Genomic DNA, 123,678 nt, shown 5'->3' on the forward strand with positions numbered 1-123,678 from the left:
GTGACATTGGGGACACTGGGGGTGACATTGGGGCCCCCTTGGGGACATTGGGGTGCATTTGGGTCCCTATTTCCCCCTTGGGGACATTGGGGGGGGACATTGAGGTCCACATTCCCCCCTTGGGGACATTGGGGGGACATTGGGGTCCCTGTCCCCTCCTTTGGGACATTGTGATGACATTGGGGTCCCCATTTTCCCCTTGGGGACATTGGGGTGACATTGGGGACACTGGGGTGACATTGGGGTCCCCTTGGGGACGTTGTGGTGACATTGGGGTCCCCCTGGGGACACTGGGGTGACATTGGGGTCCCTGTTATCCCTTGGGCACACTGGGGGGACATTGGGGTCCCTGTCCTCTCCTTTGGGACATTGTGATGACATTGGGGTCCCCATTTTCCCCTTGGGGACATTGTGGTGACATTGGGGACACTGGGGTGACATTGGGGTCCCCCTGAGGACGTTGTGGTGACATTGGGGTCCCCGTTACCCCTTGGGGACATTGGGGTCCCCCTTGTCCTGTCATTCCCTTTGTCACCACCAGGTGGCGCCGGCGCTCCAGGCCCGGGGTGGGGGGGGGGGGGGGGCGGGACCCCCTCAAATTTTGGGGCTTTTTTGGGTGAATTTAAAAATATTTTTGGTATTTCTGGCTCAGCTTTTGGTGTTTTTTAGCACGGAGGGGTTGGATAAGGGGGTTACCAGAGGCTAAGAGGAATTAAAATGGGGAAAAGACTTTTGGGGGGGCCTGAAATGTGATTTTTTTTTTTTTTGAGGTGGAAAATGTGTTTGTATAAAGAAGGAAAAGATATTTTAGAAAGAAAAGTTTTGTGGGGAGGGGAAGGTGGTTTTTTTTCGGGTGGAAAAAATGGCTTTTGAAAAACAAAAACTTGTTTGGAAAAAACACAAAAAGTTTTTTTAATGGGAAAACTATTTTTTGGGGTGGCAAGGTGGATTTTTGGGGAGTTAAAGTGTAATTTTGGGGAGGAAAACGTAACTTCTTGTAGGTCAAGATGTTCTTTTTGAGGGGGGAAAAAATGTATTTTTGGGGAGGGAAAAATACGTTTTGGGTGGAATGTGCATTTTTGAGGGAGGAAACTTTGATTTATTGTGGAAAGTTTGGAGGGGCAAGGTGTATTTTTAAATAATATTTTAGGGTTTTAGGTGATAAGGTGGATTTTGGGGGAGGAAAAAGCAATATGTTTTTTTTCAGGGATGACTTTTTGGGTTGAGAAAATGCGGATTTTTTTGGGGTGGCGGGGGGACAAACAGCTTTTTTAAAGAGGGGGGATATTTTGAATGGGGGTAAATATTTTGGGGAGAGGGTGAGGAGTTTTGGGGAAGTTCAGTGTGGGTTTTTTCGCAGGAAGGGGCGGTTTTGTCTCACCCTGGGGTTTGTTTGTGCCTCAGGGCTGCTCACACCACCGTCACATGCTCCAGTTCCTGTTTGTGGCCACCAACATTCCAGCCATTCTCAACTTCCAAACCATTTTTATTCTCCTTTTTTTTTTTTTTTTTCCTTTTTTCCAAGGACAAATCTTGAATTTTGGGGGGTGTGGGATTTGTCCCCCTAAGCCTGGAGAAGGATTTGGGGGTTGAGGAAATTGCCCCAAATCCTTTGAGTTTTGTCACCCCCCCCATCTCCGTGCCTCAGTTTCCCCGTTTCTGAGGGTCCCTGCTCCCAGTTTAACCCAGTTTGGAAATTCCCAAAAACCCCAAAAAAGCCCCAGAATTTCAGGCTGAACCCCCAGAGCTGCCCTGGCACCCCCAGGAATAATGAGGGAGGTTTATGGCCTTAATTGGTTTAATTAGGGCTGTAAAATGGGGAGGGGGGGGGGCAGAGTTCAGCCCCTGGGGTGGAGCATTTTAGGGGGGGGGAAAAAATCAACAATTTTAAGGGGAAAATCAACAATTTTAGGGGGAAAAAAGCAACAATTTTAGGGGCAAAAATCAACAATTTTAGGGGGAAAAATCAACAATTTTATGGGGGGGAAATGGACAGATTTGGGGGGGGGAAATCGACAATTTTAGGTGGGGAAAAATCAACAGTTTTAGGGGGGCAAATGAACAATTTTATGAGGGGGGAAATCCACAGATTTGAGGGGGAAAAACCAACGATTTTAAGGGGAAAAATCAACAATTTTAGGGGGGAAATGAACAATTTTATGGGGGGGAAATCGAAAAATTTGGGGGGGGGGGGGGAATCAACAATTTCAGGGGGAAAAATCAACAATTTCAAGGGGAAAAATCAACAATTTTAAGGGGGAAAACCAACAATTTTAGAGGGGAAAATCATCAATTCCAGGGGGAAAAATCAAGAGTTTTAGGTAGGGGAAAATCAACAATTTTAAGGGAAAAACGGACAGTTTTAGGGGAGGAGAATGAACAATTCTGAGGGGAAAATCAACAATTCCTGGAGGGAAAAAAATCCAATCTTTTAGGGGGGGGAAAATCAACAAATTCAGGGGGTGGGGTGGCCAGTATGGGACTGGGGTGTCTCCCTAATTTTTTTGGGGGGGCTGTGGGAGGTTCTCCCTAATTTTTTTGGGGTTTTTTTTGGGTGCGTTTTCTCTATTTTTGGTGCTGTCTGTGCCTCCCCTTTCCCTCAGCCCAGCCCATCTGGCCCAGGGCAGGGTGACCTTTTCCCTCCTTGGCCGTTGTCCAAAATGGCTCAAATTCCATTAAAAAAAAAATAAAAAAAAAATTTAAAACCGGGGGGAGGAGGAGACAGCCCAGCGATTTTTGGGGGGGCTCCAAGTGGGAGAGAGGGTGGGGAGCCGAGCCAAGGTCGTGGCCTTGTTTTTTGGGACAGCGGGACCTTTCACCCACATCCCAAAAACTGAGCCCGGGGTGCTGCTCCAGCAGCAGGGCCAAAAAAAGGCTGGAAAATCGGGAATGCTGCCCTGCCTGCCTCAGTTTCCCCCGCTCCGTTTCCCGACCCCCTCCGTGCCTCAGTTTCCCTTCTTTGGGCTGTGTTTTTCTGCTCAGATTTTTTGGGGTTTTTTTGTTTTTCTTTTTTTTTTTTTTTTTTTTTTCCCTGGAAAAACCAGGAAAACCCCAGAAGAAAAGGCAGGAAAAGCAAATTGTGCCTCAGTTTCCCTGCTCCGTTTCCCAACCTCTCCGTGCCTCAGTTTCCCTTCTTTGCACTGTTTTTCTGCTCTGATTTTTTGCCTTTTTTTTTTTTTTTTTTTTTCCCTGGAAAAACCAGGAAAACTCCAAAACCTCCCCCAGAAAAAAAAAGCAGGAAAAGCAGTTTGTGCCTCAGTTTCCCCACTCTGTTTTCTTCTCTCTGTGCCTCAGTTTCCCTCCTTTTATTATTATTTTTTTTTCTCAGCTTTTTTGCTTTATTTCCCCTGGAAAAAATCAGTAAAACCCCAGAACCCCCTGCAGAAAAAAAAGGCAGTAAATGCAGTTCCTGCCTCAGTTTCCCCACTCTGTATTAATCTCTCTGTGCCTCAGTTTCCCTTCTTTGTACTGTTTTTTTTTTTTTTTTTTTTTTTTTTTTTTTTTAACTTTTTTCCCCTGAAATAAACAGGAAATCCTCCCAGGGCTGCTGCCAGGAAAACCTCAGAAATGCCCCCAGAAGAAAAGGCAGTAAATGCAGTTCCTGCCTCAGTTTCCCCACTCTGTTTCCATCTCTCCGTGCCTCGGTTTCCCTCCTTTTATTATTCTTTTTTTCTCTTTTTTTTTTTTTTTTGCTTTTTTCCCCCTGGAAAAAATCAGTAAAACCCCAGAACCCCCTGCAGAAAAAAAAGCAGGAAAAGCAGCTCCTGCCTCAGTTTCCCCACTCGCCCCAATTTTAATCTCTCTTTGCCTCAGTTTCCCTTCTTTGCGTTATTTTTTTTGTTCAGCTTTTTTGCTTTTTTGTTTTCCTCCTGAAAAGAACAGGAAACCACCCGAGCTGCTCTCAGAAAAAAATAAAAAAAAAAAGGAAAAGCAGTTCCTGCCTCAGTTTCCCCACTCTGCACCCCCAGCTTGTTTCAATCTCTCTGTGCCTCAGTTTCCCTCCTTTTGTTACTTTTTTCTCCTCAGCTTTTTTGCTTTTTTTTCCCTCTGGAAAAACCAGGAAAACCCCAGAAAAAAAAAAGCAGGAATACTCCCCTGCCTTAGTTTCCCCACTCTGCCTGTTTCCATCTCTCCGTGCCTCAGTTTCCCTTCTTTACCCCATTTTTCTCCTCAGCTTTTTTGCTTTTTTTTCTCTCCTGGAAAAACCAGGGAACTCCCCCAGGGCTGCTCCCAGAAAACCCCCCCCAAAAAAAAACCCCCAAAAATTGGGAAAATAGTTTATTTCTATCCCGATTCCAAGGGGGTTCCTGCCATCCTCCCACCCCCGAGACACACAGCAGACAGCAGAATAACTTCATTTATTTATTACAACTTTATTACAAACTTTGCCCCCCAGGGGCTGCGAAAAAAAAAAGTACAAAATTTGCATTTTTGTGCTTCCCACCCCTCCCCGATAGACTATGTACAAAAACCAGAGTACAAAAGATCGTGACACCGACTCTGTGTCGCGACAGGACGGATGCACGATGTCACAGCGCCCCCTCCTCCTCTCGGCGGGAGCGCCCAGAGTCACGAAATGAGGCTGGAATTAATTAAAAACCACAACTCCCTGCCTGTCCCTGTCACGACAGGACCAGCACCGCGCCAGCCGAGATCTCCCAGCTGGATCTGCTTGGTCTCCCCACAGTTCCTTGAGGGGTTTTCTGTCCCTCCAGATTCGAGGTGGGGAACGCAGGAATTCCTCGGGAACGATTCCTGGGAGCGCGCGGCAGCTCCCGGGGCTGCAGGAACCCCTCGGGAAACGTAGGAATTTGCAGCAGCTCCTCAGGAATGTGACATTTTTTCCCTTTTCCAGACGCGCTGTGCAGTCAGAGCCCGGGTGTGGGTGCGGAGCTCACTGGACGATGTTGTTGTTGGTGTTGTTGTTGTTGTTGGACACGCAGGGATCCACCTGCGAGCAGCGGGAGGGTGAGGAGCCTGCACAGGTGAGGAGCCCATCGGCCCCACCCGGCCCCGGCGCCGCTGCCGCGCTCACCTCCGTGTAGGTGGGGGGAGGCATGAACTTGAACTCGGGCGCGTACATGAAGATGGGGCTGTCGAAGCCGTCGGGATCGTCCAGCAGGGGCGTGGTGGGGCTCTCCAGGCGGTGATCCTCGGGCACGATGTCCAGGTAGCACGGGGGAGCTGCGGGGAGGCAGGGAAACGCTGATGAGCTCGGCTGGGACATCACAGAGGGGTTCTGGACACCCCAGCCTGGGCACATCCCACCCCGCTCACCCTCGGGAGCGTCGGGCAGGTTCAGGTCCACCCAGCTCATCTCGGAACTGGTCTGACTGGCCATGCTGGAGCTGCGGCTACCGATGCCGGAGCGGCTCCCGATCACCAGGGGCAGCTCCAGGATGATCTTCTTGGAGCCCGGGACGCTGACGTAAATCTGAAACAAAAAAACACCCCAAACTCAGACATCTGCAGCACAAAACCCCAGAGCGACAAAAAAAACCCAGAATAAAGAAAATGAGAACTCACCTGCAGGAAATACTCCACCCTGAGGATGTTGCAGCCCAGGATGGAAGGCTTCAGCTTCCTCACGCGGATGGTTTTGCCCCGCCACGACTCGGAGGTGCCCGAGATGATGTGGTTGCCACGGACGCAGGAGAGCTTCTGGGAGAACACCTTGGTCTGCCCGTTGGCCAGGTAGGTGTGCTTGGCCACGATGGCGGCCTTGGGCACCACGATGCGCGAGCAGGTGTTCTCAAAGTCGGCGTTGATGCAGATCTCATCGCCTGCCAGGGGAATGACCGATTGTTAGAGGTGTTTGGGGTTTCCCCGAGGTGCCTGCCCCAACTGCAGCTCCCTGTTCCCAGCAATCCTCACCTTCACAGAAGCCCTTCCTGTCGATCTGGGCGCTGACAGACACGCGGCCATCGGGGATGAACATGCACGACACTTTCTTCTCCTTTTTGGCTGCAACTGGAGACTGTGGGGAGAAGGAACAATTAAACACTGGTCCCATCTTGTCCTTCCAACCCTTCCTTCCCCCTTTTCTTCCTTCCCCTTTTTGCAGCCGAGCCTCGAATTCCCCTGGAGTGCCCAACACGCCCCACCCAGTGTCAGTTTCTGGAATTATCCACACCTCCTTAATCCCACCCTTAATCCCGCTCAGATCTGATTAAAGCCACCACGGGCTTGGGCTGACCCTCCCCCAGGGCTTTTCTCGCCAGCCCTGAGAGAGACAAGGGGCTCACCAGCAGTTCTGGGGTGTTCACATCCACAGGATCCATCACCTCGAAGCGTTTCTTGATCAGCTGAGCGGGGCAGGACGGGCGCTCCAGAGACGCCTGCACCCAATAATCCACAGAGCCGTACTTGCCCTTGAACGTGGTGCCCAGCGGCCTGGAGACAAACAGGGGGTCACTCCAGAGCCAAAACACGGCTTTTCCAGTTTGATTCCAGTTTAATTCCAGTCTGATTCAACCCCAGTGGCAGCTGCTGCCTCGTACTCACCCCTGGGGCAGCTCGAAGCCGAATTTGTACTCGTACTTGTTGCCGGGTCTCAGGATGACTGAGCCGTCGTCATCTGGAGGAGGAAAAGGGCAGGGAAATCATCAGGGTGATCCCGAGCTCCGAGGGTGTTGGGTAACCCCTGTCCACACCCCGGGAACCCCGTGTTCTCTGCCCGCACCTCACCAACACCCCGGGGCAGAGCTGAGCGTCCCGCTGGCTCCACCCCAGCTCCGGTTTCCCCTTTATCTCCCAGCTCCAGCCCCAGGGTGTGATCCTGTGCCCGGCCCTGGCCGTGCCACCGCTGTTCCCAACCCCTGTGGAGTCAGAACACACCACAGCAGCTCCCCAGGCTCTGATTTTGTCCTTCAGCTCCCAAACTTCGACTTGGCTTGGCCAAGTTACTACGTTTTTTCTAGATTTAGTTATTTTTCCCAAACTCCAGGCACACCATTAAGGCTGTGCTGGTGATCAAGGGTTCTGAGGGTGCCCTTCCCAAACCCCCTACCCCATCCAGCCTCACCACACCCCTTTTGTGCCCAACCCCTGAATTGGGTTGGGTTTATAAACCAATATTCAAAGCCACCCTCACCACTTTTCCAGCCCCATGGCCTCACCTGTGGGCTGCTCCTCAAGGGCCAGCACGTCCTCGAAGCGCAGGTACTCCATCTCCTGCCGGCACTGGGCCGGGCCCTTGGCCCAGGTCACCCTGGCCACGCCACACGCCAGCACCTTGACGGCGGTGACACGGGTCACCTCGGCCACCTCCACCAGCACTCGCCCGGCCACCTTGTCCCCGCTGAAGTAAACCTTGTCGGGCTCGCTGAAGGCCACAGCGAAGTTCTTCACTTTCTTGAACATCACCATGGCTGGGGTAGGACGAGGAGGAACGGTTTGATCAATTAAAGGCTGCAGGGTTTTATCCCTGTAGGGCAACAAAATCCGCCCGAGGTTTAAAAAAAAAAAAAAAAAAAAAAAGGAAAAGGGAGCGAAGGCTTTGTTGAGAGAGACGCTGCGAAGTTCCCACAGGAGCTCCTTGCCCCGGGACCTCAGCGCTCTGAGGGAGCCGCTGCTGTCTCCACCTTTTATAGGCTCGGGGTCCCCGCCCACCCCCGCCCGCGCCTGTTGCTCCCGGGGCCGCCACGCTGAGGGCGCGTGGCCGGGCGTGCTGCTCGCGTGATCAGCGCGCTGATTGGCTGCCGCTGCCTTGTTTACGGCAGCACTGACCAATCAGAGCAGCGCCCGGGGAGCGTGGACAGCGTGTGAAGGAAAGCAGCGCGTGTTCAGCGGGGGCGGGACGGACGGGGGTGGAGTGACAGCTCGGGGGACCAATGGGGAGCGAGGATGGGCGGCGGCTCTGGCCAATGGCGAGCGCGGAACACGATGTCATGTTCCCAGGGTGGGGGGGGCACGGGGGTGTTGTTCCCAGTTTGGGACAGGCCGCGTTGTACTGGGAGTACTGGGAGCGGCCCTGACGGGCCCTGAGGGGTGGGGAGCCTTCACCTCCTTCCTCAGAATCCTACCCCCAACTCAGGGTGTGAGAAATGAAATCTGGGGGCGCCTCCATTGCCCTCCCTCAGCCCCCCCCCCAGTGAACTCTCCCCTATTAATTTGGGTTAATTAGGGCGGATTTGGGGTACGGATGAAACTGGGGGTGACTGAGCAGGATTTTCCCTTTGCTGCTGCTTCCATCCCCTGGAATCCTTCAGCTGCTTCTGAGGGGTTCCCTCACTGCCTTGGGTGGTGTTTTCACACCCCCCCCTGCACACATTCCCCCCTCATTATTTGGGGTAAATAAGGGTGAATTTGGGGGTTCAGCATAAAAACCTGAATTTGGGGGTTCCCTCCCTCCTTCTGGTGTATTTTTTCCTCCTTCTGGTGTATTTTGGGGACTGTTCCCACCACCTCAGTGGTATTTTCACCACCCCCCCCTGCACACACTCCCCTCTGTTATTTGGGGTAAATAAGGCTGAGTTTAGGGGTTCAGCATCAAATCTGGGGTTCCCAAATTTGGGGAATTTGAATCTGGGCTTCCCTCCCTGTTCCTGGTGTATTTCTGGGAGTGTTTTTTGCTTCCCACTCAGCTTGGGGACACTTTTCCCCCAAAATATCCTTCACAAACATCGACCCAAGCTGCAGCAAACACTCAAATCAATTCCATAACCCCTGGCCCTGTTTTCCAGCAGGGATTTGAGCACTAAAACAGAATTTCTCCTTCTTTCTAACCCCTCCAAAAGAGACTAATTTCTGAGAAACTATCAGATTTCCCTCCCCACATCAGCATTGCTCACTCCAGGACAAGAATTTGCTTTTTTCGCTTTTATTTTCCCCCAGTTTTTGGTGCTTTCCCACCTCAGGAAAATTCAAAGGAAGGAGGAGAACAATGTCCATGGAGCCCTGGCCCTGTTTTGAGCAGTAAAACAGAATTTCTCCTCCTTTCCAACCCCTCCAAATGAGACTCATTTCCCAGAAAATATCAGATTTCTCTCCCCACATCAGCATTGCTCACTCCAGGACAAGATTTTTCTCTTTTTCCTCCTTTTTTCCCCCCAGTTTTTGGTGCTTTCCCACCTCAGGAAAATCCAGAGGAAAGAGGAGAGCAATGTCCATGGAGCCCTGGCCCTGTTTTGAGCAGTGAAACAGCATTTCTCCTCCTTCCCAACCCCTCCAAAGGAGACTTTGGTTTCTGAGAAACCATCACAATTCTCTCCCACGAACATTGCTCACTCTAGGACAGGAATTTTGATCTTTTTCCCTTTTATTTTCCCCCAGTTTTGGTGCTTTCCCACCTCAGGAAAATGCAGAGGAAGAATAACAATGTCCATGGAGCCCTGTCCCTGTTTTCCAGCAGGGATTTGAGCAGTAAAACAGAATTTCTTGTCCTTCCCAACCCCTCCAAAGGAAACTTTGGTTTCTGAGAAACTATCAGATTTCCCTCCCTACACCAGCATTACTCCACGACAAGAATTTGCTATTTTTCCTCTTTTTTCCCCCCAGTTTTGGTGCCTTCCCACCTCAGGAAAATGCAGAGGAATAACAACAATGTCCATGGAGCCCTGGCCCTGTTTTCCAGCAGGGATTTGAGCAGTAAATCAGAATTTCACATTGAGCATTGCTCCACTCCAACAATTTCCTCTTTTCCTCTTTATTTTTCTGCCCAGTTTTGGTCCTTTCGCAGCTCAGGAAAGAGAACAATGTCCACGGGGCGAGCCAGCAGTGGAAATAGGAGTGGCAGCCATTTCCAGGGAGGTTTTGTTGGGTTTCTGTTGTTTTTGTTGGGAGTTGTCCTTCAGGGTTGTTTGTCCCGCTGTTCCTGGCGCTTTTCCTGCCCTTCTTCCCCCCGGAGTTAATTCACACCTGATCGTATAAACCGATAAACTCCGGATAAAGCCCGGGGCATAAACTGCCCTCCTGCCAAGCCACAGGACACAATTCCACCTTGAGAAGGGAATTAATTATTCCTTGCTTGGTGCACAGTGGAGGGAATTCAGCTTTTTCACTCTGGTCCCTGTTGTCTCCCACTAGGAAAAAAAATGATGAGTTCATGGAGAATTAGGGATTTATAATTATAATTAAATTATAATTAAATTATAATTAAATTATAATTAAATTATAATTATAATTATAATTATAATTATAATTTATATAAATATATAAATATAAAGAATGTATTTCTATTATATGTGTATATATTTCTTTCTATACTACACGTTTATATATCACATATTTACATTTATCTGTATTCATTTATATTTGAAATGTAAATATATAATATATTTATACTATCTGTTTATCTATTTATCTATTTATATAATACCATTAATATATTTTAAATATATTAATATATTGATACAATGTATTAATATATCGATATATTAATATATTAATATATCAATATTGATAGAATACATTTAGTATATTAATATGTATTAATTATATACTATATTATTATATTATATTATATTATATTATATTATATTATATTATATTATATTATATTATATTATATTATATTATATTATATTATATTATATTATATTATATTATTCATATATTTTAAATATATTAATATAGTGATACAATGTATTAATATATTGATATATTAATATAATATATTAATACATTGATAGAATACATTTAGTATATTAATATGTATTAATTATACACAATATGACTATATTATATTATATTATATTATATTATATTATATTATATTATATTATATTATATTATATTATATTATATTATATTATATTATATTAGTCTATATTTATACTTTATATATTTCTATAATATATATTTCTATATTATGTAACAATAATTTCTTTTTATAATATAAATATATAAAGTTTTATAATTGAAATATAAATATTTTGAGATTTATAATTATAATAATAATTATAATAATAATTTGGTGAAAGGTGGGGAGCTTTTTCCAGCCTTCCCTGCCAGGGGATATTTGAGCCCTCAGATCTCTGCCCCTGTTTATGCTCTCCCTCTCCAGTTCCCATCCCCTCAGACACATTCCAGCAGAGCCAAAGGGCCAGGGAACTCGTCAGTGAAATGATCCCGAGCACGTTCCACATCCCAAAAATCCTCCCCGAGCTCCTCCAGCCCCGTCAGTCAGTGCTGCCCTTTCCCCCCCTGCCCTCCATGCCGGGCAATTCCCTCGAGGGCCAGGATTGCTCCAGGAATTCTGCAGGGATTTGGACGAGGGTTGGGATTTTCACTTGGGAAAAGCCAATTTTCCCAATATCAAAACTAAGAAAACCAGGGGAGGAATCACCAGGGCAGGGACAACATCCTGCTCCCGCTAAAATTTTATTTAAAGCATTCACTTCCCTCCAAGCTGTTACTTGTAAAAAGACAATTTTCCCAATATCAAATCTCCTTCAAAACCAAGAAAATCAGGAGAGGAATCCCCAGCAGTTCTGGGCATGGACTACCTCCTGCCAGCACTAAATTTAAGGCACTAAAATGTTATTTAAGGCATTTATCCCCATCCCATGGGCTCAGAGGTTCCCCAGGTGGATGGATGGGCAGAATAGCAGAATCCGTAATTTTTCCTGGAGCTCCTAAATAGGGAAAAAAGAATTCCAGGAAATCTGAATGGATCTGGGGTGGGGGATCAGGATTTTCACTTGGTAAAAAAACAATTTTCTCAATATCAGACCCAAGAAAATCAGGAGAGGCAAATCGAGAAAATCAGGGCAGGGACAACCAAGAAAACCAGGAGAGGAATCACCAGGGCAGGGACAACCTCCTGCTCCCACTAAAATTTTATTTAACACTCCAACACCCCTCCCATGGGCTCAGAGGTTCCCCAGGTGGATTGGATGGGCAGAACGACAGAATCCATAATTTTTCCTGGAGCTTTTAAATACAGAAAAGAGAATTCCAGGCCACTGTGAGTCACTCAGCCTGGGAATAACCCACTTCCAAAGCCACAGGGGCAGAAAATGAACCCTGGGGTGACTCAGCCAGGGGAAGGAATTGGGCACGGCTCAGACTTGTTTTTGCCAGCACAGCCCTCTGGTGCTGATAAGATCCGTGGGGCTTTTTTTTTTTTTTTTTTTCTGCTGCTGATAAGATCCTGTGCTTTTTTCTGCGCCAGGTTATCAGGGTTGGTTGCCAGGAGCTCCTGGGGCAGCCTGGCCTTTGTCCTTGCTATAAAAAAAAGCAGAATTCCGTCTGGATCGGTTGGAGAGAGGAGGATTCTTGCGGCCCTGCAGCTTCTCTGGGATGTTTATTCCATTTTTCTCACCTTATATGGTCCCTTCCAGCATATTCCAGACTGGGAAAGGGGGGGAGAGAGGAGCAGGGAGGGATCCAGAGTGGTTGGAGCAGGGGACAGAGTGTGCAGCTGGGAGCTGGGGTGGAAAAAGCATTTCCTCTGCTTGTTTGTGCACGGGGAACACTGGGAATGGAGCCCAGCTGGGGAAAAAAAAAAGGACTCTGGAACTGGGTTGGCTCCTGGAAAGCAGCTGCTTGTCCCACAATAATAAATATATATTTTATAATATATTATATATTTATACATTATATAAAAATATAAATATAATATAAATATAATATATAAATATAGACAAATATAATATAAATATATTATTTATATATTTATATATTTATATATAAATATATATATAATTTATAATATATTTATATATTATATATTATATTTATTTAATTTATTATTTTCATTATATATATTATATATTATATATTATATATTATATATTATATATTATATATTACATATTATAATATCTATTATATTATCTATTATATAATGTATATTTATATATTATAATATATTTTATTTCTTATAATATATTTATTATATATAAAGTATATATAAAAGTATATATATAAAAAGTATGTATATGTATATATATATATATATACACACTTTATATATATACTTTGTATATATATATACACTTTTTATATTTTTTATTTCTATATTATTTATATATTTATATATTTGTATATTTGTGTGTATAGTGGGAAATAAATTTATAGCCCAAGAAGAAACCCAAAGCCTTGCAGAAAACTGACATGCAGAAACCTGAAAATGAGAAATACTGACTTAGAAATACCATAAAATAAAATGAACGTTGTTGAGGAAAGAATTGAACTGAAAAGAAGTTTAGATACTTTTAAAAAATAGAGCTATAAAAATACACTATAATACTTTAAAAAAATAGAACTTTAAAAATACATTATAATAAACCCCACTAAGAGTAATTTTAAATTATTAGCTTTAAAGCATTTACAACATAGTGTAACAACAACTAATAAAACAAAACCCATTTATAACATATTATAATTAAAAATAGTTAACTTCTAATTGTAATAACATAAATTATAACATCTATTTTGGTAACATTTATTTCTATTATTTTATAACATTCATTTCTATTTTTATAACATTTATTTCTATTCCATTTATTATTTTTAACATTTCTCTATTTCTATAACATTTCTTTTTAAGATCTAATTATAACATCTCTATTGTCTCACCCTTCTCATCCCACTAAGAATAAAATCAACATTTTTAAAACACCTCTCAATTGCCCAAATTCTAAGTAAAAAAAAAAAAAAAAAAAAATTAAAAAAAATCCTTTTTTTTTGCTGTTTTGTCCCCAGCAGAGGATTTTGACCCCCATATTTGAGATTTTGCAGGGTCAGGGATCAGGATCCCTTTTCCCCTTCCCTCAGGGCTTGCACAGGAGGATTTTTTCCTGTCAAATCCCATTTTTCCAGCTCCCACTGCAGACTGGGGTGTGGAAATTCTCCATCCAGGTGGGATTTCCTACCCTGTTCTCTGCCCTGAGGGTGTTTTTTTGGAGCAGGGAGGGGGAGAGAAGGTTCCAGAAGAGCTCAGCCGTCCATAAACAGGGAGGAATTCAGATTTTGGGAGTGCAAAGTCCCGTGTTTGTCACCTTCTCTGGCAGGGACAGTGACAGCAGAGAGGGGCAGAGTCCCTGGAGCCCCTCAGACAGCAATAAAATGGGAAATTTTCCTCCTTTTCAGCAGCAGAAACTGCTCCGAGCTGGGAGTGTCAAGGTCAGGGAAGAGAAAGGTGGCTTGGAGCCATCTGGTGTCTGGAAGGTGTCCCTGCCTTGAGGAAAGTGATCTTGAAGGTCTGTTCCAGCCAGAACCAACCTGGAAGGAATTCTGGAATTCTGTGATTCCTTGTTGGTTGGGGTGAGGATGGAAATCCTGTAACTCTGGAGCTCCAACTGTGCCGCAGTGCTGGGTTCTGTGGACATCTAGAGGCTTTCCTGGGAATGGCAGAGGATTCTCCATCCATCATCCATCCATCCGTCCATCCATCTGTACATCCATCCATCCATCCATCATCCATCCATCCATCCATCCATCATCCATCCATCCATCCATCATCCATCCATCATCCATCCATCCATGGATTCCATCCACCCACCCATCCATCCATCCATCCATCCATCCATCCATCCATCCATCCATCCATCCATCCATCATCCATCCGTCATCCATCCATCCATCCATCCATCCATCCATCCATCCATCCATCATCCATCCATCATCCATCCATCCATCATCCATCCATCCTCCATCATCCATCCATCCATGGATTCCATCCACCCATCCATCCATCCATCCATCCATCCATCCATCCATCATCCATCCATCCTCCATCCATCCATCATCCATCCATCCATGGATTCCATCCATCCATCCATCCATCCATCATCCATCCATCCATCCATCCATCCATCCATCCATCCATCCATCATCCATCCATCCATCATCCATCCATCCATCCATCATCCATCCATCATCCATCCTCCATCCATCATCCATCCATCCATCATCCATCCATCCTCCATCCATCCATCATCCATCCATCCATGGATTCCATCCACCTATCCATCCATCCATCATCCATCCATCCATCCATCCATCCATCCATCCATCCATCCATCATCCATCCATCATCCATCCTCCATCCATCCATCCATCCATCCATCCATCCATCCATCCATCCATCCATCCATCCATCCATCCATCCATCCTCTGTATCAGGGCCACCATCTCCATCTGTCCCAGGCCACCATCTCCCTGTGTCCCAGGGCCACCACCTCCTCTGGACACCCTTCAGGATCTCAAACCCAATGCAGGAGTTCATCTAAATGGGGAAAAAGTGCCAACCATGGGGTGGTCCTGTCCCATTCCCAAATTACCCCACCCTGCTCCTCCTCAGGGCCACCCCGGGGCAGGCACAGCCTCTTCCCCCACCCCACACCCAGGAGCAGAACGTTGGCCCCAGTCTGAGTTGTTGATGTCAACAAAGTTGTTTCCACTGACGTCAAAGGACTTTGGATCGACCCTTCCCCTCCCTGGTTGATGTCACCTGCTCAAAAACACCTCAGCCTCTCCATCCAACTCCAGCAGAGCCCACTCGGGGGAATTCACCTCCCAGCTGGAGCTGAGGGGCTTCAGGGTGGTCTCCCATGAGGAGGAGGCCTCAGGAGAAGGTTTGGGTTGGATATTTTGGGAATTGTGTTGGTGGGAAGGGACGTCAGACGTTGGGACCGTCCTGGACGTGTTCAAAAACAAGTGGATGTGGTGCCTGGGGTCACGGGTCAGGAGTGGCCTTGGCAGTGCCGCGGGAGAGTTAATGATTAATGATCTCAGAAGTTTCTCCAACCTTAATGAGTCCATAATTCATCAGAAACAGCTTCTCCACGTTGTAACCCAGCTGTCAGAATTGTCCACGTTGGGCCACTCCTGGTGTAACTCTGGGTTGGGTGGAGCTCCTGAGCCTCAAATCTGAAACCAGAGCTCTCCAAATCAGAATTCCTGGACATTTTCAGTTTGGGAGCTGCTCTCTAAACTTCAGAGGTGGCTCCTGAGAAAGGGTTGGCAAGGGAAGCTCCAGGCCCAGTCCGGGTGGTGCAGGTTCCTGGCTGTTCAGGAGGAGGGAAGGTCTGGTTCCACTGGGAACCCTCCTTTCCCCATGGAATTCTTGTTGAGTGGCTCCACAGGCCAACAACTAAAGGACAATTAAGTTCTGCACCATCAAACCCATCCCATTTCCACCAGGAGCTCCAGCACCACCAACGCTTCTCCTGAGGGTTTCATCCCTACAGAGGTTTCATCCCCATGGAAAACATTCTCCCCACGGAGGATTTTATCCCCTCCAGAGGGTTTTATCCCTGCCCAGATGATTTTCTTCCCAAAAGGAGACATCAGGAAGCAGCTGGCTTTCCTCTCCATCCACCCAAAGCTCTGGAGCCACAGGAGCAGGGCAGGAAGGAGATATTTTTATCCTCATCTGCCACTGCTGCCCGAAGACATGAGGAGACAGATGACAGGAAATGGGGACTCAAAAATAAACCCTTTAATGTCAAACCCATCAGGGATTACCAGGAACAGAATAAAAAATAAAGAACATGGAGCAGATCTCCTGCTCCTCACTGTGTGCTCTGAGCACCCATCCGAGGGGGAACTCACCGTGGTATCCATGAAATTATTTCCTGTGCGTTCTTTGTGCTCTGGGCACAAAAGAGTAAAGAGAAAATCCTGTGGATGTATTGAAACTTGAGTTGTAGAACCTCCCTTGATTGAGCCTCAGTGCCTGGAGGGGCGGAAATTCCCTTTGCCCCCACGTCCACAAGCCCTTCCTGCAATTCTGTGCGACAGGGATGGCCAAGTTTTTAACACTTTATTAAAAATAAAGGAAAGTCTTCGCTAAGGAAACAATTTCTCCCGTAGAGCTCCATCTGCTTTACTGAAATCCTCTGAAATATGGGAAATTTGCCCTCCCCTCTGCAGTCCTGCACCTTCCACGGGGCAATAGCCTGCCCCTCTGTGTGCCCAGCTGGCTCTGCCGTCAGGAATTCTGGTTTCCCAAGCAAAAGCTCCAGTTTGGGTTGGACTTGAGCAGCAACAGAGAACCTGGGCCCAAGGGAGAGAATTCCCAAGGGAATTTTGTCCTCCCTAAAACCTGACACCGATCCCCAAGCCCAGATCCCGGCTAAATTGAGTCCGCAACAGGTGCCAAGAAAACAAGTTAAAATAGCAACCGCGGCCTGGGATATGGGAGATCTCAAGCTCCACAGCTCCCACTGCTGGAGATTCGCTTGTTATCTATCCTGGAAGAGAAGACATGGACGAAACCGGCTGATTTCTACTCAAAAGTCTCCTTCTTGGTCACAACGCTCCCCAAAATTATTTGTGGCCTTGCTCTGCTTTGGGAGCAGCTGAGTGAAAGGTCCCAAATCCATTAAAATTTTTTTTTACTGCTAAAAATTGGGCTTTGGGCTTTGAGTTCGTTATTTCTGGATCTGTGAGGTTCTTGAGTGGAATTCTGCTGGATTAACACAGGGAGAAAGGTGGGAAGTGATTTATGGAAAGGCTCAGAGAGGTTTCTAACCCTGGGGATTTATTTTTCTTTGATGCACCACAACGCCACATCCTCAGGGGAAAAGGAACGTGTCAGAATGGAACGGAAAAAACTGGAACTGCCTTCAGGGCAGGGGAAGGAACGTGTCAGAATGGAGCAGAAAAATTTGGAACTGCTTCAGGAGAGGAGCTGGGAGCAGCTGCACCATCCATGTGAGACCAGGGGTGCAAACCAGGGGTTCACCCCTTCCCTCTCTTGGGTCTCTGAGGTGAGGAACCTTCAAGGTGAAGCCAGCAGCTCTCACAAGTTCCCTACAGAGCAAGCAGGCCTTAAAAGTGCAACAAACCAGCCCAAAATCCACACGGGAGGAGGAGGAGGATGAGGAGCAGAAACGATGGAGAGCTGAGCTGGCAGCCTCCCCCGGCCTGGAAGATGTGGAGCTTCTCAGCATCGGGCAGGAAGAGCCGGGCATCCTCCAGCGCCCCGTGCGCCGCCATGGTGAAGTTGGCATCCCCAGAGGTGACCACGTCGAAGACGCACGACTGGAAGTAGACGTCCTCCACGGGCAGCATCTCCCGGCACAGCGCCCGCGCCGTCTCGGCGGGGACGCGGCCGCGCCCGCGGGGGCTGCGGGACATGCGCTGGCTGTGGGGGCAGCCGCCCACGCAGAGCTGCAGGTCCTGCTCCTCCGTGAAGGCCCCGGCCACCTCCTCGGCGGCGCGGATGGAGAAGGAGAGCTGGCGGCCGGCCTGGCGCACGGCGATGGTGGTGCCGATGTAGCCGGCGCGGATCTCCACGTGCCGGCCGGGGCTGAGCTCGCGGATGGACAGGCTGCTCCCGCCGGGACGCGCGCCGCCGTCGACGGAGCCGTCCTGGAAGGCTGCGGGGACGTTGTCCAGCTCGGCCTGGTAGACCTTCTGGTCGATGCATTCCTTCATGTTCTTGAAGATGATGGTGAGCTGTGGGAAGTGGGGTTGGAGGGGGGTGAGTGTGGTGGGTGTGGTTCCATCACAGGGGTTGGGGGTATCTCAGGATGGAGGTCTCACCTCACTTATCCATCCTCAAACCATCCCTGCTACATCCTTTGGGGATATCTACAATATTTCCTTCTTTTTTAAACACCTTTTGAGCAATAGAAAACTCAGGTGGGGCCAAACCCAGCAAGATTCTTCCAGGCACCTCATGGAGCACAAGATTCCTCCAGGCACCCCAAGATTCCTCCAGGTATCGCATGGACCACAAGATTCCTTCAGATTCCTCATGGACCACAAGATTCCTCCAGGCACTCCAAGATTCCTCCAGGCACCCCATGGATCACAGAATTCCTTTAGGTACACCATGGACCACAAGGTTTCTCCAGGTACCCAATGGACCACAAAATTCCTCCAGGTACCCCAAGATTCCTCCAGGCACCCCTTGGACCAGGAGATTCCTCCAGGTACCCCAGGATTCCTCCAGGTACCCCACGCACCACACAATCAGCTGACAGCAGCAGGAGTATTTGAGGGTCCCCTCAACAACCTTCACCACTGTTTTCCCTCCTTCCTCATCCCCCCCTGGGTCTGAAGGGGTTCCAAGGATTTTGGGAAGCACAGGAGATACCCTGACCCTGGATTTGCCCCCCATCCTACGCGCTAACCTCACCTTGCTGGTGACCGTCGCGTTGGACCCCTTGGCCACCGGCGAGCTGGTGGCTTGCACAAACAGATAATCATTGTCCAAGAGCGGCCAGGAGCCCTCCACGCGGCACGTGTGGAAATCATCATGAAAGGTTCGGATGTGGGGGTCCCCAAAAGCAGCGCAGTGCTGGAAACCGGGGGGCCGGCCGTGCTTGTAGAGGAAACTCCTCTCATAGTCGCAGATATCGAGCGACTCGAAGCCGCGCGCGGCGTTGGGCGCCGCGGGCCGGGGCCGCAGTGGGGCCGTGGGGCCTTCCTTGGAGCAGTTGTTCTGGATCATGAGGTCCTCGATGCCGTGCACGGCCGAGTGGAAGGCCAGGTCGCCGCGGCAGGTGCGCGCGGTGCGGCGGGTGCACAGCGAGTAGGAGCGCAGCGCGGTGCAGAAGGCAGCGTCGCGCTCAGGGCCGCGCAGGTGGAGCGTGGCCGCCACGTACTCCGAGTTGCAGCGGAGGATCTTGCACTGGGAAGAGACTGAGAGAGAAAAGATGGGGTGGGGAAAGGGCAGCTTGTCCTCCTCTGTTCCAGATTTCGAGGTGAGATGTGTTCTGTTGCCATCTGAGTGGCCGTTGGCTTTTGTCAAGTGGGCGGTTTTCGTTATCTCTTCCACAATTTTGGTAATGCTCCTCACTCGGGGTTCACCAAATGTGGAATTTGCCGGCAATCCCAACATGGGAAGAGATGAGAATCTTGACTCCATGTTTCAGAAGGTTGATTTATTATTTTATGATATTATTTTATATCTATCGTCACCATGATATTTTCTGAAAAATCCTTTTGTTAAGATCTTTTTCTCTTTAGAAGCTGAGAAGCCTCAGAAATGAAATGTAAACAATAATTATCTGCTGCTGTAAAATGCAACAGGTGCATCTTTGATTGGTCTCATGGGGTTGTTTTTAATTAATGGCCAATCACAGTCCAGCTGTCTCGGACTCTCTGGTAGTTACAAGATTTCGTTATCATTCCATTCCTTTCTATTCCTTTCAAGCCTTCTGATGAAATCCTTCCTTCTATTATTTTAGTAAAATTTTATTACAATATATATATCATAAAATAAATCAGCCTTCTGAAACATGGAGTCAAGATTCTCATCTCTTCCCATGTTGGGATTGCCGGCAAATTCAACAATCTGGAGGTTCTGGAACACCAGCACGGCTCTGCCCAGAGGGAGGAGCCAAGCATTCCTACCCGGATGTAATCTGGAGATTCTGGAACACCAGCACGGCTTCTCCACTGGATTTCCCAGAGGAACAGCAGCTGCCTCTCCTCCCACTGGATCTTCAGAGGAAGACTGCACCTTCCTTTCTTTTTTTATTATTAATTTATTATACTGTTATTAATACTATTATACTATTTTAATTATTAATTTTATTATTAATTTATTATACTAGTATTCTATATTATATTACACTATATGACATTTCATCTGAACTGAATCTGCAAATAAACAGACAACGAGACAGAACTCTCATTTGCTTTAGCTAGTTTTAACTAGCTAAAATTAAAAAAATCCCTGAACTGTAGGGGTTTTTGCCTTTTTCTTTAAACTTATTTAAACCTACTCTAAACTAAGCACTCAAAAAACCACCAACAACTCACACCTACAACCCACCAAACTAAACCACAACATTCCCCCCACCATCCAGCTGAAGATTCTCATGGAGATTCCTCCTGGAAGCATTTTTTCTCCTGATTTTTACAGAGAGCAACCCTGCCCATGCTGATCCTTACCATGCCTGAGGAGGAAGAGGAGCAGGAAAGCTCGGAGGAAGAGGCCGGGGTTTTCCAGCTGCCCTGGGCTCCTACTGTGGGCAGCTCTCCCCATTCCCATCCATGCAGAACTTGGGGGGGTCTCTCACCCACCAGCAGCTCCCGGCTTCATTCAGCAGCTCCCCTGAAACCAAAGGTGGGATTGGAGAGATGGGACCTTTCAAACACCATTTGAGCAATGGAAAACTCAGGTGGAGCCAAAGCCAGCAAGATTCCTCCAGGTACACCGTGGACCACAAGATTCCTCCAGATTCCCCAGATATCCCGAGGTTCCTCCAGGTACCCCAAGATTCCTCCAAGCACCCCATGGACCACAAGATTCCTCCAGGTACCCCAAGATCCCTCCAGGCATCCCTTGGACCACGAGATTCTTTCATATTCCTCAGGTACCCCAAGATTCCTCCAAGCACCCCATGGACCACAGGAGCAAGTCCAACCCAGCACTTCCAAGGCCACCACTTGTCCCCAGGTGGCACATCCACACCTCCAGGGATGTGACTCCACTTTGCCACACCTTGTCCACCCTTTCCATGAGGAAATTTCATCCCCCTGAAGTTTTATCACCCCGATATCCAACCTAAACCCCCCCCACCCCGGTTTTTCTTGAGCCGTTTCCTCACAGGGGTGGGCGTTGAGCATTTCACTCCACCCTCACTTTGGGGACACCACAGGTGGGACCAGAGCCACCCCTGGGTGCCAACCACACCCTGGGACCCTCATTCCTGCTCTCCCGCTGCCGCCTCACCTGGATCAGCCTCCTCAGGAGCTCCTTCCCCGCGTCCTTGTCACCAGCTCTGCCCCGGGTGACAGCCACAGAGACCCGTGGAATAACCCAGGAGAATTCCAGCCCCCCTGGGCTCCTCCATGCTCCTGGATGAATTTGGGGTCCCAGGAGCCCAAATTCAGGGCACAGAGAAGGGATCCCCCCGTGGCTCCTTGTCCCCGGCCACCTTTGCTCTGTCCTTTCCCCCCGCGGGGCAGAGGCGGGGGCTGAAATCGATCCCTCTAAATTTAGCTGGGCTCTGCCCCAGCCTGGAACAACAGCCAGAGCCTGGAGAAGGTGGGGCACAGCAGCTCCAGGTTTGGGGAGCCCCCAGACCCAAGGAATGTGGGAGCTTCACTGGGATTTCCTCCTTGGAAGCTCCCGTGGGCACCACCGGGGGGTGAATCCCTGAGGAAAAGCTTTTCCCTGTGGGACGTGTCCAGCAGGGAATGGGGATGGCCCCTGCCAGGGAACGCTTTTCCAGCGTTTTGTCTCCTGGGGCACAGCCAGGTCCTGAAGGCAAACATGGCACGGGCCAAAGTTGGCCAATGTCCCCAGGGATCGATGGCCAGTGTCCCCAGGGCTGGTGGCCAATGTCCCCAGGGATTGATGGCCAATGTCCCCAGGGGTCAGTGACTGCCAGGCCATGCTGGCTGCACTCCTGAAATCCCACCTACACCAGCTGCAAGGAGAAGGAATGGTCAGGAATGTCCAAACTGGGATTTTCCAGGTCCATTCCCACCTGAAGTCCCACCTACGCCTTCAGGAAGCAGCTGCTGCTCCCTGCAAGGAGAAGGAATGGTCAGGAATGGTCAGGAATGTCCAAACTGGGATTTTCCAGGTCAAATTCCACCTATACCTGCAGGAAGCAGCTACACCAACCCCTTAAAGGAGAAGGAATGGCCAGGAATGTCCAAATTGGGATTTTTCAGCTCCATTCCCACCTGAAATCCCACCAGCTGCACCAGCCCCTGCAAGGAGAAGGAATGGTCAGGAATGGTCAGGAATGTCCAATCCTGGGATTTTCCAGGTCCATTTCAGAGGACAGGGGTGGGAAGTTGGGTCCCTCAGCATTCCACTGCCCACAAATCCCTTTGGGAACACAATCCAGGAAATCCTTCTGGCTCCCGAGCCAAGCTCCTGCTGTTTTCCACCTGCAGGGAGCAAATCCTGGTGCCCAGCTGAGGCCAGGAGGGCTCTGGGGTTGGGGTGGGAAGAGAAGAATTTGGGGAAATCAGCGTTTGCCAGAGAGCTGGAAGAGTGGATGCCTCCTCTTTCCAGGATGCACAATCAGTCCCAAAGGATGCACTCCTCCTTCCATGCCATGCTTGGGAGGAAATAAATCCCATTTCTCCAGAAATAATGGGAATAAATCCCATTCCTCCAGAAATCAAGGAAATAAATCCCATCCTTCCATAAATAAGGGAAATAATCTCATTCTTCCAGAAATGAAGGAAACAAACCCCATTCCTCCATAATAAATAAATGAAATAATCCCATTCCTCCAGAAATAAAGGAAACAAATCCCATCCCAAGCACAAATTCCATCCCTCCATCCCCACACCTCATCCAAGGATCCCAGCACTCCCCTTACCCCAGAAAATGCCACCAAATCCCCCCAAATCCAGAGGAAAATCCTGGTCCTTGGTCAGGGTGGGAATGAGGAGGGAATCCCGGCTGTTGCCACCCAGAGGGAGGAAAAAACAGCTGAAAATTCTGACAGGGGAGAGCAGGGGCTGAGTGGGCTCCGGGAGCACTTTAAAAATAGCCAGGGGGGATTTTGGATCCCAAAAGGCAAATTCCAGTGGGGAGGGGAAGGGAGAGCCAAGATTTCCCAAGCACACACGGAGAAATGGGTGCGGTGGGTATGGAATCCCTCAGAGCTGCCCGTCCTGAGGGTTCTCCAGGTGTGGGAGAGGTTTTAAAGCGATTTCTGTGAGCCACAGAGAAGTCTGAGATCCATGTTCACCCCTGAAAGGATTTCCTACCAAGGTGATTGACATAGAAACCAAGAAAAAAGGAAGAAGAAATAAGAGAAGATCCCCATTCTTTTAGTTTTTAGGGAATCTCATAAGGGCAAACTTGGAAAAAGAGGGTGAACCTGGAAAATTAAGGATGGTCTGGGTAAAAATCAGGATGAAATAGGAAAAGAACAAGGGAAAAAATGAGGAAAAATAAAAAATGAGAGTGAATCTGGAAAATATGAGGGCGTTGCTGGAAAATAGGGGTGAATATGGAAAAATCAGGATAAAAGTAGGAAAATCAGGATGAACCAGAAAAATCAGGATGACCTCGGAAAAATCAGGATGAAATTAGTAAAAAATGGGGAGAAATAAAAAATGAGAGTGAATCTGGAAAACATGAGGGTGGTGCTGGAAAATAGGGGTGGATATGGAAAAATAGGGATGAATATGGAAAAATCAGGATAAAAGTAGGAAAATTAAGGATAAAGTGGGGAAAATCGGGATGATCTGGGAAAAATCAGGGTGAAATTAGGAAAATAATAAGGAAAAAAAATGAGGAGAGATAAAACGTCCCCGTGTCCCTCAAGCACGCCTGACCACGCCCCCACACCCCAGTCTCCGCCAGACAACCATATAAGGATAAAGGGGGCGTGGTTTTGTTGAATGGGCGGAGCATACGCCGCCTGCGGTGATTGGGCGGGTTGAGTCACGTGGCGCGGCTGCGGCGGTGTCACGTGACTGCGGGAGCGGTGAGGGCCGTGAGGGGAGCGTGAGGGGATCGGGGGGGACCGTGAGGGAACCGAAGGCTTTGGGGACTCCGGTAGCATCTGCTTGTGCCGGGGGGTGCCCTGTGGGAGGATCGGGGGTACAGGGGGGTCTCTGAGCGGGGGGTCAGGGCCTTTCCGAGAGCTCCGGGCCTGAAAGGTCGCCGGGACACCCCCGTGCTGTTCCCGGGGCAAGGGCTGTTCAAGGAGGGTCCTCGCCCCCCAGCCCCTCTTTATTCCCCATTCCAGCCCCCAGCTCCCCCCTTATTACCCATTCAAGCCCCTCCAAACCCCCCCAATAACAGCGCCTGACCCGGCAGAGCCCCCCCAAGTCACCTCTCCGTGTTCTCCCCTCCCGAACCCCTCATCCCCATCCCTGTCCCCTTCTCTGATGTGGGGTCCTCTCCTGGGGGTCCGGGGGGTTTTTCCCCTTGCACCCCCCTAATCCCCCTGTCTCTCTGTTCCAGCCCTTCCTCGATGCGGGGTCCCCTCCTGCACCCCTAATTCCCCCCTCTCTCTCTGTTCCAGCCCTTCCCCGATGCGGGGTGCCCTCCTCGCCGCCGCGGCCGCTGCCATGGGTGGCCCGGGCGGGCCCTTAGCCCGCCACCATCCGTGCCAAGCTGACCGCCGCCCTGCAGCCCACGCACCTGGAGGTCCGCGATGACTCCCCGCGGCACGGGGGCCCCCCCGGCGCCGAGACGCATTTCGGGGTGCTGGTGGTGAGCGCGCTCTTCGCGGGGCTGTCGCCGCTGCAGCGGCACCGCCTGGTGCACGAGGCGCTGCGGGCCGAGCTGGCCGGGCCCCTGCACGCCCTGCAGGTCACGGCCCGCACCCCCGAGCAGTGGCAGAGCGACCCCCAGAACCCCCCCGCGCCCCCCTGCCTGGGGGGGTCCAAGAGGGAGAAACGGCGCGGGGCTGGCCAGGAGGAGGAGGAGGAGGCGGCGGGGAAGCAGTGACGGCGCTGGGAGAGCCACGGGAACGGCGTGGGGATGCTGGGACCCCCCCCCAAAAAAACTGTGTGAGGCTGCCAGGAGACCCCCGGGAACAACAGGGACCCCCGAGGAATAACAGGACACCCCCAGGGACAACGCGAGACCCCCCCAGGAACAACAGGAACCCCCAGGAACAACGTGGGGATGCTGGGACCCCTCAGGAACAACAGGAACCCCCCCCCCAGGGACAACGTGGAGCTCATGGGAGCCCCCCAAAAACTGTGTGGAGCTCATGGAACCCCCTAGGAACAACAGGAACGCCCAGGAATAACATAGGGCTGCCAGGACACCCCAAGAACTGTGTGAGGCTGCCAGGACCCCCCCAGGACCAATGTGGGGCTCCTGGGACCCCCCCCAGGAACACCAGGACTCCCCAGGAAACAACGTGGGACTCCTGGGACCCCCCCAAGAACAACGTGGGACTGCCAGGACCCCCACCCAAAAACTGTGTGGAGCTCCAGGACCCCCCCAGGAACACCAGGACCCCCAAGAACAACGTGGGGCTCACAGGATCCCCCTCAAGAACACCAGGACCCCCCCCTAGAAACACCAAGACCCCCCCCCAGGAGCAACGTGGGGCTCACAGGACCCCCCCAGGAACACCAGGACCCCCCAAAAACAATGTGGGGCTGCCAAGAACCCCCACAAAAACTGTGTGGACCCCCCCCCCAGGAACAACATGGGGCCCCTGGGACCCCCACCCTGGTTTCAGCATTGGGAGGGGACAAAAATAATTGGGGTGACCCCCCCCCCCGTGACGCTCTGCCCCAACCCAGCACCCCCACCCTGCTCCCACCCTATGGGGGATTTTTGGGGTGTCCCTCCCATTGAATCTGCATTAATGAATTAATTTAAATTAAAGTGTTCTGTGGGCAGCTGGAGAATCCTGGATTTTTTTGGAGGGGGGGGGGTTGTTGGTAATTATTTTATGCTTTTTTTTTCGTGGGGGGGGATGGTTGTTTTTTTTTTTGGATGGATTTTTTTTTTTTTTCCATTTTAATTAATTTACAAACACCTGAAACTACAGCACGGCACGACAGAGCTACGGAGGGGGGCCGGGGGGGGGCCCCCCAAGGACCAGCTACACCAAGGAGGGGACAAAGCACACGGGGGGGGCTGCTTGGAATGGGGGGGGGGGCTACCCTGGGGCTGGGGGGGCCCCCCAGCTCTGCCCCACCCTGTGGGAAGGGGGCAGAGCATGAGGAACCCCCCCAAACCCCAAACTTTGAGGGGGCACAGCACTGGGACCCCCCCTGAACCCCGATTTGAGCACTGGGGACCCCTTGCACCCCGATTTTTTTTTTTTTGGGGGGGGGGTTTAGGGGCTGTTTGTGCTTTGCAAACCGCTGGTGGTTTTGGGGTGGGGGGGAGGAAAAAGGGGATTGTTAATAAGGGATGTGGGGGGGACTTGGGGTGCAGGGAGAAGGAAAAGGGGGTGCAGGGAGCCCCCCCCTCCCCTTGAACCCCCCCCTGACCCACACCAGCCTCCCTCAAACTGGGGAAAATCCTTTAAAAATCAGTTAAAAATCCCTAACTGGCAGTTTTGGGGGTCCCCCACTGCTGCACCCCAAATGGGGGGGACAGGGAGGGCTGTGCTTTGCACCCTGAAAATTGGGGTGGGGGGCACCCAAAAATTGGGGCATCCTGGGGGGGGGGGGGCATGTGCTTTAAAGGGGGGGGGGGCACCCTAAAATTGTCAAGGGGGTCCAAAGGGAGCTGCACCCCCCAAAGGGAGGTGAACCCCCCCAAAGGGAGCTGCACCCCAATATTTCCTGCACCCCCCCAAAGGGAGCTGCACCCCAATATTTTCTGCTCCCCCCCCCATCCCAAAGTACCCCAAGGGCTTTTGCCCCCCCCCACAAAAATCTGTGGGGGTTTGGGGGGACCCTGCTGGGGATTGGGGAAACTGAGGCACAGGGGGCTCCCCCTGCTTCATCCTCCTTGGCTCAGCAGGGATTTGGGGGTGCACAGAGATTTGGGGGGGGGGGGGGTTCAGAGGATCGGGGCCCCCCCTAAATCCCGTCCCCCTAAAGCCCCCCAGGAATGAGCAGCAACTCACACAGGGGTGACACCAAGAAAAGAAACTGGGGTGGGAGAATTGGGGGTCAGGGGGGAATTCTGGGGGGAGTCCAAGGGATCACGGAGGTTTTGGGGGTACAGAGGGATTTTTTTGGGGTGAGGGGGGGGTCCAAGTGCAAATGAAAAAGACCCCAAATGCTCCAAGAAGACGTTTCACAGTGTCTAACGCAGAACTAACCCCGGGGGCACGAGGAGATGGACGGGGTGGGGGGGAAATGCTGGATTTTGGGGGGTACCCCAGGGAAAGGGGGGGGGTCCCTCTCCCCCAGCCCCCCATCACTGCAGGACCTGCCCCCTCGTCTCGGGCAGTTTGAGGGCCAGGGAGCTGCCCAGGGCCAGAGCAGCTGAGGCGAAGAGGATGGGCACGGCCTTGGTGATGCCCACGAAGGAGGTGAAGATGCTGATGCCCAGCACGGCTGCCAGCTTGCACAGGGCGTTCAGGAAGCCAAAGGCCGTCGTCCTGGGGAGGATGAGGAGGGTTGGGCTTGGTGAGGGCAGCCCCCAGGGGAAGGGGTGGGTGCCAAGCCTAGGGGGGTACCTGCACGGGGCAGGTGGTACCACGAAATTGGCACCTGCAGGGGTGAAATGGGCGCCTGGGACACCAAAGTGGGAACTCAAAACCCCAAAATGGGAGCTCAGAGCCTTAAATGGGAACTCAAAATCCTTAAATGGGCACCCAGCACCCCAAAATGGGAACTCCAAAATCTTAAATGGGCACCCAGCACCTCAAAATGGGAACTCCAAACCCCAAAATGGGAGCTCCAAACCCCAAAATGGGAACCCCAACACTCCAAAGTGGGAACTCAAAATCCTTAAATGGGAACTCAAAACCCCAAAATGGGAGCTCAAAGCCTTAAATGGGAACTCAAAATCCTTAAATGGGCACCCAGCACCCCAAAATGGGAACTCCAAAATCTTAAATGGGCACCCAACACCCCAAAATGGGAACTCCAAACCCCAAAATGGGAGCTCCAAACCCCAAAATGGGAACCCCAACACTCCAAAGTGGGAACTCAAAATCCTTAAATGGGAACTCAAAACCCCAAAATGGGAGCTCAGAGCCTTAAATGGGAACTCAAAATCCTTAAATGGGCACCCAGCACCTCAAAATGGGAACTCCAAACCCTTAAATGGGCACCCAGCATCCCAGCACCTCAAAATGGGAACTCAAAATCCCCCAAATGGAAAACTCTAAACCCTGAAATGGGCATCCAAGACCCCAAAATGGGACCCCCAAACCTTTAAATGGGCACCCAACACCCCAAAATGGGAACTCAAAATCCTTAAATTGGCACCTGGCACCCCAAAATGGGAAGTCTAAACCCTGAAATGGGCACCCAGCACCCCAAAATGGGAAGCCAAAACCCTTAGATTGGCATCCAGCACCCTGGCACCCCAAAATGGGAATTCAAAATCCTTAAATGGGCATCCAACACCCCAAAATAGGAACTCGAAACCCTTAAATTTGGCACCCAGCACCCCAAAATGGAAAATCCAAACCCCAAAATGGTAACTCCGAACCCCAAAATGGGCACCCCAGCACCCCAAACCTCCCACCCAGCACCCAAAACTTCACTCCTTGCACTCAACAGCCCCACCCAGCACCTAAATCCTCCACCTACCACCCACAACTTCACTCCTCAAACACAAAACTGCACCTTTTGCGCCCAAAACTTCACTCCTTGCACCCCAAAACCTCCACCCCGTGCCCCCACCTCTTGTCGGAGGGGTAGAGCTCCACGGTGAGCACGTCGAGCGCGTTCCAGGAGGCGATGCTGACCCCCCCAAAGAGGCAGAGCAGGGCGATCATGGCAGACTCGCTGTTCCCGAAGGACAGGAAGAAGCAGCTGATGCAGGACATGACACTGGAGCCAGCTGGGGGACACGTGGACACGTCAGAGCGCGGGGAAACTGAGGCACGAGGTGGCGCTGAGAGTTCCGAAGGGGACAGGGAGGTGGGGGTGACCCACCAGGAGGTCCCCAGGAGGTCCCCAAGAGGTCACCAGAGATGGAGGTGGGAGGAGGATCAGGAAAGTCCCCAAAGGGGTGATGGATGAAGGTGGAGTGATCCACCAGGGTAAAGGTGATGGATCAAGAGCTGAGGGTGACCCACCAGGAGGTCACCAGAGATGGAGGTGACCAACGGGTGGAAGGAGGATGAAGAAAGTCCTCAAAGGGGTGATGGATGAAGGTGAGGTGGCCCACCAAGGTAAAGGTGATGGCTCAAGAGATGGAGGTGACCCACCAGGAGGTCACCAGAGATGGAGGTGACCAGTGGGTGGGAGTAGGATCAGGAAAGGGCATGATGGAGGTGGGGTGACCCACCAGGAGGTCCCCAAGAGGTCACCAGAGATGGAGGTGGGAGGAGGATCAGGAAAGTCCCCAAAGGGTTGATGGACTTTACCCTACCAGGGTAAAGGCGATGGTGGTGGGTCAAGAGATGGGAGTGACCCACCAGGAAGTCCCCAAGAGGTCACCAGAGATGGAGGCGACCAACAGGTGGAAGGAGGATGAAGAAAGTCCTCAAAGGGTGATGGAAGTAGGGTGACACACCAGGGCAAAGGTGACGGTGGTGGCTCAAGAAGATCAAGAGCCTGGTTTGGGCTGAAGGCACCTCCAGGACCCCCCAGCCCCACCAAGGGGTCCCGTTGCCCACCCAGCATGCGCAGGCGGCCGATCTTGTCCATGAGCAGGGCCGAGACGATGTTCCCGGGGAGCACGGCCAGGGTGCCCAGGAAGCTGACGAAGTAGATCATGTAGGCGTTGTTGTCGTCGCTGAAGTCCAGCTGGCAGCCCTCCTTGTTGTGCAGGAACGTGCTGTTCACCACCCGGCTGTTGATGAACTTGTACTCGAACAGATCTGGGGGACAGTGGGGACACGGGGTCACCCCATCACCGTGCACACCTGCTGGCCCATCCCACCACATCTGGTGGGTCCACCACCCCCTTGAGGGCCACCCTGGTCCTTATCTCTGCCACCCCAACTCCATCATGCCACTGAGGACCTTCCTTCAAGCTGGACCTTCCTTCAACCATCCCCATCTCCATTAAAACCCTGGTGGGTCAGGTTATCTCTACCACACCAAGTCCATCACACCACTGGGGACCTTCCTCCAACCTGGTGTCCTCCCCCACCTCCACCAAAACCCTGGTGGGTCACATTATCACTATCACTCCAACTCCATCATGGCACTGAGGACTTTCCTGACCTTCCTCCAACCTGGTGGCTCACTCCCATCTCCATCAAAACCCTGGTGGGTCAGGTTATCTCTACCACTCCAACTCCATCATGGCACTGAGAGCTTTCCTGACCTTCCTCCAAGCTGGTGGCCCAGCCCCATCTTCATCAAAACCCTGGAGGGTCAAGTTATCTCTACCACCCCAACTTCATCATGCCACTGGGGGCTTTCCTTTCCTGACCTTCCTCCCTGCTGGTGGCTCACCCTCATCTCCATCCAAACCCTGGGGAACACCCTGGTGGGTCACCCCCTCCCAGGGATCCCATTGCCCCACCTGTGTTGTAGAAGACGGTGGAGATGAAGGTGCAGTTCTTGAAGAAGGTGTTGCTGGAAGTGATGTCCTCGAAGTAACACTCCTCAAAGAGCGAGTCCTCGAACGTCACCGACTTCATCTTCAGCCCGATGAACCTGCACGGGGAGGGACAGGGAGGAGAGCCCAGCTGCCCCCCAAGCTCAGCCCCGAGCTCAGCAAGGCCAGGCCCAGCCTCCCCTCGCTCACTTGTCGTTGAAGTACTCGCCACCACGGTGCACTTGGTTCTCCAGGGTGAAGTTGAAGGTGAAGTGCCGAACCTTCTCGCGCGTGAAGAGCTTGGTGCGCGACGCGTACTCGATGCTCTGCAGGTGCTTGATCATGTCCGGGAACCACACGGTGAGCCCGTAGTAGCTGCGGGGACAGGGGTGAGCGGGCACCACACACCTGGGCTTGCCAGAGCTGCCCCGGGGCTCCCAGGGCTATCCCAGGGATGCTCGTTCCATCCCATCCCATCCCATCCCATCCCACTCCGTGCTGCCCCCTCCCATCCCATGGATCCCATTCCGTTGATCCCATTGATCCCATTGATCCCATCCCACTGATCCCAACCTACCCCATCCCGTGGATCCCATCCCATCCCATCCCACTGATCCCATCCCATCCTGTCCCATTGATCCCATCCTCTCCCATCCCCTCCCAGCCCACGGATCCCATCCCATCCCATCCCATCCCATCCCATCCCATCCCATCCCATGGATCCCATCCCACCCCAGTGATCCCATCCTATCCTGTCCCATCTCATCCCATTGATTCCATCCCATGGATCCCACCCCATTGATCCCATGGATTCCATCCCATCCCATTGATTCCATCCTACTGGTCCCATTGATCCCATCCCATGGATCCCATTCCGTTGATCCCATTGATCCCATCCCATCCCACTGATCCCATCCCATCCCATCCCATCCCATGGATCCCACCCCACCCCACCCCGCAGCACCTGAAGGACATGGTGAACCACACCGCCATCATCATCAGCGTCACCCGCCGGTACTCGGGCACGAAGCACTGCTGGAAGTTGCTCCAGACCTGCGCAGGGACACAGGAGGTGACAAACAAGGACACAGGAGGTGACAAACAAGGACACGGGAGGTGACGGGGGCACGGGGAGCCCTGGGTGGCCCCGGCCTCACCTGCTGGGACAGGTTGAGGCATCGGACCAGCCAGCGCCGGTACCACGTCCCGGTGTCCGACTGGATCTCGATGAGCTCGTCCTCCCGCTTGATGGTCTTGATGTGGGTGACCTGTGGGTGGGACAGATTGGGGACACCAGGAAGCCACCAAAAACTTTACTCCTTGCTCCCAAAACCTCACTCCTTGCACCCAAATACTCCACCAGCACCTAGTTGTGCCTCAGTTTCCCCACCTGTTACAGCAGCATTCCCCTGGTGGTGCTTTTCCCAAAGGTGGGAATTGCACCCCAGCTCCTGGAGGACACCCCACCCTCACTTGGGGTGCTGGGGAGCCCAGGGGGGTCAGCTCTGGGTGGTCCTTACCGAGAAGACCCTCTCGGGGTGGCCCTTGGCTCTCATGTTGGTGTCATGGACCTGCTTCAGCACCATCCAGGCCTCGTCGTGCTTCCCGTTCTGTGAGGGCAGGGACAGGTCCCAGGTCACCCTGGGACACCCCACATCTGAACCCTGACCCCCCCATCAGCTGGGTCCTACCACCCACCCAGGGAACCCTCCATCATCTTCATCTTCATCACCTCCTCAGGGTCTCCCCATCCCTCTGGGTTCCACCACACACCTGGGTCCTGCCACCCACCCACCTGGGGATCCCTCCATCATCTTCATCACCTTCTCAGGGTCTCCCCATCCCTCTGGGTCCCACCACCCACCCAGGGATCCCTCCATCATCTTCATCACCTTCTCAGGGTCCCATCATCCACTTTGGGGTTCCTGCCCAGTTCCGCCACTCTCCAAAACCCATGTGGGTCTTCCTGTCCAGGCCTCACCACCTTTGTCTGGGTTGCCCCATCTCCATCCTAACCTGGGTGTCCCTTCCTGAGGATCCTCAAGCCGTCCCCCACTCCAGGTCCCCGATGCACCCCAAATCCCCCCTGAATGCCCCCCCAGAGCCCACCTCAAGGTAGAAGCGCGGGCTCTCCGGCATGGTGGTGAGCGCCCCGATGGCGAAGACCGAGGGGAAGGCGCAGACCAGGACGAAAACCCTCCAGCTGTGGAATTGGTACGCAGAGCCCATCTGGAAGCTCCAGCCTGGACAGGGGGGACAGGACACGGTGGTGGGGCCGAGCCCCGGCTCACCCCCCGTGTGCCACCAGCCCAGGGCTCCTACCGTAGTGCGGGATGATGGCCCAGGCCATGGCCGAGGCGTAGATGCCCCCGATCATCCAGAACATGCAGAGCCAGCTCAGGTGCTCCCCGCGCTTCTCCTGCGCCAGGAACTCCGAGAAGTAGGAGAAGACGATGGGGATGGAGCCGCCGATGCTGGGGATGGAGGGGAGGGAGCAGCGTCAGCCCCTGCCCCAGCACACCCGCACGCAGCGGGGATCGGCCCCTGCGGGACATTCACATTTTCTGGGAAAATCCCTTCACCCGGGAGTTTTCTAATGGGAAGCTGGGAAGCCTCAGAGGAAAAGGAAAACAATAATTATCTGATTTGCTTCTCCTGTGTTTTGCTGCTTTGGAGGTTGTTTACCCTCAGGTGGATGTTTCATTGGATTCAGCTGTGAGAGTTTTGATTCTTTGGCCAATCAGGGTCAAGCTGTATCAGGACTCAGGAGAGAGCCACGAGTTTTTCATTATTATCTTTTTAACCTCCTCTAAGTATCCTTTCTGTATTCTTTAGTATAGTATAGTTAATATTAATATAATATAGTATCATAATATAATACAGTATCATAATAAATTAACTTTATGAGAACAAGGAGTCAGATTCATCCTTCCTTCATCTGGGAGGAACAAAAATACAACAGCTGCTCCCCTGCTAGTATCCTTTCTGTATTCTTTAGTATAGTATAGTTAATATTAATATAATATAGTATCATAATATAATATAATATAATATAATATAATATAATATAATATAATATAATATCATATCATATCATATCATATCATATCATATCATATCATATCATAAAATAACAAATTAGCTTTATGAGAACACAGAATCAGATTCATCCTTCCTTCCTTTGTCTGGGGGGAACACAAATACAACAACTGCCCCCCCTGCAACTATCCTTTCTGTATTTTATAGTGTAGTTAATATTAATATAATATGGTATAATAATATAATATAGCATCATAAAATAACAAATTAGCTTCATGAGAACACAGAATCAGATTCCTCATTCCTCCCTTGTTCTGGGGCACGAAGGAAGCCAGCCCAGCAGCCGGGCCCCCTTACCCCACGCCCGAGAGCAGGCGGCAGAAGAGGAAGGTGCCGTAGCCCTGGACGAAGGAGGAGAAGAAGGCGAAGACGCTGTTGACGGAGAGGGAGATGAGGAGGCACTGCCTTCGGCCCAGCCGGTCGGCCAGCCCGCCCCACACGAACGCGCCCACCATCATGCCCAGGTACACGATGAGCCCTGGGGAAGGGGGACACAGCGAGGTCAGGGCTGGGGGACACGGGGACCTGCGCCCCGGGTCAGCTGGAGCAAGGGGAGCATCCTCGGGTTTGGGACCCTCTCCCCGAAATTTTGGAGAGGGGACAGAATTCTCTGTTGTCCCCTGCTCTGCTCAGGGACTGTGGGACCCCAGGACCCCCTCACCCAGCCCTGACCCTGTCCCAAGACTGCCACATCTCAGGGATTTGGGGTTTTTGGGGGGTGTCAGGTTCCGGCAGGCATCACAGAGAAGGGGGGAACCAATGGAACAAAGCCTCCCCCCAAACCCAGCCTCAGCATCCACTGGTCAGCCCAAATTTCAGGCATTGCTCATGTGGGGAGCAGTGTGGGACTGGGAGGAGGATGGTGGGAGCCCCACATCCCTTCCTGGACCCCACATTCCTTCCTGGATCCCACATCCCTTCCTGGATCCCACATCCCTTCCTGGATCCCACATCCCTTCCTGGTCCCCACATCCCTTCCTGGTCCCCACATCCCTTCCTGGATCCCACATCCCTTCCTGGTCCCCACATCCCTTCCTGGATCCCACATCCCTTCCTGGTCCCCATGGTCTCCCAATTCTTCCTGTGTTCTTCCACAGACCCTATGACCCCCCCCAAATCTTCCTGAGCCCCCCATGTCCTTCCCCATCCCCACCTTCCTGTGCTTCTCAATGCATCCTCATGTCCCCCTACATTCCACATCTCCCCCTGACCCTCCTGATCCCCCCAGACCCCTCTCCGTGCCCCTCTCCTCACCCAGCATGCCCTTGTTGGAGTCGGACAGGCACATGTCCTTCTCGGCGCTGGGCAGGACGAAGCCCACCACGAAGATCTCCACGCCGTCCGCCATCAGGGCCAGGCCCAGGACAAAGTAGAGGGTCCACTGGAAGCGGCCGTGGCCGCACTCCTGCAGGATGAGCTCGTACTGCTGCGCCAGCTCCTCCCGGTCCTTCCTCCGCTGCCCCTCGGTGTCGTCGAAGGCTCCGGCGGCCGCCGCGGCGCCCAGGCGCTCCCCGCCCTTCAGCGACTCCTGCCGCGGGATCCCTTGGTATTCGCCCTCGTAGATCTCGTCCTCCTCGTCGTGGCCTTCCGTGGCGTCGCTGGACACCCCCTCCTCCTCGTTGGCGCCTTCGCCCCCTCTGTAGTAGCCGTCCTGGGGCGCGTAGTCTTCATCGTCCTCCTCCTCCTCGAAGCGCGAGTAGGAGCGGCGGGTGTACTCGTCCTGCACTCGGTCCATGCCCCTGCTCACCTTCTTGGCCGCGTGTTTCTTCACCTCCTTGGCGATGTCCTTGGCGCCGCGGATGAAGGCGGTCCGGTCCCGGAACGACTCCTCCATGGTGCCCTGGGGGCTGCGCGGGGCTGCTGCGGCTGCTGCGGGGTCTCTGCTGCGGGGGCTGCGCCCTCAGGCCCGCGGGGAGGGGACGGGGGTGCTGGAGCTACCCATCCATGGAATGGGGGGTGGGAGCGCCCGGGATGCCAGCCTGGACCTGGGGAGCCCAGCAGACAGAACCAGGCTGAGCTGGGCGGTGCTGGCCCCCGAGTGCCACTTTGCGCTTTTTCTCCGTCTCAGACTGGAGCAGGAGGATTAGAGGACACAGACTCAAACTGCGTCAGGGAAGGGATAGGTTGGGTATTGGGAAAAAAGATTTAGAATGATAAAGTACTGGAATTGTCTTCCACTGGGAAGACAATTCTACTGGATATTAGGAAAAATATTCTGCTGGATATTAGGAAAAAAAATTTTCACCCAAAGAATAACAAAGTAGTGGAATTGTCTTCCCAGTTGGATATTAGGAAAAAAAATTTCACCCAAAGAATAATAAAGTACTGGAATGCTCTTCCCAGGGAGGTGTAGAATCACCATCTCTGGATGTGTTTAAATAAACACTGGACATGGCACTTGGTGCTATAGTTGAGGTGTCAGGGCATAGGTTGGATGATGATCTCAGAGGTCTTTTCCAAGCTCATTATTCTGGGATTCTGTGATTTGGGGACCCCCTGGTGAAGCAGCAGGTGGGGTCTGGGGTGGGGACAGGCTGGGAGATGCTGGTTCCACGCCAGCCCCTTCCCCTCACTTGGGGGGCTCCAGCTGCCCCCAGTCCCCCTGGATCCATCCCTGCTGCCCCCATCCCCAAGCACAGGGGGACGGCAGGGACATCCCCAGGACTGCGAGTCACCCCGAAAAGCAAGCTCTGGACCGAAGCTCCCCAATCCCCTGGGCACCACAGGGAGGATGAGGAGGTCAGGAGGTGCCCAAACCCTCCCAGCACCGCCCTGGCTGGGTGCCCCAGGGTGCAGGAGCCCCTCAGAGGAGCCCTCGAGTGCCAACGACCCGAGCGTGCCAGGCCACGCTGGCTGCAGGAGCTGCCAGGCAGGATTTACTGCGGGACACGCCAGCCCTGGCACGTGCTGGCCCGGCCACAGGGGGCTCGGGGGCACCACGAGGAGAGGGACAGCAGAGGGACACGCAGATCCCCGCGGGTGGTGCCATCTCCTTGTCCCCTCGCATGCCAGCGTCCCACCCCCGCTGCACAGAGCCCGGCTCGGCTCGTGACAGGGACGGGCCCGCAGCCCCCCAGCCCCCGGTGCTGCTGCTCCTCCACCCTCGGGGGCTGCCGTGACCCCCCCCCCCAGCGCTATTTTTGTCTCTGGCCGGGCGGGAAGGAGCTGGGAGCGCAGGGACGCAGCCGGCGACGCGTCCCCCCCTGGCCAGGAGAGGGGACAGGGCACGCAGGGACGCTAAATTTAGAATTTGGGAAGCCTGCAGGGAGGGGGGCTGCGGCACAGCACGGGCCCCCACTCCCCGGCACAGACAGGCCGTGGTTTTATAGGGCAAAATTGCAAATTCCCCCCTCTGGCAGCAGGGAGACCCCGGTCCCCTCCCCGGGGCTCCCGGATCCATCACCAAGGTCATTCCGCTCCAGCCAGGCTCGAGGTTCCCTTTGCAATCTCCCCGTGTGGGGCCGGCATTGCCCAGCCCGGGAGGTGCTGGGGGGCGGGAGGGGAGCAGGGAGAGCCTGGCAGCGCGGTGAGGAAGAGGATGGGCTGGGGGAGCAAGGTCACGGCTGCCTCTGTCACAGAGAGCGGCCGCACCGACGAACCGGGGAGCCTCGAGCGGCCGAGCCGACGCCAGGAGCCGGAGCTGGCTGAGATCGGGGGGTTTGATCGCACGGGATGGCCAGAACCCCCCCAGACCGCAATCCCTGAAATGTGGGAGCCAGGGAGAGCCCCCCAGAAATCCCCATTTTGGGGGGGCTGAGCACGGCGCTGGCCCTGCAGCCCCGCCGTGGCGTTGGACAGCTCCGCACAAGGTTATCGGCTCTGGAGCTGCCTCCTCCGAGACGAGCCGAGGATGGATGAAGCCGTGCACCCCAAAAGCCCCGAGAGTCCCCAAAATGAGGGGGCAGCATCCCCCCCCCCCTCCAAACCCCCCCTCAGCCCCCAGGCTCCCTGCGGAACGCCAGGAACATGGCGACAATGGGGAAGAGTTGGGAATCGCTCGTGTCCAAGGTCACCCCCCAACATCCCCCTCCCCGTCACCCCTTCCCCAAATCCCCCCCGGTTCTCCCCTCCCATCCCTGCGGCGAATTCCCGATCCCCTCCGGCTGCTCTGCGGCGGGGGGTGAGAGGAGCCCCCCAAAAACGCACCTCCAAAGGCAGAGCCCGGCCCCCGGGAAGGTTCTCCAGGACAAAATGGCCACAGCAAGTGGGGAAGGAGAAGCCGAACCCCGAATCCATCAGCGGCTCCGATTAACGCCGCGGGGAGGGGGGGGATGCGGGCTATAAACCCATTTATTGTCCCCCCTTACCTGGCTCAGCCCTCGCCCCGCTCCAGCTCCTTGCCGGGGGGATGCTCCGCCGAGGAAGGATGCTCCGGGGATGAAGGAGATGAAGAGGATGCTCCGGCAGCGGCCGCAGCTCCCGGGTAGCAGCGCTAACGCCGCAGCCTCCGCCGCACACACGGAGCGCTGGGAGAGTCCATCGGCGCAGCCCCGGCAAGGGAGGGATCAACCGAGAACCGGGGGGGGCTCGGCGGGGGCGGGGGGCTCGGCCCACCGGGAGCGGGGCGGGGGAGCAGCGCCGGAGCCCCCGGGATGCGCAAACGGAGCTCCCGGGGATCGCGGTGCCCGCGATGGAGAGCCGCGATGGAGGAGGATGAGGATGGAGGGGAGGTGCGGGAGGGGTGGGGGGCACCGAGCGGGGCCCTCCCGGAGCTGCCGGTGATGCTCAGCCCGCCCCCGCCCCCGTCACGGCTGAGTCACGGCCTCCGCGGGGCTGGATCGGGAATTTTTGGGATCAAATCGTCCCCGCCTGGGCTGCTCAGACGCGGCCCCGAGGCTACAGCGCGACACACAAACCTCCCCCCGCCGCGATGGATTTTTTATTTTTTTTTTTTTAAGGGAATTTTTAGGGCTGGAGATGCACGTTGCAGCACGGGATGTCCAAAGCCACCCCCGTTTCTCATGGATGGATTGCTGAGGGTGGGAAATTGGGAGCTGCAAAAATAAAAAACCCCAAAACCTCCAAAAAGGGCTGGGGGGTGCTGGGTGCTCCTGGGATTGGCTGAGCTCAGAGTGGGGGGAGTTTGAGGTGACCCCACAAGAAAAATCCTCCCTGACCCCCTTTACTGGAATTCCAACATTCCCAGAGCCCCCTCATCCTGCACCCCAACATTCCCAGAGCCCCAACCTTCTCCTGCATCCCTCCCCAAATTCCAGGGTGCCAACCCCAAAGCCTCACGCTCTGTCGGGATCCATCAGGATCAGCATTTTCACCCCTCAGACTGGAAAAAAAACAGGGATGGGGACCAGTCTGGGAAGGGTTGGGAAGCACTGGGAAGGATTTAGAAATCCACGAGCTGAGAAGCAAATTGTGACATTGATAGTTAGGAATAAAAAAAAAAAAAAACCTAAAAGAGGGGTGGAAGTGCAGGGCAAAGCTGGCACAGGAGGAATGGGCAGCACCAGGATCTCCAGGCTGTGCCCTCCAGGATCACAGGAGGGGACAAGGAAGGAGTGCCACATCCTCAGGCACCCTGTGACTCATGTGCCACCACTGAGCCCCCAGGGTGGTTTTGTGGATCATCAGAGGGAACGGGGCTGGCAGGAGGACACAGAATGGCTCCTCTTGTCCTGACAGCCCCATCCAGACCAAAATGTGGGAAAGAGATGAGGAGAATGGGATAAAAACTGGGGTGAAATGGGAGGAAAGGGGAGAAAATCAGGGCTGACAAAGGACTGGAAGAGAGGATGTAACTGGGAAAGAGCTGAGGGGAATGGATAAAAACTGGGGTGAACTGGGAGGAAAAAGGGAGAAAATCAGGGCTGACAAAGGATTGCAGTCATGGGGAAGAGAGGATGTAACTGGGAAAGAGATGAGGGGAATGGGATAAAAACTGGGGTGAAATGGGAGGAAAAAGGGAGAAAATCAGGGCTGACAAAGGATTGCAGTCATGGGGAAGAGAGGATGTAACTGGGAATGACAGAACACCAGGGATGAGGGGATAAAATGGGGTGACAGTGGGTGCCTGCAGGGGAGAAGGGGATGATGATGATGATGATGATGATGGTAGTGGTGGTGGTGTCCATGCAGGAAGATTGGCTGCCCTGGGGGGATCCTGGTGGTTTCCAGCACTGAGGAGCAGGGAGTGCCACCCTGGGGCTCCCTGCATCCAGACAGGATTCTCTGGATACTGGAGATTTCTTCAGCACCACAGGGAACCCCCATTCCCACCCCTAAACCCACTCATTCCAGCAACCCCACATTTCTGCATGTGAAGGATCAGGAGGGGCTTCCAACCTTCCCCTTCCACCCCATCCAGGGCTCCCACCTGGCTGTAAGAAGATGAAGAAGGGATGAAGAAGGAAGGAAGGAAGGAAGCAGCAAATTCCCACTTCTATGTCCCCCCACAAACTCCCAGCTCTTGGGGGCTCTGCCATTGCCCAGGGGCAGGAAAAGGGGTTTGAAGATTTCCCAGGGGAATGTTTGACTTTGGCTAAACCTTGGCACCAAAATATTCCAGAGTCCAACCTCAACTCCTTGGATTTGGGCAGCACAAGAATGGGAATCCAGACATTCCTTGGAGCAGCTCTTCCAGGCTCACAGGTGGAGCAGGGATCAGACCATGGCTCAGCTCTGCCCCAAATCCCTCCAGCCCTGGTTCTTCCCAAAGCAGGGAATGCATCTCAGTCCCACTCCAGAAACCCTTCTGGTTCCTAAGTCCTTTATTTGCAAGTGGTTGGCCACTGCTTTCCATACAAAACCAACAAAAATCCAGTAAAAAGGAGCTTGGAAAAGCTTCCAGAGAAACAGGAGGAGGTGGGGAGAGGGAGGAAAATTATAAAAACAAATGGGGGGCAGAAATGGGGAGGGAAGGGAGGAGCAGGGCACGGCCCCCAGCCCTGGGCAGGAGTGGGAATGTCGACCCCAAGGGCTGGGCAGGGGTGGGGAGCAGAGGGTGCCCCCGCTCTCAGGGCAGGGGTCCCCGCAGGGGCCCTCGTGGGGGCACCCCCGGGGGTCTCTGGGCCGGCCGAGGGGGCAGGGGGACCCTCTGGTAGCCGTAGGGGGGGGGCCTGGGGGGCCCATTGTAGCCGTGGGGTGGCATCAGCGGGGGGGGCCCGCGGAGCCCGTGGTGCGGCAGCGGCCCGGGGTGACCTGTGGGGACAGGGGGGTCAGTGAGGGGGAGAGAGACCCCCAAAACCCCTGGGGGAACGTGAACCACCCGCCCAAACCTCCCTGGAGCTGCCCACCCACACCCAGGGGTGCCACATGCAGCAGGTGCCCCCCACAGCTTGGCAAAGAATCAGGAATTGCCCCAAAAACAGGGGACAGGGGGGTCAGTGATGGGGGAGAGAGACCCCAAAACCCCTGGGGGAACATGAACTACCAGCCCAAACCTCCCTGGAGCTGCCCACCCCATCCCATCCACACCCAGCTTGGCAAACACCCCCCAGAATCAGGAATTGCCCCAAAAACAGGGGACAGGGGGGTCAGTGACGGGGGAAAGAGACCCCAGAACCCCTGGGGGAACGTGAACCACCAGCCCAAAAACACCTCCCAAACTTCCCTGGTAGTGCCCACCCCACCCCACCCACACCCAGCTTGGCAAACACCCCCCAGAACCAGGAACTGCTCCAAAAATAGGGGACAGGGGGGTCAGTGATGGGGGAGAGAGACCCCAAAACCCCTGGGGGAACATGAACCACCAGCCCAAAAACACCTCCCAAACTCCCCTGGTAGTGCCCACCCCACCCCACCCACACCCAGGGGTGCCACATGCAGCAGGTGCCCCCTCCCAGCTTGGCAAAGAACCAGGAATTGCCCCAAAAACAGGGGACAGGGGGGGTCAGTGATGGGGGAGAGAGACCCCAAAACCCCTGGGGGAACATGAACTACCAGCCCAAACCTCCCTGGAGCTGCCCACCCCACCCCACCCACACCCAGCTTGGCAAACACCCCCCAGAACCAGGAATTGTTCCAAAAATGGGGCAGGGGGACAGGGGAAAAAGGACAAAAACCCCCAAACCCCCTGCAGGAACATGATCCAACCCCAAACCCATTTCCCAAACTTCCCTGGAGGTGCCCACCCCACTCCACCCATACCCAGGGGTGCCCCCCTCTCAGCTTGGCAAACACCCCCCAGAATCAGGAATTGCTCCAAAAACGGGGCAGGGGGACAGGGGAGAAAGGACAGAGCCCCCCAAAGCCCCTGCAGGAACATGATCCAAACCCACCTCCCAAAATTCCCTGGAGGTGCCCACCCCACCCACACCCAGGAGTGCCCCCTCCCAGCTTGGCACACACTCCCCAAAATCAGGAATTGCTCCCAAGACCCCCAAAACTTCCAGAACCACCCCAAAAATGTGGATCTCCCCATGGGGGGGGTTACAGGGTTACAATGAGGAACCCCTGTGAACACCCCAAAGTGTTGGGGGGGGTGCCAGATCCCCCAGACTTTGCTCCACACCCCTCCTCCTCCTCCTCCTCCCCACCCAAAACCAGACCCCACTCACCCATTGGAGACCCAAAGTGTGGCCCCCGAGGGGGGAGCCCCATGGGGGGGGGTCCAGGGTGTGGCATTCCCGGGGGGGGCCTGGGGGGTGGCTGCCCTCCTGAGCCTGGTGGTCCTGGGTGGTGCTGCCCCATGCCAGGGGGGCCGTGGTGCACCTGCATGGGTGGCATTCCTGGGGGGAGGATGGAGTTAGGGGTGCCAGGGAGCCCCCCCCAGGAATCAAAATTGCAGCTGGGTTTGGAAATCAGGGGTGCAGAGGGGGGGTTCTGCTGCCATGAAGGGGTTAAAGAGAAGGGAAGCAGCTCTGCGCACCCCCAGGAACCCAAATTCCAGCTGGATCTGGAATTCCAGCTGGATCTGGAAATCATGGGCGCAGAGGGGGTTTCTGCTGCCAAGAAGGGGTTAAAGAGAAGGGAACACAGAGTTTACAGTAAAAGGAAAGGGTTTGGATGCAAGTGGGTGGGAAAAGATGGGAATAGAGTGTGTGCAGCCCTGGGACAGTGAGGAATCCCCATCCCTGCAGAATTTGGACAAGTTCCCAAAGCAATCCAAAGCTGGAGGTTGCCCTGCTCTGACTGGAGCAGTCAGGGTTCCCCCAAACTTCCTTTCTGTCAATTATCCCATTTAAAAAACCCCACAAATAAATGATTTGTTTCCTCCTGAGCCTGGTTTTCCCTTTCAGGTGTAATTGGCTCTGCTCAGGCCCTGCAGCATCTGTTCCTGGCATGGCCAGAGCAGGATCACACAAAGCTCCCTAATTAGGGTGGCTCTGGAGCCACAGGATCAAACAAATCCCAGAGAATGATTAAACTGCACATTTCACAGAATTTGTGCTTTTGAGCACAGAGCTGAGATGCAGACACAGCTCCTTCCCAGGACCACGGGGCCAAAATGTGGGGAATCAGGGAAAAAAGGGGTTTAATTCAATTATTAATGCCAAAATCAGCTCCTGCCTTCCTCCCTTCCTGTGTCCCTGCCTCCCACACCTCCCCACCCTCTCCCTGCCCTGGTGCCTCCCAGACAGCAGCAAATTCCTGAATTCCACACATCCTTCAGCAATCACAACCCCCGCTCAGACTGTATTTCACTATTTCGGTAATTATTGGATGCCATGAGCTTAATTCTTTAAATGGACCAGTCAGTTAATTAGTTCTAATTCAGAAACGAAGTTATTTCGTTTATGTTTGAATGGTTTCAAGTGTCTAGCAGGAACTGGAGGGAAGGGATGAGGAAAGGAGAAAGGGAAAGGGGAGAGGAAAGGGGAGAGGAAAGGAGAAAAGGGGAGAGAAAAGGGGAGAAAGGAAAGGGAGAGAGGATAGGAAAGGAAAAAGGAGAAAGGAAAGGGAGAAAGGAGAAAGGAAAGGGAGAAAGGAGAAAGGAAAGGGAGAAAGGAGAGAAGAGAGAAGCAAAGGGGGAAGGGAAGGGAAGGGAAAGGAAGGGAAGGGAAGGGAAGGGAAGGGAAGGGAAGGGAAGGGAAGGGAAGGGAAGGGAAGGGGAAAGGAGAGGAGGAAAGGAGAAGAGAAAAGAGAGAAGAAAAGAGAGGAGACAGAAAGGAAAGGAGAAAGAAAAGGAAAGGAAAAGGGAAAAGGGAATGAAAGCCAAGAAGAGGAGGCTCCCCAGCCCCGGCAGCCCCGTACCTGGGTGGTGCATCCCTCCCGGCGGGAAGGGGTGCGGGTGAGGGGGGTGCCCCCCAGCAGGGGCAGCTCCCGAGGGGGGCCCGGGGGCTCCGGCGCCCGGGGGCATCGGCGGCGGGGGCATGGCCGGGGGCATCCCGGGGGGCAGCGCCCCCGGCGGCGGCACCGGCGGCGGGAACGAGCCGGGGGGAGGCAGGCCTGCAACGCAAACGGGGGAAATTTATGTCACGGGCAAATTTAGTGAAAAATCCTTCTGCTAGGCTATTTTAATATATTCTAAATTCTGTATTCAACTATATATTCTATATCGAATATAGAATATATACTCTATAGAGAATATATATTCTATATAGAATTATTATTCTATATATTCTATATTCTATTAATTATTGTCTTTTTAGCATTCAGTAAGTGTCTTTTCTGTATTTTTAATATAGTATGGTATTTTTTATTTATTCTAAATTCTATATTCAACTATTTATTCTATATATTCAACACAGAATATATAGAATACATAGAACACATAGAATATAGATACATTCTATATATTCTATATTCTAGTATTATATTTTTAGCATTCAGTATTTTTTTTGTATTCTTTAGTACAGCATGTTATTTTTATATATTCTAAATTCTCCACTCAACTATATATTCTATATAGAATATATAAATTCTATCTAGAATATATTTTATACCTTCTATATTCACCTATATTGTTTAGTATAATATAATGTCATATAATATAGTATCATATGACAGAAAATATGATATTATATGATATGATATAATATAATATATTTGCATTATAATATATAATATATAGTATATATCTAGTATATATAATATATTAATGTTATGTAAAAAATTATATATAATATATATTATATACATTATATTATATATAATGTATATAATATAATATAATATAATATATATAATATATAATGTATATATAACAGTGTAATATACTATACTATATATACATTATATATTATATATTATATATTATATATATAATACAAATATATATAATACAAATATAATATATTTGTAATATATAATATATACTACATAATAATATATATTATATATAAAATATATAATATATTAATAGTATGTAAAATATATATTATATTATAGTATATTATAGTATAGTATATTATAGTATAGTATATTATAGTATAGTATATTATAGTATATTATATTATATTATATTATATTATATTATATTATATTATATTATATTATATTATATTATATTATATTATATTATATTATATTATATTATATTATATTATATTATATTATATTATATTATATTATATTATGTTATATTATGTTATGTTATGTTATGTTATGTTATATGCCTTCTGAGAACACACAGTCAGACACATCATTCCTCCCTTCATCGGGGCACCCCTGAAAACACAACTGGGGTGGTGCCACCACCTTTTACCCAACCTTGTCACCCACCTGGAGGTGTCACCCACCTGGAGGTGTCACCCACCCTGTCACCCACCTGGAGGTGTCACCCACCTGGCGGTGTCACCCACCTGGCGGCGTCACGCCGGGCCCCAGCGCGGTCACCACGGGCGTGGGGACGGTGGGCGGCGGCGGCGCGTCGGCGAAGAGCTGGTGGGGCCGGTCGGCCTGGGACAGCGGGTTCTGCGCCGCCAGCAGCCGCTCGGCCGCCGAGCCGTGCCGCTCGCCCTTGGAGTCCTTCTTGAAGGCGTAGGACACGGTGATGGGCCGGTTGCACAGGTACTGCCCGTTCATGGCCTCGATGGCCGCGTCCGACGCGTCGAAGCTGGCGAAGTTGATGAAGGCGTAGCCCTTGGAGTTGCCCGTGTCGGGGTCCCTCATGATCTTGGGGGTCTGCAGGATGACGCCGAAGGCGCTGAAGGTGTCGTAGAGCAGCTTCTCGTCGATCTCGGGGTCCAGGTTGCCGATGAAGATGTTGGCGCCCACGTCCAGGTTCTTGTTGTGGGCCGAGGCCTTGTTGACGCGGATGGGTTTGCCGTAGAGCTTGATCATGTTCATGATCTTGATGGCGTAGTCGGCGTCCTCCTCGCTCAGGAACTCCACGAAGCCGTAGCCTGGGGGACCCCAAAAGGGCTCAACACACCTCAAAGGCATCTCAGGGGGGACCCCAAAAGGATTTCAGGAGAGAAATCCTGGACCCCAAAAGGATTTCAGGAGAGAAACCCTGGGCTGAAATCCTGGACAGGAATCCTGGACCCCAAAAGGATTTCAGGACAGAAACCCTGGACAGAAATCTTGGACAGAAATCTGAAAGATTTCAGGACAGAAATCCTGGACCCCAAAAGGATTTCAGGACAGAAATCTTGGATCCCAAAAGGATTTCAGGACAGAAATCCTGGGCAGAAATCCTGGACCCGAAAAGGATTTCAGGAAAGAAACCTTGGACCCGAAAAGGATTTCAGGAAAGAAACCTTGGACCCGAAAAGGATTTCAGGAAAGAAACCTTGGATCCCAAAAGGATTTCAGGACAGAAATCCTGGACCCCAAAACTATTTCAGGACAGAATCCCCCCCCACACACCCACCTGATTTAAGACTCCAGCTCATTGAAAACCCCATTTAATCATTCACTGAAACCCACCTGATTTTGTTTTAATACCACTTAATACTTGATGAAATCCTCACTTTATTTAAATCATGGCACCCCATTTAAGGAATGTGCTCATCCCATTGATGGAGTGGGTAAATTATTCTTTGTCTGCTAAAAAAGGGATAAAAAGCTCAGAAGCTTCTCTCCTCAATTTGTACAAAGACACCTCATAAGGCTTTTAAGATTTCACCTCAGACTTAGGGCTGCCAATCAGACAGAGGCCAAAAAATCCTACCTAAGTAATTCACTCAAAAAAGAAGAGAACAAAGGAAATAATTCCTTTTTTGAGAAGTTTAGCAAAAGGAAGAACCTCTTACCCTTAGCTCAGCTTTTTCTTTGTAAGACCTTTTTTATTTCGCCTTTTTTAAACCTTTTTTCTGCTCCCAACACCACCTCAAAACCCATCCTGTTGATTTTATGCAGCAGAGCTATCTCAGGTGTAACAGATTCTCTGAGAGCTCATAAAACCCAGCTCGAAGAGAGGCCAGAGGATGATCCCCCCTTTTCCACACCCCAGTCCCAGCCCCGGCTCGGCGCTTTCGGGGCTCCCTCACCCTGGTGCTGGCCCGTGACCCGGTCCTTGGGCATGTGCGTGTTGACCACGGGCCCCGCCTGCAGGAACAGCTCCCAGAGCAGGGGCTCGCTGACCTTCTCGTCCAGGCCCCCCACGTACACCGTGGCATCTGCGAGGAACCGAGATCAGCACCGGGACCCCCACAAACCCGAACCCCCTTCCCCCGAAACCCCTTCCCCATCAGCCCTTAATCCACGAGCCCCCAACCCCTCCTTTTCCTTCGTGAATAAACCACAGCCCACCACAACCCCGGAGCTCCCCCAGCGCCTCCCTCCGTGTCCCAGGGAGCCCAAAATCCCCTCCAGCCCTTCCAGGATACACCAAGGACCCCTCACCCCCCTCAGGATGTACCCACAGCACCCCCGCCGTCCCCGCACACCCCGCCGCGCCCAAGGCCTCCCCAGCGCCCCCGCGGTGTCTCCGTGAGTGCCCCCAGCGCCGCCCCAGCCCCGCCGTGCCCCCGGTGCCGCCGGGCCGGTGCCGCCGCTCCCACCCTGGTTCCTCTCCGAGATCGGCCCCGCCGCCATCTTATCCCGCTCCTCGCGCGCGGCGCCGCACGCACGGACGCGCGCGCGTGACGTCAGCGCGCAAGCACGGCGTCAGCGGGACGGGACCGGAAGTGGTGTCGTGAGGGGAAGGCGCGGCCGCCATCTTGAGTGTGGGCGGGGGGCCGCTGCCCTTCCTTCTGTCGCGATATGGCCTTTCTCTCGCGACACGGCCCTCGCGGCCAGGAGGGCCCTCAGTGTTGGAGGTCCCAGATCTGGGCTCCCGCAGTGTCCCCATCCCCATCCCTGAGCTCCTGGAGCCTCATGGAGGCAGCACAAATTTAATGGAAAACCGAGACCCCGCAGCGTCCGTCCGGCATCGGGGACACCTCGGGAGCCGCCGCTCCGCAGTTCCCGGCAGTGCCAAGCGCCCAGAGGTAGCCGGGGGAGCTGCGGGGAGCACCGGGGTGTTCAGAGCCCCCAAGGCCCCAGCGATCCTGGGTGGGCTCCGGTGTCCTCGGGCTCTCAGTGGGGTCTCCGCAGGTTGCAGGCACGGAGCCGCTCCTGGAGCAGCTGCAGCTCCTCGGTCAGCCCGGCCAGGGACGGGGCCAAGCGGCCACGCTGCAGGGAGAGCACGTCCAGCACAGTGTGGGGACACAGGACACGGGACAGGGATGGGGACACGGGGAGCAGAACATGGGTGGAGGGTTCATCATGGGGCAGGGACACAGGGGTGGGAACACGGGGCTGAATGTCCCGTGCAGGACAGGGTAGGATGGATGGACATGGGGTCTGTCTGTCCATCCGTCCATCCATGGATGGACGTGGAGTCCGTCCGTCCATCCATCCATCCATCCATCCATCCATCCATCCATCCATCCATCCATCCATCCATCCATCCATCCATCCATCCATCCATCCCTGATGGACACAAATCCAACCTCACCCCCAGCCCAAACACCAAGACAGGGCTGACACCCCCCCAACCCAGGCCCCCCACTCCATCCCCCCCCTGCCTCAGTTTCCCCGTACCTGTTCCTGGGGCAGCGCCCTGAGGTAGCAGCGGTGCCAGAGCCGCACGCAGGGCCCGGCGGTGCAGGGCAGCAGCAGCCCCGGGGGGGGCTGGCACGATGTCCCCAAGAGCCCCCCCAGTGTCCCCTGGCTGCCCGAGGGGGACCCCCAGAGTGGGGGGCGCTGGGGGGGGCGGCTCCACCAGGGCAGGGGGTGGGGGCACAGGGAGCCCTTGGCCAGAGCCAGCACCAGCCTGGGCTCCCCCCACAGACGGGGCTCCGCGGGCTGGGGAAGGAGCAAAACTGGGATTAGGAGAAATTAGGGGCAAAAAAACGGGGGGGGGAAAAAAAAAAAAAATCCCATTTTGGGATTTTCCTTCAAAGGGAAAATAGGAGGAAAAATGGGGTGAAAAAATAGGGGCAAACAAAAAGGGGGGAAAATCCCAGTTTGGGGATTTTCCTTTGAAGGGAAAACAGGGGAGGGAAATGAGGTGAAAACATAGGAAAAATTAGGGGCAACAAAAAGGGGAAAAATGCTATTTTGGGATTTTCCCTCAAAGAGAAAACAGGAGGAAAACTGGGGTGAAAAATAGGAATAAAAGGGGCTGAAAGCAAGAGGAAATGGGGGAAATGATAGGGATGGAGGGAAAAGGGGAGGGTGCAGCCCCACTCACCGTGCTGGGGGTCGGGGGCCCAGCAGGGCCCGGGGGTCCCGCGGGGTTCCGGAACTGCTCCCGCTGCTGCCGGCTGTAGCGGCGGCCCCAGGCCCACACCGGGGGGAAGCTGCAGGGCTTGGGGTGTCCCCTGTGCCCCCCGGGCTCCTGCCAGCCCCCCATGGGCCGGTAGGTCTGGCTGGGGAGCCGGGGCTGTGACGGGAGGGTTGGGAAATCAGTGCCGTGTTTGGGATGGGGAAACTGAGGCACGGAGGGGGGAAAGAAATGGGAGATCGGGGGGTGCCCGTGCCCAGTCTGGAATGGGGGTGGAGAAACTGAGAGTGAGGAGAAGGAGGGGTGACATGGGAACTGAGAGTGAGAAGAAGGGGTGAAATGGGAGGGTTTGGGGGTGCCCAGTTTGGAATGGGGATGAAGAAACTGAAATTGAGAAGAAGGGGTGAAATGGGAGATCTGGGGGTGCCTGTGCCCAGTTTGGAATGGGGATGGAAAACCTGAAAGTGAGGAGAAGGAGGGGTGAAATGGGAGATCTGGGGGTGCCTGTGCCCAGTTTGGAATGGGGGTGGAAAACCTGAAAGTGAGGAGAAGGAGGGGTGAAATGGGAGGGTTTGGGGGTGCCCAGTTTGGAATGGGGATGGAGAAACTGAGAGTGAGGAGAAGGAGGGGTGAAATGAGAACTGAGACTGAGGGGAAGAGGGGGTGAAATGGGGGTGCCCGTGCCCAGTTTGGAATGGGGATGGAGAAGCTGAAACAGAGGGGAAAAGGGGTGAAACGGGAGGTGTGGGGGTGCCCGTGCCCAGTTTGGAATGGGGATGGAGAAGCTGAAACGGAGGGGGAAAAAGGGTGAAACGGGAGGTGTGGGGGTGCAGCCCTGCTGCCCTGCCCTCACCAGGCTGCTGCGGCCCCGCTGGCGCTGGCAGCTGAAGCGGAAGGTGCTGCAGTCGGGGCTGAAGCTGCTGTCGTGCAGCGCCAGCAGGAACGCCTCGGTGAAGCCAAAATGCGCCGGGAATTGCCACAGCAGCTGCCACGTGCAGTCCAGGAAGAGCAGGAACACGGGGGCCTGGGGGGAAATGGGGATGGGGGGGGGTCACCTCCTCCAGGGTTAGGGATGGGACAGGAGTGGGGGTCTCACCTCATCCCAGGGTTAGGGACGGGACAGGAGTGGGGGTCTCACCTCATCCCAGGGTTAGGGATGGGACAGGAGTGGGGGTCTCACCTGCTGCCAGGGTTAGGGATGGGACAGGAGTGGAGGTCTCACCTCCTGGCAGGGTTAGGGATGGGACAGGAGTGGGGGTCTCACCTCCTCCTGGGGTTAGGGATGGGACAGGAGTGGGGTCTCACCTGCTGCCAGGGTTAGAGATGGGACAGGAGTGGGGGTCTCACCTGCTGCCAGGGTTAGGGTCTGTGGGATAGGATTGGGGGTCTCACCTCCTCTATGGGACAGGAGTGGGGGTCTCACCTGCTGCCAGGGTTAGGGATGGGGATGGGGGTCTCACCTCCTGCCAGGGCTAGGATTAGGGTCTGTGGGATAGGGTTGGGGGTCTCACCTCCTCGCGGGGGCTGTCCTGGCACAGCAGCCCCAGCCTCCGTGGGAAGGGGTGCCCGGCTGCCACCCACTCCCTCTGCACCAGGCTCTGGAAGCCGGGCAGGGAGCGGGCGTGGGGGTCCCCCAGGAGCTGCACCAGGGAGGCCAGCAGGCAGTTCAGGTCCCGGTCTGAGGCTTCTGGGGGCACAGAGTGGTGAGGGGGGGGTCCCTTTGAAGCCCCCTCCCATCTTTTTCCAGCCCCCACCTTGCAGGATCACAGAGCAGCGTTTCCCTGCCAGCAGCGATGCCACCTCCGCTGCTTTTCTCAGGCACGAGCTGGGGGGTAAAAACAGGGGTTCGGGGCACCCCAAAATGTCACAGTCACTCTTTTGGGTGGCTCGTGCACCCACCACAATGCCCCCAGCACCCCATGGTGCCAGGTGGGCTGGGGGGGACATTCCACCATGGAATTTAGGGTGAATTTTCCCTAAAATACCTCCCTGCACCCCAAAGTCCCCCCTGTCCCCTGCTCACCGCACATGATCCAGCCACCGTGTCCCCTCCAGGGCCGAGAGCCACTTGTCCTCTGCCACTGCACCTGCATCCCAGGGGACGGGGTTCAGGGGAGGGGAATCGCAGCCCCCCCAGTGGGTTTGGGGGTCCCCAGGGTCCCCCTGGTGTCACTCACCTGGCAGGCAGAGCGCCCTCAGCCTCAGGTGGGCCAGCTGGATGTCAGCCAGCGTGGGCAGCTCGGCCGTGTCAGCCAGCACGCAGGGCCCACGGCCCCCCAGCAGCAGCTCCTCCAGGCACCTGGGGGGCACAGGGAGCCCTGGGTGGTGCCAGCTCAGGGGCACAGGGAGGTGCCAGCCCAGGGGCACAGGGAGCCCCAGGTGTGGCCAGGCCGGGGGCACAGGGAGGTGCCAGCCCGGGGGCACAGGGAGGTGCCAGCCCGGGGGCACAGGGAGCCAGCCCTGGGCACACCCTCAGCCCCCTGGCACCCACCTCACGTCCTCGCTGCCCGGCTCTGAGGCCGGGTGGAAGCTGGCAGCTCTCAGCAGGTCCCCCCCGCCCGGGTGGTGCCAGCACAGGCGCTGCAAGAGAAACGGGGTGACACCCCCAGATCTCCCGGTGCCCCCACCCCGCCCGGCCCTGCCCAGGCACTCACAGGCACCCGGCGCTCCTGGAAGTGGCCAAAGGTTCGCTTGAGGTCGTGGTCCAGCAGCCCGCTGGGCACCCAGAGGTACTGCGGGAGGCTGTGGGAAGGTGGGACACGGGCTGGGGTCCCCCCAAATCTCGGGTGCCGTTTGGGGGGGCTCAGGCGGCGTTGGGGGCCGTACCTCGGGGCCATGTCGAAGCGCTCATTGACGGCGCTCACCCTCCAGCCCGCAGCGCCGAGACGCTGCAGCTCCTCCTCCCAGTCCCGCAGGCTCTCGAAGAGCAGCGTGGTGGACGAGCCTTCATCCTCCTCCTCCTCCTCCTCCTCCTCCTCTGGGATGGCTTCCCCAGGGCTGGCCCAGCCATCGGCAGCATCCCCCAGCCTCGCAGCCGCCTCCCGCGCCTGTGCGATGGCGTTGGCCACCTGCGAGGGCAGAGGGGCTGGGCTGTGAGGGGGGAGCCCCCCGGGTACCCCAGAGTGGGGGTGCAGCCCCTCTGCCCCTCCCGGCCGTACCCGGAACGCCTGCGGGGCCAAGCCGTTCTCGGGGAAGGAGAAGCGGAGCAGGCGGAAATCCCGGCAGAACACGGCGAGCTCCTCCGGGATGAACTTGAGGGTGGAGGCGGCCGTGAGCACCTTGGGCTTGGAGAAGCTGCTGGCTGCGGTCGGGGGGATGAGGCTGTCAGGGATGAACCCCGAGAGCCGCCCGGCTCATCCCGCGTGTCCCCAGGTGTGCCCAGGTGTGCCCAGTACCTGCCACCAGTTTGTGGATGCAGGGCAGCGCCACCTCGTCCTCAGAGCGGAGGAGGCCACGGGGGCCGGGAGCCTGCGGGAGAGCGGGGAGGGCTGGGAACTGCCCCGGAGCGTCCCCCAGGCCCGGGAGGGGAGCTGGGGATGGATCTGGGCTGGGACATCTGCACCTGTGTCCCTTGTCCCCGCTATGGCCTGCAGTGAGGAGCCCCCAAGGTGAAGGATCTGCAGTCAAGGGGCCGGGATGGGCCGGGATGGGCTGGGATGGGAGGCAGGGGTGGGGTGGGGCTGAGCCGAGGGTCGGGGCGCGGTGGGGTGGGGTCGGAGTGGGATCGGGATGTGCTGGGATTGGGGTTGGGATGTGCCGGGATGAGATCGGGATGGGGTCGGGATGTGCCGGGATGGGGTCGGGATGGGGTCGCGCCGGGGCAGGGATCCCCCCGGGCAGGCGGCGCGGGGCCCCGCGGTCCCGTTCCCGCTGTTCCCGGTATTCCCGGTGTTCCCGCTGTTCCCGGTGTTCCCGCTGTTGCCGTCGCACCTGGCCGGGCACGAAGGCGAGGCGCCGGTTGGTGCAGAGCAGCGTCCCCGGGACGGAGCCGCCGCCGTTCCCGCGGCGCCGCCGGGCGCCCGCCGCCTCCTCGAGCACCCGCTCCCCTGCGGGGACCGACACTGGGTGCGGGGCTCCGAGCGCCCCGAGCCCCCCAAACCCCCGGCCCCGCTCCCGGCCCTACCTGGGAGCCCGGGGAAGGGCGGGCGGCGGCCGCCCGGGGCCCCGCTCATGGCGCAGGGACTTTGGCCGGGCGGGCCCGGAGCGCCGGGGCCGGAGCGGCCCGGGAAAGAGCCCCGAGCGCCCGGCCCGGCTCCGGCATCCCGCCCTGCACTCCGGCATCCCGCCCTCCCCTGGCATCCCTGCCCCGCCATCCCGCCCCTCGGGGCCCGGCGTTCCGCTCATCCCGCCTTCCGCCCCGCGCCGTCCGAAACCGGCGGAGGGAAACGGGGGGAGCCCGGGAGCTCCGCGGGCGGCCTGAGGCACCCCAAAGTTCAGTGTTGGGTCGGGGGTACGGACCCCACGGCCACCCCTCGGGGACGGGCGGGTCTGGGGTCTCGAAAGAGGGGGAAGCCCCAAACCCCGCCAGCAGCGGAGCGGGAGGGGCGCGGGGCGGCGGCAGAAGCTGCTCGGTGACTCACGGCACAAGCACGGAGCCTTCTCCTCCCAAACCAAGCCAAGCCGGCCCCGTCCCGGCCTCGCCGAGCCCTCAGCGGGCAGCAGGTGGATGGTGGCCCCGGGGCCACCCTCGGTGCCACGACACCTCCGGGCACCCCAAACCCGAGGCAGCCAAATAAATCCTGACACAAGCCAGGCGCGCAGAAACTCCAGTTCCAGCTCTCATTCCTGCTGTGTTTCCCCCCAGATTTTTGGGGCAGTCGCAGCTTTGGAGGCTGCGGTTGGTGCACCCCAATTTTCCCCCTGCAGCGGAATCACCTGGCAGAGGTTCCCGGAGCTGGGAAAAGCTTTTGGCAGATGAGAGGAATTTCCTGGAGGCTTTGAGCCCGGACCGGGTCAGTCGGGGCCACGGCAGGAGGGAAGATCCTGGAGGAAAATCATCAGAGGTGGAGCTGGGCACGGAGTGTCCGCCCACAATGCCCGGAGGAAGGAAAAACAGAGCTGGGAGAGAAAATCCCAGTGCCAGAAATCCCTTGGGAAACTGTTCTGGGGTCCCACCTTCCAACCACCCCCAAAACTCTTTTTCATTTAAAGCTTCAGCATCCACATGGCTCATGCTGGGATTTATCCCTGATTTTGGTCTCAGGTACCAAAGGGAGCCTTGGGATGCAGGTGGGGAAAAGAGCAGCAAGGACAGACAGAAACAGGGAGGGAGGGAGGGGTGTTTGAGGCTGTTCTTTTTTAAATGAAAGCCAAGAATTAGTAGCAAAATGGAGTCACACAATAAATGATATAAATAATAACCCCCAAATCCCCAAAGAATTGGATGGAGAAGGGGATGAGGAGCAGCCCCAGGAGGGGACTGGGGATGAAGGAGCCTCAGGTGCATCAGCTGAAGGTTTTTATTGTCAATGAGTCTGTGGTGCCACAACGAGGCCACAGGTACAGCCCAAGTGCAACGCTCTGGCCCTGTTCACCAGGAGGCCAAATATCACCAATTAATCTGGAATTAATAAAAAAAAAAAAAAAAAAGGAGTTTTTTTTGTGAATAAACCACTGCAGAATTAATTCAGGTCACTCGGTGTCGCGTTAGTGAGACCCAAAGCTGCCCCGGCCTCCTCTGCCGAGGGTGAATCTCATTTAATAAAATCAAATCAAATCTCATGAACGGGTTTTACACACGCTGAAAGACAAAGTTTTCCTCCACCAGGATCAATTGGAATTCCAACCACACCAGTTAAGTGCACTTAGTTTGACCTTGGGGTCACACCACAGTCTCCCCTCCTGGGGGCAGGTTTGGTGCTTCTCCTGCAGTTTTGGGGTTTTCCCTCCAGCACTGCTGCTTCTCCTACAGGTTTTTTGCCTTCTCCCCATCCCCACCCAATCCGGCCTCCACTGGGATGGAGCTCCCCAAAAAGGAGAGAAATTCCCCCAAAACCTGAGTGCTGAAGCATCACCTCCCCCTGCCCTCCTGTGCCATCCCTGCTCCAGAGGACATTCCCAACACCAAAACAAAGCTGCTGCTCCAATCCGGGGAAAAATAAACATCAGAACGTGGAATTTAAACCAAGAGCCCGTAAATAGTGAAGGGTTCGGGTTGGGTTTTAACCAAAACAGCTTCAAATTTGGGGTGAACCAAATAGGGGCAGAGCTTGTGCTGTTTAACCAGCACTGCACGGCCCTGCCTGGGGTTGAAGTCCATTGGAATTCCTGCATTTTGAGGGAGAAATGTGGAATTTGTTCCCAGGTAAGAGGAGCCAGCTGGAGTGGGTGTCACACCCTCCCCTTCCCACAGCTTCAGCCACCACGCTCAGGGATTTTATAAAACCAGGGAAAACAACTCAGCACTGGAATCAAACCATCCCTGGGCTGTCTGAAATTTGGATTTGAAAATCTGCAGACAAGGAGCTTTGCTGGCTGGACTCAGAGTGTTGGGATCCCACCAGGAAAGGCCCAATTTGGGGGCATTTAGGTGTAGGAAAGGCCTTAACTCTGGGCTTTTAGGTCTAAATGAACATTTTTAGGGCCAAGGGTAAGGCGTGGGGTGATGCCCCGAGCTCACTTCCAGCTCCTCTTCCTCATCCCCTCTCCAGGCAATGGCCATGGGCAGGAAGGGGTTGCATAGTTTGATTCCTTCTGGAAAATCAACCCAAAAATAGAAAGGAGGGAATGTTGTAAAGCTCTGGCTGAAGGATACAACTCCTGTTTTATTTCCACGTGGTAGGAAATGCTGCACCTCGCTCCGTGCAGGACCAGGTTTGGGAGCTGCAGTTACCAAAGAAACCCCAAGGAATTCTGTGCAAACATCGCAGTGCTAAAGTGAATCCCACCCTGGGAGCCAGGGGGCCGGGATGGGGTCAGGAACAACACGTGGGAGGAGGATTTTACCTTCTTGTTCTGCTTTTTTTAGCCCTGTTATCAAAAAATATGGATTAATTCCGCAGCCTAAAGGTCAGTTGGTGGCTCAGCACAACGGAGCCGAGTTAATCAGGATCAGAGGTAGTACAGAGTAGCTGTGCTCAAGTAGGAGTTACATGGGGCTGGGGGTGCTCTGGGACCCCTTTCCAGTGGCTTTTCCTGGGGGATTTGCCCCAGGCTCACTGGGAATTCCTGGCAGGATCTCCTGTGGGCTGGGGGCTCTGCACAGGAAGAGAAACCTCCAATCCCTTGAGCTCTGGGAGTCCCCCCCTGCCTCAGGAAGAGTTTAAAAAGAACATTTTAAAACCAGAGTTCAGCTCATGGGGAGGAGAGGAGGGGACAGAGCCCTGAGCCTGTCCTGGTGCTCAGAATCATCCAGGACTGGGTGGGGGGCGTCCAAGCCACCTCACCTCATCAAAGTCCAACTCCAACACGGTGTCGCTCAGTACCAGCAAGAAGAAATACAGAATAAAACCAGTGTTAAAAAACTCCATTAAAAGGTTTTGTGACTCTCAAAATGGGGCATTTCTGCTCCGTCCCAGGCGGTCAGGAAGTGGGAAGGACCTGGGGGGAGCTGCTCCCCCTGCCCACTCCCAAAGCTTTGGTCTGGTTTATTGAGTTTTTGAGGAAATTCTCCCCCCTCACCCTGTGCTCCGAGCCGAGCAGCCCCCCTGGGAATCCTTCTCCTCCCCTGCAGGGGCTCCAGGAAATCAGGGGCTGCTTTCCCCCTTCTCTCCCTCCTGCACCCATCAATGCCACCAGCCCATCCCAGCAGGCCCAACGCCGCTCCCACCTCCTGCAGAGCGCGAGAGGAGCGTGGCTGGGTGTAAGAAACCAAACTGGGTCTCTGTTATTGCATCCCCCACGTGCCAGGGGTCCGGCGTGCACAGGGGCAGCTCAGAACCTGTGCACCAGCGCCTCCCTCTCCCTGCGCCGCAGCTCCTCCTTGTAACAGCACGAGCAGAAATTCCCGGTCTCCGGGTGTCCGTAGAAGCTGCAGTTGGGCTGTTTGCACTTGGTCTGCTGGATGTTGTAGAGGCCTTGGCTTCTCATTTTCTCCGCCGTTCCTCCCTGGTCCTGCTCCAGGAGCTCCCGGCAGCCGTTGCTGTGCGGGGGCAGGAGGCAGCCGGAGCCCTCGCGCTCCGCGGGGAACGGAGCCTGGCTCTCCGTGTCCGTGGGGGAGAAGCGGCCCGGGTGGGCGGGCCCGGGCGGGCAGGGGCCCAGCCGGCCCTGGTGGTGCCGGGGCAGGGTGGCATAGGGGGGGAGGCTCCCGCAGGGCCCCCCCGCCAGCTGCCGCCGGCCCTCGGGACACGCGGGCGGGTGCAGCCCCTCGGCGCTGCCCATAGAGGGCCTGGGGAAGGTGAAAACGCCGGAGTAGCCAGCTGGAAAAGCAGCGAGTTTAGCACCCACGGCCGGCTCCAGGGGCTGGGGGGGGTAGCTGGGGGGCGGCTGGCAGAACACGGGGCCCGGCATCGCCTCCTCGCTCCGCTGGGCACCCACCTCCCCTTCCGGCCTCTTGGCCGGGGCGGCGCCGCCCAGCGCCTTCTTCTCGGCCTCCTTCTGCCTCTGCTCTGCCAGGAACCGCTCCTCAGCGTCCAGGAGGTACCTCTGGATCATCTCCTCCTGGAACTGGTGCCGGGTGCTGGTTTTGAGGTGGCTGGCGAAGATGAACTTGCGCTCGCCCTGCATGGCGGCGCGCAGGATGCTCAGGCTCAGCCGAACGTCGCTGCTGTACTTGGAGGGATCCGAGGGCTTCTCCGGGGCTGCTCTACCTGCACCAGGCTTCTCTGCAGGAGCCGAATCTCCAGGGGAACACTCCTCCTTGCTGTCCTTCCGTGCCTTCAGGGATCCTTTCTTCTTCTTCTCCAGGGTGTCTCCCTGCCCGTTGCTCACGCCGCCCTTGACGCCTTTGCTGTGCATCAGGCCCCCCATGTTCTTTTTTAGTTTGCTGCCCAGAGTCTTCCCGAAGCTTCCCAGCTTGTTGGCTACCGAGTCTGCTCGTTTTTTATCCTTCTCCTTCTCCTTTTCCCTCTCTTTCTTTGGTTTCTCCCTGTCCTTGGCCGCCCTGGTGCCCCCGTTGCTGGCGGAGCTGCTGCACACCGACTCCTTGTCCGACTCGCCCGACTCCGCTGCCGAGCGAGCGTCATCGCCCGCCGAGGCCGTGGGGGACTCTGGCTGAGCCAGGGGCGCCTGGGGAGGGAGGAGAGACAAAAATCAGAGTCTAGAAACCCCTCAGGTAAAGATTTCCAGGTGGAAGGTGAAGCAAAGGAGGTGGTGTGGCTTGGAACGCTGAGAAAGGCGTGTCATCACTGCATCCTGCACATCCCTAAATGTCCCCGTGGCACCTTCCCAGCCTGAGATAGTCCAGGATCTTATGATTCTATTCTGTGATTCTCTGATACCTCCACTTGCAAATCCAGGGAGATTTCAGGTGCAAATCCAGGGAGGAAGAGGGTGAGATTGTCCCAGTCTCGAGGTGGCCATAAACCAACAGCTCCCATTTGTTTGGAGCTTGGGACATCCCTGAGGGGCTTCTGGGTCATGTAAAGACTGAAAATGGACACGGAAAGTTCTGGGGAAAGGTGCCCACATGCAAAACTGAGTCACTTCCTGCTCTCTGGCAGAATCAGCCACAGTTGCTGTGGGCACAGAGCCCCCAGGTAAAGCCCACAACAGCTTTCCTGCAGAGAGGAGGGGTTGAATAATTCATAGGTAAAGAAGATCCCCCTGGTCCCTTTACCTGCATGTCACAAGGCAACGTGATCCATCTGACATTCATGTAGCTGTGCAGCAGGTGCAGTTTGGCTTCCAGTGACAGGGTCACGCTGGCATTGGAGGGGGGCAAAGCCACAGGTCAGAGCCATTTCCCACCTGGAAACATCTCCCCCCATATCTACATTGTTCCCTGTGTTGTGTATTTAAATGGGTTTTTTCCAAGGGTACAAAAGGGATAATTGTGAAGTTTTCCTTTCAATGAAAACCCAAAGGGAGAAATCAAATTCCTCAGTCTTGGAATCAAAACGTTTCTGCCTCAGCCATAGGAAGTGCTGGGACTAAACCATGGTGAGATCTGCCCAAAGCCTCACCCAGACCAGGCATGATCTGGTGGCCACCACCCTCCCCATTCCAGGGACCCATAACACAAGGATTTGATGGCAAATGGAAAAATTTGTGCACATTTTTTATGCTGCTATCACAGGAGATCCTTGAGCTACCCCCAGCCCAGAGCTCCAGGACCTGGAGCATCATCACTGAGATGTGGGAACAAAGGTTGTGAGATGTCACAGCCCCACCCAAATCACATCAAAACGAAGGAAAAGCTGAACAGTGCCATTCCCTGGGCACAGCTTTCACCCAGCACAGGAAAACCCAGCTGGTTTTCCATCTGTGACCTCTCTGCTCTGCACATCACCAACCTGGCCAGCTTGACATTGTCACTGTCATCCTTCCCCCACTGCCACTCCTTGCCCGGGTCCACGGCGAAGTGCACGGGGAGCAGTTTGTGCTCAGAGTCCGTCAGGGGGATCACAGCTGCCAGAAACAGGACAGAAATGTCACAGCAATGTCACAGCAATGTCACACTGACAGCCCAGGAGGACAAATATTGCACACCTGGAGCCAGCCCTGAGCACAGCACCCACCAGGAGCATTTCTGTCACCTCTGATGGCAAATCCCAGTGCTGGGATCATGGAATTCTGAGCACCTGAACCTCACAGGGAAGAGTTTCTCCACCATTTCCCATCCAACTCTGCCCTGTGTCAGTGGGAATCCACTCTCCTTGTCCCAAGTCCCCCTCCAGCTCCTGGAGCCCCTTTGGGCACTGCAAGAGCTCCAAGGTCAGGTCATTGTTGGTTTTCTGGGCTGACACTGATGGGTCCTGGTCAGCTCTTCCTCCCCAGCACTCCCAAATCTTCCTCCTCCTCAGTTTCTCACCTGAATCCCATCACTCACCTTGATCTTTTGTGTTTTCCTTCTGCTCCATGGAGACCAGGGCAGAAAAATGAGCTTGGTCATAAGCCAGGACCAGAGGGGACCGGTGGCATTTGTTGGCTGGGACTTCCAGGGGCAGATAAATCCCTCCAAAAGGAATTGGGGCAAATGCTGGCAACAATTGAGAGTGGTTAGTTGTGATCACAGGTTCAAGAGTTCAGAGTTTTTTGTGCTGCAGCTGCTCCAGAATGAGCCCTTTGCCTCAATGGAGGGCTCACCTGCAATTATCTCTCATCTCAGGGGACATTAAACAAAACCACAACCCAAAATAGATGTTTATTTTACATCAGGAGGATTTCAAATGTAGAATGAACTGGTATTTTCTATAAAAAGCCTTCCTCTTCACTCCCCCACAAGACAAACTTTGCCTACAGAAGGATGGAAATTGATAAACCTTCCCTGACAGGGAACTGAAGGTGATGGTGGAAAATCCAACACTCAGGGAATGGAGGAAAATCCACCACCAGGGAATGGAATTTCTCATCCCCAGATGTGTGTGTAGAGGTAAAAAAAAAAGAAAAAAACCCTCGTGTGATGCTCTTATAGCAGCAGAAATTGGGTTGGGAGCCAAATCTGACCTGGCCCCTCACCTGCTGCAGGTGAATTTTCCCCCCTGCACCATTCCCAACTCCAAATGCAGCTTTGAGAGCAGAAAGGCTCCAGAAAGGGTGGAAAGGAAAAGTGGAGAGCTCAGAGAGGCTTTGGGAAGAGAGGAAGGTCTCACCTTCACCACCTGAGTCCCTCAGCATCGTGTCTGCCACCACCACAATGGGTCTCTTCAGCACGTGGGCCAGCACAAAGACGTGGAACTCCTCCAGGCTCTCATACACTGGCTCCTCTGAGCTCTCCACCCTGGGCAAAGCAGAAGCTGGATGTCATCCCTTGGGTAGTCTGGATATTCAAACATTTGCTTTGGAACACCAGCAGGAGGTTTCACAGCCAGCAGAGGCTGAGCTCAGCACTGATCTGAGGGTTTAGGTGTGGATTCCCAAAATGTCCTGCTCCAAAACAAGGGTTTGTGCACAAGGAATGCCCAGCTGCTGCCTGGCATTGCTGGGAGTTCCTTATCTAAAGATAAGGACAGTTGAGGTTGTCCTTGAAACAGAAGGGAGATGGCAAAAACTCTCAGCTCTGAGTTATTCTGATTTCAGAGTGAGAAGCAGAAGGAAACAAAAGGAAACAAAAGAAGCACAAAGAAGGACAAGGAAAAACACAAGGAAGCAGAAGGGAGCAGAAGGAAGCAGAAGGGAGCACAAGGAAACAAACAAAAGGAAGCAAAAGGAAAACACAAGGAAAACATAAAGAAACACAAGGAAAACACAAGGAAACAAACACAAGGAAACACAAGGAAACAAGGAAGCACAAGGAAAACACAAAGAAACACAAGGAAAATATTTATTCCCTGCCCAATCCATTCCCTACCCCACAGAAGAAGACCCAAAATCCTTTCCTGGGACGCTCCATGTGCCTGGTGCTGCCTCAGGATCTTTGTCCTTTTCCTGAAACCCAACCAGCCCAAACCAGAGCTGCTGCCCTGCCCTGGGGCACCCTGAGAGCTGAGGGGATTTACTCCCTGTTGTAGTGTAATTCACTCCCTGTTGTACCCTGGGTGTAATTCACTCTCTGTTGTAGGTGTAATTTACTCCCTGTTGTACCCTGGGTGTAATTCACTCCCTGCTGTAGGTGTAATTTACTCCCTGTTGTACCCTGGGTGTAATTCCCTCCCTGTTGTAGGTGTAATTCACTCCCTGTTGTACCCTGGGTGTAATTCCCTCCCTGTTGTACCCTGGGTGTAATTCACTCCCTATTGTACCCCGGGTGTAATTCCCTCCCTGTTGTACCCCGGGTGTAATTCACTCCCTGTTGTACCCTGGGTGTAATTCCCTCCCTGTTGTACCCTGGGTGTAATTCACTCCCTGTTGTACCCTGGGTGTAATTCACTCCCTGTTGTACCCTGGGTGTAATTCACTCCCTGTTGTAGGTGTAATTCCCTCCCTGTTGTACCCTGGGTGTAATTCACTCCCTGTTGTACCCTAGGTGTAATTCCCTCCCTGTTGTACCCTGGGTGTAATTCCCTCCCTGTTGTACCCTGGGTGTAATTCCCTCCCTGTTGTACCCCGGGGGTAATTCCCTCCCTGTTGTACCCTGGGTGTAATTCCCTCCCTGTTGTACCCTGGGTGTAATTCCCTCCCTGTTGTACCCTGGGTGTAATTCACTCCCTGTTGTACCCTGGGTGTAATTCCCTCGCTGTTGTACCCTGGGTGTAATTCCCTCCCTGTTGTACCCCGGGTGTAATTCACTCCCTGTTGTAGGTGTAATTCCCTCGCTGTTGTACCCTGGGTGTAATTCCCTCCCTGTTGTACCCTGGGTGTAATTCCCTCCCTGTTGTACCCTGGGTGTAATTCCCTCGCTGTTGTACCCTGGGTGTAATTCCCTCCCTGTTGTACCCTGGGTGTAATTCCCTCGCTGTTGTGGGTGTAATTCCCTCCCTGTTGTATCCCGGGTGTAATTCCCTCGCTGTTGTACCCTGGGTGTAATTCCCTCGCTGTTGTACCCCGGGTGTAATTCCCTCGCTGTTGTACCCTGGGTGTAATTCCCTCCCTGTTGTACCCTGGGTGTAATTCCCTCGCTGTTGTACCCTGGGTGTAATTCCCTCGCTGTTGTACCCTGGGTGTAATTCCCTCCCTGTTGTACCCTGCCCGTACCCGCCGCAGCCGCCGCCGTTGGTGCCGTAGTGCACGCGGGGCTCGCTCGACGCCAGCTTGATCAGCTCATTCCACTCCTTCTGCCACTCCTCCTCTGTGTAAACCAGGCCAGACTGAAAAAGGGCAAAAAGAACCCAAAATCATCCAGGTAAAGCTCTCCCAGTTACTCCAGAGTGGGTTTGTACCCACAGCACAACTTTCCTCTATGGGTTATACAAAAATAATCAACACATTCTGCACCATGGCCTCAAAAGTGCTTCCCAATATTCATCCAAATTTCCCCTCTCCATTTAAATCCATTCCCCTTGTGCTGTCACTTGTCCCATGTAGGAATGTGCTCTCTGGTGATGGAGTGACAAAACTATCTTTTTTTGTCTCTTTAAAAAGGAAAAAATCCAGAAGTTTCTCTCTTCAATTAGGGAAAAAGTCCTCATAGGACTTGGGGGACTCAAGGATGGCTAATTGGACAGAGGCAAAAAAGTCTTGCCTAAGCAATTCACTAGAAAAAGAAGTGAACAAAAAACTTAATTGATTTTGTGAGGTGTTTTACCAGGAGCAGGAACCTCTTGCATTTGGCTTGATTTTTTCTCTGTAAAGAGTTTTGTTATTTTGCCTTTTATTAAAACTTGTTATTTTGCCTTTTAATAAAACTTTTCTGTTTCCTCCACTACCACAGAAGCCATCCTGTTAATTTTATGCCTTCTAAAGTAGCTGAGCTATCTTGGTGTGATATAAATCTCCAGAAGTTTATAAGACCTGGCTCAAGGAGATCAATATATGAATCTCAAAACCCTTTAATTTTGCTGCAGCTCTGAGTGCAGGACACCCCTCAGCACAGCACAGCCCAGCCCAAAATTCCAGACTGGCACCTCCCAGAGGCACAGGGAGTTTTCCCAGGATGGCAAAAAGGGCCCAAACCATCGCTCAGCTCCCACCTCCTTGTTCTGCTGGGTCTGCTGCCAGCGCCAGCGGCGCCTCAGCGCCTCCCGCTCCGCTCCCTTGTCCATCAGGGTGTGCAGGGACTTCCTCAGCATCAGATCCCGGTCGTGGAAGCCCCACATTCCTGCAGGGAGAAGGAGCAGGAGGGTCAGGAGGAGCTGCTGTGACTCCCCGAGCCACTGCAGGGAAGGGGCTGCTCCATCGTCCCACGTTTCCTTCGGGGAAACTCGCACAAATCAGAATTACACACAAACAACAGCCAGGATTTCCACCCAGAGCGTTTCTCCTCTATTTGCTTTTCACTCACATCTTTTATTTCCCTCCTCACAGCCCACTCCTTCCTTTATTTCCTTTGCAGCAGTTATTGTATCAGAGGGGGAGAAGGATTTGAGAAGCAGCTGCAGCCCCTTCCCTTGAAGCACAGCCAGGAGCAGCAGCATCCAGAATGGCTCCTGCCCCCAAAGGAGCACGGTGGGCTCTTCCCCAGGGATTTGGGGGCTGTTTTCTTGTGGATAAACCCAAATCTTACCCAGGGAGGCAGCGTGGAGCAAACAATTCCCATCTCCAGTGGTGGCCAGGGGCAGCAGGCGCTGGCAGCTCGGATCCACCGTCACCCACCAGTTGAGACGTCCTGGGGACAATTGGGAGAGTGAGAAACCATGGGATGGGACTGGGGGGCTCTGGGGGCACTGCAGGATGTGGTTTCAGCCCTTCTGGAACAAAAAACAGCTGAACAAGCAGTTTAGAGAGGGTGGAAGGAGCATCTGGGCAGGTGGGAAGGTTCAGACCCAGCCCAGGACTGGGTGGGGAAGAGTCAGGACAAAGCAACACAAAGAGGAGATTGGAGCTGCAAAACTCCCTGAGGATGCCAGGAAAAGACTGGGCTGGATTTGGGGCAGAATTACACACAAATAGGAGCCAGGAATTCCACCCAGAGCAGCTCTCCTCTATCTGTTTTTCCCCACACCCCTTTTTTCCCTCCCCACAGGCTGAAAATGCCTCCAGGAGCACCCAGCACAAACAATTTCTCCAGGGAAAATCAGCCTTTTGCTGCTTGCTGGAACCAAATCCCTCCAGTTTCAAGTCTCTCATGGCCACATTTCCCTGCTCACTGGTTTTTAGGCAGAACATTCCAGGATTTCTGCTGATCCCAGCAGCTTTCCTGCTGCAAATGCAAACTGACAGCGCTTCAGACTGGGAGTTTCGGGTCACTGTGGTGATTCAAGTCAAGAGCAGCTAAAAATAGAAGGTTGGAAGAAATGCCCAGTGTGGCTGAAGATTCAGCCCTTCCCAAGGGAGTGAGGCTGGGCTGGATCAGGACTTTGAACCCCCTGAGTCTGAGTCTTGCCCTGCCCTCAACACCCCTCCTTGGCTGCCATATTTTCCAGGGCTTTTTGGATCCTGTGCAACAGGCAGGTTTTTGGCTGGGTGAAGCTGTTTAGGCTTCCAAGTTGTATTTCAATTGCTCCTACAGGAAACCAGCCCTTTTCCTTTCATTTTCAGAGCCTCTCCTCCTTCTGGAGCACGATCCCTGCTGGGGATCCCAGTGCAGAGCCATGGGACGGCTGGGAATGCTCTGTACAACCCCAGGGAGAGGAACTAAAGGCAGAAAACAGAGGTTAAAGCATCCCCAGCCACCAGAAATGCTCTGTGCACGTGTGCCTGGTGCTCGGGAGGCTGTGCAAGCCCCAGGCTGAGGGGACACACCTTGCAGAGGCATTTCTGTGCCCAAGTGTTTGCCTGACTGCGGTTACGCAAGAGAAATCGGCTCCAAAGGAACCCCACGCCCAAGGCAGGCTCCTGCCGGGGTCTGGCTCCTCCTGGAAAGGCCAAGAGGCTGCCCAGGAGTGTTGAAAACAATTTCAGAGCCCAGGAGATTCCTCTGGCTGCCCTGGAGGAGTCCAGAGCCTGGGAAGGGGCTCAGAGACCTTGGCACAGAGTGAAAAACACCAAAAGCACCTGAGCCTTTGATTTTAAGCATGGAAAAACAATTACCAGCTTTGTGTGAGCCACAAGAGTCTGAGTAGAACGTTAGGGGATTTATCACAGGGTGAAAATGTAGAATTTTGGGGTTTTAGAATGGGGGTTCAGGAGGCAGGATGGAGGGATTTGGGTGGAAATTCCTCTGATTTCCTTGGAGGACTCCAGACCCTGGCAGGGAGCTCAGAGACCTTGGCACAGAGTCAAAAACACCTTTGCCTTCCATTTTAACCCAGGGAGAAAATTACCAACTTTGTGTGAAGATTTACAAGCCACAAGAGTTTAAGTAAAATGATAGTTAGTTTGTCAAAAAGTGGAAAAATAGAATTTTGGGGTTTTTAGAATGGGGGTTCAGGAGGCAGAATGGAGGAATTTGGATGTGCCTTGTCCTTCCTCTTTCTTCTTCTTGTCCTCCATCTTCTGGGTGATGGTGGCACTTTTGGATTGGTTTAGAGTAGAAGTTCACTGTCTAACAGAGGTGATAGGTATTGGAAAATTTATTAGTTGGATAGATAATTGGAAAATTATTGTAAATCAAATTCAGGTAGTTTTTAGTATAAAAAGATAACACCACCCAAAGGCAGTCAGTGTGCTGGACAGATCTCAGCAGGGCAGAAAAAGAATGAAATAAAATAAAAATAAACAACTTTGAGAAGCTCAGCTGAGAGATCCTGACTCCTTCTTTGATTACAGGGCTGGGAAAAAGAGATTTTTCAACACCTTGGGGTCATCTCAACTGTAGAGACTCCAAGAGCTGCCCAGAATGTTGAAAACAACACATTTCTCTGTGTGTGTGGTTCTTAACCAGCCCTGAGAGCTCTGCAGGGAAACCAAGTGGATTTAGGAGCCTGAGGGATCTTTTCAGAATGGTCATGGCAGCAACAGATTTTCTGCACGGAGGAAAAGTCCACTGGCACCCAGAGGATCCCTCAGCACCCAGCACCATGAGCCTGTTTTACCCCACAGGGTGTTTGGGGAAATCCCATTTTATTCTCCACCAGGAGCCACCTGAAGAGGTGACAGCAACGGGAGGAACTGATGGCCCCACCCAGCCTGGAAGGAGGATTGCTTCATCCAAACCAGAAATGAGGATTTGCCTCATCCAAACCATAAATGGCTTCCCCAAGGCTACCAGGAATGCACAGGGAGTGTCCCAGGGACTGCTCCAAGGGATCAGCATCTTTCAGTTCTTTGTGATTTTTTATCCCCAAACATCCCCAGGTGAGGCACCACGGACTGACTGCTCCTCCCTGTGTGACACAAACAAACCCAGCTGCAAATCCCCAGCTCAGTGCAAAGCCTGAGTCCTGATCCACAGGGGTTTGTGTCAAACCAAGGCTCCACTCAGGGCAGAGACCTTTCCAAACCACTCCAAGCACATCCAGAGCATTCCCAGAGGATCTCACTGAAGCTTTCAGCCACTTTGGGAGTGCTCACTCTGCCACAATGGTGTAGCAGGAGCTCTGAATTCATGGGGAAAAGGATATGAACATTTATTGGGCTGTAAAATGCATTTCCTAAATCTCCTAAGGATGCTGTGTGCTAAATTAATATTGGGAGTCCCTGCAGATCACAGCACCATGCTCAAAACCCTACTTGGAATATTTCATAGCTGCACTACAGCCCTTTGTTACAGAAAAAAACATTAATTTATAACAACCCACAGACACACAAATCTCCAAAGACATTTTCTAAAACTCAGAATTCATAAATTCCTCCCCATTAACAGCATCCCAGAACACCTGGAAGTGCCCCCAGCCCACAGACGAAGCACCCAGCAAGCCCCAGCCCCAGATTTGATTTGTGCAGGGACAGAGGAAGCCAAGCCTGCTCTGCTGGGGTGAGATCTGGGGTTGATGTGCAGCAGCAGCTCTGCTGTCACCTCCCAGCACCACCCTGTAATGGGATCGCTGGGATCAGGTGCTCATTCCCAAAACATGAGAATATTTCTTACAGCAACTCCTGAGCAGCACAGGGAGAAGCTGTGCCCTCAGAGTGTCTGTTATCCCCAAGGATAATGTGTTTTCTGCTATGTGCAGCAGCACAGAAACAGCAGGAGTGGAAATGGAAACCCTCCTGAGATCCCTCACAGGAACCTTCCTGGTGCCAGGGATGGGATTTTCCCTGCCAGCACAAATGTCCCCTCATTCCCTCATTTACAGACCCCTGGATGTCCCCTCATTCCCTCATTTACAGAACCCTGGATGTCCCCTCATTTACAGACCCCTGGATGTCCCCTCATTCCCTCATTTACAGAACCCTGGATGTCCCTCATTCACAGAACCCTGGATGTCCCCTCATTCCCTCATTTACAGACCCCTGGATGTCCCTCATTCCCTCATTTACAGACCCCTGGATGTCCCTCATTCCCTCATTCACAGACCCCTGGATGTCCCTCATTCCCTCATTTACAGAACCCCTGGATGTCCCTCATTCCCTCATTTACAGACCCCTGGATGTCCCTCATTCCCTCATTTACAGACCCCTGGATGTCCCCTAATTCCCTCATTTACAGACCCCTGGATGTCCCCTAATTCCCTCATTTACAGACCCCTGGATGTCCCCTAATTCCCTCATTTACAGACCCCTGGATGTCCCCTAATTCCCTCATTTACAGACCCCTGGATGTCCCCTCATTCCCTCATTTACAGACCCCTGGCAGCTCTCCAGGAACCTGGAACCAAAGCAGGAGGTTCCTCCCCTGCAGGCACTGGAGCAGCAGCGCTGACATCCAGAATTTATTAGAGAGAAATTCCCTTTTCCTGTCTCTCCACAGGACTGGCAGATGGAGCATGGGGTGGGACAATGCCAGTTTTGGGGGTTTTGGGGTGTTTTCCCTCTCAGCACAGTGATAACAGCCCTGAGTTGTTTACACTCAGTTCCCATGGGTGAAGGGAAGCAGCTCCTACTCAACCCTTGCACCAGGTCATAAAAATGATGAATAATTCCCTGCTGGATGTGCATCCATGGGATATCCCAGTGTCACTGTCACATTTTCTGGAAAATCCCCTTGCCCAAGATTTCCTCTCCTGAGAAACCTCAGAGAAAAAGGAAACCAACATTATCTCATTTGCTTCTCCTGTGTTTTGCTGCTTTGGAACGTGGTTGGAGATTTGTTTATCCAACAGGTGAATTGTTTTGAGTTAATGACCAATCACAATCCAGCTGTGTCAGACTCTGGAGAGAATCAGGAGTTTTCATCATCATTATTATTTTATCATCATCATCATCTTGTTAAGCCTTCTGTCAGTATCCTTTCTCTGGTCTTTAGTATAGTTTCAATATGGCATGATATGATATGATATTATATGATGTAATATGATATAATGTAATATGATATAATGTAATATAATTAATGTAATGTAACATAATATAAATTAAATTAAATTATAATATAATATATGGTATATGGTGTAATGTAATGTATTATGATATAATATTATATAAAAAATATGACATAATGTAATATAATATATATTATATGATATAGATAAGAGATAATATAATATAATATAATATAATATAATATAATATAATATAATATAATATAATATAATATAATATAATATAATATAATATAATATAATATAATATAATATAATATAATATAATATAATATAATATAATATAACGTAATATAACGTAATATAATGTAATATGCAATATAATGTAATATAATGTAATATAATGTAATGTATATGATATGATATGATATGATATGATATGATATGATATGATATGATATGATATGATATGATATGATATGATATAATATAATATAATAATAAATCAGTCTTTTAAGAACACGGAGTCAGATCCATCATTTCCTCCTGCCAGAAAACACGCCAGGGTGGTGCCCAGACAATGCCCCACCCCAGGGCGCCCCCGTGGGTGGCACTGCCCCCGTCCCCAGCACTCACCAGCCTGCTCCAGCGCCACCAGCATGGACTGCTCGATGAGATCCCTCTCGATGAAGCTGCGGAACTCCTCGGAGTAGACGGTGAGGTCGGGCAGCTGGAAGGTGCAGACGGGCATCTCCAGCGGGTGCTCGCTGCTGCTGCTGCCGTTGCTGGAGACGTGGGAGCGGGCCAGGGACACGATGGTGGAGCTGGCGTGGGAGATGCCCCGGGACAGGCGCTTCTCTGGGGGAGAGCAGGGGGAACAACAGCAAAGTGGGGCAGGGGCCTGTGACAAAACCAGCCTTTGTCCCCTTGAAAGGGGAAGAAACCCACAAGTTTCTCTCCTCATTAGGTGAAAAAGGCACCTCATAGGCCTGGAGGACTTCACCTCAAAGCCATTAGTTTCTTTGTTCACTTCTTTTTCTAGTAAATTGCCACTTTTGTGAGGTGTTTTACCAGGAGCCTGGAGAAGAGGAGGCTCAGAGGTGCCCTTATTGCTCTCTACACCTTCCTGAAGGGAGGCTGTAGACAGGCGGAGTTGGTCTCTTCCATCAGTTTTCCCCATTTTCCCCATTTTTCCCCATTCCAGGGCAGCACTGACAGAACCACAGTACAGAGTCTCAACCTACCTCAGGGATGGTACAGGTTGGGTATTAGGAAAAAATTTTTCACCAAAAGAATAATAAAGTACTGGAATGCTCTTCCCAGGGAGGTGTAGAACCACCATCTCTGGATGTGTTTAAAAAGACTGGCTCTACAGTCTGGTTAAGGTCTTAGGGCAGAGGATGGATGATGATCTTAGAGGTCTCTCCCACCCTCATCACCCTGTGATTCTGTGCTCTGACAGGACACTGCCCGGCCCAGGACACTGCCCAGCCCAGGACACCCCTCCAGGACACTGACCTTGCACCAGGTCATCCTGGCGCTGCAGGGGGGGCCTCCCTGGCCGTGCCAGCTCCCTCTCGGGGGGCCGGCAGCCCCGGCCCTCGTTGAAGGGCTGCGGGAGGTTCCCGGCGTGCACCTGCCGCAGCTGCTCGAAGTCGCTCAGCGCCGCGCTCAGGTCCCAGTTCTTGCCTGCACGGGGACGTGGAGACTCAGTTTTTCCTGTTTTCCCCATTCCAGGTGTGGAAGCTGAGGAATTATTCCCATTTTCCCCATTTTTCCTGGAATTATTCCCATTTTTCCCCATTCCAGGTGGTGGAAGCTGAGGAGCTAGCACAGAAGGGGAATGCCGCATTCCTACGCCCCAGGAATTTTCCCCATTTTTCCTGGAATTATTCCCATTTTCCCCATTCCAGCTGGTGGAAGCTGAGGAATTTTCCCCATTTTCCCCCATTTTTCCCGGAATTATCCCCATTCCCCCCATTCCAGGTGAAGCAGCACCACTCACCCTCACCCACCACAGAAACTGAGACACTCCCTAAACATCTTTGCTGGAAACCATTCCAGCCCCCATCTCCCTCCCCTTTTCCCTCCCACCCTGGTCATTCCCATGACGATTCCCAGTTTTCCATACCTTCAAGGAGGTCTCTGGCCAGCCCTGGCTCTGCCCCCGTTGAGCGAACAAAGTCGGACAGGACGATGTCCATAGCCAAGGCCAGAGGGGTCGGCGGCACCCGATCGGCTCCTGGGCATCAACCTGGGCATGGAGAGCACCAAGAGCACCCCTGGACTGCACAGCCCCAGCTGGGAATCAGCTGAGGGCTCAGTGAACCCTCCCCCAGAAATTCAATGTGCTCCAGGTTCACTCCTGGGCAGCACAATGTTTTTTGGCTATAACCAGCAACAGAAAAATTGGGAAAATTCATGAGCTAAACCAATCTCATCTCAAAGGTGGTGGAGCTTTTCTTTCCAAATTAGGAATAAATTATATAATAAATATAATTTATTATATATACATATGATACATATAATAATATGTAATACATAATATGTAATATGTAATATAATATATATAATATGTAATATTATATATATAATATATAATATGTCATACATAATATATAATGTCATACATAATATATAATATATCATATATAATATATAAAGTATATAATATGTAATATATAATATATAATGCATTATATATAATATATACAACATTATATATAAAATACATAATATATTATATATAATATATAATACATTATACATTATATAGATAATATAATGTATTGTTATTGTATACTATATAATTTATTATATAATATTATATATATATAATTATCATTTATTATATATTCATATAATAAATGAATTTTCGGGAGCAATCAGAAAGCAGAGAGTTTCTCTTGTGCATTTACAGGAGTAAATCCGGGCCCCATCCCACTCCAAGCACCCCAGATGTGAGGCAGGGAAAAGGAAATTCAGGATAAAATGCTAGAATTAGGAGATTCTAAGGAAAATATATTTTAAAAAGCCCATTTCAGACAAAAATCCAAACTGAACAATCCCAATTGCTCTGGCAGACAAAATCAATGTCCAGACAGAGCTCCTTTCCACTCCAGAGCTCCTCTGACTCGTGAACCCTTCCCAGAGGGGACCAAAACCTCAGATTTATTCTGTAATTTTGGTTTCTTCAATTGGTTTATTTGATTTATTCTGTAAATCTGGATTTTGTTGGGTTCTGAAGGCGTGTGCTCCTGCCATGCCTCCAAATCCTGATTTTCTGCATTCCTGGGGCAGAGAGGGAGAGGAAGAGCAGCCTCATCAGTGGGAGTCCCCATGGGCAAAGTGGAATTTGCTGTTGTTAAAAGGCTGGGATAAAAACTCTGCCATCAAGGAACAGGAAAGAATGGGAATAAAATTTATGCTGAGCTGAAAATCTGGAAGGGGAAAATCTGGGAAGGCTGGGAGAGGGAGGTATGAGGTGGGAGAGGAAATTTCAGGATTGTGTGGAATACAAACAAACCTGGTTGTTTTCCTGGTGCCTGAGAAATAAAATCTCTTTTTCAGGATTATCCCTACAGACATGCAAACCTCCCCCTGGTACCTTAAAATATTTTTTTCCAAGATTATCCTTAAAGGTGGGTGAAATTCCCTAAGAGCACAACTCCCCACAAGCATCCAAGACTTTACCCTGGAATTTCTTGCTGGAGAAACACCTTTCCCACAATGGAGTTGTTAAATTCCTCCTCCCAGAGGCGATGCCAAAGCCCAGCACATTCCTGGAGCAGGATTTGGCAGCAATTCCTGCTCTCACTCCACCAATTTAGGGAAGATCCCTAATTAGGAGCTGCACTTTTGGATCCTCTAATCCCTGGCAGGAGCAGCTCCAGGAGGAGATAACGGGAGAAGCTTCCTCCAGGTGGGTGTGGAATTCCAATGCAAATGAAAACTCAGCAGAGCTTTGGGGAGGGAACGAGCAGCACATGCCAGCCCCCTCCTGCACTGCATTCCAAACTCCCTCGTGCACAAAAATGCCAGGGAAAACACAGATGGAAAACTCTGGGTCCAGCTGGGAGGTGAAGGATTGTTGGGGATTTGTTGAGGGGTTGGACAGAGAGATTGTCCCCACCCCAGATTTATTTATTGATTATTTCCTTTCCCTGTGGAAGGGAAATGCTCCCTGCTCTTCCCTCCTTCCAGAACAGGTGGGAAATGGGCCCAGGGAGGAAATAAAAACCCCAGAAGATTCACAAATCCATTCCCCAGCCACGGGACAGGAGCTGAGCACACCCCAAATCCCCCAGGAGGGCGTGGGGGTGATCCAAGGTGAGTGTTCCACATTCCAACCAGAAATGGGTGGAAAAAACTGTATTTAGGACTAAATTCAGTTGTTGCTGTGATCCCAACAGCTCTTTGCAGGTTTTTTAGGAAATGTTTAACAAATATCCTCACACTTGCAGAGGGTCTGAGCACAGAAATGCTCCTGATGGGAGTGAGCAGTGATCACTGGGAGCAGGAGGAGCTGGAGCTTCATGCCAACAGAATTCCATGGTCACACACCCATGGGAACCCAGAGAAAAGCTCATTTCCCAGTGCCAGGGGATCCACCCAACGCTGACACCAACCCTCAGCCTTCCAGCAGAGCAATCTGCCCAGTTCCACCCCTGGGGATGGGGCAAAGCTGGGCTTGGTCCTTGCTGGCAGCATGGAAATCCTTCCTGAAGGGAATTCAGACCTGTCACACCAAATGTCCATCCAAAGTAAGGGGAAAGCCATAAAACCTCCTGGAGCCTCCTCTCTCTTGCTGCTTGCAGCCTCTCCCAGGGCAACTCCAACTCCATCAATTCACCGGGGGCATGTGGAGCATCCTGGTCCTCCTCAAGACCCCAACACCATCAGAAAAATCAGCAAACTGAGGGAGGAATTCCAGACAAAAGGTCCAAAATCTCAATGTCTCTCAGCTCCATCCTGGTGGGAAATCAACCATGGGGAACACTGAATTTAAACAGCTCACCAGAACCGAGTGTGGAGCAGCAGAACTGGATCCATTTAAATTTCCAAACTGTAATTTCCGGGGCTTTAATTCCCTTATTTTGTTAGATTTCAACACGCTGCAGAAAGAGGAAATAATTCTCTTTGTCAGGGCCAAATCCTGACCCAAGGTCAGCCACGACCTGTGGCTCCAGTGTGTTTATAAAACACTTCCAGAAATATTCCAGGAGCAGCACAGCCCGACGTGTCTGCCCCGGATCTGGCACGTGATGCTTTGCTGAGGGCAGGAACCGAGCTGGGAGCCAGGACTGCACTGCCAGGGCTCTGCTCCTCGTCCCAACCCCACAGGGACACGAGGGACACCAAACCTGACCCTCAGGGAGCTGCAGCTGAGGCAGGAGGTGCCCAAATCCGTGGGAAATTTAATCCCGTCAAACCCACATGGATGCGTTCACTCCCACCAGCAGGGAGCTGCACAACAGTGGAAATGCAGCACAAATCAAACTCCTGAACTCCAAACTCTCCAAAATCCTGAAATCTGGCAGCGCTCAAGGCTAAGCAGGGGCGTCCTGAGGGGATCTGCAGGTGGGACATGGGAGCAGCTCCAATCTGAGACTGTGAGAAAAATGAGCTTCTCCATGAGCTCTGAGTGAGCATGGCCTGATGCTCCTGAAGGCTTCCTGGTGCTCCTCAAAGAGGTTTCTGATGCTCCTGAAGGTTTCCTGATGCTCCTCAAGGAGATATCCTGATACACAATGAGGTTTCCTGATGCTCCTGAAGGCTTCCTGATGCTCCTCAAAGAGGTTTCTGATGTTTCTCAAAGATGTTTCTTTCCTGATGTTCCTGAAAGAGGTTTCCTGATGCTCCTCAAGGAGCTTTCCTAATGTTCATCAAGGAGCTTTCCTTTTGCTCCTGAAGGTTTCCTGATGCTTCTCAAGGAGCTTTCCTGATGCTCCTCAAAGAGGTTTCTGATGATTCTCAAAGATGTTTCCTGATGTTTCCTGATGTTCCTCAAGGAGCTTTCCTGATGCTCCTGAAGGTTTCCTGATGCTTCTCAACGAGGTTTCCTGAAGCTCCTCAAGGAGCTTTCCTGATGCTTCTCAAGGAGCTTTCCTGATGCTCCTCAAGGAGCTTTCCTGATGCTTCTCAAGGAGCTTTCCTGATGCTCCTCAAGGAGGTTCCCTGATGCTCCTCAAGGAGGTTTCTGGCTTCCTCCCCACCCCACACCCCTGTCCTGGCCCTGCAGGTTATCTAACAGCCCCAGGATTAGCAGCACCTGTCCTGACCTGACACCTGTGCTGTGTCACTAAGCTCCAGCTGCAAGGGCTGGGTGGGACACACACCCTGCAGCTCCTGACTCCTCCAGGATGGCAATCAACCCAGATCATCATCATCATCATCATCAACAACAAAAATCCAGTTATTCCTGATAAAACTGATGGTGCAGGACACCCTTGGAGTGCTGGGTGGGACACACACCGTGTCTGTCTCTTACAGGATGGGAATCAATCCAGATCCTCCTCATCATCATCAAAAAAAAAAGTTTTTCCTGATAAATAACAGGACACCCTGTTACTTATGAGATGCAGGACATCCTTGGAGCTGTGAGTGCAGAATGGAGCCAGCCTGGCAGGAAAGAGCAGGAATTTTGGGGCACACACAACACAGGCAGCTGTGGCAGTGACTGAGGAATTTTCCCCCAATTTTTCCTGGAATTGTTCCCATTTTTTCCCCATTCCAGGCGCTGGATGTGGCTCTGTGGCTGCACCTCATGCTTGGTAGGAACAGCCCAACAAGATTTCCCATTCTGGGAACTTCTGACAAAGTTTTAGCACAGTCCAAAAGGACAGCACATAATCCTCATAAATTATTGCTCCAGTAGGGAAAAGTGCTCCTAAAAAAGGGGGCTAAAAGGGCTCCTAAAGGGGGATAAAAGGGATTCTAAAGGGGGATAAAAGGGCACCTAAAGGGGGCTAAAAGGGATCCTAAAGGGGAATAAAAGGGGCTCCTAAAACCACCCTGGTGCTCAGGAGTTGGAGTGAAATTATGGAAATCATCCCATTTTTACAAAGCTTCAGTGCTTCAATGAACAGCTTTATCCTGTTTTTATTTCCAGAGTTCCAGCTGCTTCCCAGTGCTGCAGACACAGCTGGGCTCCTCCCAGCTCCCAGCTCATCCTGAACCTTGGGCTGAAGAACACACCAGAACCTTCCACTTTTATCTCCAAGATAAAAGCCCAATAAATCTCCAGCAGCAGCTGCAGCAAATCCAGGCTCTGCCCCACCACCACCATCATCATCATCATCATCATCATCCTCCTGGTTATCAACTGCTCCCAAAATTACAGCATTCTCTAATCTCTAATGACAGCACTGAAAACAAACTCAGTTCTCTCAGTGTCTGCACCAAAGAAATTCCCTGTGAGCCAAGCTCTCCCTAAACCAGGCCATGATTATTTGCAGCCTGAGCTGGGCCTGGCACACGCTGTCCTTGCCTGGATCCCAGGGGAGGCTCCAAATGTCCCCTCTGCAATCGAGGCCAGGGCAGCTCCACCACCAATTCTGCTCATTTGGTCCCCAAATGTTCCAATCCAGCGCTGCTCCTGCCAGGATAATCCATTTTCAGCCCTTTGCAGGGATGAGTTTAGGGTGGAACTCGGGACTGGGAGAGCTGAAGTGCCAATTGAGGGCCAGAGCATCTCGCAGAGACAGCAGAGCCACATCCTGGCACGGAGTAGCACAGATTCACCACCAACACCAGCAGAAAATTAAATATATTCCAATAAAAATACTGAAGGGAAAATCCCTGAATTTTGAAGCGGTTTGGGCACCCAGCTCCTTTTCCGATCCCCAGTTGGGATTTGGATGCTCCTGCCCACACCAGGGGCTGCCAAGGCTGAAGCAGGCACAGGGGATGCCTGGATCCACAGGTGGCCACTCCAGGAGCTCCTTTAGCACAAAACCATCTTTAAGTAGTTTTAAAATCCCATTTTCAAAAAAAAAAAAAAAAAAAAAAAAAAAACCCAAACAACTCAGCATGGACGTGTGCTGGGTCAGGAAGATAAAACCCAGCGGTGTCAGCGATTCACAGCGAAGAATCCCGGCTGGAAGTTTGGACTTTGCAGCTCTGTGGCTTTCAGGAACCGGGAGATTCCCGGTCCCGAGCACCAATTTCACAGCCAGGAAAGCCCCGCAGCATTCCCGGTGCACCGGGACCCAACACAACCCCCGGGAGGCTCCGTTCTCCTACCGGGAGTGAGGTTCCCGGAGCTGGGGACGGTCCGGGGCTGTGGCCGGGAACGAACCAAAGGAGAAATAAAAACCCCCGAACTCCCTGTCCTCACTCCAGGGCTGCTTCTCAGCTCCTGTTTCGCTCCACAACGGAGCCACCCCAGCCTGGACCGGGCAGCCGCGCGGAAATCCCGGTGTTCCCGGGAGAAAACAACCACCAAGAGGAGAATTATTCGGGACGGGAGCAGGAAAACGCCGCTCCCCGAGGAGCCCCGGCGGTGAAGCCCGGGGGATCCGCACCGGCAGCGGCCCCGGAGCGGCCCCGCAGGCCCCCGGGCTGAGCAGGGACCCGCAGCCGGCACCCGCACGCCGCAACCCACCCCGGTACCGCGGGACAACCTCCGGGAGCGGCCCCGGGAGCCGCAGCCCGGCAGCGACCCCGGGAGCCGCCCCCGCCGCCCCCTCAGGCCGCGCCGTGACCCCGCGGGCGCCGCCGACGCCGCCCCGAGGCCCGGCCCCGCCAAAACTTTCCCGAGGCCGAGCGGGGGCCCCGCCGTTACCTCCGAGAGGCTCCATGGGTGGCCCGGAGCGGCCCGGCCCGGAGCGGCCCCGGGGCCCTCCCGCCGTCGTCGCCGCCGCCGCTGAGGCCGCTCCCGGGGCGGGGGGGGACGGACAGAGCGGGGGGGGAAGGCGGAACGGAACGCGCCACCCGGAACGCGCCGCCACCCCCGTTCCCGCCCGGAACGCTTTGGCGGGCGCACGCGGCCGTGCGGGCAGGGGCCAATGGCGGCGCAGGGCCGGGCCGGGCCACGCCCACCTCGGGAGCGGGGGGAGCAGAGCGCCCCCTGGCGGCGGAACGGGGGGGGGCGGCACCGGGATCCCCCCGGGACCACCGGGAGGGCGCGGGACACCGGGGGGACACCGGCACCACCGGGAGGGGCCTGGGACCACCGGGAGGGGGCTGAGACCCGCTGTGTGCGGTCTGAGAGCCTCGGGGGAGGCCCGGGATCCCCGAGAAGGGCCCGTGACCCCCATGAGGGGTTTGAGATCCCCGGGAGGGGGCTGGGACCACCATGAGGGGCCTGAGTCCCCTGTGAGGAACCCGAGACCTCCATGAGGAGCCTGAGACCCTCGTGAGGGGCCCGTGACCCCGTGTTTGCAGCCTGAGACTCCCTGTACAGAGTCTGAGACGCTGCTGAGGGCTTGAAACCCCTGTATGGAGTCAGTCACACCGTGATGGAGCCTGAGACCCCATGTTAGGGTTCAGTAAGGGCCTGAGACCGTGAGGGGTGTCCCCTTCTGTGGGGTCAGTAGCCCCAGAGCGAGGCCCTGGAGAGTGAGGGGTCAGCACCCGCTCCCTGAGCCTGATTGCCACCGGGGATCCTTTCCTTAGTACGGAAAGATTCCTGTTCCTTGCTCATGGCATGGGAACAGTGTGGAGTGAGGACAGCAGCCCCAGATGGCCCCACATTCCCTGGGACGTTCCTTGTGACATTCTCTGTGACATTCCCTGTGACATTCTCTGTGACATTCTCTGTGACATTCCCTGTGCTGAGGGCCCGAAATTCCCTGTGACATTCCCTGTTCCAAGGGCCTGGAATTCCCTGTGGCATTCCCTGTGATATTCTCCATGTCATTCCCTGTGACATTCCCTGTGCCGAGAGCTCCACATTCCCTGTGCCATTCTCTGTCCCTATGGCATTCCCTGTGCCATTCCCTGTGCCAAGGACCCCACATTCCCTATGACATTCCCCATGCCAAGGGCTCCATATCCCTGTGACAATTCCTGTGCCATCCCCTGTGCCATTCCCTGTCCCTATGGCATTCCCTGTGCCATTCCCCAGATGGGCCAGGCCCTGTTCTGCAGCAGTGGCCAGCGGGGGCTGCAGGGGCTGGTGACAAACAGGCCACGTCATGCCCCCAGCTCAGCTGATCCTGATTCTGAATCCATTCTTTGTGTCCTGCCAGGAACCTGCCCTTGTTTGTGTCCTGCACAAAGGGATTGTTTGTGTGGCTGGGCAGGGAAATGTCCAGCACAGAAAGGACAGGCCCGGGGTTTGTCCCTGCTGGCTGCACAGTTTGTCCTCACAGCGGGTCCTGCCTCATGTCTCTGGTGGCCAGCGAGGGGCTGGAGGGTCCCTGTGCTCCACAGTGATCCCTGTGCTCTGGAACACCCCCTGTGCTTCAGAGTGATCCCTGTGCTCCAGAGTGATCCCTGTGCCCTGGAATGTTCCTGTGCTCCAGAGTGATCCTTGTTCTTCAGTAATTCCAGTCCTCCACAGTGATCCCAGTTCTCCAGAGTGATCCCAGTGCTCTGGAATGTTCCTGTGCTCCAGATTGATCCCTGTGCTCTGGAACAATCACTGTGCTCTGGAATGTTCCTGTGCTCTGGAACAATCCCTGTGCTCCAGAGTGATCCCTGTGCTTCAGAGTGATCCCTGTGCTCTGGAATGTTCCTGTGCTCCAGATTGATCCCTGTGCTCTGGAACAATCCCTGTGCTCTGGAATGTTCCTGTGCTCCAGATTGATTCCTGTGCTCCAGAGTGATCCCTGTGCCCTGGAATGTTCCTGTGCTCCAGAGTGATCCCTGTGCCCTGGAATGTTCCTGTGCTCTGGAATGTTCCTGTACTCCACAGTGATTCCTGTGCTCTGGAATGTTCCTGTGCTCCAGATTTATTCCTGTGCTCCAGAGTGATCCCAGTGCTCTGGAATGTTCCTGTGCTCCAGATTGATTCCTGTGCTCCAGATTTATTCCTGTGCTCCAGAGTGATCCCAGTGCTCTGGAATGTTCCTGTGCTCCAGATTGATTCCTGTGCTCCAGATTGATCCCTGTGCTCTGGAACAATCCCAGTGCTCTGGAATGTTCCTGTGCTCCAGATTGATCCCTGTGCTCTGGAATGTTCCTGTGCTCCAGATTGATTCCTGTGCTCTGGAACAATCCCCGTGCTCTGGAATGTTCCTGTGCTCCAGAGTGATCCTTGTTCTTCACAGTGATCCCTGTACTCCAGTGATCCCTCTTCTCCAGAGTGATCCCAATTCTCCTCAGTGATCCCAGTGCTCTGGAATGGGGTCAGCACAATGTTAACCAGACATAAAACCCCATCTCGTTCCACAGCTCCAGTCAGGAACATTCCCAGAAACTGATCTAAAGGATTTTGTGGTGAATTTAGCCCTGAGGAGCCAGGAGAGCCTTGGTGCTGCTGCTCCCTGCAGGGCCACACACAGGGACAGTGCCCCACACAGGGATGGCACAGCCTGCCCTGGCTGTTCCCCCTTGCAATCAGGAGTGGAGAGCCCTTTTGAAATAACCAACACCAAATTCAATCCCTTAAAATAGCAGTGCCATAATCCCAGACAATCCTATTGCCTCAATTTAGGGGCCACGGTCTGTCCTCGTGCCTGGGCAGTGGTGGCAGCCCCAGGGCAGGCATTGGGGAGGTTAAATCAGGGTTATTTACAGAAATTATACCTGACTCCATTCTTATTCAAGAATTAGAAGGTTAAAATTATTATGGTTAAAAAGAGGTTATTAAAATTATTAAGGTTTAAAAGAATTATAAGGTTTAAATTAAAAATTACAGCAAATGCAGAGGTGTTTTCCAGCCTAAACAATTCCATGATTCCAACCACTCACATCTCACTGATTTGCCTGTGGGGAATGAAAAGTGTAAAATTTCTGCAGAATAAAAGTTGTTTAAAATGTTTTACCTGTAAACCAGGGATAAACATCCCACCAGGAAGCCTCAGAGGTTTGGTTGGTGATTCATTTCATTAAAATGGAACAAGAAGGGGTTTGTCTTCCCTGAGAACAAGGACAAAGGTGGATTTAAAGAGGAGATGACACCCTGGGTTTGCTTAGTTCGCAAATAAAATCCAAAAGCATTTCCTAGGAAACTGGACAATAACTAAAACAGCACTTTCCAGACTCTGAATCATTTAACAATAAGGCCAGAAATCAATCAGATGCAATTAATTCCCAATTTTTTATACCATTTGTTGTTATTGTATGTAACCTTTGGCCAGGAGCACCCACACACTCCTTAAGGCATCACTTTGGATATGGGAAACAAAATCTGGCAAGAAATAAGAAATGTAAGAAAGAAAATACTGGAATTGTATTTTTCTAGCTAAATCCCTATTTAAACCACTCAAATCTTTGGAGTTTGTACATCTCCAGCCTCTAGAAAAGAAGACTCGAAGCATTTGGAAGTGAAAAGTAAAATCTCGGCAGGAAATTGAAGGATTAAAGACGCCAAAAGTGTCCGTCACTCTGAGAGGAACGGGGGAGCCGCTTAATTGGAAGTGAAAGGCAGGACACACTCATTAATTAATTGTTATCCCCTCTATAAATAGGGCTTTGGCAGCGGGGGAGTGCCCGGCCCGGGTCAGCCCTGTCCCGCCGGGAATAGCTCCTAATCCTGGCCCGGGATTAACGGGACCGGGCTGGTCCCGGGGCGTTCTCCATCCCCGGTTCGGTGGAACCGGGTCACGTCCTTTGTCCTTGGGGACCCTCGGGTGTGCCGAGCCCTCCTGGGGGCTTGGGTGGGTCTGCGAGGATTTGGGGTAGACCTGGAGGGGGTTTGTGAGTGTTTGGGGTGGGTTTGGTTTGGTTTAGGGTGGGTTTAGCGCGGGTTGGAGCGGGTTTGTGTTGTTTTAACATGGGTTTAACATGGGTTAAACCATGGGTTTTAACATAGGTTTAACATGGGTTAAACCATAAGTTTTAATATAGATTTTATTTAAGTGTCTCTGGGGTGAGTCTGTTTGGGTTCAGTATCAAACTTCTCCGCCCTCCAGAGCCACTTCCACTGCTCGGGTCCCCTCGGGAAGGGAAAGGACGGGCTGGGGGCTGCGGGAACCCCGGAGGGACCGGGGACTGCGGGAGCACCGGGAGCGCAGCTGGCGGAGCCGCTCCCGCTGCCGGACTACAACTCCCAGCAGGCAGCGGGGCCGGGCGGAGCGGTGCCGAAGAGTCCCGAAGTGGGGCCGAGCCTGGCCGAAGCGGGGCCGGACGTTCCCGAAGCGAGGCCGGAAAGAGCCGAAGCGGGGCCGGAGCGGGCGAGGGGCAGCCCGGTAGAGGAGCATCCCCGGCAAGATGAACGCGGTGCTGGCGGTCCGGCAGTACGTGTCCAAAATGATCGAGGACAGCGGTCCCGGTATGAAAGTGCTGCTGATGGACCGGGAGACGGTGAGGAGCGGCCGGGCCGGGAGCGCGGAGGGCGGCGGGGCCGGGAGCCGGGCCCAGCGCCGCCGTGACGGGCGCTGCCCCCGTGCCGCCCGCAGACCGGCGCCGTGAGCGTGGTGTACACCCAGTCCGAGATCCTGCAGAGAGAGGTTTATCTCTTCGAGCGCCTCGACTCGCCCAACAGGGAGCCCATGAAGCACCTCAAGGCCATCTGCTTCCTGAGGCCCACCAAGGTACGGGGCAGAGCGGAGGGAAACGGACTCAGATCGGGCTGGGGAGGTTTGGGTTGGATATTCAGGAGAATTCCTTCATGGAAAGGGTTGTTCAGCAGAGCCACAGTGCCTGGAATTGTTCAAATCCGTGTGGATGTGGCATTTGGGCTTAGTGGTGGCCTTGGCAGTGTTGGAGGCACAGCTGGACTCAGTGGCCTCAAAGGGCTTTTCCAAAGTCAGCAATTCCATCATTCCATGTTTGTGGTGCTGATGAAGAGCTGGGCACTGGAGCAATGCTGGGGAGGTTCAGGTTGGATTTTCAGGAGAATTCCTTCATGGAAAGGTTGTTCAGCCCTGGCACAGGGCAGTGGTGGAGCCAAATCCCTGTGGATGTGGCAGTTGGGGACAGGAGTCCGTGGTGGCCTTGGCAGTGCTGGGGGAATGGCTGGACACCAAGATCTCAGAGGCTTTTCCATCCCTAAGGATTCCATGATTCCATATTCCTTAACTCTGCTCTCCCTGGTGCTGTTTCCGTCCAGGAGAACGTGGAGCTCCTGGTGCAGGAGCTGAGAAGGCCCAAGTACAGCGTCTACTTCATCTGTGAGTATGAAGAGCCCTGGAGGGGTCCTGGAGCTCCATAAATCTGGAAATCCCAATGTGGATGGGACAGGCTGCACACCTCCGTGCACCTTCCTGTGCCAGCTGTGTCAGGCAGGGAATTCCCACGTGTCCTGAATGTTCCATGGGTTTGGAATGGGGCAGAACGACTCCAGCTGCCTTGGGGTTGCAGTGCAGTCCTGCAGGCCAGCAATGAGCCCCTAGGATGGCAGGAGCTGGGGGAAGTGGCCTCTAGATGTCATCGTGGCTCTGCAGGACGCTGGGGACATGGGCAGGGAACGGGTTGGGAGCATCCCTGGGAGGTGGCTCAGGATTCCAGCGCCTGCAGGGTGAGAGGGGCTCTGTGGGGTCTCTCCTGCCCCAGAGGGGAGCAGACTGCCAGCCCACAGGGTCTGCATGGAGCCCCCCTGTCCCTTCCCTGTTTCCTCCCAGATTTCAGCAACGTCATCAGCAAGAGCGACGTGAAGGCCTTGGCTGAGGCCGATGAGCAGGAGGTCGTGGCTGAAGTGCAGGTGAGGTTTGGATGTTTTAGGGAGAGCCAAAAGCAAAGGGAAGGTCCAGGCTGCCAGACACTGGGAGCTGTTCCCAGCTGGTGCGTGCCAGGCCTGGCTGGGAGGAGGGATGGACACAAATGTGGGATGGAGAGGTAAAAGACAGAAAATGTCTTTTCCATTCCTCTGTGCCCTGGGCTCTCACAGCTGCTGCTGGTTTTGGTGGTTCACAAGGTGCTGCCCAGTTCAAATCCATGTGGATGTGGCCCTTGGGGACAGGGGGCTGTGGTGGCCTTGGCAGTGCCCAGTGGTCTCAAAGGGCTTTTCCAATTCCATGATTCCATGTTTGTGGTGCTGATGAAGAGCTGGGCACTGGAGCAATGCTGGGGAGGTTCAGGTTGGATTTTCAGGAGAATTCCTGCATGGAGAGGGTTGTTCAGCCCTGGCACAGGGCAGTGGTGGAGCCACCATCCCTGGAATTGTTCAGATCCACGTGGATGTGGCACCTGGGGACAGGGGGCTGTGGCGGAGGGGAGCTGTCAGAGGGTTTGGGGTGGAGGGAGGAAGGATGATCTGAACCAGTGTGTGCAGAGGGTGGTGGGAGCTTGGTCAGAGACACAGAACTGCTCTGTTCCCCTCTCCAGGAGTTCTATGGTGACTACATTGCAGTGAACCCGCACGTCTTCTCCCTGAACCTGCTGGGCTGCTGTCGGGTAGGAACACGGCGAGTTGTTCTTGTTTTGGGTAAGGTGTTGAACCCAGGAGATTCCTCTGGCTGCCCTGGAGAGCTCCAGATCCTGGCACAGGGCTCAAGAGACCTTGGCACAGAGTCACAAACACCTTTACCTTCCATTTTAACCGTGGAAACAATTACCAACTTTGTGTGAGGAGTTACAAGGCACAAGGGTTTGAGTAGAATGATAGTGAATTTGTCACAGGGTGGAAATGTAGAATTTTGGAGTTTTTAGAATGGGGGTTCAGGAGGCAGGATGGAGGAATCCGGGTGTGTCCTGTCTTTCTCCTTCTTGTCCTCCATCTTCTGGGTGATGGTGGCACTTTTGGATTGGTTTAGGATAGAGACAGACTGTCTAACATAGCTGATAGGAATTGGAGAATAATAAATAAAGTACTGGTAGTTCTTAGTATAAAAAGATAACACTGCCCTGAGGGCAGTCAGTGTGCTGGACAGATCTCAGCAGGTCAGAGAAAGAATAATAGATAAGAGAAAATAAAAAACCATGAAAAGCAGAGCAGAGGAATCCCAACTCCTTTGAGGAAGAAGAAGCTGGGAAAAAAGACTTGCAATACCTCAGGAGCCATTTCAGCAACAACAAACCCAACAAATCTCTCATAACCCAGGGCACTGGGGGGCTGCTGGGGGGGAATGGGCCTTGGCAAGGAGATTTTGTGTTCAGCCCCTGGGTACCTGCTGCTCCAGCACTGTTGTGCTCTCCTGTGACACTTCAGCACTTAGAAACAAGGATGTGGAGAAGGTTTGGGAGCTGTGCATCCATGTGAGGTGCAGCTTTTCCTTCCAGGGCCGCAGCTGGGACCCGGCTCAGCTCACCAGGACAACGCAGGGCCTCACTGCTCTGCTCCTGTCCCTGAAGAAGTGCCCCATGATCCGCTACCAGCTCTCCTCAGAGCCAGCAAAGCGCTTGGCCGAGTGTGTGAAGGTGAGAGCAGCCCACAGATTGTCCCTTTAGGATGAATTCAGCCTTGGTTGGTTTTTTACAAACACCTGTTTGTCACTGCCATGTTTTCTGGAAAATCCCTTAGCCAGGATTTCTTCTCCTGGGAAGCTGAGAAGCCTCAGAGAAAAAGGAAAACAATATTATCTCATTTGCTTCTCTTTTGTGTTTTGCTGCTTTGGAATGTGGTTTGGAGATTGTTTATCCAGCAGGTGGTTGTTTGATTGGTTTCATGTAAATTGTTTTAACTTAATGACCAATCACAATCAGGTTGTGTTAGGACTCTGGAAGAGGTCACAGAGTTTTCATTATCATTCTTTGTGGCCTTCTGTCTGTATCCTTTCTTTATTCTTTAGTATAGTTTAGTATAGCATTCTATAATATAATATATAATGTAATGTATAATATATAATATATAGTGTATAATGTATAATACATAACGTATTATGTATATTATATATTATATATTATATATTATATATTATATATTATATATTATATATTATATATTATATATTATATATTATATATTATATATTATATATTATATATTATATATTATATATTAAAGTGTCCCATTTCCCTGGGGCCTTCAGCTCCTCCCTGGCAGTGCAGACAATGCAGCAGAATTGAGCTTTCACCCTCCCTTCCCTCTGCATAAATCCACGCTGAGAGGGAGCCTTTTCCAGGATTTCAAGAGGGATTTTTCCCATTTTTTCCCCCCCTTTTCTCCACAGCAAGTGATCACCAAGGAGTACGAGCTGTTTGATTTCCGCCGCACCGAGGTCCCTCCCCTGCTCCTCATCCTGGACCGCTCGGACGATGCCATCACCCCCCTGCTGAACCAGGTGAGCCACACCCAGGTGTGCCAGGGGTGGGGCAGGTCACACACCCAGCTGTGCCAGGGCTGGGGCATTCACACACCCAGGTGTGCCAGGCTGGGGCAGGTCACACCCAGGTGTGCCAGGTTGGGGCAGATCACACACCCAGCTGTGCCAGGCTGGGGAGCCCTGCAGCATCTGGAGTTCAACCCCTGGCAGGTCATGGTTGGATGTTGTAGAGGAAAGTGTTGCTTCCCACCTTCAGTCCCTGCAAAATCTCTCTTTTATCCCCGGCTATGTTCTCCAGACCTGAGTGAGGGTTGTTTGTGCTGGCTTCGGTGGCAGATGGACCCAGCACCCTGGGAAATGGGGCCACCAGCACTTCCATGTGGTTTCTGGAGCCCCAGTGCTTTGCAGGGCCTTTCCCAAGGGTTGTTTGTGGGGCTGTGAGTGACCTTGCCCTGCTGAGTCTCCCTCTGTTATTGATGGCTGCTGGATTTGCTGGGAGCTGCTGGATTTATTTGTTCCATGCTGTGCTGCAGATCCTGGCAGGATCTGTTGGTCTCCCTTCATTTCTGTGGGATCAGGAGTTGCACCTGGGTGGGACCAGCAGCCCCAGAGCTGCTGTAACACCGGTTCTGCAGGAGCTGGAGGTGACATCTGTGTCACAGCCCAGCCCACACCTGCTTTGTGGTGTTTAGGATTGTGCTCAGCATCAGGCATTCTCTGCTGTTTCAGGATTTCCTATCCCAAAGAGATTCCCGGGGATGTAAATGGAGTGTTGGGCACGGCAGGGCTCTGATCAGCTGTCACTGTTCTCTCTGGGTTATTTTTAGACTTCTCAGGATAAAAATAGAAACTCCTGATGTGCAGAAATGCTCCTGCCAGTGGAGCATGAAGGGAATTCTGCAGTGGAAATGTGGGACTCTCCCTGCCTGGGCAGAAAGTTGGGGGGGTTTGGTGGCCAACAGAGGTGTTGGAACAGGAATGTTAATCCCCATCCCTCTTCAGTCCGTTTTGAAGGTTCCTGCAGGAATTCCTGATCTGGTGGGAGGTGTCCCTGCCATGGGTTTAGTGTCCCTTCCAAGCCAAGCCATCCCATGATTCTGGAGTGGCCCTGGAGGAGGGCAGTGTCTCCCCATCTCGTTATTTACCAGTGATGTTCACTTTCACCAGCACGCCCTGGCTGCTCTGAGGGACACGTCCCAAACTCTGCTGCGTGTCCTGGCGCAGCAGGAGCAGCTCTGGCTGCCTTCAGCTGAACTCCATTGATCTCCCAGAGCTGTGTCTCACCAAGGTCATCCCTTTGCCTCCCTTTCCTCTGGCAGTGGACGTACCAGGCCATGGTCCACGAGCTGCTGGGCATCAACAACAACCGCATCGACCTGTCCCGCGTGCCGGGGATCAGCAAGGACCTGCGGGAGGTCGTCCTGTCCGCTGAGAACGATGAGTTCTATGCCAATGTAGGTGTCCAGGGGGGCCTCACCAGCACCCACAGCTGGGGGTTTGCCACAGGAAAGGAGTTTCGCCGTGATTTTGGGGATTTTGGCACCCCTCGGGGTGGGGATGTGCCGTTTGTGAGCATCGTTGTGCAGCATCAGTGACATCTGATGTGGGATAACGTCCTAGAAAATGTGTTTGTAGTTTGGTTTCAAAGCCTGCTGCAGGTTTTGGGGGATGGAGTCACCTTCTCCCAGCTGCTCAAAGCTCTTCCTTGGTCAAACGAGTTTCCCTCTGCTTCCCATCTTGTTCCACACAGAACATGTACCTGAACTTCGCCGAGATTGGCACCAACATCAAGAACCTGATGGAGGATTTCCAGAGGAGGAAGCCAAAGGAGCAGCAGAAGCTGGAGTCCATAGCAGATATGAAGGTACAGACAAATTCCATCCCATTTGTGCCCCATCCTTTAATGTTAGCAGTAAATAAAAAGCACATCCCTCCCAGAAACCTCCTGGGACTGAGGTGTCTGATCCTCTGCACACCAGCAGAGAATTTGTACAATTTATGGCTGGCTGCACCCATCTTCTGCCATCTCCTGCTGTTCCCTGGAAGCACCCAGTGCCTCAGTTTCCCCTCACAGGCCTTTGTGGAGAACTACCCTCAGTTCAAGAAGATGTCGGGCACAGTGTCCAAGCACGTGACGGTGGTGGGGGAGCTGTCCCGGCTCGTGGCAGAGAGGAACCTGCTGGAGGTGTCCGAGGTGGAGCAGGAGCTGGCCTGCCAGAGTGACCATTCCAGTGCCCTCCAGGTACCCAGCCTGCCTCTGCCTGGGGGGGTTTCACCCCATCTCTGCCTCGGGAGGGGGGATTTGATGCTGGCAGGCAGTGGGAGCTCCCTGTGGGGAGGGACACTGCGCGTGGAATTGCTGCTCAGATGGGAATGAGTCATGGTTAATAACTGGCTTGAGAAGCATCTTTGCAAATCCTGTCCTTACATCCCACAATCCAACATTCTTTCTTTCTTTATATTCAGCCAGTTGGTTTCTGGCAGACACCAGGGTAAAACAACCTCAGATGCTCTGCAGGAGCTGATGTGTTTGGGCAGGAGAAAAGCTGGAATCCGTGGAATTGTCTTTACCTGTTTTTTTAAGAAAAGCCTCTAGAAAGACCCTTAAATCCAAGATTTCTTTGGCAGAGAGGCCTGGAAAAGCTGGAGGGAGGCTCTGTGACAGCTGAGTGTGGCCCCTTGTGCTGTGAGCAGAGCAGGGTCTGGCAGAGTCACTGGTGATGGATTTGGGCTGGTGTTCCACAGCAGCTCAGAGCAGGGCTGGAGAGTCTCAATTCTCACTTCTGAGAAATGATTCCTCGATTTCCAGTAGTGCAGGGGGATTCCCAACACGTAACAGACCCTTGCATGGCCCTGGGGAAGCAGAGGGGCTGGGAAATGAGGAAAAGCAGCTCCAGCAGCTTTGAGATCAGTTCCTTCCCCCCCTCTGTGGCTCTGAAGTGCAGGTGGGGGCAGAGGGGGTAACACTGTCCCCAGAGGTGGAGCAGGGAGTGCAGGGATGGGATTCCATAGCTGCTGCCTGGCAGGATTTCCATGGCTGAGTGTGGAACTGGGACTGCAGCCAGGAATGTGTTTGCTGGAAGCAGCCTCTGAGGTCCTCACGCTGTATCACTGTCTCCAGCTCAGGTTGTTGTGGTTTAAAAGTCAAATATTCCCAGTCTGCTCCCTCCCTGTGCTGTGAGCTGTGATTTTGGATGGGATATGCACAGCACAGAGCTGGTGCCAGGTGAATCCTGGGGGTCACCTTGCTCCTGCTCTACACAAACAGCATTTCTGCAGTTTTAGAAATGCTGCCTCAGTTTCCTTCCAGCCCCTGGGAGATTTGCAGCAGCTCGGGAGTGAATGGAAAGCCCTGTAGGTGGGATCCTTGTCCCTGCAGCCACCCCACCCTGGGCTGTCCCTGCTGCAGCTCCAGCAAGAGAGAAAAGGCCACGGGACAAGAAGCAGCAGCCAGAGCTGGAATAAAGATGGAATTGTTCTCCCCTGATGTCACTTCAGGGATTGTTGGATCTCTGGTGCCCCAGTCTGGGACATTTGGGTTCCTCCTGCCCTGGGCTCTCATTAACCCTGACACGGAGCATGAATGGAGGGTTGGAATCCCAGCTCCTCCCATGGACAATGGGTTTTCTGTTCTCTGCTTCCTGCTGCTCCTGGCACTGCCAGCGCAGGAACCTCCCTGGGGCTCTGGTTCTCCCCTCACAGGTGAATTCCTGACCTTGAGTGGTGAAATTCCTCTTGATCCTCCTCACAGCCAGGATTTTATGCTGTTTTTAGTCAGCATCAGTTAAATAGGTGCCAACAAACATCTGGGCCAGGGTGGTGAATTCAGCAGCAGATCAGGAGTGATAACAGATCCCTGCTCTTCCCTGTAGCTGGGATCTCTCTTTCCATGCTTTAATTCCTTCCCTCCTTTGCTTCCAAATGTGCAGTTTGTTCCTCCACATCTCACATCCAAAGCTTTGCTGAGACTTTGATGCCATTGCCTTGCACCTTCCAAAAAGGAAATGGAGTTGCGGGTTTTGTATGGTGGAACCTTTGGGGTGGAGCTGGAAACACCCAGGCGGAGCTGGAGGTGTCTCAGAATCGCTGTGCACAACCTCCCCCTCCTGCAGCACCACAAGGGGCTCAGGACCCATCATTGGTGGGTTATGAATTCCCAGTTCCACGGAAAGACCCAAAACCAACTTGTACTGCAGTAAATCCTCCTGTGAAACACCTGAGGGGCCGCGCTGTGGGGTTTGTACCACACCTGAGGGGCCGCGCTGTGGGGTTTGTACCGCACCTGAGGGGCCGGGCTGTGGGGTTTGTACCACACCTGAGGGGCCGCGCTGTGGGGTTTGTACCACACCTGAGGGGCCGCGCTGTGGGGTTTGTACCACACCTGCGTCCTCCTGCATTGCCCGTGGCAGTTGCTGGGCAGCGAAGCCGCTCTGATAAGCGATAAGTGACCGATAAATGGCTGATAAGGCGGTGACACCGCAGGAGGTGTCTGTCTGTCCCCGAGTCCCCCGGGCTGAGCAGTGTCTGTGTGTCCCGCAGAGCGGTGACACCAATGAAGGTGTCTGTCTGTCCCAGGGCTGAGCAGTGTCTGTGTGTCCCGCAGAGCGGTGACACCAATGAAGGTGTCTGTCTGTCTGTCCCCCGGGCTGAGCAGTGTCTGTGTGTCCCGCAGAGCGGTGACACCAATGAAGGTGTCTGTCTGTCTGTCCCCATGTCCCCGGGGCTGAGCAGTGTCTGTGTGTCCCGCAGAGCAGTGACACCAATGAAGGTGTCTGTCTGTCTGTCCCCGGGGCTGAGCAGTGTCTGTGTGTCCCGCAGAGCGGTGACACCAATGAAGGTGTCTGTCTGTCCCAGGGCTGAGCAGTGCCTGTGTGTCCCGCAGAGCGGTGACACCAATGAAGGTGTCTGTCTGTCCCCGTGTCCCCAGGGCTGAGCAGTGTCTGTGTGTCCCGCAGAGCGGTGACACCAATGAAGGTGTCTGTCTGTCTGTCCCCGTGTCCCCTAGCTGAGCTGTGTCTGTGTGTCCCACAGAGCGGTGACACCAATGAAGGTGTCTGTCTGTCCCCGGGGCTGAGCAGTGTCTGTGTGTCCCGCAGAGCGGTGACACCAATGAAGGTGTCTGTCTGTCTGTCCCCGGGGCTGAGCAGTGTCTGTGTGTCCCGCAGAGCGGTGACACCAATGAAGGTGTCTGTCTGTCCCTCTGTGCCCCTGGCTGAGCAGTGCCTGTGTGTCCCGCAGAGCAGTGACACCAATGAAGGTGTCTGTCTGTCCCCAGGGCTGAGCAGTGTCTGTGTGTCCCGCAGAGCGGTGACACCAATGAAGGTGTCTGTCTGTCCCCTTGCTGAGCAGTGCCTGTGTGTCCCGCAGAGCGGTGACACCAATGAAGGTGTCTGTCTGTCTGTCCCCTTGCTGAGCAGTGTCTGTGTGTCCCGCAGAGCGGTGACACCAATGAAGGTGTCTGTCTGTCCCAGGGGCTGAGCAGTGTCTGTGTGTCCCGCAGAGCGGTGACACCAATGAAGGTGTCTGTCTGTCTGTCCCCATGTCCCCGGGGCTGAGCAGTGTCTGTGTGTCCCGCAGAGCGGTGACACCAATGAAGGTGTCTGTCTGTCCCCGGGGCTGAGCAGTGTCTGTGTGTCCCACAGAGCGGTGACACCAATGAAGGTGTCTGTCTGTCTGTCCCCTTGCTGAGCAGTGTCTGTGTGTCCCGCAGAGCGGTGACACCAATGAAGGTGTCTGTCTGTCCCAGGGCTGAGCAGTGTCTGTGTGTCCTGCAGAGCGGTGACACCAATGAAGGTGTCTGTCTGTCTGTCCCCGGGCTGAGCAGTGTCTGTGTGTCCCGCAGAGCGGTGACACCAATGAAGGTGTCTGTCTGTCTGTCCCCGGGCTGAGCAGTGCCTGTGTGTCCCGCAGAGCAGTGACACCAATGAAGGTGTCTGTCTGTCTGTCCCCGGGCTGAGCAGTGTCTGTGTGTCCCGCAGAGCAGTGACACCAATGAAGGTGTCTGTCTGTCCCCGGGGCTGAGCAGTGTCTGTGTGTCCCGCAGAGCGGTGACACCAATGAAGGTGTCTGTCTGTCCCCGTGTCCCCCGGGCTGAGCAGTGCCTGTGTGTCCCGCAGAGCAGTGACACCAATGAAGGTGTCTGTCTGTCTGTCCCCGGGGCTGAGCAGTGTCTGTGTGTCCCGCAGAGCGGTGACACCAATGAAGGTGTCTGTCTGTCCCCGGGGCTGAGCAGTGTCTGTGTGTCCCGCAGAGCAGTGACACCAATGAAGGTGTCTGTCTGTCCCCGTGTCCCCTAGCTGAGCTGTGTCTGTGTGTCCCGCAGAGCGGTGACACCAGTGAAGGTGTCTGTCTGTCTGTCCCCGGGCTGAGCAGTGTCTGTGTGTCCTGCAGAGCGGTGACACCTATGAAGGTGTCTGTCTGTCTGTCCCCGGGCTGAGCAGTGTCTGTGTGTCCCGCAGAGCGGTGACACCAATGAAGGTGTCTGTCTGTCCCCGGGGCTGAGCAGTGTCTGTGTGTCCCGCAGAGCGGTGACACCAATGAAGGTGTCTGTCTGTCTGTCCCCGTGTCCCCAGGGCTGAGCAGTGTCTGTGTGTCCCACAGAGCAGTGACACCAATGAAGGTGTCTGTCTGTCCCCTTGCTGAGCAGTGTCTGTGTGTCCCGCAGAGCGGTGACACCAATGAAGGTGTCTGTCTGTCCCCTTGCTGAGCAGTGTCTGTGTGTCCCGCAGAGCGGTGACACCAATGAAGGTGTCTGTCTGTCTGTCCCCGGGGCTGAGCAGTGCCTGTGTGTCCTGCAGAGCAGTGACACCAATGAAGGTGTCTGTCTGTCTGTCCCCGTGTCCCCAGGGCTGAGCAGTGCCTGTGTGTCCCGCAGAGCGGTGACACCAATGAAGGTGTCTGTCTGTCTGTCCCCGGGCTGAGCAGTGTCTGTGTGTCCCGCAGAGCGGTGACACCAATGAAGGTGTCTGTCTGTCCCAGGGCTGAGCAGTGTCTGTGTGTCCCGCAGAGCGGTGACACCAATGAAGGTGTCTGTCTGTCCCCTTGCTGAGCAGTGTCTGTGTGCCCCGCAGAGCGGTGACACCAATGAAGGTGTCTGTCTGTCTGTCCCCTTGCTGAGCAGTGTCTGTGTGTCCCGCAGAGCGGTGACACCAATGAAGGTGTCTGTCTGTCCCAGGGGCTGAGCAGTGTCTGTGTGTCCCGCAGAGCGTGCGGCGGCTGCTGCAGAGCCCGCGGCTGTCGGAGCTGGACGCGGCGCGCCTGGTGATGCTCTACGCTCTGCGCTACGAGCGCCACGCCAGCAGCGGCCTCCCCGCACTGCTGGAGGAGCTGCGCGCCCGCGGGGGCAGCGACAGGTACCGCAAGGTAACCCTGGGATGGGGTAAAACAGGGACAGGTACCGCAAGGTAACCCTGGATGGGGTAAAACAGGGACAGGCACCGCAAGGTAACCCTGGGATGGGGTAAAACAGGGACAGGCACTGCAGGGTAACCCTGGATGGGGTAAAACAGGGACAGGCACCGCAAGGTAACCCTGGGATGGGGTAAAACAGGGACAGGTACTGCAAGGTAACCCTGGGATGGGGTAAAACAGCGACAGGTACCGCAAGGTAACCCTGGGATGGGGTAAAACAGGGACAGGTACCGCAAGGTAACCCTGGGATGGGGTAAAACAGGGACAGGTACCGCAAGGTAACCCTGGATGGGGTAAAACAGGGACAGGTACCGCAAGGTAACCCTGGATGGGGTAAAACAGGGACAGGTACCGCAAGGTAACCCTGGATGGGGTAAAACAGGGACAGGTACCGCAAGGTAACCCTGGGATGGGGTAAAACAGGGACAGGCACCGCAGGGTAACCCTGGATGGGGTAAAACAGGGACAGGTACCGCAGGGTAACCCTGGGATGGGGTAAAACAGGGACAGGCACCACAAGGTAACCCTGGATGGGGTAAAACAGGGACAGGCACCACAAGGTAACCCTGGGATGGGGTAAAACAGGGACAGGCACCGCAAGGTAACCTGGAGGGGGCAGGAGTGGACAAATAACCCCGGGGGGGGACAGGCAGCGCGGGGTAACCCCGGGATGCGGCAAGGCAGGTACCGTGGGGTAACCGTGGGGTGGGGCAGGAGGGAGGACAGGTACTGGGGTAACCCTGGGGTGGGGCAGGTACCCCAGTGTCCCACAGGATGGGGGCAGGTACCACCAGGTAACCCCCACCAGGTACCACCAGGTAACCCCAGGTGGGGCAGGCACCCCAATGTCCCACAGGATGGGGAATCTCTGCTGTTTGGGGTGAAACTGCCTGCCCCAGATCAGCCCAGGGTTGTGCTGTTGCACAGAGCTCGGCTGGGACCTGTGGGTGTGGCTTTAAAAGGTGTTTTTAGTAAGTCACTCGATTTCAGTTCCCTAAACCAGTGGAAATGAGGCAGAATGACTCCAGCTGGCTTGGGGTTCAAGTCCAGCCCTGCAGCCCAGGAATTACTGAATGGGGATTGGACTCCAGAGGTCCCTTCCACTCCTGACCAGTCACTGATTCCGTGATATTATGAAGGATTTCATAAAGCAGGGATGGCAGGAGCCTGCTGGGAGGGGAGTGTGGCACCTCCGTGGCCTGGGCTGTGCTTCCTCTCTTCTCTTCCTCCCCCACTCTCCCCAGCTCCTGCAGCACCAGGCAGTGGCTGCAGCGAGGGGCTGGGGATGGAGAGGAGCTGGCAGGGAGGGAACAGGCAGCAGTGCCAGGAGCAGCTGGGGAGGAGGTGGAGGAGAGGGATGATGTCACCTCGTGTGGAGGAGCTGCTGCAGGCGATGGAGATGGAGATGAAGCTTCTCCTCAAGCAGGAGGGTCGGGGCGGGCTGGGGGACGTGGGGGTGCTGCTGCTCTGCCCCCTCGCCTCCATGTGCGGTTCCATTGGGATCATCTCCGTGGCTCCTTGTCCCCATGGGGTGTCTGCAGTGAATCCTCACTCCTGGAGGGGGTGCCAGGCTGACGGGCTGTGCCCTCTCCCCGCACAGCTGGTGTCTGCCGTGGTGGAGTACGGAGGGAAGCGCGTGCGGGGCAGCGACCTGTTCAGCCCCAAGGACGCCGTGGCCATCACCAAGCAGTTCCTCAAAGGCCTCAAGGTACCAAGACTCCTTGGGGAAGTGGGGACAGGCTCTAAACTGCAGCCCAGAGCAGGAGCAGAGCTGGCAGGAATGCTCTCAGGGCCTGATTGCACTGAGAACAACAGGAGCGAGCTCCTGGAGAGCTTCTCAATCCCAAATTCAGAGCTAGAACTTGCTGTGCCTCTGCTGATCCTCCTCCCTTGCTGGGCCACTTCCTAAAGAGCTTCTCTCTGGCCACAGGGCATTGAGAATGTGTACACCCAGCACCAGCCCCTGCTCCAGGAAACCCTGGACCAGCTCATCAAGGGGAAGCTCAAGGACAGCCAGTATCCCTACCTGGGCCCCAACACACTCCGGGACAGGTACGTGGGGCCTGTGGGGCACAGCCTGCACTGGGACACAGCAGCTGGGACATCCCTGCTGTCCCCAACACTGTCCCCACAGCAGGGTGGGACTGATGGTGAACAGAGCTGGGGATTGGCACAGAAATCTCTTGGTTGTAGAGGTCTTGTATCCCCAGGGATGTTCCCAGGACTGGGGTGTGTCTCACCCTGGCTCAGATGTGCCACTCCTGATGGGCAGCTGAGGTGAAGGATGAAGCCCTCACTCAGCAGAGGAGGCAGGAGCAGCTTTGCTCCAGGTCATGCTGTCCATGCAGTGATCCAAGAAGGAAATCCCTGGTGTTGGTCCTTCCAAGGGATTGGGAGGGTGGTTACAGGAGAGGGAAGGAGCAGCTCACTGGAAAGGAGGATGTGCACAGCACACTGAGTTTGTGTTGGGATAGAAGAAGGTGCTTCCCTCCTTTCCCCCTTCCTCTTGGCTTCCCTCAACAATCCCACATCTCCCTGCTGCCTGGGAAATGTCCCCTCAGGTGAACTGAGGCACAAATCCTGGCACTTCCTGATCAGCCCGGGAGCTCCAAGGCAGCTCTGTGTCCTTGCCTGACTCCAGAATCGATCCTGATTTCCCAGCCCCAGCAGAGCATGCATTAAACATGGCACGTGGATCCACAGGGATCGGGGTGGTGCTGCTGGAGTCAAAGTTCAGGAGAGGTTTGGGGCATTCAGTGGATTGTTTTCAGCTCCACATCACAGGGATGGAGGTCTTCAAAGGAGGCACCCTCAGGATCCTGGATCTGCCTACAAAGTGCAGGATTTATCCTTGGCTTTGTCTGATCCCACCTCAATATATTTGTGGCTGCTCCATCCCAGAAATTGTCCAAGGCCAGGTTGGTCAGGGCTTGGATCCACCTGACTCCAGAATTGATCCTGATTTCCCAGCCCCAGCAGATCATGCATTAAACATGGCACGTGGATCCACAGGGATTGGGGTGCTGCTGCTGCTGGAGGCTGCTCAGGGCTCTGGCTGAAAGTTCAGGAGAGGTTTTGGGGCATTCAGTGGGTTGTTTTCAGCTCTGAGCACAGCACATCACAGGGATGGAGGCCTTTAAAGGAGGCACCCTCAGGATCATGGATGTGCCTACAAAGTGCAGGATTTATCTTTGGCTTTGTCTGATCCCACCTCAATATATTTGTGGCTGCTCCATCCCAGAAAGTGTCCAAGGGCTTGGATCCACCTGCTCTGCTGGGTGTCCCTTAGAGATGAACTTTTAGGTCCCTTCCAGCCAAACCACTGCATGATTTGTGCTTTTATCCCAGGCCTCAGGACATCATTGTGTTCCTCATTGGAGGGGCCACCTACGAGGAGGCTCTGGCTGTGTTCAACCTGAACCGCTCCAACCCCGGCGTCCGCATCGTGCTGGGGGGCACCACCATCCACAACACCAGGAGGTAAAATCCAGCCCTGGCTGCTGCCACAGCAGGACTTTGGGAGATCCCACGTGGAAATGGGTGTCAGTGCTCTGGAGCCAGCTCTGCTCGTGCTGGCTCGGGGACAGATCTCTGAGCTGGAGGTTTAACTTGAATTTCCATGAGTTCAAGGGCAGGCAAGGGGAGTTTCCCACAGAGTTTTTCTAGTTTATAACACAGGGCAGCACATGGGAATTCAGCACTGAATGAATCTGCAGCTGCTTTGCTGAAGGTGGGCAAAGATCCCTGTCAGTATGGAATTCCCAGTGGGAAATGTCTGGTTTATAAAAACAAATAACTTTTCCTGGTTTATAAATGCAAATAACTTTTCCTGAACCCAAATTATTCACTTTGGGCACAGGAAAGAATTGAGGCCACAGTGGGAATTGCTTAGGAGAGCAGGAATCCTCTGAATTCTCAGGAATTTCTCCAGATTCCCAGTGCTCAGTGTGGGATGGTGGGAAGATCCTGAGATGAAGCTCAGGATCTGCAGCTCCATCCTTGGATCTGCTTGGATTGGTGCTGCTAGGAGCCACCCTGGCTGGTTTGGGCTCTGCTGCTGTGCAGTCCCTGAATTATTTACAGAAAAACTGGGATTCTGTGTCCAAATTTGCATTTCAAAGAATGAGGTGGGGGGAGAAAAAAAAGGAAAATAAAAGGAAGGGCTGGATGTGGCCTGGTCCTGCCTGGGGAGGACAGCAAGGGACCTGTTGTGAATCAGCCCTGTCCCAAATGATCCATTTTCTCTTGGATAAGGTTTCCCTGAGCATGGAAGGACAATAAAACTGTCTCCTGTCCATTGTTATCCACAATTCCAGCACAGTGCCCCAGGATCAGGGATATCTCAGCACACCCATCCAAGGAAAGCCAGGTTTTAGTGTGTCCCAACCCCTCACCTAATCCATGGCCTTGCTGATTCCTGTGGGATTAGGGCAGATATTGTCACCAGAAACAAGGGGATTTGGCTGTTAATGCACAGAGCAGCCGTGTAAGCACCTAAATCCTGCTCCCATTGTTCATCCTCCCTGCTGCAACTGGGCCCAACATCTGTGAGCCCTCAGGGGTGGCCCAAAGGATGGAGAATCTGCTCTGCTCCCAGGGATTCCGGAGCCATGCCACAGGGTTTGGAGGAGAAAGGGTTACAGAGGGTCGATAATCGGATCAGAAGGGCTGCAGGAACATCTGGTGCTGGGGCTGACTCATCCTGGCCAGGTTGAGACAAACCTGCTGGGACTAATCCAGGATGTGGGGCCTGACCCAGTTACCCACTTAGAGCCACACTGGTGCCACTGGCTCCTCCTGGGGACTGCACAGGGCTCGTTTCTCCTGGGGGTTGCTGGGTGGAGCAGCTGTGGAGGTTCCTGCAGATGCCTCTGCTGGGTTCTCAGCTGTTCCTGCAGATGCCTCTGCTGGGTTCTCAGCTGTGGAGGTTCCTGCAGGTGCCTCTGCTGGGTCATCAGCTGTGGAGGTTCCTGCAGATGCCTCTGCTGGGTCATCAGCTGTGGAGGTTCCTGCAGGTGCCTCTGCTGGGTTCTCAGCTGTGGAGGTTCCTGCAGGTGCCTCTGCTGGGTTCTCAGCTGTGGAGGTCCCTGCAGGTGCCTCTGCTGGGTTCTCAGCTGTGGAGGTTCCTGCAGATGCCTCTGCTGGGTTCTCAGCTGTTCCTGCAGATGCCTCTGCTGGGTTCTCAGCTGTTCCTGCAGGATCTGCAGGGTCCTTGGAGCAGCAGAGGGGGTTGTGCTGTGGTGCAGCTCATTTTTAAAGTGCAGGTGGGAGTTTGGCTCATTCCCTCAGTCACCCCAGACTGGGAATGTGCTCTGAGGGACCCCAAGGTGTCACTGGTTACAGGCACAACAGGCTCCAGACAGCACAGAACCAGAGACCCTCAAAGCAGCAGTCATTCCCTGCCAGAGCTCAGTTCTGCCTGGTTCTAGTGCCTAAAAATAACCTGGAGGAGGGAGAGCTCAGGCTGGAACACACAGCCGGGTGCCAGAGCTGTGCCAGAGCTGGTGCCACCGTGGGCAGTGCCCTGGCTGTGCCCCCTCCCAGCTGTGTCTGGTGGCACTCAGAGCTGGCGTTGCTGCAGGGTTTTGCAGATTCGAGGGTTTTACTCTTTTTCAAACCCCTCAAGATTCACAACCTGAGCTGCTCCAGCCCCAGTTTAGGGGAATCCCATTTCTGCAGGATTTGTGGCATCCCTTGGTTTGTATTTCTTTATCTTTTGGGGTGTTTTTGAAGCATTGCTGTTGAGATCACCTGATCAGCACACTGAGGGATGAGTCAGCCTGGGCATGGCCGTGGTGTCTCATTGCCAGAGGAACCACCCTGGGGCAGGATCCTCCCAGCTGGGAGCATTGCCGCCCTTGGGAGCTGCTCCCAGCCATGGGTGGGTGATGCCAGCAGGCCTGAGCTTTGTGCTGGGGACAATCACAGCCCCTCAGGCCCTGGATACGTCTGGGACAAGGCCATGAGCCCCTCTGGCCCTCATTCCACTGACCTGAAGCTTTCCCAGCAGCTTCCTGGAGGAGGTGACAGCCGCAGGATTCCGCGGTCGAAGCACTGAGAGCTCCCAAATCCCACCAAGGTCCAGCAGACGGTGAATCCTGAAGAAATGAGGGATTTTTGAACATTCAGAGCTTTCCCAGAGCAGAGCAGAGCAGGATGTTCCTGGCCTGCAGCTGGAGCTTCCCCTGCACACCCAGAATGGCAGCGAGTGCTGCAGCTGGCACTGGATGTGCCCCCACTGCAGCTCCTCGTTGTCCCCTCACAAACTGCTCCAGGACTGGCATGGTCACCTTGAGGAGAGCCTGGGACAGCCCCTGAACCCCTGCAGCTCTGCACAGGACACATGAACGAGTCCCATGAGGAGCCCATGCAGGGGGAGCAGCTGTGGGGGTCTGGTTGGGGGGCACAGGAGCCCTTTGCTGTTGTCTGTATATGTTGAATCCTATTAAATCCCCCACTTTGGCCAAATCTGTCTCCTAGATGATTCCCACTTTCCCTTTCCCAAGGCCACAAGGTGCAGTTACAGCCTGAGCCTCCATGGGAGCTTTTGCTCCCCTCCAGGACCACACCAAGGAACCTGCAAGTGCATTTCCAGCTCTGCTCCCTGGCCTCTAATCAGCACTTGATTGGGAATTAACAAGCCAGATCAAATGAAATGAGCTCCTAAATCCCTGGGAATTATCTTGGCATCACAACTAAGTCCTGTTGATGTGGGAGAGAGCAAAGCCCTGCAGGGAGGAGGGGACCTGGGCAGCTCTGTGGGGAAGGGAGGGGGGACACAGCCTGTGCTGGGGTGGAACTGGGTGGGCACCAGATTTTTAGTGAATTTTGGGTTGTTGGGACAGGCAGAGCTGTAAGAATTCCCCCTTAGAGGTGACTAGGTGACTCAGGTGTCTGAGAGCCCAAGAGAGGGGAGCTGTCAGAGGATACTGGGCAGCCCCTGCCCCCTCCCCTCCTCCAGCAGCCCCTTCCCCAGACACCCATGATAGAATTGTTGTCAGAGGCACAGAAAAGCATGTGTCCTAATTAAACTCGCAGGCAGCAGCTTCACACTTGATATCCAGAGGCAAAATGCTGTGTGGGGGGGGTGTTAAATACATAAATAAACCAGGAGTTTGCTGATCTGCTCTGCAAGAAGAGGCGATTTTGGCAACTGTTTGTTGTGGAGCAGCACAAGGAGCAGCTGCAGCTGCCAGGGGTAGCAAAGGGGCTGTGGGAGTATAGGGAGAGACACAACCACACCTTGGAGAGGCTTTTGGGGATGAAAAGCTGCACTGCCCACGTCACCTGTCCCACTGGGGAGCAGCCTCAGTGCTGGAAGGGCAGCCTCCTGTTCCTGGTACAGAAATGGGAGCTGGCTTCCCTCCTATCTCCTTCCTTCCCTGTAAATTGTTGATGTTTCCAGCTCTGAATCATTGGTCACATCCTTCACAGCGTGTGACTCACTGGCAGAACAGCCTGAGGCTTCCAAGTGCAGCTGAATTCCTGCTCCCAGGGACGTGTGCAGCTGTGGTGTTATGTGCTGTTACCTGCTGTGGCTTCAGGGCAGCTTCCCTGGCACCAGAGGGCATTGGGGAAGAGCGTGGGCCCTGCGTGCAAAGGGCACAGCAGAGCTGTCCCCCTGCCACCAGCTCTGTGCCATCTGCTGCTGGCCACCAGCCGGTGCTCTGCAGGCCCTGGCCACCAAAAACAGGATGGGAGGAAGGACGAGTGCAGTTGGAAGGGAAAATGTCATTAAATAAACTGGCAGGTTGTGTGTGATGTCCTGGGGACACACTGGGGGCCAGCGTGGTTCATCTGTGCCTCTGCCACCAGCCCTGCCTGGACCAAGCTTTGGGGTAAAAGGGAAACTGAGGCACACAGGTGGCAAATCCTGGTCCCCATGGAGTTCAGGATTGCAGAGGCACAGGAGGAAAAGCAACCCCTGGATTTGGTGTAGAGTGATTTGTGTCTGTCCCAGGTATTGTCAGGTAGGCAGTGACCCCACAGCTCATGGCAGAAATGCCAATGACAGAATGGGACACAAACACTGACAGGAGCTCTGGAAATACTCCAAGTACATCCCCAGGACTCTGGGGCCATTTATTCCAGAGTCCTGGGGGGAAACTACAACTTGAAATCAGGGGTGGGGGATGTCCAGGGATGGGATGGACGCTGTCATTGGAAAGCTGATCCACTGATGGACGATGGATCAATCTATTCCTTGCAGGACACGAAGGAGACAGACAAAATAAACCAAATAAGGGCATTTTTAGGAAGCTGTCTCCTCACTTTTGGAAGCCGTGCTCTAAATCCTGGCTGTCAGACCCTCCGTGCTGGAAGGAAATCTCCCATCTCCTCTCTCCAGAGGGATTTCCCCCCACTTCCAAACACCTTTAGGGGATGAATCCCTCCCAGTACCACCCGGCTGCGTTTCCCTCTCCCATAAACTTTCCCGGTGACCCACGACGCCACCGGGAACGCGGCTATACCCCGATGGGAGAACCCCATCGGCGGCACCGCCCGCCCCTCTCCCGCTTCCCCACGGCCCCGCTCGAGTGAGAAACAAAGAAGAAAAACCCTCGTGGGCTGCGATTCGCCCCGTGCCGCGAACCCCGACGTCACGGGCGTGCGGCTATAGATGGAGCTCGGGAGCCCGGCGCAGCCCAGCGCAGCCCCCCGAGCTGCGGGATGGTGGCGGCGGGGGGGGACGCGGCGGCGGCGGCGGCGGCGCTGCCGATGCCTCAGAGCACCGGGCCGGGCTCCGTGTAACGGGAGAGGGGCCCTGAGGCCAGCGGGGCCAAGGCGGCGCGGATCGCGGGTGTTCCCCGCTGCCAGGAGGCCGCGGGAGCCCCTCTGCGACCCCCGCCCCGGAATCGCCTCGGAGCGCACTGAGGAACGATGAAAAAAAATAATAATTCTGCAAAAAGGGTGAGTGGAGATTTCGCGTCTTGGCCGGGGGGGAGGGAGGCTCCTGGATGGTTTGGGGAGGGGGGGTTGGATCTTCGCTTCGCTTTGCCTCTGCTCCCCCCGTGGAAAGCGCACGGACCCCCAAAGAGACCCAGAGCCCGCTCCAGGCCTCCCGCAGCCGCCTCGGCCACCGGGGGATGTGGGCAGGCAGTTTTCATCTTGGAACACAAGGAAACGATAAAATCCGGAGGCACCATCAATCCCTCGCTCTTTGCCGTGTTGTGTGCGTGCTGCACCCACCGCTGCCTACGGAGACACCTCTGATATAAACCCCCCATAGATTTCACCTCTTGGATTAATTGCTGACAAAAAGCTCCAAAATGCCATTTTCACCGCAATATAAAAACCCCAGCTGGTGTAAATTCCGCCCATCCCCCTCCTGTTCCCCTTTCCACGGGTAAATGCCCGCTGGATGAGGCGATAGAGACGCCGGCCTGGCTTATATAACCACGGAGAGAGCCCTGCCCGCTCCTCGCAGCGTCCTCCCGGTGCTGCCGCTGCACAAAAATCCCCGCGGAGCGACCCCGGGCGAGGACTCGGGCCCGGCGTTCGGCGGAGAGAGGGGGAGACAAAAGTTGGGCAAAGAGGGAAGTGGGGCGTGGGGAGAAAAGGAGTGTAAAACCAAGAATAATCGCGTTTTTTCCCCCCCATTTTCTCCCCTCTCGCTTTGTGTTAGGGGAACCAGGATGGAAACCAGCAGCCTGCGCAGCCGGAGAAGGTCGGCTGGGTGCGGAAATTCTGCGGGAAAGGCATTTTTAGGGAAATCTGGAAAAACCGTTATGTGGTTCTGAAGGGAGATCAGCTTTACATCTCGGAGAAGGAGGTAGGCTCGGTTTCAGTTTCCTTCCCCATCCCCCCTTCCTCTCTCTTTGCATATGAAAGGCGCAGCCCCGGCCCTTCCCCGCGCCAGCCGGGCCCAGGGGGTTCCTGGGGGGCTTCTCCTTCTCCTCCTCGGGGCTGGCGCCGGCCGGGCTCGGGCTCGGGCTCGGCTCTGACAGCGATTCCACAGCCAGCTCTGCTGGGAGACATTTTCCCGGCGTGGAGACGCGAAAGGATTCACTTAGCGAGAGTTAAGCCCCTCCAACCTCTTCCCAGCAATGCCGGCTCCTTTCTGTGCCTGTCCTTGAGCCCAGCGCTGCCTTGTCCCCAGCTGCTCACTCTCTGGTTGGAAATAACTCCGCTCTCCCGGCCGCAGTCGAGCCATTTACAGGTCGATCTCTTGGATTTTTCATGAAATTTCATCCTGGTGTGGCACGTGCCCTGCCCCTGGTTTCCTTGCTGGGTTTGGGGTTTAACGTGCTGTTGGCATCGGAGATAATCGGATGTGACTGCCAGGCTGAGGCAGCACCTGGCTGTCCTTGCACGCCCCCCCTGTGCTTTTTGTCTCCACAAATCCAGCAGGAAAAACTCCCCAGGCCAGAGCCTTCCTCCCTCCCATCCTCTGTGACATCCCAGAGCTGCACCCTGGGCAGAGTGGTGCCCACAGCAGGCAGGGGGCTTGCTCCAGCTCAGGGAATTTGGGATAAAACCCTGGTTTCCCTGGCTTTTCCCCCAAAGTGGAGGTGATTTCCTGATAGTTGGATGCCTGGCCTGGCTCCACCTGGAGAGAGGAAGGGATAATTTGATTTAAGGCTGGTTGAGCCATGGATGTGGCACAGGCAGAGGGTCAGGGCTTGTTACAACAGAGAAATGGCTTAAAAAAGTGGATTGAATGCCCAGGTGGTGCTGAGCTGCTTGCTGGCATTCCAAAGCTTGTCCCATCAACTGCTCCAGAGCCAGAGGGAAACACAGGAACAGCAATAGATGTCCAGGTAGCTACAGATGAAATCCAGGTGTGCTGGGAGCCCAGGAGAGAGATGAGGCTGGAGGGGCCACACAGAGCCTGCTCTGAACAAGAAGTTCTTGTGTTTGTGTTTCATAGAGGGGAAAACCTCACAGCTTTTGAGGTTGAGGCAGCCCCATGTGTGTGAGGGACCATAAATAACCTGCAGCAGCCTCTGCTGAGGCTTTATATGGAAGAATGTGTGGCCAGCAGAGATGACATCTGCTGCTGGAGCGTGCTGAGGTGACTCTGTGCTGGCCATGGAGGTGACACCGTGCTGCTGGTGTGCCCTGAGGTCACTCTGTGCTGGCCATGGGGGTGACACCGTGCTGCTGGTGTGCACTGGGGTCACTCTGTGCTGGCCATGGGGGTGACACCGTGCTGCTGCTGTGCCCTGAAGTCCCTCTTTGCTGGCCATGGAGGTGACACCGTGCTGCTGGTGTGCCCTGAGGTCACTCTGTGCTGCCCATGGAGGTGACACCGTGCTGCTGGTGTGCCCTGAGTCACTCTGTGCTGCCCATGGAGGTGACACCGTGCTGCTGGTGTGCACTGGGGTCACTCTGTGCTGGCCATGGGGGTGACACCGTGCTGCTGGTGTGCCCTGAGGTCCCTCTGTGCTGCCCATGGGGGTGACACCGTGCTGCTGGAGCGTGCTGAGGTGACTCTGTGCTGCCCATGGAGGTGACACCGTGCTGCTGGTGTGCCCTGAGGTCACTCTGTGCTGCCCATGGAGGTGACACCGTGCTGCTGGTGTGCCCTGAGTCACTCTGTGCTGGCCATGGAGGTGACACCGTGCTGCTGCTGTGCCCTGAGGTCACTCTGTGCTGGCCATGGAGGTGACACCGTGCTGCTGGTGTGCCCTGAGGTGACTCTGTGCTGGCCATGGAGGTGACACCGTGCTGCTGGTGTGCCCTGAGTCACTCTGTGCTGCCCATGGAGGTGACACCGTGCTGCTGGTGTGCCCTGAGGTCACTCTGTGCTGCCCATGGAGGTGACACCGTGCTGCTGGTGTGCCTCTGTGCCCGTGGCATCCTGGGGGTCTCATTGTGGGGAGTTCCTGGGGTGTCTCAGAAGGTGCTGCACGGTTTGATGCCAGCTTAGCAAAGCCAGGAGCTCTCCTGGGCCCCAGGGAAGGTCAATATGTGGCTCCAGGCTCTGGTCCCACAGCACCTGCTGTTTCCTGGCAGCTCAGATCATGCTCAGCAGCTGCTCCAGAGGTGGTTCTGCAGGTGAAGCCACATTCCCAGCCCTCCTCACCATCTCAGAGCAGAAAGAGTTAAATCCCAAGGCTCCTGGAAGCTCCTCAGCTCTGTTAAATGAATTCAAACCAGACATTTATTTACTTTTGCCTGAATTTCTCCATCTGGGAAGCAGGGCAGTGAATCCCATCTCCCCAGAGCACATGGGGACAGGGAATTGTGTGTTCCACGCCAGGATCCCTTGGGAAGCAGATCCCCCTTGGCTTGGGGCAGTGTTGATGAACCGCTCAGAGCTGAGGTCTGGAATGGGGAGATTTCCAAAATTCAGATTAACAAAATCCCATCAATATCCACGCTGATTCCTCCTGGGAATCTGTGTGCTTTCCCAGTTCTCTGTCTAGGACAGACCTGGGCATGCAGGTCAGAGCCCAGCCCTGATTATTCCATTTTGTCAGGAGAATTTGGGAATGCCTGACAGGAGCCTGAGCTTCTCCCTGGCAGAGCCGAGTCTGTAAGGAAAGGAAATTTAGTTTTTCAGCCCAGCTGATGGCAAATGCTCACAGGGTGTTTGAGTGCTGCCCTTTGAAAGCTGCGGGACTTGTCTGACACCTCCCGAAGTGGGAGCTTGAGGCTCTGGCCGTGCTCACTTCGCTCCTCCACGGCTGCTGAACTCGTGAACTCACACCAAAATCCTTGGGTTATTCAGCGTTTGGTCATCAGCCAAAGCCGGCTCTGTAGAGATGAGCTGAGCCCTGCTGAGCACACACCACCTTCTTAACTCACTCTCGCATTCTTTCCCCTCGGTTCCCCCCACCGCCGGCACATTTCTGGGAATTGTTCCCGGTTCCTGGCCCGGCGTTGTCGCTGTCTGTGCCGGGGAGCAGCGGCCGAGCTGCCCCAGCCGGGCCCGGCGCTTCCTCGCAGGAAGCCGGGGCTGCCAGGCAGCCGAGCCGGGCTGCGAGGGGATGAGGAAACGCTTCTCTCCGCTTTTCGATTGTTTGCTACCCAAGGCATCGCTCAATTAGCACGAGAGCACTCGAGGAGGTGCCGCTGGGGCTGGGGCTGTGTTTGCATTCTCGGTTCTCCAATGCTCCGTGGGGTGTTTGCCCTCGCTGAGTGCAGCTGAACACAGCACAACGGGATTTGGGGAATAAATTCCTCCCTGGCACAGGCTGCTCCGTCCCTGGAAGTGTCCAGGGCCAGGCTGGATGGGGCTTGGAGCAATCTGGAAGGTGTCCCTGTCCCTCCAAAGCCATAATTCAGTGATCCTGGGGTGGCTGTGTCCCTGGGAGCCTTGGTGGTGACACTTTGGAGAAGGGATTGAAGCTGTCACCATCCCCTGATCAGCTAAGGGCAGTGACCTGGCTGTGACAAGGACTGGACAGTCCCAGTGTGCATCCCTGCCCCAGTGACAGCCTGGCTGCAGGGACCTCAGTCCCCTGCTGAACTGAGCTGCTCAGCTGCAGGAACTGAAACTTTGGTTGTACCCTGCAAGGGGAACTGTCTGTCCCAAAACTGCCCATGTTTGGGTATTTGGCTGTGCAGAGAGTCTGGAGGTTTCTCTTACATCCTGAGCCACAAGTGTCCCATGGGTGTCTTGTGATTTTCTGTACCTTCCTCATTTTTCTGTGTCCCACTGCAGCTCAAACTGCTCAAATCATCACCAAAAATCCCAGACTGGTGTGACTGAGCACCTGTGCATGGTTTGGCCCCAAAACACAGCCCTGAGCCGGGTCCAGGAGGTTTGGAGTCACTGCAGGTCACAGCTTGATGAGGAAATTTAAACTCCCATCAGTGAGAGACCCAAGGGTGGTTAATTAACCAGGTCAGAGACCCTCCTGTACTGCCATGAGCCTGGAGCAGCCCTTTGGGAGCACAAACAGCTGTGACCCTCTGGAGAGGGGATTTAGGTGCCATGGCTGGTGCTCTGAGCCATCCCATGGCCACATCTCAGGGCCCAGGGAGTGCTGGTGGCCCTGGGGCCAGCCTGGGCAGGCAGCAGCTGCGGGGGAAGGAGGGGAAGGAGTGCAGGGAATGCAGCTCCCTCCTTGCATCCCAGCAGAGTCAGCACTGTCAGCCTTGGCACAGGCAGCTGCCAGGGCTGTGGGATCTCATGGCTGCACAGAAATGTTCCCTGCTCTGGGATTGGGGGATGCTTCTGATTCCTTCTCCGTGCCTCAGTTTCCCTCCCCTCACCTGGCCTGGAGTAGGAGGCAGGTGGAACTGCAGGGCAAGGTTGTTTTTCCTGCCTCACATGGGTACAGCTCAGCAAAGGCAGCTCAGACAGCCAGGGCAGCACCTGCTGGGATTGATTCACCTTAATCCTTCCAATCCTGAGCTCCCCACAGGGCACAGAGAGCAGGACCCACCCGACATCCCTCAATTCCTAAACCCTCGGGGAAGGAAAGACCTGCTGGAAACCTCCCAGCAGGGAATGGTTTTGCCAAAATCAACCACCAACCTCTTGCTTCACCCCTTCCTACTGAGAGCTGATAGCAGAGGCTGCTTCCTTCTGGGCACTGCTCACCCAGCCAAATCCTCTTTGGAGAAGCCTGGAAGGTTTGATTTGGATGGCCCCTGTCTCACTGAGAACACAGAGGAGGTGACACCCTGCAGGTTTGTCACCCCCTGTGACTGACAGTGACTGGGGTTTCAGCTCTCTTGGCCTCAGGGGCTGCTTTTGTCCTGTTCTCACAGAGAATGGGCTGCATGGCTGTCCTCAGCCTCTCCTACCTCCAAGGCTGCTCTGAGCTGCCTCTCATGCCACCACCTCCCTCCTTTAGGCCTCAGGAGCTTCCCACAAAGGACAAAAGAGCTGGCAAATGCCTCTGGAGTTGCCTTTCACCTTCCTTGTCCAGTTTCTCTCTCTGCACACTGGATGCTCTGTTACATGAGTGAGACACCCACTGTCCTTCCAGTGCCCCTGGGATTTCTGTGCCACCACAGCCCAGGCTGCTGCTGATCCTTTCCCCCAGGAGTCCCACTTTGGATGTTGTTTATTCCCAATTTTAAGCTTTTTTAAGGGGTCACACACAGGAGCAGGATCCCCTCAGCGTGTCCCAGTGCAGTGTCACGGCCCTGGTGTCATTCAGAGCTGTTTAAAGGACGAGCTGCACCTGCAGGGTGTTTGTCTGAAGCAGGCACCTGCTCTGTCCTGCAGCCTCCTGGGGTCCTCCTGCAGGCAGGAGGTTGAGTTCCAGCTGGGTGAGCTCTGAGGAGGAAGGGGAGGGCTGGGGAAGCCCCAGTGACCCACATGAGCAAACATCTGGAGTTAAAGCTCTGCTCTCAGGCACAGAGCACAGCTGGGGGCTGGGATGGAAGGGGATCAGCTTTTCCTGCTGCAAATGAGTCGGGCAGAATTCAGCTGAGATTCTTGGAAAGAGGTGGATTGGAGGATGGGGGTGGGAAGAGATCAAAGCAGATTAGCAGCATGGGGAGGATGTGCAGCCAGACAGGCTCTGTTATCACACCCAGACACAGGGGATGTGTCACCAGCAGGAACAGCTCCGGGATGGCAGTGCCGGTGATTGTCCTGTGGATCCTGGGGACACAGGCACAATGAAGGGCAGAGGGGAGCTGTTCTCATCAGGCAGGGCCAGATGGTCAGTTCATCCAGGCCCCTGGTTAGGAAGCTGCTTTAGTCACCCTCTTTGATTAAATTCTATGGAAGAATCATAGGGAGTTCCCTCAGTGCTTCCCAAAACTGTGGAGGAAATGTCTGAAGTGGGGTGGAGTCCCTTCAGGAAATCCAAGGGCTCAGAGCTCAGCACCATCTGCCCTCCCAGCACCCCAGTTACACACCCTGCCCCACTCAGGCAGCCTGGGGGGACTGGCTGCAGTGGGATTAAGCAGATGGATGTGGAATTGAGCCTGTAATGGACATGCAAACCCCAATTCCTTGTGTTCACCATGGAGGAGCAGAGCTTCCCTGCTGTAGGAGTGGGATTGAGGGAGAGCAATGAAGAGGAAGGGTAGAGACAGCTTTGCCACATCCCCTTTGCTCCAGGTGTCCCTGAGGGATGGCACTGTCAGGGCTCAGCATCCAGAGCCCTGTGTGCCCCAAAATCCCTGAGCTGCAGCCCCAGTGATCCTGTGCAAGCTCCATTTTCATCTGAGCCTCTGTCACACTGATCCGTCCCTGTCACGCTGTGCCAGTGCAGTGTTGGGGAACAGACCTGGAAAATGGGAGATCTTGTAAAATGGTCACTCAGAAGGATTCTTTAAAGGACACTGAGCCTGGCAGCCTGGCACACCCTGCCCTCTGGAGGTAGAAGAGGCAGGAATTAACTTGGCAAAGTGTGATTTTCTTGCTATCCTTCTAAATATGCCCCCTCATTCCAGAAGAGACAAATCAAAACTCTCATGTTGAAATCCTGCTGCCTGGAGCAGCAGAGTCTCTGTCTGACATCTGCAAAGCTCTGATTTTCTTGCTGTTTTGCAGGTAAAAGATGAAAAAAACATACAGGAAACGTTTGATCTGAGTGACTACGAGAAATGTGAAGAGCTCAGGAAGTCCAAAAGTAGAAGCAAAAAGAACCACAGTAAATTCACCCTTGCCCACTCCAGGCAGCCTGGAAACACGGTACGTGGGGCTGGCCCAGGTGATGCCAGCCCAAGAGGTGGCTCCAGGGGTGTGGATGGTCCTGGGGCATGAGGGAAGGAGGGATGTGGGTGGTTCTGGGGTTTGCTGTGTGGGAAAATCAGGGCTGGAGGCTCAGCTCTGCTTTGTCTGCTCTGTGGAGGCCTCACAGTGACCAGGGCTTGTCTCTGTGTGAGTTCCAGCACTGACCTGACTTCTCTCTTCTGTAGGCACCAAACCTGATCTTCCTGGCTGTGAGTCCAGAAGAGAAAGAGTCCTGGATTAACGCCCTCAACTCTGCAATCACACGTGCTAAAAATCGGATCTTGGACGAGGTGAGTGGCACTGACCCTGGCTCAGCCTGGCTGAGGGTTTGAGACTGTTTGGGGATACAACATCCACACAAAACATCTCCAGCAGAGCTCATCCCCCCTTCTCAAGGGGAGTGTGAAAGTCCCAGTTACACAGAGCAGCTTCAGCCAGGAAAAATAACAGGGCAGCTCCTGCTGGGGACTCAGGGTGTGCTCAGAGCACCAGGTGGGCTGGCAGAGGCAGGTCAGGGTGAGCATCCCCACACAGTTTCCTTCAGTGGGGAGGAGAACCTGCCTGGAACAAGCTGTGCCCTCGCTCCAGGGCTGACTCTCACATTAATGTTTCATGGCAACCCTTCCTCAGCTCAGCCCTGTCTCAGATCTCCCATTCACACTCAGCTTCTCACAGCACCAGGGCATTGCCAGGAGGCTCTTTGCTCTCCTGGATGGCAGCACAGAGCCTGAAGTGAAGGAAAACCAAGGTCAGACTATGGGAGAGGTTTTAGAGCAGGAGGCAGCACAGCAAACACCAGGAGAGATGTCACAGGAATCTTTGCAGACAGGTTCCCTTGTCAGGAATGACTCGAGCAGATGTAATCCCATCACAGCACAGAGGGGAGAAACACTGGGTCACTTCCAGGGCTGGACTGCACACCCCATTCCCTGCCAGCCTCCTCTCACAGCTCCAGGAGCTGGGAATGGCTCCTGTTCCCTGCTCACAGCCTGTGCCACCCTGCAGGTCACCGTGGAAGAGGACAGCTTCCTTGCCCACCCGACACGTGACAGAGCCAAGATCCAGCACTCCCGGCGCCCTCCCACGCGGGGTCACCTCATGGCTGTGGTAGGTACACCCAACCCCAGGCACCTGCTTGGGTCAAATTCCCCTGGAATTGTTCCATTTGTAAGTGGAGGTGTTGGTAGGTACACCCAACCCCAGGCACCTGCTTGGGTGAAATTCCCCTGGAATTGTTCCATTTCTAAGTGGGGTTGTTGGAGTTCCATCATGAGCTGAGAGTTGCCATGAGGACAGCTTATGGTCATCAGCTTGGGTGAAATTCTTCTGGAATTGTTCCATTTTTAAGAGGAGTTGTTGGTAGGTACAACCAATCCCAGACACCTGCTTGGGTGAAATTCCCCTGGAAGTGTTCCATTTGTAAGTGGGATTGTTGGAGCTCCATCCTGAGCTGCGAGTTGCCATGAGGACAGCTCTGGGTCATCAGCTTAGGTGAAATTCCCCTGGAATTGTTCCGTTTCTAAGTGGGGTTGTTGGAGCTCCATCCTGAACTGAGAGTTGCCATGAGGACAGCTTGGGTGAAATTCCCCTGGAATTGTTCCATTTCTAAGTGGGGTTGTTGGAGCTCCATCCTGAGCTGAAAGTTGCCGTAAGGACAGCTCGGGGTCACCTCTCATCCTCTGTTCTCATGGACCACTGCACTGTAAATCGACCCCTGGCTCTGTGCCTGAGTGAGGGAGCATCCCCCTCCCTCCCTGCAGTGCAGACACCCCTGGCAGCAGGGACAGCCCTTCCGGTGCCAGCTCAGCTCTGCTTTCTGCTCCTCCAGGCATCTACCTCAACCTCTGACGGAATGCTGACCCTCGACCTGATCCAGGAGGAAGACGCCTCTCCGGAGGATCACGGCACCTGCGAGCAGAGTTTCCGGGTGGATCTGGACAAGTCCGTGGCTCACCTGACCGCGGGGCGGCGCCGCTCGGACTCGGAGAACGCCAAACCAGCGGAGAAAGGGCGGACAGGGAGCCTCCCCCGACAGGAGGCGGCCCCGTGGGACAGAGCCGGCCAGCGCAATGACTCCTTTGACAAAGGGACCATGTACACGCCGCAGGTCCCCAAAAAGCTCTCCCACTCAGAAAAGAATAAATGTGCCTCCATGGAAGAAATCCTGTCCCGAAGGGACTCTTCCGCACACCGGGCGGTGCTGAGGAAGGGGCTGGAGGCTCAGTTTGCCTCGGCGGAGCCGGAGCAGCTGACCCGGATACAGGAACTGGTTGCACTGAAACTGGAAAAAACTCAGGAACTGCTGACAGAGGTGAAGGGCTACGGGGAAGGCAAGAAAAAGACCAAGGACTCCAACACCAGCACCACCATCACCACCACCTCTTCTTCCTCATCGTCTTCTTCCAAGTCGGACTCTGAAAGGATCCTGCAGGAATCTGAGAGGCTGCTGGGGGAGGCTTCCTCCACCTGGAGCCAAGCCAAGAGGGTGCTGCAGGAGATCAGAGAGCTGAGGGACCTGTACAAACAGTTCGAGCTGCAGCAGTCAGACTCGAAGCCCAAACAGAGCTCACAGTCGCAGTTTAGGAAGAGCATGATGTGAAGGCAAGCCTTGGGATGGGAGGGAGGGACTGGGAAGGGCGGCCATCTGGTCTTTTTTTTTAAAATATTATTATTATTTACAGTGTTCAAAAGAGTGAAAAGGTGCCTGTTCTCACCCAAATTTGCTTCTCAAAGCTTGGACCCTTCCTTTCCTCCATCGCATCCCCTGATGAATCAACCCAGTGTTCCAATAAATCAGTTGCAGTTTATACCTCCCTTGTAAGAGCTCCCTTTGCACTGCAGCTCCTGTCGTGCTCCAAGGACAGGAGCAGGTTCTGGTCCTGGAACTGCCTGGAGCATCCGGTGGGGTGGAGCTGGATCAGCCCTGGCATTGCTGCTCTCGTGTCTGGGCTGTGCCCCAAACTCTCTTTCAGCAGGACATTTGCCCTGTTCCCTCTCAGAAATAAATGACATTAAAAGGTCAAAAAGGTGTTCATCCCCACCATGCCTGAAGTCCCCATTACCCAGGAACTCTCCTGAAGATGTGGGAAGTTCTGGTCATTGAAGCATTTGCTGGGTGCAGCTCTCAGAGCTCTGTCCTGGCACAATCTCCTGGAAATCTTGGGGCTGGCAGCTGTTATTTTGGGGTGCACAGAGCCCTCCAGAAGGGCAGCAGTGGCAGAGTCCATACCCAGCCTGATCCTGAATGCTTCACAGACCCCCTGGCCCCAAGCAGTGGGAGGCAGCAGCGATGTGTCTTCCCTTCTGTGAGGATCAAAGCCTTGGATTTGACAGCCCACACAGGCAGCTGGGAGGGGTTTGGGCTTTTCCATTCTAATTTCTCTTTTTTTTTACCTTTCCTTTGAGCTGAAAAGTCAGGGGGTGTGTGTGGGAGCCAGACACCACAAGGCAATGGCAGTTTTGGTAGGTTTGCTTTGCTCTCTCAGGTGTCACAGTCAGACAGCAGCAGGCTCTGCTTGGGCTGCCCAAGATGTGAATCAGCCCTGCTGGAAGGAAAGCTGAGCCCAGAGCAGAGCTCAGATCATCAGCTCACAGGCTGGCTCAGCTTTCCCACCCACCTGCAGGACATGGCTGTGCCTCACAAGTTCACTCCTGGTAACATCCAACTGTTTTTTAAAAGGAAACCTGATTCTTTTACCTACATGGCAAATAGTCCACAGAAATATTAAACCCACAGAGATATTCCTGTTCGTGGTTAGTGTTTTCTCTTTCCTAGCTGTAATGACAAGATTTTTCTAAATTAAACAAAAAAAATAAAACCAACCCCCAAACTTTTCTCAGTGAGTTTGGGCTAACCAGACTCCAGTGATACTTCCAGGGATAACTTTCCACGTTGATGAACTCCATTGCTTCACAAAGTTTTTTTGCAAAGACCACTGAACCTCCCTTGTGTCCTGCATCCCAGGTAGTGCCAGTCCCACCCCAGCAACTCTCCTTGGATTTTGGAATGCTCATTGCCATGCAGAGCCAGCACACCCTGTGGGGAGGGCTGAAAGGAGCTGCTGCACACCTGAGCAGCCCTGCCCTGCTCTCTCCAGGCAGGCCCTGAACTCTTACAGCCAATTTTGGGGATTTTGCCTCTCTGCTTGCCCCTCAGTTTCCCCCCTCTGTTTCCCTGCTGCCTCCTGCCCTCCCCAAGCCCCGGGGAGCTGCACAGCCGAGGGCAGCACAGAGGTGGCTTTGTGCATCGCCCCCTGGCCGGTGCCTCTATCCATGCGGGAATAACGCGGCACAAAGGGGCCGTGCTGGCCCAGCAGGGCAGCAGCCGGCTGCCGTGCCCAGAAATTGTCCACTGTGGCAATTATGGAGGGTCTGGAGACAAAACATTGCATCGTTACAGGAATACAGAGTGCCCTGGCCGGGCAGAGCACAGCAGACAAGTCTGAAGGCTGATAATGGCCAAGAATTCTGGGTTCTGCCCAACTGTGCCTTGAAAACACGGACGGGGGAAAAAAGGGGGGCTGGGAAGGGGATTTCCCGTTACACTCCAGGGAGACGGGATTGGGACTGGATTCTTAAGATGTAGGCAAAGCGTCTCCTGTAAAAATAGCTGCAATTTGCTCGACACATGCTGAGGAGTGGGCAAGCGTGTGCTGCGCTCGTCAGCTGGCACCGGGCTCCTGCGCTCCCTGCCTGCTCCCGGCACAGCCAATCCCCGGAGCGCTCCCGCTCGCAGCCAAATAAGGACCGCGGGCCGAGGATCCCCGGCTGCACGGGCGCTCGGCAGCCCACCCACCCTCCCAGCCAAAGCTCCTTTTTTGGATTATTTTCTCTCTCTATGCTTCACTAGCTTTAAGCAAACCCCCTCCTCCCTCCCTCTTCCCTCCCTCCATCCTCTGCCTTTCTAAGGGAATTAACAGAGAGACACCTTAGGGTGGAATTCTTGGGAAGGAATTCCTGCCTGGGAGGGTGGGGAGGCCCTGGAAGAGGGTGCACGGAGAAGCTGGGGTGGCTCTGTCCCTGGGAGTGTCCTGGGACAGGGTTAGGAGCAGTTCTGAGTGTCCAAGGGCAGGGTTAGGAGCAGTTCTGAGTGTCCAAGGGCAGGCTGGACAGGGTTAGGAGCAGTTCTGAGTGTCCAAGGACAGGCTGGACAGGGTTAGGAGCAGTTCTGAGTGTCCAAGGACAGGGTTAGGAGCAGTTCTGAGTGTCCAAGGGCAGGTTTTACTGGGTTAGGAGCAGTTCTGAGTGTCCAAGGGCAGGCTGGACAGGGTTAGCAGCAGCCTGGGATAGTAAATATGTCTCTACCCATGGCAGGAATGGACCTGGATGAGAGGTAAGGTTCCCCCCAAGTCCCCAACATTGTGTAATTAAATTGTACAGGGCTGAAAAGCCAACAAACCCCCACAAGCCCAGAGCTGACCCCAGCCCAGAGTTCCTCATGGAGCACATTTTGGGGTGCAGCCCCACAGATCAGCCCCGTGGCTGCCCTGAGTTTCACCCAGGACAGCTCTGGGGACAAAAGGAGCAGCTGCAGTGTCTCTGCAGTGCTGAGAGGCCTCTGGAAAGCAGGAGGAACTGATTAAGAGGCTTTGGGTGGCTTTAAATAGAATTTACACTTGGAGGAAACTTTCACACTGCTGATGGCTGGCAAAACTCGGGTGTAGAGCAGAAATGGGTTCATGTTGTTCCAGCAGCACTGGGCTGTTCTGCAGGCTGGAATCACACCTGACAGAGCAGTTCACAGCAGTAAAATTGGGGTGCTAAAGTCCAGTTTTTCCAGCAGTTCCCAACCTTGGAAAAAGCCCCTAACTCCCAAGTGGAGCAGGAGCACTGGACTCATGGCAGAGGGCTCTCAGGCTGAGGAGGGGGTGGGTAAACACAATTTATCCTGCTGTGCAGAAGGATTTCTTGAGGTTACTGATAGAGAAAACTGCAGAAATGCTTATTTCGTTATTCTGCAATAAGGCAAATGCTTTAAAAAGAGAAAGTAGGATTTGTGTCCAGAGGTGGAAGGTGGGAAGCTACAGACCCTCCAATATCCCAAATGAATAATATGTTCAGCATACCCTTATAATATAAATATAAATATAAATATAAATATAAATATAAATATAAATATAAATAATTAAATAGAATAAATGGGATCCCAAGGCACTCTGAGCTGTTATCAGAGCTGGGGACATTCTTTCCTAGACAGGTGAACACCTGGAGCTCCAGAAATGCCACTCACTCACACCCTGACCCTGTCCCTCAGCACCTTTTACCCCCATGGGATAATCAGTTTGGACTTTTGAAATCAAATGGGAAATGTGCTGCTTCCTACCTTGCAGTGCTGCAGGGTTAAATCTTCTTCCAAGTCCCTAGAGAGGAAGAGACATAAAATAGTTTGACCCACATTTACAAGAATAATTATTGACTTAACAAGTTCCAACTGGGTTGGAAATTAAAGCTCAGCAAGAACAGACCCACTTCCCTAAAAAAGGAAAGAAAAGGGGAAAATGGAATGGTTTTGTATGGTGTGCAGAAATGTATCCCTGGAATATGCACGTGTGGAGATTTGTGCATCTTCCCTCTCTTTAGGAAGGAATTCTTTGGTGAGACACAAGTACAGTGCCTTGGATTTTTTTTTTCCTAAATCAAATTTAGGGTAAAAATCATCATTTTTAGGTACAGAGATCCCCACACTCTCTCCCTGAGTGGCCAGAGGGGCTGGTTTGACACAACACCTGTAAAGTGACACCACTGAAAAGGTGAATTCCCTCCTGTTGGAAGTGTCTCCTAAGCCTGGCCCAGGAACATCAAATCTCTGCTTTCACACTCTGTTGATTTGTTTGAATCTATAAAATGTCCTGAGGGACTGAAAACTACAGTGATTCTTCCACTTCCTTAATTTGTAATGTGTTTAAAAATTTATTGCTGTGTTTTGATACAAATCAACCCAGCTCAGAGGCAAGAGAGGATTTTAAAAATCTCTTTAACATTTGGGAATGCTTGGGAGAGGCCAGACCAGGCAGAGTTCAAAGGGCAGAGCTCAGCCCCCTCCTGACACCAGTGGTTTGGGGGTTCTGTGCTGAAATGGAGGTTTCTCCTCACAAATGGAGATTTCTCCTTCCAAATGGTGATTTCTCCTTCCAAAGCCCTGCCCTGGGGCTGAGGGCTGGAATAAAGAGCCCATACATGCAGGACAGAAGGACAGAGGGAAGCATTCAGAGCTGGAGGAATCTGTGCCTGGACAGCAGGCAAAGGTCTGGCACAGACTGCAGGGAGCCACTGGAGATGTGGACATCATTATTTAAAGGACTCTCAGCAAATGGGCTGAGTCATGAATGGCTTCAAACTGAAAGAGAGGAGGTTTAGATTTTGGGATTTTGGGAGGGAATTGTTCCCTGGGAGGGTGGGGAGGGTGCCCAGAGCAGCTGTGGATCCCTGGAAGTGCCCAAGGCCAGGCTGGATGGAGTTTGTGGGAGGTGGGAGGATGGAAGAGGATAAAGAAGAGCTGAGAACAATCTGTGTGCCCCCAGCCTGCCCTGGCACTGCCCAGGGCTCTCCTGCCCTCCATTAGCTGCCCCAGGCCCAGCTCCACTTGCCAGGGCCTCTGTGGTTTGTGCTGCACCATCAGACACTCCCGGCTGTCTCCAGAGCAGCCTCCCTCTCTGTGCAGCCCAGTGTTTCTCCTCCCAGCCCACTTGCTGCTATAAATAATGTGAGCACTGTCTACCTTTCTGCAGAGCTAGCTGGGAGTCATCCTTCCCAGAAATGGTGAGGTGGCATTCAGAGCACTGACAGCTCCTGGAAAAGCCTGCTCAGAATCCCTGCTCAGAATCCCTGCTCACAATCCCTGCTCACAATCCCTGCACACAATCCCTGCTCACAATCCCTGCTCAGAATCCCTGCTCACAATCCCTGCTCACAATTCCTGCTCAGAATCCCTGCTCACAATCCCTGCTCAGAATCCCTGCTCACAATCCCTGCTCACAATCCCTGCTCACAATCCTTGCTCACAACTGCTCACAATTCCTGCTCACAATCCTTGCTCACAATCCCTGCTCACAATTCCTGCTCACAATTCCTGCTCACAATCCCTGCTCACAATTCCTGCTCACAATCCCTGCACACAGTCTCTGCTCACAATCCCTGCTCACAATCCCTGCTCACAATTCCTGCTCACAATCCCTGATCACAATTCCTCCTGCCTCTCTTGTCCTTTATAGGTCACAGGGTCACTCAAGTTAGGTCTGCTGGCAGTGCACAAACTGATAAAGTTCAATAAATCAGAGGTCTGGCTCATAAAAATGACATGTGGCCTCTGTTTGTCAAATAGACCCTTTGGAAAATCAGTTTCTCTCCCCTTACTCAAGTCAGATATTTGCTTGCTGCCATCTGCTCCCTCCTGCTTCCAGGGAAGAGTTCACCCACAGCTCATCAATGAGAGCAAAAGCACAGCCAAATCTGGCTGAATTTATGTTTCTTCATGGGCACAGCTCATCCTTCCCATGCCCTGGGTCTGTGCTGCTGCAGCATTCCTCAGGCAGCTCGTGACCTCAGTTATTCCTCACTTCCCAAAACGTCACTGCCTGCATTTTCAGATGTTTTAAAACCAACTTCCCTTTTTACAGTGCCACTGAAACACTTTCCTGTCATTTTCTTACTGCTCAGCACTTTGGGAATGTTACATTACACAGAACAGTTATCTCAGGGGCTCAGCCCCCAGGATTTGGGCCCTCCCGAGCTGTGGAATAACAGGATCAGAGTGTAACAATGAATCCAGAGCCTGTGAGGCAGCAAGGACAGGGCTGGCTGCTCAAATGCTCTGCCAGCTCCTTGGGGCATGATTTGGGATGAATCACCCTGGTCTGTGTGCCCTCACCCCATGCCAAGGGTGAGCAAGTGCTCAAAATAGGCAGAAGCTGCTCCTCCCTTGCAGTTCCCAGCAAGTGAGCTGCACCTTCAGCTCAGAACTCCTGCAGGAAGGGAGCTGATGCCACCTTCTCAATTAACTGATGGTGCAAGTGACAGCGAGGGAAATATTCAGTGTTCCCTGGCACAAAACATTCCCTAAGATTTTCATTTCAAGGGAAAATACAAAGCAGCAGTGCCAGTTTAGCTCCAGAGGGGAGAAGGGAGACTCCAAACGGGAGCAGAGCAGGTGCTCAGTGCTGGGCAGAGCAGGGAGGGTGCCAGGGAGGAGGGAGCAGGGGAAGGAGGATTGTGAACATATTTACAGCCATCTGGCACCCTGAATTATCCAAACAATCTCACTGAAACACTGAGAGGGAAGGGAGGAGTTGGTTTGGGCAGAGGATTCTGAGGGCTTCGTGCTTTCTGGAAATGTTTTATATCAGTTATAGAAGTATGAATGTTACTGGAGATGTAGGGAAATGAAATCAGAAGGAAATGGAAGAGCTGCACCTCCTGGCATTTTTCCTTCCAGGTTTCTAGAAATCAAATCATGTTGGGAAATCTTGGTTTCTTGGGAAATGAATCAGGAAAGCTTGTCATCACCAAACTTCCACAGCACCCAGTGCAAAGAACAGCACAAACCCACCAAGTTCAGTCAATCCAACCACGGATTTTCTGTATTTTCTGTCTTTGACTCCTTCCTGTGCTTAACAAAATTCTTTTCACTCTTCTACCTGCATGTCTTGATAATCCCAGTGCACCACAACCTCTGCAGGGCCTCATCTCTCAGCACCTTCTCAGAGGTGCCATTTTAAGGAGTCACTCGGGCCGTCAGGGGTGGAAGGCAGCTCAGCGACAGCCGCGCTCTGCCTCCCCCTCGTTGCTGGTCGCGCTGTGCCCTCTAGTGCTCGTTCTCCCATCCAGGGTTTCTGCGATCCCGAGCTCACCGGGAGGATCGGGGAACGCGTTCCTACGGAGCAGCCACCCGTGGAACTGCAATTATTGAACATTTCCCTTCCCTCGTGGGAAGGAGGAGCACGGATTGACAGGAAAACACATCCCAGAACAGCAAACCCGAGTGGCACTGCTCCCACCCCAGCCAGGCAGCCCTAACTTTGCTCCAGACCTGTTTGATTCACACTGGAAGCACATTTTCAGAAATCCACGTGTGTTGGAGAAAGAGTGGTTTGGGAAGTTTACTAAAGCACTTCAAAAACTTGCATTGGGATGCACAGGAGAATTCCCAAATTTAACCAGTTTGTGGGCATTTGATTGTTCCTGTTTTCTCTGGGATTCCTCACTCTGTTCTAGGAAATACTTTTTGAACTGGGGGTTTTCTTTGTAGTGAGAATGTTTAACATCCATGTAGAAATTCTGCAGCAACTGAAGCCTCCAGAACCCCAGAGCAGAGAGAGGTGAATATTCCTCCTCCTTCCATTCCTCCTGTTGCTTGCAGAGTGATGTGGTCTGTGCAGGGATGTGAATGAGGAGGAACTCTGGATGATTGTGGGAACTAAAGGGCCCTCTCAGGAATAACCTCATTAATTTGTGTGGTATGGTAACGTAAGAGATTTCATCAACAAGCAGCAGCCTTCCACCTCCCCAGCCCTGCATGACTGAGATGGAAACAGCCCTCAGCAGATCATCAGAGAGAAAACATTCTCATCTGCACAAGTCTGAAAACGTTCTCATCTGCACAAGTCTGAAAACGTTCTCATCTGCACAAGTCTGTGCTTCAGAGCACACCTCAAACCCAGAACTGAACAGCAGAAGCTTTTGGAGCTGCAGGAGTAGGGGTGGGTGTGAGCACAGCCAGAGTTTGGCATTACAAAGTCAGCACTCAATTACACCCTTCAATACAATTTCTGACTTACACAAAACAGGGCGGGACTTGAATTCCCAAGGCTGATCCTCCAGGTTTGGTGTGGATCCCCCGACAGATGCTGAGGAAAGAACAGACTGAAGATGTTCTTGGTTTCCAGGAACACAAATTACCCCATTCACTCCAGCTGGGTGGTGCTGTGACAGGGGAGCTCACTCAAACACACAAGAAACACCACAGCACACACTTTAAAGCACAATAATTGCGACTCATCGTGGTGATGAAGCTGAGAGACACAGATGTGACTCTGAAATGAGTGCAGAGAGGCACTTGCTGCAGGGACACTTTCATTTCAATTCACCATCAGCCAGCAGCTCCCTCCCAGCCTCGGATTCCTAATTAAACACGATTCCTGCATGTCCTCAACATTGCCAGGGACAAGGATGTGACCAAGCCCCTCACAAATGGCCAGAAGACACCAGTGCTTCACCAAAGCAATGCTGGGGAGCTCTGCCTGGCTGCTCCTCCATCAGCACAAGGTTATTTTATTTAAATTAACACTAGACTAGAAGGAAATGCCCCTCAAACACCCTGTGTGAACATGCTACATTCACACAGGAGAGATCAGCTCCTTTTCCAACATGAACCCACACTCTGGGGTCATTTTGTTCCTAGAACAGGATTCTTTTCTCAGTGCCAGGAGTTCCCAGTTTTAATATGTCCTGTGGTTTTCTGCTGGTTTGCTGTTGTTGCCAAACATTTATTTTTGAATTCTCCCTCAATTGTGCCAATTAAATTAGAAGCAATAGGAAGGACTTTCCTTGGCTATTTTGGGGGGGTCATTTTTTATTATTTTTTTAATGAGACACACTCTAAGCAGAAACCATGCATACTATGAACTGTAATTTTAAAGTTTAAAACCAGAGGAGTGTTCCCCAACAGGAATTTCCCAGCCCCAGGCTCTGCAGAGGGACATTTTCCATGTCCTGCTTCAAGCAGCTGCTGTTCCCTGACTCTCTGTCCCATCCCATGGGTTTTGGTACCCTGGGGGAGCTGCATTCCTGACTCTCCATTTGTGCCAGCGATCGATGAGCAAATGGAGAACACGAGTGTGCACATCTAACGTGACAAGAGCAACCCCTGGCACAACTGAGAGGCTCAGAAATGGATAAAAATAATTCAAGCATCATTTTTTACCTCATAAATTCAGATCTTGTTCTTTGCTTCAGACCTTTGCAATGGGTATGACCAGTGAAAGTGGTGTATTTTTAGCATACAGCAGCTCTGCTGCCAAAATCAACAACAGCTCTGTTTGCTGGAAAATGGGGCAGTTTTCATTCTGAGATTTCTCATTACACCATCAAGCAGTTCAAAGGATTTTACAGTTTTCTCCAAGGCCAAATTCCTGAATTCATGGGATTCCACGAGAATGTTGGCTTCCCCATTCTCACATAAAAATATAGATGAGTAAAGCTGAAAGTGAGCTGCCTGCGGGTTAGGCATTGAGAAATCCTTGGGGTTTATATCCTCGGCAGCATGAGGTTTTTAAAATTAATTTAATTTGAGGGAGAATAAAGGGACAAAAAGGCTAACTGGTCATTATGGAAAGTGCAGGAATGACAAGAGATAGTTCTAGGAATTCTTGGTCACATTTCATACCAAACAAAACCTCTCTTTTTTGGAAGTCTGATCTGTGGGAGCCCCCGACCTTCACTCCCCTGACCCAGGCACCTTGGTCACAAAAATAACCCCAAATCCCTTCAGAACTGTGGCTGGATTGAATTAACGTGGAAATGGGCAATGGGATGTAGGGATGTAATTGGAAAAGGGGACGATTTGCCTTGGAACCTGCATAGGCCACATTGCCCTGTGAAAGCAGGAGCAATTTGGGGGACATTAGGAACTCCATGGCAGCAGGAGCTGCTTGAAAGCACAAACTTTGGAGTTCCCTTGCTACTGGGATTAATTAAGCAACCTGAAGAATTTTATGAAAAATTTCTACCTATTTTCACCCTCTGCATTTGTACCAAATCCTGGCTGAATTTACCCTTCCTCACGCCGACGTTGACAGCCACCTTCAGCATCACGGTTTGTATTTTCGGGTTTTTTCTCCGCTCGGCCTCTGAACCGCGTTGTTTTCCACCACCGCACTAAAGTTCACACAACCTGAGGGGAAAAGCCTCTCCTGAAGGCTTTGGGGTGGAAATGGGGCATTTCGGGTGGGAGCAGAAGCTGTTTTGGGGATGGA

At 53.5% G+C, this 123,678-nt stretch overlaps 10 protein-coding genes and 2 long non-coding RNA genes across 13 annotated transcripts in view; 5 read left to right on the plus strand and 7 right to left on the minus strand.

Moving 5' to 3' along the window:
- The window catches only part of LOC134429402 (DNA-directed RNA polymerase III subunit RPC7-like), a 5,975-nt gene extending 5,407 nt beyond the window's left edge, over nt 1-568 (plus strand). Inside the window, exon 7 of the mRNA XM_063176562.1 lies at nt 1-568. This exon is cut by the window's left edge and continues 679 nt beyond it. The gene's annotated coding sequence lies outside the window, so the exon portion shown is untranslated.
- Nucleotides 569-4,349: 3,781 nt separating this feature from the next.
- Nucleotides 4,350-7,548, minus strand: LOC134429390 (thioredoxin-interacting protein-like). Its single transcript, XM_063176543.1, has 8 exons — nt 7,119-7,548; nt 6,505-6,577; nt 6,246-6,393; nt 5,875-5,977; nt 5,527-5,783; nt 5,278-5,434; nt 5,036-5,184; nt 4,350-4,951 (listed from the first exon to the last, which is right to left on the minus strand). The coding sequence occupies exons 1-8, from the start codon at nt 7,366-7,368 to the stop codon at nt 4,895-4,897; spliced, it is 1,194 nt and encodes a 397-aa protein (XP_063032613.1). The 5' UTR covers nt 7,369-7,548; the 3' UTR covers nt 4,350-4,894.
- An 8,820-nt stretch (nt 7,549-16,368) lies between these two features.
- LOC134429389 (hemojuvelin-like) lies at nt 16,369-21,884 on the minus strand. The gene is made up of 4 exons (XM_063176542.1): nt 21,587-21,884; nt 20,803-20,965; nt 19,040-19,545; nt 16,369-18,354 (listed from the first exon to the last, which is right to left on the minus strand). The coding sequence occupies exons 2-4, from the start codon at nt 20,900-20,902 to the stop codon at nt 17,725-17,727; spliced, it is 1,236 nt and encodes a 411-aa protein (XP_063032612.1). The 5' UTR covers nt 20,903-20,965; nt 21,587-21,884; the 3' UTR covers nt 16,369-17,724.
- A 2,467-nt stretch (nt 21,885-24,351) lies between these two features.
- Nucleotides 24,352-26,199, plus strand: BOLA1 (bolA family member 1). Its single transcript, XM_063176566.1, is given in 3 exon segments — nt 24,352-24,388; nt 24,861-24,936; nt 24,938-26,199. Coding segments are annotated over 2 exon segments (417 nt in total). The 5' UTR covers nt 24,352-24,388; nt 24,861-24,870; the 3' UTR covers nt 25,289-26,199.
- A 157-nt stretch (nt 26,200-26,356) lies between these two features.
- On the minus strand, nt 26,357-38,686 carry SV2A (synaptic vesicle glycoprotein 2A). Its single transcript, XM_063176529.1, has 13 exons — nt 38,338-38,686; nt 35,285-36,015; nt 34,328-34,508; nt 33,254-33,405; nt 33,041-33,174; nt 32,452-32,541; nt 32,089-32,199; nt 31,896-31,984; nt 31,142-31,306; nt 30,917-31,050; nt 30,060-30,263; nt 29,119-29,278; nt 26,357-27,863 (listed from the first exon to the last, which is right to left on the minus strand). Exons 2-13 carry the CDS (start codon nt 35,862-35,864, stop codon nt 27,680-27,682), a joined length of 2,184 nt encoding a protein of 727 aa, XP_063032599.1. The 5' UTR covers nt 35,865-36,015; nt 38,338-38,686; the 3' UTR covers nt 26,357-27,679.
- Nucleotides 38,687-40,734: 2,048 nt separating this feature from the next.
- SF3B4 (splicing factor 3b subunit 4) lies at nt 40,735-48,065 on the minus strand. The gene is made up of 6 exons (XM_063176569.1): nt 47,872-48,065; nt 47,359-47,487; nt 45,727-46,269; nt 44,177-44,371; nt 42,541-42,711; nt 40,735-41,182 (listed from the first exon to the last, which is right to left on the minus strand). Exons 1-6 carry the CDS (start codon nt 47,903-47,905, stop codon nt 40,998-41,000), a joined length of 1,257 nt encoding a protein of 418 aa, XP_063032639.1. The 5' UTR covers nt 47,906-48,065; the 3' UTR covers nt 40,735-40,997.
- Nucleotides 48,066-48,188: 123 nt separating this feature from the next.
- On the minus strand, nt 48,189-53,752 carry MTMR11 (myotubularin related protein 11). The gene is made up of 15 exons (XM_063176188.1): nt 53,704-53,752; nt 53,511-53,626; nt 52,976-53,048; nt 52,739-52,881; nt 52,407-52,648; nt 52,235-52,322; nt 52,072-52,160; nt 51,758-51,879; nt 51,604-51,667; nt 51,335-51,405; nt 51,092-51,267; nt 50,434-50,604; nt 49,548-49,739; nt 48,896-49,159; nt 48,189-48,484 (listed from the first exon to the last, which is right to left on the minus strand). Exons 1-15 carry the CDS (start codon nt 53,750-53,752, stop codon nt 48,389-48,391), a joined length of 1,956 nt encoding a protein of 651 aa, XP_063032258.1. The 3' UTR covers nt 48,189-48,388.
- A 1,269-nt stretch (nt 53,753-55,021) lies between these two features.
- Nucleotides 55,022-78,312, minus strand: OTUD7B (OTU deubiquitinase 7B). 2 transcript variants are annotated; one of them, XM_063176527.1, is made up of 12 exons: nt 78,240-78,312; nt 71,586-71,708; nt 70,973-71,143; nt 70,091-70,312; nt 64,720-64,821; nt 64,187-64,314; nt 63,252-63,364; nt 61,271-61,398; nt 60,508-60,657; nt 59,972-60,086; nt 59,296-59,380; nt 55,022-58,745 (listed from the first exon to the last, which is right to left on the minus strand). In XM_063176527.1, the coding sequence occupies exons 2-12, from the start codon at nt 71,656-71,658 to the stop codon at nt 57,453-57,455; spliced, it is 2,580 nt and encodes an 859-aa protein (XP_063032597.1). In that variant the 5' UTR covers nt 71,659-71,708; nt 78,240-78,312; the 3' UTR covers nt 55,022-57,452. The 2 variants fall into 2 exon arrangements, with proteins under 2 accessions (XP_063032597.1, XP_063032596.1); XM_063176526.1 differs by lacking the exon at nt 78,240-78,312 and having other exon boundaries at nt 71,586-71,942.
- LOC134429416 (uncharacterized) lies at nt 73,322-76,749 on the plus strand. Its single transcript, XR_010030584.1, has 3 exons — nt 73,322-73,376; nt 73,627-73,783; nt 76,566-76,749. It is a non-coding gene; the product is annotated as an uncharacterized LOC134429416 (long non-coding RNA).
- Nucleotides 78,313-82,698: 4,386 nt separating the features above from the next.
- Nucleotides 82,699-100,584, plus strand: VPS45 (vacuolar protein sorting 45 homolog). The gene is made up of 15 exons (XM_063176533.1): nt 82,699-82,867; nt 82,963-83,097; nt 83,616-83,676; nt 84,127-84,206; nt 84,830-84,898; nt 85,724-85,861; nt 86,614-86,724; nt 88,026-88,160; nt 88,457-88,570; nt 88,781-88,948; nt 93,910-94,068; nt 95,717-95,824; nt 96,047-96,168; nt 97,465-97,596; nt 100,127-100,584. The coding sequence occupies exons 1-15, from the start codon at nt 82,775-82,777 to the stop codon at nt 100,209-100,211; spliced, it is 1,710 nt and encodes a 569-aa protein (XP_063032603.1). The 5' UTR covers nt 82,699-82,774; the 3' UTR covers nt 100,212-100,584.
- Nucleotides 100,585-102,827: 2,243 nt separating this feature from the next.
- PLEKHO1 (pleckstrin homology domain containing O1) lies at nt 102,828-113,517 on the plus strand. The gene is made up of 6 exons (XM_063176538.1): nt 102,828-103,026; nt 103,742-103,888; nt 110,528-110,668; nt 110,896-111,000; nt 111,716-111,817; nt 112,539-113,517. Exons 1-6 carry the CDS (start codon nt 102,997-102,999, stop codon nt 113,307-113,309), a joined length of 1,296 nt encoding a protein of 431 aa, XP_063032608.1. The 5' UTR covers nt 102,828-102,996; the 3' UTR covers nt 113,310-113,517.
- On the minus strand, nt 106,256-121,552 carry LOC134429415 (uncharacterized). Its single transcript, XR_010030583.1, has 3 exons — nt 121,483-121,552; nt 117,033-117,069; nt 106,256-106,386 (listed from the first exon to the last, which is right to left on the minus strand). It is a non-coding gene; the product is annotated as an uncharacterized LOC134429415 (long non-coding RNA).
- Between the last annotated feature and the right edge of the window lie 2,126 nt (nt 121,553-123,678).

Source organism: Melospiza melodia, chromosome 25, assembly GCF_035770615.1.
Source record: "Melospiza melodia melodia isolate bMelMel2 chromosome 25, bMelMel2.pri, whole genome shotgun sequence".
NCBI lineage: Eukaryota > Metazoa > Chordata > Aves > Passeriformes > Passerellidae > Melospiza > Melospiza melodia.

Excerpts from the sequence above, each read along its gene's own strand:
- LOC134429390 (XM_063176543.1), bottom strand. The coding sequence starts at position 7,368 with ATGGTGATGTTCAAGAAAGTGAAGAACTTCGCTGTGGCCTTCAGCGAG. Across the intron at positions 6,578-7,118 it reads CCTTGAGGAGCAGCCCACAG|ATGACGACGGCTCAGTCATC; the intron begins GTGAGGCCATGG and ends TTCCTCCTCCAG. Across the intron at positions 5,185-5,277 it reads CCTGCCCGACGCTCCCGAGG|CTCCCCCGTGCTACCTGGAC; the intron begins GTGAGCGGGGTG and ends GCCTCCCCGCAG.
- LOC134429389 (XM_063176542.1), bottom strand. The coding sequence starts at position 20,902 with ATGGGAATGGGGAGAGCTGCCCACAGTAGGAGCCCAGGGCAGCTGGAA. Across the intron at positions 19,546-20,802 it reads CCTCTTCCTCCTCAGGCATG|TCTCTTCCCAGTGCAAGATC; the intron begins GTAAGGATCAGC and ends TTTCTCTCTCAG. Across the intron at positions 18,355-19,039 it reads ACGCGACGGTCACCAGCAAG|CTCACCATCATCTTCAAGAA; the intron begins GTGAGGTTAGCG and ends CACTTCCCACAG.
- SV2A (XM_063176529.1), bottom strand. The coding sequence starts at position 35,864 with ATGGAGGAGTCGTTCCGGGACCGGACCGCCTTCATCCGCGGCGCCAAG. Across the intron at positions 31,307-31,895 it reads TGGTTCACCATGTCCTTCAG|CTACTACGGGCTCACCGTGT; the intron begins GTGCTGCGGGGT and ends CTGTCCCCGCAG. Across the intron at positions 30,264-30,916 it reads CACCGTCTTCTACAACACAG|ATCTGTTCGAGTACAAGTTC; the intron begins GTGGGGCAATGG and ends ACTGTCCCCCAG.
- SF3B4 (XM_063176569.1), bottom strand. The coding sequence starts at position 47,905 with ATGGCGGCGGGGCCGATCTCGGAGAGGAACCAGG. Across the intron at positions 46,270-47,358 it reads GGTCACGGGCCAGCACCAGG|GCTACGGCTTCGTGGAGTTC; the intron begins GTGAGGGAGCCC and ends GGGGTCCCCCAG. Across the intron at positions 41,183-42,540 it reads ACACTTTGGGTCTCCAATGG|GTCACCCCGGGCCGCTGCCG; the intron begins GTGAGTGGGGTC and ends CTGTCCCCACAG.
- MTMR11 (XM_063176188.1), bottom strand. The coding sequence starts at position 53,752 with ATGAGCGGGGCCCCGGGCGGCCGCCGCCCGCCCTTCCCCGGGCTCCCA. Across the intron at positions 52,882-52,975 it reads CATCCACAAACTGGTGGCAG|CCAGCAGCTTCTCCAAGCCC; the intron begins GTACTGGGCACA and ends CCCCGACCGCAG. Across the intron at positions 52,161-52,234 it reads TCCAGGAGCGCCGGGTGCCT|CGCCTGTGCTGGCACCACCC; the intron begins GTGAGTGCCTGG and ends TTTCTCTTGCAG.
- OTUD7B (XM_063176527.1), bottom strand. The coding sequence starts at position 71,658 with ATGGACATCGTCCTGTCCGACTTTGTTCGCTCAACGGGGGCAGAGCCA. Across the intron at positions 63,365-64,186 it reads AGACCCAGCAGAACAAGGAG|TCTGGCCTGGTTTACACAGA; the intron begins GTGGGAGCTGAG and ends GCCCTTTTTCAG. Across the intron at positions 58,746-59,295 it reads CGTTGCCTTGTGACATGCAG|GCGCCCCTGGCTCAGCCAGA; the intron begins GTAAAGGGACCA and ends CTCCCTCCCCAG.
- VPS45 (XM_063176533.1), top strand. The coding sequence starts at position 82,775 with ATGAACGCGGTGCTGGCGGTCCGGCAGTACGTGTCCAAAATGATCGAG. Across the intron at positions 82,868-82,962 it reads TGCTGATGGACCGGGAGACG|ACCGGCGCCGTGAGCGTGGT; the intron begins GTGAGGAGCGGC and ends TGCCGCCCGCAG. Across the intron at positions 84,207-84,829 it reads AGGTCGTGGCTGAAGTGCAG|GAGTTCTATGGTGACTACAT; the intron begins GTGAGGTTTGGA and ends TCCCCTCTCCAG.
- PLEKHO1 (XM_063176538.1), top strand. The coding sequence starts at position 102,997 with ATGAAAAAAAATAATAATTCTGCAAAAAGG. Across the intron at positions 103,027-103,741 it reads ATAATAATTCTGCAAAAAGG|GGGAACCAGGATGGAAACCA; the intron begins GTGAGTGGAGAT and ends GCTTTGTGTTAG. Across the intron at positions 111,818-112,538 it reads GGGGTCACCTCATGGCTGTG|GCATCTACCTCAACCTCTGA; the intron begins GTAGGTACACCC and ends CTGCTCCTCCAG.